General features: G+C 38.9%; 1 protein-coding gene across 1 annotated transcript; it reads left to right on the forward strand.

The window, feature by feature from the left end:
* The first annotated feature begins 5,215 nt into the window (after window positions 1–5,215).
* On the forward strand, window positions 5,216–73,593 carry tafa5l (TAFA chemokine like family member 5, like). The gene is made up of 5 exons (XM_059333558.1): window positions 5,216–5,318; window positions 21,231–21,380; window positions 42,849–42,976; window positions 66,976–67,018; window positions 72,294–73,593. Exons 1-4 carry the CDS (start codon window positions 5,222–5,224, stop codon window positions 66,997–66,999), a joined length of 399 nt encoding a protein of 132 aa, XP_059189541.1. The 5' UTR covers window positions 5,216–5,221; the 3' UTR covers window positions 67,000–67,018; window positions 72,294–73,593.
* The last annotated feature ends 46,573 nt before the right edge of the window (window positions 73,594–120,166 follow it).

Raw genomic sequence — 120,166 nt, forward strand, 5'->3', positions numbered from 1 at the left:
CGATCGCGAGCAAGCTTCCCCCATATTCCAGGGATTTATTATGATGCAGCTGCTGCGTTGCCATGGTGATGAGATAAACAACATAAAAGTACTTCAGAAGCGATCAGCAGCACCGGCTACTACCCGGCGCTGTGTATAACATGTGGTCAGATAGCCTTCCCAAACGTCAGGCTCACCCGCCGGCATTAGTTATGATTATAATTAATAATCAATAATAATTATGTTAATAAATGTGAACCGTGCATGGTTCAGAGAACAGTAGCCTATACTAGTGTATGATGATACTTTTCCCCTCTTTTTTATGCTTGATAATAAGTACTTATTAATACGGGACTTTTATTTTGACGGGATTTTTATTTTTCCGCTTCCGATGTGTCCGACGTCATATCAATAAATGAGAAACGAAAAAAGGAAAAATGAATTTGCAAAAAACAAATAACGGCCGTTATTTCATTTAGGTTGTTTAGTTTTTCGTTTTTTTGATGCTGATAGCAAAATCCATTTTTTCGTTTTTGGTTTAAAACGAAAAAAGGAAAAGGGGGCACTGTTTTCCTTTTTTCGTATTTTCGTTTGGACAGAAAAAGGAATTATACTATAGTACCCGGACCCACAGTGACAATAATAGCATGATTTAACAACTGTGAGTTAATCACAGTTGATTAACTGTGTGTTAATCACAGCTGTTAAATGAAACAAAGTGAAACAAAATGTACCTTGTTTAACTTCATGTTGATCAGTGGAACTAAACAACTGTGCAGGCAGCCAATCACACAAGTTACCAGCAGAGAGCACAAAGGTACAATAAAAGAGCACAGCACAAACACCATTTTTTTTTAAAACTTAGAATAGTGTAGCAGGGGGACACCAGGACCAAGACACAGTCTGGCCATCAAGGTGAGAGCACATCAACCATTAAGAGGCTGAGGAAGCACAGGTGTGCCAGCTTCATACCTGCTCCTGTGCTCACTCTTTCTCACATGCCTCCGCGGTAAGCCAAACAAACCCTTGGGTTTTAATTAGGATTATCTGATTGTTAGGATAATGGGGCGCAAATAAACCTAGAGGTATTGGATTTTTATGTAAACATAGAAATTTGTTGGATTTTGTTGTGGCAACAACTTATTGTTTCTTTTGTTGTCATAACAGTCCAGTATGAGCAGTCTCTTTCATATTAAGCTGACACATCTGTATCCTGAGCCTCTAAAGACACCCTCATAGCCTCTTAATGACTGCACCCATCTTTTTTTAAAGCAGTAATGGTCCCCAAAAACAACATTTAAGTTCATGGTCAGGAATAAATCATCATTCAGTTACATTAGATGTGATGAACAGTCCAATTTGTATCATAAGAGACCATTTTTGAAATACCCTTTCTCAGAATGCTTTGACCTCTGGGAATTCCCGCACCATATGCAATGAAGTACCTATCATATTTAAATGACATATTATGAAATTTAGGGATGGGGATATGATATCAGACTCTATGAGCATAGTTGAAGTTTATACTCAGATTATCCAGGTTCTGTGATTAAACAGTAATGTTATTAAATAGCAGTTAACTGAAGACCCATCATAATCACTGTCTTTGTTATGTACTCATTCCATTAATACAAAAAGAATCATAATTTAACAAAATACTAGCCTTTATAGTTGTTAAAACCCTTTGTATTAATTCTATTAGTGGATGACTAGTAGGTTGTATATTAAGGCTGTACATTAAATACATGAAAAAGGATCCACCATAATGGTACTTTCCAACATACAGCGAGTGGTGGAAAGTAGCTAAGTACATTTACTCAAGTACTGTACTTAAGTACAATTTTGAGGTTCTTGCACTTTACGTTAGTATTTCCATTTTATGTAACTTTTTACTTCTACTCCACTACATTTTTAGGCAAATATTGTACTTTTTACTCCACTAGTGGAGTGACAGGTCGAGTTTTAACATAAATGATATGATCAATTTAAAGGGATTATACTTTTTTTTTTAAATCAGTCTTATAACAGTATATTTGGTAATTAAATGAGCCATGTCTTTATCAAATTAAAACACTGCTTACATAAAAGCATCAAAACAAATAATGTAATAATATATTTAGAATATATAAAACAGTCTGAGTGGGTCCATTTTGCATACTAAATACTTTTACTTTTGATACTTACATTTTGATGCTGATACCTTTGTTCTTTTGTAAGTTTTGAATGCAGGACTTTTACTTGTAGTGTCGTAATTTCACAGTGTTGTATTAGTACTTTTACTTAAGTAAGGGATCTGAATACTTTTTCCACCACTGCATACATCTGTAAATGCAGTACCCTAAGCCGATCTGGCAAGTTGAGCACATCTGGAACTTACAACCTGTATCTCAAAGCTGCCATGCTCTTAATTATGCGTGACTTTAAGCCTTAATGTAATATAAACAGTTGAGTTGTATAAAAATTCACTATTCAAAATAGTTGGTGTACCAGCTTTTAAATATGTTTATTTCTTCTTTAAAGTTAGGAATTTTAACATGGGAGTCTATGGGGATTGACTCACTTTTGGAGCCAGCCTCAAGTGTCCAGTCGAGGAAGTGCAGTTTTTTTAGCACTTCCTATTGGCTTCAGTTTTCAGTCCTGGACTTAATGTTTTATTTACTAAAAGTGTCACATTAATATAGGTGATTTGAAGTGTAAAGTAGTAGTAGTATAAGGAAATACTCAAGTACCTCAAAATTGTAATTAACTACAGTATTGAAGCAAATGGCAGCCAAGTAACAGGATAGCATCAATGGCCATCATTAATAAAACATGATAATCATATGCAGACAGTTATGAAGCATGAACACAGACATTCAGCATTAATAAATCTCTATTTTTAATCTTTTTCATTTTTTGTTGAGCACAGCCCTTTTAAAGTGCACACAGTGGCACAACTATAATTACAATCCACACATGCTCAAACGCAATTACAAATAACTGCATTATTGGTAAACACGGAAATAAATATGATGGGTGAAAAATAAACTGGCAGAATTTTTACGCCCCTGTCAGTCACAGTGACGGATTATGATTAATTACACTGCAACCCCTGCTGGGACGTCACTCTGACAGACTGAGACGTGGTTCTCGGCTCCGATAGCTGGCTGAGCTGAGCTGTAGACGAGAGAAGAAAACAAATCTCACATCCGCAGCCAAAACCCTCCCTGTCGTTCTTCCAAACATCGCCCAAGTAAAGTAAGCTGTTGCAGCTGGTTACAGTAATGCAGGTTTTTGGAACATATGGTGGGAAAATTGGCAAAGTATCCCTTTAATACCAAACAAATGCATAGTGTGTGCAGCATGGGGCTCAGTCATTTTTCATATATTACAGTGACGATGTGACAGGCCTTGGCCTGGGCCTATACGTCATCATAAAAGCCATTGAGTGAAAGGCTGATAGCACAGCAGTGCACAGGGGGGAACTTCTCCATCTGCTAATAAAGTGCACATTCACTGGTCATGGAATTTAGTGTATGTGTGTGTGAGAGAGAGGAGGGTGAGTTATAGTAATGGTCCTCGAGTGGCAAGGGAGTCTTAAATGGTGCTCTTTCAGAAGATAGACTGGCATCTGTAAGGCACACACACACACACACACACACACACACACACACACACACACACACTTGGGGCAGCATGAGCCCCTGTGTGTGCACACACACATACTTGATGTGATATTAGGCAGTATATAAAAGTGTAGAGCTCTGAGGGCACTGCACATGTTATACCACCAGTCCTGCTCTGAAGCAACAGACCTCTCACATTTTCCCAGAATGCCAGTGTGCTAAATGTTAACTGTGGACCATGCAGCCCTCAAGGCGTTTTCCACCTAAGAGGGCATAAAAACATGGAGAAAAGTAACATGTCAGAATGTGGGGGGAGGCTGGTACTGCTTTGTGTCTCCCTGTGGGCTGAGATGGGACATCTTACTGTGTATAAATAAGCATCATCATCTACAGTTTGGGATTTATAGCCTGGGAGCTCAAAGTTTTTTCTCACTTTGCGCAAGGAATTGGGGCACTTACTGTGTGTGTGTGCATGTGTGCGTGTGAGAGAGAGAGAAGGAGAAAGAGAGAGAGAGCAGATGGAAATATTGTAACTCAAGGCAACTCAGGGTGCAGCAGCAGCAGCAGAAGCGGCGGCAGCAGCGGCAGCGTTTCCTTCCATGGACTGAAGAGAGGAAATCCTCTTCTTCGGCACCGCCTGCATGCAAATGGAGCCGAGCGGGACAGAATAATTCTGGGTTAACACACTCATCTGTAACCAACACTTGACTTTACGAGAAGGAGGAGGGAGAGGGGAGGAGGGGTGAGCTTTTCCTCGAGCCGGAGTTGGAAGGCACCAGCGTTGACATTTCTCCAGAGCGTCCACAAAGGCTCATACAGGTGACAAGTGTGTCCAACTTCACTGCATTGACGCGCTCAGGAGAGTGTCATGTGCGCTGCGTGAGAGCCGCTGCTATTTACTTTGACGAGACATTTCGCATGAGCTGCACCCGCATATGTGCGTCCGCATATGACGCATTTGCGCCTTCAGCTGTTTTTTTTAACATATCAAAAAGCCGGCGTTCTCGGATGCTGCGTTTTTCGGACAAGTCCTGATTCGTATGTTCGTCATGTCCGCCTGGGTTAACTTGCGCGTTTCTCTGTAGAGTCACACAGAGCCGCGCACGGTGCAGAAGTTGGTCGGGAATAATAATAACAACAGTGCGGAGCGCAGAGGAGGAAAAAGAGGTGACAGCGACGGCTGAATTTACTACCAGCATCATCAGCATCTCCGTGTGTGAGGATCAGAACTGCGGGGGCTCTTCATCTACATACTAACAGTTTTTTGCAGAAGCCTGCCAGTGAATTCCAGCTCCTGCAACCACAGCTGCGTAAACTTGGCCAGATCTGGTGACATTGTACCCCTGTCTCTCTCTCTCTCTCCCTCTCTCTCTCTCTCTCTCTGTGCATGTGTGTGTGCTGAGCAGCCTAGATGGATATGCGACTCACCGAGGGAATTTGAAAAAGCAAAGGGGGGATTACTATTAGTCCCTCTCCCATTATAACCTCAAAATGGATGCCGACGACAGGCAGTGGAGCCGCCACTGGATTAGCCACTCTTCCGCTGATCTGCTTGACATCTGAGCGGCACCGGCGTTCAAAGTTTGGATAATCTAAAAAAAAAAAAAAGAGAGAGGAAAAAAGGCTGAAGCTGTAGGATGCAGTCTGGAGTGAAGACGCTCTCCGCAGGTGGAGGTGCGTCACTCTGCTGCCTGCTTCTCCTCTGGCTCATCTACTCCCATCTGCTTAGAGAGGGTAAGGACACTTCTAGCTGTTTGTTACTTTGTCTCTGAAGGGCTTCTTATTGGGATGCAGCTGCACAGACATGGTGTGGTGAAAAGCCCCTATAATGTCCAATAAAACACCCCTACAGGGACTTGTAATGTGTCTGTGCTCATTATCAGCCAATTTATAGTGACCTTGTTGTACCTTATGGTATTTGTGTCATCTGATTTGGTATAATATTCCTTCAGTGAGTGTATGATACTGAGCAGACAGTGTATAGTGACATTATTGGACCGAACATATTCACTATAATATAACTGGGAGCCTGCATTGTGTCCATATTCTCACATTTTCTTCACCAAACCAAATGATTTGCTTGATAATGATTATTATTTTTCTCTATGCTACCATGTGGAATTGCAATTTAGTGAAGTCATAATTGAGTTCCAGGTGAAAAGGCATCACAGTTTGCTGTTGGTTTTTTTTTTGCAGACATGAGAAATCCTGACTTCTGCCTTCAAAGCTTTTATAATTTCACTCAGGTTAAGGCTATATCCATCCACGCAATGCTTTCCCCTTGAATAATACATCCGCTGGTGCAATTACACCTTCACCCTGACACAGAATAGAAAGCAAAAGGATGTTTCCCTGCACTCCATTGGCTGCCGTCCATGACAAAAACATTTCGGAGTCCAGCACCGTCAAAGACACACAGAGAAACAGGCTTAAAGCATTGGAACTTGTTGGGAGATGTTGAACACTAAGTTTGCAGATTAGATCTTTTAATCAAGCATTGGCCAGCAGCATAATTACCGCTGTGGAGGAGGGATAGTGCCTACATCAATGTCTTTGGCAGCTTGCCGGGAACAAAAGTAGACACTGATGTGAAAAATGAACTGCCTGTGCACTGAAATGTGCTCCCTTTGCCTCTAATTTGCAGTGTTTTCTCTCCCAAAATGCTGCTTTCACCAGCCTCTTATTGTCGCCCCTGAACTGTCTCTCAAGCCTCTGCATATTATCCAAGGAGTAACAGCTCCCCTCGTCTTTCCCCCAGCCATTTATTATTGACTCAATTTCATCTGAAAATGATCTCATTAGAGTGTTATTGTACAAAATTGTTCAATCAATCTCTTGTGAACTTTGCTACCCTTGATATTCATAGAGTAAATAGATTCTGCTGGATTTGGCCTAGTTAAAACCTCTACGATATGATTTGAGCTTTGACATTCTCTGTATGTCACTCACTCCTCTTTCATCGCTCGGAGCTGAATTTTAAGAATGAAGCGAGTAGCATTTTTTTAATCCATACTTGTAATCTTAAAATCCTACTAAAATCTTTCTTTCAAACTGGCAGCTGTGACCAGTCAGTGTTGTAGAAGTAATTCCAACCACCACCAAAAATAATTTAATCAGCTAGTTAACAGTATTTTTTTTTTTTTTTTTAGCATTTATGAATTCTCGCCACTGATGGAGTCAAAGCACTCATCACTTTCCATGAGCAGCTCTTTACCACTTCCACCCCCAGGGCCCCTGAGGGCCCCTACGGACGAGTGTGGTTGAGCTGCTGGGCAGAGAGGTGAAGCCTTGTGTTGGTGAGAGGCTGCGTCGCCTCCACCCTCTCCGTAGCTCATCTGTCATGGTGGGCCAGGACAGGAAATCAAAGCACAGCAGCCTTGTCCGTGCACGCCATTGGGCCAGCGCCCGCCACGATGAATGGCCTGTCAGCCGCTCACAACGTTGCCAGTTTATTCAACGATAAATTTGGAAATGTCTGGATTTCCTCACTGGACCACATAACGGTTCAGTGGTGCAGTCAGAGAGCGGTGGCAACTCCTCCTTGCTTTGTCAACCACATTGCTTTGGGTTGGTGTGTGTGTGTGTGTGTGTGTGTGTGTGTGTATGTGTGTGAGGAGGAGGAGGAGGAGGAGGAGGGGATGGAGCTTTTTTATTCACATTTGTAAGTTGGAGGTGGACAGACAGTTGGCCTTTGCTCTAACTCAGCTCAAGGAATTGAAATGCCAAGGATAAATTTCAACTTCAAGTGGGAACATAAAAATCCCTGCTTTTAAAATAATGCCATCAAATGGGGCCATTTTGCATTCTAGAAGATGCTAAATTATGCACCGTGCTTTCCAAACATCACCTGTCAGTCAAACAGTTCATACAGAAGTATAACATATTTTTTTATTTCCTCTTGAACAAAGACTCCTGGTCCTTCAGTATTGTTGCTTCAGACATGCAAACCCTCAACACTGTTCTTTCAGTATGTTCTTTCTGACATAGTTGCGTCCCCTAGCAACACTATAGAGTATACCTGCCATTTGTTATCAGCTAGCTATTACGGACCAGGGTTTGTATGAGAATAAAAACATGCAGTTACCTTGCTGGTGCTCAAAGTGGTTGAGTTTGCTACAAAAGAACATCCACAGTCCCTCAGGTTTCTTTATCTGCTCTTGAATGTACTGTCGTGATGGTGGGAGCCATACCCAGCATGCTGCTTGGCAATGTAACAGTTAATGGAGTGTTAACAGAGTGTGTACACTACAAATAAATATGTCATGTGGATCTCAAGAGCTCACACTAGTCACTGCACTACCTTGGGTCCTCACGATACACCCGCCAAGTGTGAAGTCCATTGGATGAACAGTAGAGACAAAGACTTGTGATCCAACAGGGAACTCTCAGCTGTTCCCCTCACTTTAACAGAGATTTTTTAGTGTCTTTATGCTGATTGTTTTGGTTTTCAGGCCACAAAGTTTTCTCTTACCAATCTCATTTCAGGCAGGCAGATGTTTTCAACTAAGATAAATCTGATAAAACCACTAGGCTACCTGCCAAACATCAAAGTTAGCAACTAGCTGGTGAGGAAAATTGGATGGCCGGAGGCTAAAGAGCTATTTATATACATGTATATATGAAATTGGAGAGTGAGTGAATATTGGACTTACATTCATCAGGTATCCAGAAAAATTATCCTAAATAAATGTTAATGTTGCTCCATGTCTTCTGAATGCGTAAATAGGCAATCAACCCTTCACCAAGTCCTGTCCCCCTACACAGAAAGGACTGCAATAAGCACTTGAGAGCTACATTTACAGTATAATTTGTCGGCTGAGTTTTGGGGCCATTTTAAACTTGTGCTTCAGTGGCACCTTATGTCTCGGACGAACATTTACAGGAACAACAATGTTCTTGCACAGCGTTTAGTACTAACTCCCTATAGCGTCAGAAACATTTAGCCATACGCTTTGGCAACACATGCTGAGGCTAGCACAACAAGTCAGTCACACTATGACGAGCACAAATTAAACTGCAGACCTGTCTACAGGTCCCGAGAGGCTAACTCTGCATCCCCACTGCTTTCAAGCAGCCTTAAGACTGCTGTCAGGCTTCCATATGCACTGCATTTGGCATTTTCACTTGTTCTGAAGGCACAACAGGCCTCCTTCTGAACAGTGGCTAATGTAAGATTAGACAGAGGCCGTTCTAAAAATAGCACACATGTCATTGTACATACACGCACGGTTAGTGGCTGTAAAAAAGGCTACAGTTTCAGTAAATTTATGCTACAAAAACACTGACCTAGGTTTAGTGTGATATCTGCCTATAAACTCGGTCATAAACATTCAGTCTAAAATGTAAATATGAGTAGTTTTTTCTCCCTGTACAAATGCCTTATCTTATCGTTTTTTGAGGGGAGACCACTCTGGTGCTACAATAACTTTCTTAATGGAAATGCCAGTTGTTATGATTTCAGTGTGTTCTGCTGCCCCCTAGTGGCCATAAAATCTATTTAAGCAGCTTTAAGCAGCTATCACATCTTATGCTACTTAGACCTTTCTCTACATTTTCTGAATAACCTAGAAATATTGAACATCACATCCTGTCAAACAGAATTTTAATTACAATGTGTGGAATGGCAAATATATGGAAGAGGATAAGGACCAGGTAGGAGAAAAAAATAAATCATTATTAAGTTTGAGAAAAAAGTTGAAATTATGAGAATAAAGTTGAAATACAATGTTCAGAATACATGTATATAATATGTAATATAATACAATATATGTCTAAAAAAATCACATAAATTACATAAAGCAGATTTCCCCAAAACAATAGTTGTGGTAGCCTACTACCAAGAATAGCTCATTTATGTGTCGGGGGATTTTAGTATTACTACACCCTTTAATGTTGTAATTATTGCTCATTTTATGACATTTATGAAAATCAGGTTGTAGCTTGTATTCTACCTAACTGTTCAGATAGACGTGCCTTTTCAATGAAAACAATGTTACTCTGATAACTTGACACAAATCTGTGACTTTACCGATAACAAAAAGTTTACTTTATACTCGTCATTTGATCTTTTTTCCTGAAATCATACTTCAACTTTATTCTCATCATTTTGACTTTATTCTCGTTATTTCAACTTGTTTTCTCAAACTGCATAATGAAAGAAAGGAAAATCTTCCTCTCATTATATTTTCTGCTACTTTGCCCCAGTCCTCTTCCGTACAAATATCATTAAGATATGTTGGACAAATCTACAGAGCTACATCCTTCACTGGGTGTCATATAAGAGCAACAGACAGCACTGTTGCTTTTTACAGCACATCACATGTCGTAATTAATGTGTCACCTTGATGTGTTTGGATAATTCAATCAGTGCTCTGGACAAATAATGGTGTCCTGAAGCTGAGAAGCAGAGACAAGCATCTATCCCGTCTTCCTGCTGCAAACTGTCGATGGGAATGACAGCACACATTCTCTAAGACAGGCCTACTGTCTGTGTCACTATATGTTAAAGTGAGTCACTGTTGCTATATACAATCAGTACATCAGATGACAGTCAGTCCACTCTTTACATTTTATTCTTGTGTCTCTGATGAATCCTGTCCAAATGTCATTCATAAACCTGACTGATTTTATTCTGATAAATTATTCTAGATGCTATCAAGGTTACTTTCCCCCCATTTTTCCCCCAAATCATCTGCAGGGGACAGCGAGTCTTCATGGGGCACCAGAATGATGAATTTAAAACTCTTTGGTTGATATTCTCTTTTAACTCAGGGAGCAGGGCCTATCCATCCAAGCATTAAACTAATCAGAGTAGCAGAGAATTACCGACTTTTTGAAGTGAAAAGGATGATTTCCATTCCAGTCTTCTTCAAGGCGGCATTAAGCATGCAAAAGGAGACCTGCTTTGATTATGACCTTGGCTGTAAATTCTAAGCAAATCATCGAGGCCTGCTCCTATAGGCGGCGGAGCAGTAAAAGTACGAGCATCTTTATGGAACAAAATGAAAAGAATTTTTACAGCTAAATCAATTTGGCAGCACACAAAGCTCATATTTCATAGCTCCCTGAATATGAATTCTTTCTAGCCTTCAGCTTTGACCTCCCTTGTGGTTGAGTGTCGAGCACCGCTCAGTGTATTTCTGCATTGTTATTTTCTCTGCGGAAAGCTCTGGGCTTGAAACTGCTCCATCATTGGCAGAGTGGTGTAAATGATTTGAGTTATGTTCCTTCAGTCTTGTGTCCTGTTCTATTTTCTGCCTGATGCCAGGAACATATTTTCTGAGAGGGCTGCGCTTGAATATTAATGCTGCAGTTCACGCAATCATGCATTACTGTACAGCACTCATCGGGTCATAATAGCATTCTGATGCTCACATTTTCTCTGGGTTTGTATTAAAGAAAGAGGGCATCCTAGTGGGCTATGAAATTTGAAGTGAGTCACTGTGGCTTTACCTTCCTCTCTCTGCATTACATTCAGCAGAGCTACTGTTTGCTTTTCCTCAGCATATTGTACGTTCACTCTTTATGCCTCGAGCCTGTTTTCATCCACAACCAATTGTCTGAGTGTACTCTACATTGTAATATCTCTGCAGCCCCAGACTGTGCTGCATCACTGCAACAGAAATCAGAAATCAGAAGCAGCCTCCATCATGTGTACTGTACAAGACAGACCTAAATTACAGTGTCACTCCTGGCGCTGGGTGTATGTAAGGGGAATATTTTTCTATTTTAAAGCAGCCCTTGGCAATGTCACACAATGTTAGAGAGCTGTAACTGTTTTTAAAGAATTGAACCTGGAAGACCAGTAAAGTGACGTTTGCAGGCTAAACAGCACGCTCCTGCTTTCCAGTGAGAGAGGAAACAATCTAACACTGTTGCGTCCGACGGCTTCTCTCCCGAGGGAGCGCCATCCTGCTGCCGCCACGGGAAGTTTCAATTTGTCATTCCCCGTGGGTGGAGTAGTGTACACACCTGACATGAGAATTAAATTTGGGCAAATAGAGCATGTCTCCGGCGTCTCGGTTGGTGGGTGTGCAGTGTTTTTTTTATCCTCTTCTCCTGCAGGCCCCACTGGGTGCTCGTGCATGCATAAAAAATCTTGTAGCTTTAAAAATTCCCACATTCTAACACCGGTATTTGTGAATATAAGGAGCTTTTTTTTCAAACTCCAACCTGTATGAGGATGTGAGAGCTGGAACTGCTCCCCCAGAACAATAAATGGCGGCGTGACTGTGGGCCAACACATGGCTTATTTTACTGCTTGCAGATAAATGAGCTTCATCCTGTAATAGCATAACACACCCCTCATCTCCAGGAGTCACCCCGGCCGCTCCCACACTTCCCTTTGCCATCGTTGCTGATTCATTTCTGTCAGCTTCAGATTAAATTGCATACTTAGGTACCATTACAGGTCCTCCGACTTCAGCAGAGAGTTGTTCACTTGCATAAATATTGATCGGACTGCTGTAGAGTATTCAAATCGCATGTGAAATCAAGCGGGGTATTCCCTTTAAAACCAAGCACATTAATATAAAGCGCATGTTTCGCTCCACTGCTCTGCTGCCCTACTTGTTTAGCAGCAGAAGATCACGGCGGTGTCAGGAAGCGTATAGCATGGGGTCAGTCAAACATCTGCCTCTCTCACCTGGTGTCCTATTACATGCTACCTACTGCGCCGGTGGCGTCAAATGGTGTTAAGGTAATGAGATGCGCTTGGCTGTGGCTGCCTTGACTAGCATATGCTCGGTTTGATGTCGTCCTGAGTTGTTAATAACAGGCAGAGCTGCCAGATCAGAACAGGCATTAAGGGCAGATGAGATTTTAGCACTGCAGGTAACATCAGAGCAGCACTGTAGAAGGAATCTAGAGAAAGTTCACTAGATTAGCTTTTTATGTTCATAAGCCTCTTATTTTGAAATGCAACACTATTAATTAGAGTATTATGTCAAGTTAGTGGGTAAACTAATCTATGCCATGAGTGGTACTAAAATGCTGCTCAATGAATCGATAAGTTGAATGCCAGAAAATAAATGTTGATTCATTTTAACTAACTACATTAGGCAAAAAATCCAGACAATTGGCCTCATACAAGCACACATTCATATACTCATCGGGGCTGCAACAATTGATTAGTCGGTCATAATGGAGATCTATTTTGATAATTAATTAATAAAGTAATTTCTCAAGCTAATATACCAAACAGTCCCTATATGCAGCTTCTAAATTAATGGGATTTGCTGTTTTTGTTGTCATATGTGCTTGTAAACTCAATGTTTTGGGGGTTTGGAGACAAAACTACCAATTTCATATCATCACCCTTGGCTTTAAGATATTGTGATGGACATGTTTTATTTATTTTTATTTTTAATTTGCTGTCATTTTAAGCAATTAGGCTTCTGCATGTTCATAGTGTTTGGACATCACACACAGATTATATTTTCTTCTTTTTCTGGGAATAAAACCCATTTAATTCATTTTGACATATCAGCACCGCCCTTCATCAAATAATAAAAAAGCTCACGAGATCTGACATTAAAGATCAAAGTATGGGCTCAACAAATACTTAGCATCATCAAAGAATATGTTCTCATGTAAAATATCCAATGTTATCTGTAACAACGGTGTCATGAGTTTATTATCCGGTGGGAAAAATTAATCAAGAAAAACAATTAGCAGATTAATTGATAACAATAATATTGTTAGTTTAAACCCTAATTCACAACTTTAATCTTTCACTTTTTTTCTGAGATTTGTGTGTAGAGATTCCTTTTAACTACACAAATCTATCTTAAAGAGCTCATTAGGACTTGATGAATACCACCTGTTCATGAGTAGGTGCACATGTGAAACATTTAACCAATTGCACACCCACTCTCAGCAAACAGCACATCATATGATAGTGGAAAAAATGTTAATTTAGTTATAGTTTATGTTTATATTTTCAGTGGACTTTTTCTGTTATATATTTAAACCCATTTAGACTAAAGAATTACAATGTTTAAATCAAACAGGTGTTATTTTTTTTTTTTTTTTTCTCGAAGCTCTTGTAAAGGGAAGATTGGTGACTTTCTCGTAAATCTGTGGTTCGTGCATGAGGCAATTTTCCAGCTTCAGCTTGTCACATGTGAGGGTTTTGTTGCTTTTTTCACAGCAAATTTAATATTCTTGGGTTTGAGGTTGTTGCTCAGACAAAACAAACAACTTCTACCATTTGCTGCTGTCCCACCTAAGCCACAGGCAGGTGAAGGTCATGGATTAATCATAGGGGTTTTTGGTCCGATTTCAGCTCTTTCTGTCCATATTTAGAAGTGTCTTTTGAGCGAGACACTGATCCCCAAATTGTGTTTCATCAGGCATCTCCACCACCATCTGTGCGAGTGTGTTTTTGTGTGTGCTTGCATGGAAGCAGGTTGGAAAGCACTACATAAAACAGTCCATTTGATGGATTAATCCATATGGTTGGAATAACCCATAATCAATAATGATAACAGATTATTTGTTGCTGTAAACATGTAAAGAGAAAGCTGCATGAGGGAGCTGTATGGATTTAATATTTATGGTGGTAAGGGGGTTTAGTCAGTGCTCATTACATTTTAAAATTTGATAACTGCTTCAGCCCCCCCCCCCAAAAAAATCAATTTTGACTGATTACCTGCGCCATTAATATTTATAACGTCTCACACAATGTTTTAAATCTTCCATAAAAGATCAGTCGAACTCATATCTGATCTGATGCACGTTAATATGATTGTCATGCTCTCTAAATTGGCGCTTTGTTGGCAGCCCCATTTTCATCCTTGCGAACGGCACTTCTATCAAGAAAGGAACATACAAAGGAATGAAGATAATCACTCAGACTTATTATTGTATGCCAGCGTAGTGATTAGAGTCTGATTGACTCTCTCAGGGAAAACTGCTTAGATTCAATGCCACGACGTTCGAGCCAAGCCCGCACAGAGCTATAGCAGTGTCTTTACAGGGGGCATAATACCAAATACAATACATATTGTCATGAATAATTAACTGAACTAGCTTTACAAGAAGTGGAATTTTTAATAAATATGGTTGGAAACTGTAGTTTGCAGAGGCGCTTGTTGCAATAAAACATTGTATAAACCTCGCTTCCGTCTTTAGCAGCCCCGCAAGTAATTACAATCTATAAAGGAAGATTGTTTTAATATGGAAATGGAATCTTTGTCATAGTTCATTCAGTGCAGCCTGTCATATAATTTTATGGCAAATCCCCTGAGGAGAAGCAGAGTCTTTCTCCCAGCTCGCCAAATCTGGTTTCAGTTGAACAGGAGCAGTGCATGCAGCGCTGTGTCTCATGTGTTTGCCTATTAAAATCTGATAAAGGTGTTTTATCAGTTAGGACTAACTACTGATGTATCTGCACACTCTTAATTAAAGAGACAAACAAGGCAAAAAAAAAAGATTAGCTAGAGTGAAGTGCATGTTTTATTGATAAGTACATCCGTCTAAATAGGGAGCAGATTGCGATTTTAACAGGAAAGATAATTAGTAGTTTTGTGTATTCGCTCTACTTGGCCAGGGTCAGCCAGTGTAATGTATCCAGAGTTTAATAAGCTCATCATTCCCACCAGAATGTGGACTACTGGCAGCCTATTCCAGGCAGAGATATTTGTGTTTCTGTATACTGGTGATGTGCAGTGTGTCTGATCAAAGAGCTGATCTGTAGAACGCAGACTCTTTGCTCTAAGCAGTGTGTGTTTGAACCCCGTGTGTGTCTGTGTTACCACTTTGCACTCGCATAGTGTTGTGATTCAGTGATAAGGTCATCAGGCTGCCAGTCAGGGCTGAGAGTCAGTCTCTGTGTTCTGTATCGGCTTCCTGTAGCCCTCTGGATGTCTGACAGGATCCAATGAGCCCCGGACAGCGACGTGGCTCCATCCTTCACTCGGCGAGCTCCTTTAAACCGCCGCAGCCGCATGCACATTTCATCAAGTGAAACAGAGACGAGGCCAAGTGCTTCACGCTGCTGAGTGACAGAAACCCCCTGTCACATGAATTAACTCCTGTACCTATGATGGAGCGCTGGCCGCGGCTGAGGGCACTTTACAAAGCCCTCCGCCCTCCACCCTCGCTATTCTCCTCCTTCAGGCTCAGTGCATGAAGCCCATTCATCTGTTCAGTGTTGAGACATGGCAGAAAGCAGCTATATCTGATGGCACCTCTGTCCTCCAAGCAGCCGCTAAGTATACAGTCAGGGACTCGCAGAAAGAGAGTGTAGGGTGGGCTGAGTGGTGGGGAGAGGGTGGGGGAGGGCGGGCAGCACGACTCATGCTATGAAATGAAATGTGCATAGCAGGTTTTCATGCAGCGATCACATTTTATGACTCCCAAGGCTGGTTTACGTAATGGTTTTATGTAAAAATACATCTTATCTGCCAAGAGTCACAAGGTTGTCCACCATTAATCCATTAATGGAGATGCAGATTTGTGCTGTTAGTTGGGAAAAGTTTGGGGTTAAGTATGGTTACTGACAGAGAAAAATGCTTAAAAACAAGTCTTAGGCCTGGCTAACAGGCCCTAGAGATTACAATGTTGAGGCGGTGGAGTTGTAAGAAAGCCAACCCATTCTCATTCTCAACTTGTCTGGTCAGGACCCCTTGGTGTTACTTTTAACGCACCCTATGCATCTAATTATGATGCTCCATTGCATCACGTTTCAAAGACTAGGATGATATTGTACAACAAAACTACTTATTTGTAGAAAAAGAAACTATTTGTTAGTTAAGTCTTGACCCCTTGACCCCTTCTCCCCAGCTGAGTGCAGTAAAAGCAAACCCCAGAAGGTCCGCCTTGCCTTTTCTATTTCTGTATTGTTCTTTTGACGCTGTGGCTGCTATTTTTGTAGCTTCATGCCCAAAGGGTGACGCCCATAAAGGTCCTGAACACAGCAAAATGAAAACAAAATAGAAAATACAGGCAGAGGGCAGGGTTTCTGCAGAAAGAGACACCACCTGTCAGGACCGGTGACCAGAACTCAGACGCAGACCAGAGATCAGAGAGATATGGATGATTTATTTAGATTTTTCACAAAGAAAAACAGGTCGAAGGGGTGGTGCTGGGAATTCAGGAGCGGGTTCGGATCCAGAGCTCTCGGCTGGCTGGTGAGCTGGACTGGGTACAGGTTGAGGCACGATGGTAAACTGATTTGACGATCCGGCGGGGACTGGAAGGCTGGTCTGGTCTTTTATAGGAGTGTTGATTGTGGAATGAGAAACCGGAGTGCAGGACTGATGAGATGCGTTGCAGGTTTTGCAGATGCAAAAAGACTACAAAAAATATTGGTATCCATTCTATGGAGAGCGGAAATATAAAGCTTGACATAAAACAGTTCAGAAGCAAGGGCTTAAATCAGTATTACTTAACTTATGCTATTTTTTTTATTGATTTGTTAAAGAATATACACATCCAAAATATTGTTGTCAGTGAACAGAGAGTTGGAATAATTACCAGTTTTGATAGCATGTGGGGGTTGTGGATGGGTCAAAGAACCAAAGGAACTTGATGCAGGTACCAACAGTGTTATTTGAAGTTATGTATTTAAGTTTTTATGTCACGTACGTATCTATAATGAATACCTCATATGCAACAGCAGTTATCTACATTTTCCTAATCCTTCCTAAGTAGTTGTGTTCCCTAAACCTAAACAAACTTTGACAGTTTGACAAATTAACCATGTGTTTAAAACGGTGACCGCTATGTTTAAGTAGGAGAACTTATGAATCTCTTGCTACTGGTCGAGTTGCTAATTTAGGAAACACTCCTGTGGGCTGTATCAGAGGGTAAGAATAAATAACCTTTGAGGATATATGAGGTGTGAATCAGCAGAGGCCCCAAGATATGATTTTATTCTGATACTTGAGTCATGATACAATATTATTGTGATCTTAAGCATTTTGCGATATGGTGAGTATTGCGATACAATATACAGTATTACGATTAAACTGATTAACTGCATTTTGTGTCCAAAAAATTAAATTAAATCAAGAATTGTCTTGTCCAATAAGAGAAAATTCTCAGTCTATTCATCTCACTTAAGCCTTTTTATTTCTCCACAATGAGAGTCAAACCCATAGACTGACCAACAAAGTATTCAGTGAAACTGAACTGAACTGATATCAAACATGTATGGACGACAACAACTGCATCATTTTCTCAAAGTTTCCTCAACTTTAAGCTTCACTGCTTTTTTGGTCACAGCTATTTTTGGTGCCTATGGATTCCTTAGATCTTCCAGTTTCATATCATACCAGTACCTCCAGTATATTCCTAAAAAACAACAAAAAATACTGACGGCCCGCCAGCTGTCCGAAAGCTAAATATCGATACCTAGTGGCCATGAATCGATATAATATTACCATGCAAGAATCGCGATATTATGCTGTATTGATTTTTTCCCCCACCTCTAATGTGTGGCTTGTTCGTCGTCACAACTGTGCAAATTACAGTCAGGACACTTTACAGGTGTGTAACAGAGATCAAAATGAAGGCCAAGCTCAGAGAAGGGTTTGAACATGGGAGCTGGTAGTAGATCAGGGAATGAAGTGGTGTAGGGAACATTACACGATGACCTCTAGTTGGTTTGGTGTTCATCGGGGCCCAGAGTTCATTTTTGCCCCATAGTGGGTTAATCACACATGGTCACTATAATCAAACCGAACATCTTTCATCATCTATAATAATGTCAGAACATCTCAGTAGCTTCTGGAACATCTCAGCACCAACTGAAGCAATTTTCTGAGTCATTTGTGTTGATCAACAACCCTTTCAACCTTTGCCATTATCACAGTCATTTCATGCTGCAGAGCAGTTAGCGTCTCACTTAATGAACCTTTGCGGGTGTTGAGAAGCAGCTAGTAGCAGTGGTGTGCAGGAGTGATGCTTGGTGAATGCCAGGGATTGACCTTACAAGAACTGCAGCACAGACTCTTCTCTAATCTACCTTCACTGAGCTGATTTTATTTCAGTGTCGGCCTGAATGGCTTTCACTGGCAGCTTTCCATTCAATAATGAAAAGAGGGAAGAAACTATGGAACTTTTTTTTCCCACAAAGGTGAAGCAAGTTTGCTTTAACTTTTTCTCGGCTTTACTGTTCAAACCACAGCAGATAAGTTGATGTAATTCTCTAACTTCACATGCATTATGCATTTATATTGCACTTATTAAGAAATGTGCTGAGTTCAAGCAGAGGTAGGTTTAATGCACTCGCACATTAATATTGTTCAGCAGGTTATTGATTCATTTCACGGTTCTAATATGAGGCCGCAACAAATATTCCTTTTATTTCAAATAACAAAGGTGCTATGAAAAAGTGTCATCTACACTTATTGAATTTTTTTCTTCCTTTCAAATGTGCTTTCGAAAGCAGCAGACACCCCTCAAGCAATTTACTGTCATTTAAGCGTGTTTAACTACAAAACACAAGACTGTTAACAGTTAATAATTCCCTCAAACATACCAGGAAGACCTCATAAAAGACAATTAAATATGTTCCCTCTGGGTTCTAAATAATCTACCCAAACAGAACTGCTGCCTCAACATTAAGCGTTCAATGAGACTGTCAGCTACAAAAGGCCACAAAGAGGGTTCATTTAATAAATCACAACACAGGAAACATCATTGTTTCAGCTCGTCTTTTGTTAGCCCGTGGCTGCTGGAAAGTTTTTCAGTGTGACTCATCAGTAACAATGATCGGAGCTCACGAAGCTCATTGTTTCAACTTGAAGAATAGTTTGACAGAGGTGTACTGTGTTTTGGAAAGTGAGTGCCCCTCACTGCTAGAATTTTGTTAAGAAAACCATAAATCAATCCAAACTAACTTAATATTCAAAACAAAAGGTATTCAAATTGTAATCATGGTCATTTCATCATTCCATGTCGGGTAAAAAAGTTAGAGTGACAACTTTAAAATGTGTTTTATCAACTCTTTTAACTCCCCTGATATAATAAATAAAGTCAAGATGATGAAGAACCCCCCTCCCAAGTAGTCCATCTGCAGCTAAAACACTCTGGTGAATTGTAAGTTTCTCCAGTTTGTGTAATTAATTTAGTGATCACATTCTGACAAACTCCAAACTCTAAAAAAAAAAATCCCTGCTCAGCCACAGGTCCCAGGCCGGGGAGTCATCCATCAATTTGTAATGCCTGGAGAACTCTGAAGTAATTCTCTTTGCTTGGATTGAAGTGTAAGAATAGCACACACACACACACACACACACACACACACACACACCACAGAGATTTCTGAGCAAGGTAATCATCACTTTAAGACATTCTGTCCATTTACCGTTTCAGTAGAGCTTAACATGGCTTGAAAATTGGTCTGTTGTAGGACCAGCGTGGCCAGCAGCCACTGCCATGGCAACCATATTTACAGCCAGTGGTCCATGTTTTATTATCCAGGTCAGTAGGCAATTTAAAAATAAAAAAATGTATCTTTTTTAATTTTAAAATATAATCTTTTGGCCACTGGGACAAATTGTGAACATCGGACATACTGATCTCAAAACAGTATGTTGGGGCATTAATTGGTAAGATGTCAGGTAATGGCTTTGATTAAACATGAATAGAACTATAATATAAGATTTTAAGAAAATGTCTAATCACTTTATATTTATCATGTTTTTTATATTAAATCTCAACCTAAAAAGTAACTAAAGCTGTCAGCTGAATGTAGTGAAGTAAAAGTACAATGTTTGCCTCTAAATGTAGTGAAGTAGAAGTATAAAGTGACATAAAATGGAAATACTCAAGTAAAGTCCAAGTACCCTAAAATTGCACTCAAGAACATAACTGAAGTAAATGTAATTAGTTACATTCCACCACTGGACGCAACCAATCATGTGTTTATTTTTGCTGTAAAGCTAAGGACATTACTTTTTTGGACTCTTTCTCCCTCTTTTGCTGTTGTATCCAGCATCAAGTGGCCATTTGAGGAATTGCAGTTTTTGGCACTTTTTTTTTCAGCCCCGGAGGTTACTGTCTACCATCCACTTTTGTGCCTGTTTGTAGGACAGCACGGTTGGTCAGTGCCTTCCAACATGCAGATGTAATCTGCTATCATCCACATCACAACACAGGTTGTTTTGTGGTATTTGAATGAATGCCCAGTGCTGTTGTTTTTATATCTAGGACAGTCTAGCTATCTCATAATGTCTTGCTAAATTTTTATGAGCTAATTTATGCTCCAGGCAGTATGTTGTTCCTTCCTTTCAGCACTTTTTTTTTTTTTTTTAATCTTTTGACTTGTTGGCTTGTTAACTTGCAATCATGACTAACAAAATAGAAATGTCCTTTTAACAGGTTCTTGGAAGGATCTTTGTTTACCACATGATCACTGTAAGACTCTTTTATCAACAGAGCAGCCAGCCATACTGTATTAAACTGAAGAAGCACTCGAGCCTGCTACTTTTAAAGCTTTGAAATCAGTTTCTCATTTTTCTATTTCAGACTTTTAATTGAGAGAATCAAACTGTTCAGTGCTGTGCAGACCAAAGAAAAAGGCCCGTCTTGTGTTTTGTACCTTGGAAGGCCAGTTGCTCCTCTGTAATAATATGTTCATTAGAGTCTCATTAAGCTAATGCGATATACTTTGTTCCTCGCTGCTGTGTTCGGCAGGCCAGTTGGCGGTGGGGACCTGCGAGATAGTGATGCTCAACAGAGACAGCAGCGTTCCCAGACGGACCATCGCCAGGCAGACGGCCCGCTGCGCCTGCCGGAGAGGCCAGATTGCCGGGACCACCAGGGCGAGGCCAGCATGTGTAGACGGTGAGTGGAATGACCTTTCTCACCCAAGGGAGGGAAACTGTCCCGTAGAGGGCAGATTTAACTTATTTTAGTTGGAGCCAGTCAAAACAAAAGACCCAATAGCTAGAGATATAATACGTCTTCAGTGTTTCCTCTAGGATTTTTTTTCAGCAGCAGGGGTAAAGGGTTATTTGTCCCCTTGATGGTGTGCACATGTGAATATCAATCAGCAATTGTGAAAGTATAAAAAATGACACTCAACTGAAAAACAAGCTTTAGAACCAGTGTTTCCCATAGGATTTTGTGAGACTATGATGGTGTGACCCGAACAAAGTAGGGGTTGATCTGGGGGCATGCCCCCCCGGACAAAAACTTTTGCCCTAAAAGCCTAAATTTGGTGGCCTCTCGCACATTGTAATGCCACTATTCCATCTTAATCATAGTATATTTTAATGAATTATTGTAAAGGAGAATAAGGGTTCTTCTATATTTTATTTAAGGCATCATATTTTGACAGTCTTCTTGATAATAACCAAAATCGTTATTAAGAAAATCATGGACAATGGCTAGATATCAGCACTTAAATTAAACTCTTATGAGCTATTCATGTTGTTATCATTATATTTCTCCAAACAAATGTACCTTTAGTTGTACCAGGCTTTAAAATGAACAAGAAGAAAACAATGGTTGGTCTAATACATTTTTACATGACTGTATAATGTTCACCCTCTCCTCACTCTCACTGTAGTCCCCTTGAGCAAGACTTTGAAACAAAGCCCAAATGTGTGAATGTGAGGATGGACAGGAGATAAATAAATGTTGGATTAATTAAAAAAGGTTCCTCAGTTGGTCCTCGGGAACATTAGAAACAGTTTAATTTTGACTGTAATTTAATTCACTGGAAGTCATCCCATTTATTTTAAGTACAACCATTACTAATCCCATGATAGGCACCTCTGTCTCACCTGCAGTACCCTTATAATTTATTACCAGATGAACAACAACACTCTGGCAGTGGGTCAGAACCCTCTAATGTTTGTCTATATGGGGTCTGCTGCATGAATTATGCCTTCCACTGCTTTATTACTGGCACAGCGTGGTTCAAGAGTAGAACTACTCTCTGAATATTTCTTTAGTTTGAAGGAAGAATTGCGTTTAATGTGCACCAAATGAACACCGGGTGAATGCTTGACTCATTTTGACATGGTGGTGAATATAAAGTTGATGATACATAAATGCATATATAAATGTTTTGTATGGCTGCATTGAATGTCATTTTTATAACATTCAGAGCTTCTATTAAGGCTTTCAAGTGTCGCTTCCAATGTCTTATTTTACGATGTTATGACCCTAAAAAAAATCCTCATTTTGAAAAAAGTGTTCATTGGAGTAAATGAGTTAGCCTTAAAAATTGACCTCTTCTATGTGCACTGTGCACCGATTTTTCACCAATGTGACTATACATAGGTTTTCAGAAGGCTGCAAACAAATTACTAGTAATATTAAAGTATATTTTAACAGCATTGTGCATTGTATATACAGTACATTACATTGTCAACCACTTCAAGAAAGGAAAACTAAGAAAATCCATCCATCCATCCATTTTGATCCACTTATCGGGGGCCGGGTTGTGGGGACAGCAGGCTAAGCAGGGCATATAGAAAGAATAAAAATAAAATAAATAGCTAAATTAACATCAGTGTATGTTCAGTATCAGTCAATTACTGACCATTTAAATAATAAATAACAACAACAACAGCATTTCTAAATCACCCCAAGCATTGTTTACTGCATTATATGTCCTGTAAAAAAATTTGAGCCATATACGTCAATACCGATAGATGTGTCTGTGATGGACCAATAAAACTGTCTGATATTGGCTCTAATATTTATATTTCTCCAGCGTTTGTTGGTATTTAAGTGATGACATCTTGATAGATTGCCAGGTGAATGCAGAAGCCTAATCTTCTTCTTTTTTTTTTGAAAAAGACTACTTTAGTAATTTACTATAATAGTGTCAGAGCCAGAATATAGATTTTTTTGTTTGTTTTTGTGGCTATTTAAATGTAATTTATAGTGCTGTTAAATTGCTTCTATGTATAATACAGGTGTGTGTCTCCTTGTGTGTGCAGAAAGCAGAAAGGAAAAGTTTTTGGACAGCAGTGAAAGTGAAAGGCTAAACACTAACAGAATGTGGTTTAAAGCAAAATATTGAAGGAGAATATTTCTTTAGATAAAAACATATGAATTTTGAAATGGCAACATATTTATTTTTGCAAAATTGTTTGACTTTTGAAATTGACAAACTCCTTGCAAATGTTTGGATTGCACTAGTTAGAAACAATTTGTAGAATTATTCTAATACTAATATTATTAATGTAGCCTAAATCCACCTGGAACTGTGCAGAAATCCCAGGTTTAAACAGTAAAAATACACATGGGAAATATATATAAATATAATATAAATAGATATGTGTATATTTGTCAGTTAAAGGAATAGTTTGACTTTTTGGGAAATATTTGTTGTTTTCCTGTTGTTTTAGATGGGAAGATTTAGATGGGATTTTTTATCAATGTCACTGTCTAAATACTCATACTCCCTATAAAATATTCAGTTTAAGTCGATATATATTATCATATAATATCATATAACACATTTTAACCCTCCTCTTATGTTGCGGGTCAAATTTACCCATTTCAAAGTTTAAAAATACATTTTAAAAAGAGTCTTTTTTCATGTAAAGAAAACATTTAAAAATATAAAATACATTTTTTTTTTTAAATCAATGTCATTTAAAACCATTGTATTTTATATATAGGTATTTCCAATATACATAGAAAAAAGTTTTAATGTGCTTTTTTAAAAAGAAAAACGAGTGAATTATCATCATAGAACCATGATCTGTGAGAGGTAATGAACACCATTGCACTAAATATTGATTGAAATGGTTAATAATGGAGTTATTAATGAAATATAAACAATGTTTATTGGGATTTTTTAGTTTCTGACACTTTTGGATAATTTAACATGCCCGGTTATTGCTTTTCGAACATAAACAAACATAACAGGAGGGTTAAATAAGATCAACATAAATATAACAGTAAACAACACTAGAGTAAAACACAGCAGTAACTAAAAATACATAAAATAAACAGTGATAACAACAAGTAATGGCATGTGGGATCATTAACTCTGCTACAGCACAATCCATAGACCTTTTTTTACCGCAGACGTTTTGACATAACAGGAACATTGTGAAAAATCATAACAGCAGAAGCACAGGTGTAACTATTAACATTATTGATAGATCCATTCCATTATGTGTCCCATTCCAGTGACCCAGCCTGAACAAAACCAGGACCCTGCATCTGGCACAGCTGAGCATAATGTAGCCGTTATTAATGTTACATCAGTCAGAGACACTCACATTAAATTGAACAGAAGAAGACGGAAGAAAATGACTGCAGCAGCAAGCTAATCATCAGAATAACAGTGATAACTGTTATTATACACCTGCATGAATATGATTGGACGATATGGGCTACAAAAGCTGTGATTGAGCCAATCAATGGAAACTTTTGCACAAACAGCTGGTGCCAATCAGATATCACAAGCACAACTTCAGTCTAAACTAATGGTACGCTTCATTAACTCCACCTGTGCTTTTCCTGCTGTGGCATATTAAAATGTCACATGTCACAATATCATAAATGTTAGCTGTAACAGGGCTTCTTCTCTGTGTTTTCTCTCTGGAAGTTAAAAATGTGTCACATCATGATGTTAGTGATACTGCAACATGTACGTTTATGTCCTGACTGTGGCTCCAAGCATGACTGAGCAAATTCAGTCCAAATTATCAGTCATGCTTTGGCTCAGTGAACTCAGAAAGACTCTGAAGCTGAAGTTAACGTGGCTCTCGTGCTCTCAGTTGTTCTTTATCTGTTCTTAGAGAGTCTGAAGAGGTGCAGAACAACGATTGTCACGATGATTGATAATCTGGAGCAGCGACTCTTGGACGCTAACCTGGCTTTTATGTAAAACTGCCCATGCAAAGGGTGACATTTAATAAAAAAGCATTTTTTCATGCTTGTGCTTGTGCATACATTTGTGCTCCACGGGTGTCCAGTTGACCACTTGTGTTCTCATCCCATTAGAAGGTGAAATTGCCCTGCGCACATTTATTACGTCAGAAAACAATAACAACTTGTCTAGAGTTGCTGTAGCAATACCAACCTTGAAACAATATGAGTTGTCAAGTTTTCTTTGGACTGAATCGTCTGCTCAATTTCAAGATTAAACATCTTGTTTTAGTTGCACCCCAACCACCTACATCACTGCTACTCTTTATTTTTACGACTGTCATCAAAAGGATCACCACACGGCCAGCATTGATGACGTATTTTCCTGTCAAGTCCTTGTCGGGGACACATTGCCGTTTACACTACAAAATATATGTTATCAAGTTCTTGGACCCTGTTTGCACTTGTATTTTGCGATGACCACTTAAAACCAAGTGTAAACGAGGTCATAGTTCTTACCAACAATTACCTACAATCTACGAAAGAAGGCAATCCCGTTTGTTTTTTAAAGTTCCTAAACATATGACTCATCACATGTCACATGCAGGCTTATTTTTCTCAGAGGGGGGCTTAAAGATATAACGCTTTTTTGAACATTAAGTCATGTACACATGCTTTCAGTAGAAACCCAAAATGAACATGAACCTGAAAATAATCATACTATGACCCCTTTAAGATGCAAAAGAAGGATTGTTTCGTGAATGTAACATCACTTGTGTGGAGTTGGTTTGGTTCCAAAAGGTCACAGCAACAACAGATGATGTAATGTGCGCAGTAAGCAGTGTAAGAAAACGGGAGAGACGAACAAAGGGGCAGCACTACAAACATGTTTCACCATCTCACACAGACGCATCAGGTTGAGCCCAACCCTTGTCTAAAACATAAGTAAAACAGAACATAAGAACATTTTTGAAATTCGTACAAAGATAATATATGTAATGTAAGTGGTGGAAGAAGTATTCAGATCCTTTACTAGAAGTACTTATACCACACTGTGAAATTATTCCACTACAAGTAAATATCCTGCATTCAAAACTTACTGAAGTAAAAGTATCAGCATCAAAATGTACTTAAAGTATCAAAAGTAAAAGTACCCGTCATGCAGAATGGACCCACTCAGATTGTTATATTTATTCCAAATATATTATTGGATTATCATTATTGATGCATTTATGTAAGTAGCACTTTCATTTTGTCAAGTAACAGCTCATTTTAACTACTTAATATATACTGTTATGAGGTTTAATATTTAAAAAAAATGTCTAATCGCTTTAAATTTATCCTGTTTTTCATGTTAAATCTTGACCTGAAATGTAACTAAAGCTGTCAGCTAAATGTAGTAAAAATTGCAATACCTGCCTCGAAATTTAGTGGAGTAGAAGTAGAGTTACATAAAATGAAAATATTTAAGCAAAGTACAAGTACCTAAAAATTGTACTTAAGTACAATACTTGAGTAGATGTACTTAGTTACATTCCACCATTGGTTCAAACTGATATATTTTTGTAAATATAGACTCTCAATTTTCAATTCTCAATTGGATGTATTCTGTTTTTATTTTCAAACCATTTTCCTAATTTCTTTGGATCGTGGTTGTATAATGAGTGACAGAAACCCCACAACCAAACACTGGCACAGCCTAGAAAAGTTGAGGCATTTGCCGTCATCATATTGATATCTAAGAAATGCCCTTAATTAAGTATCACACCTCCCCGTTCTCCACATCAAACAAAAGTCAAAAAAAAGTTTGAATAGAACAAAATGTCTGGGCTTCCTTCTTTCTGCATTCAAAGCAACTGCCGATGTAATTTGGTTGTTTAGCCAGCCAATCAATAATCACTTTGCGTGTCTCCCTTTTTTGATGCCCTTTAGACTGTTTGACTCCCAACTCTGTGACTGTCTGTCTGCACCAGAACTCCTCCAGTCAGCCGCAAATTAGTAATTGCTTTCATTGTCTTTATGCAGTATTTCCCTCCTCCTCTGGTGTTTTTAATATACTCCAGCTTGTAATGGGGAATGTGTGCTGTTCATCCTCTCTCTGAGATAAGATTTTATACTTTAAAACCCCCCTGCTGTGTTATTGGACGATATCTCAAGGAGGGCGATAAGACAGATGAGACACAGTCCATCTGCGATGCTGATTGGATCTCACAATATCACAATCACATGCATCAGACGCACCATTAGTTCCATCGCGCAATGACTCATGTTAGCCTTAATCTAATAGCCCTGACATGAGACCGCAGTCCCACAGCCTTGTGTCACGCTCCCCACGCTGCTTTTAACCAGCACTGCCTCTCTCTGCAGACGCCTCTCCATAACACTCAACAGATGCTAATTAACTTACAGAGAGCTATGATTACAGCAGCAGGAAATTGATTATTACGGGCTTCCCGCCGCACCACACCCTACACTCCATTAATAGCCGGTGCATTAAAAGATGCAACCTGTTGCTCGCAGCCTCGTTTAAAGGCTTTTCTGCTGACGGCTGGAAATGGCGGCCATCATCACGAGGCTTTAAAGTAAAGTTTCTGCATATGGCATCAGAGCGCAGTGGCTTCTAATGCTGCCACACATCCTCTCTGACCTTTAGTTCAGGGTGCATTCAGTTACACTCGCTTTTGATGTGAATTCCCATAAATGTCCCTTTGCCCTTCTAAAGCACATAAACCAATTTACTGACTTATATACATGTTTATTCATTTGTGTCTCACTGACTTTGGCTTTGGCTTCCTCTGTTATTTTCTTTTTTTTTTTTATTAACACAGGAAGGGCTCATTGTCCTCTGGGTCAATTTAATATAAGTCATTCACAGCAGCAGCAGGAGAGGGTCGCTGGCTGCCTTTTTTTAGATGTGTGCTGATAGAATGGTGACCTTTAATGAAAGTTGAACTGTTGCTGACTGACTGACTGTAGTGAGTAACCAAAGGCCACAGGCTCTGTCCTGATGCTGTGTGTTTATATAAACTCACGTAATCTGATTATTCGTCACATTAAAAAACATAATAGTAAAACACACATATGGATGCAAATCGTCATTTGCTTTTTCTTAACTTATTGTTAATTAATTTATTTTTTGAGTTTATATTTGCTAGAGGTGTGAATCAGCAGAGGTTATACTGTATAACAGATATACAGTATAACAGTACAGTGCTGTTATACTGTATAACAGATATACAGTATAACAGTACAGTGCTGTTATACTGTATAACAGCACGACCGCAAGTGTGATTGTGATCTAATCAGCTTATTCTGGTGATATAAGCTTATAACATTTTCTGCCATTTCAGTATGTTTCCTTTTCCCAGAGAAAATCAAGCATTTATGTCCTCTTTGTCCTTCAGACCGAATAAACAAAACATCTTGTTGCATCGAACTGCACTCCACAAAAAACACAAAGTAGTGTATTCACTCTGATCGAGACATAAAAAACAGAAGGCAACTCTCAGTAGCATCTGACTGCTAGAGACGGTGGAAATCCAAGTGTTAGACATCATTTGTGTAATCCACAATTCATAGAATTTTAGTTACATACATTTTTGGAGTGATGTGCATGCAGTTTCTTGCTGTATTTGCATTGTCACCATCTAATAAAAGCAAAAATATTAAAAACACAGTTAGAGAGTTACTGGAGCAACAATCAGTCAGAGCTGTATTTCTTAAGGCTTTTAGGCATCTGTATTTGCATGGAAAAGACCCAGAAATGGCAAACTAATCCTGGAAAGTAATGTTGTTGGAGGAACACTTGTGTCTTCTTGGCAATAATAATAAAGTTGTGATTAACGGCTGAAACAATGCCAGGGACAATAAAAACTTCACAATCTGTTGTGCACAGTCCATCTTTGTTTGCAGTAGCGCGATTAAGGCTGATAATGACGTTGGATCTTTTTTTGGACGTGAAATCAGTGAGAGATACTGTAACTGCAATGATGCTAAATAAAACCAAAGTGCAGAAAAGTAGAAGCAAACACGAAAACAAGTTTATTCTGTTGGAGTGGAGCTGCAGATATTAGAAAACCAGACTTCTTCCGACTAAAACGCATTCCTGCAGGACTGACAGGGATAAAGGTCAAATGGTGTATATATACAGTATACAGAGGGCTTAACAGGTGAAGCGATATGCTGGTGCTGATCAGATAAGACAACCTATTGGCCGTATACTTCCAACCAGTGGGACTGCAGCCTGCCAGCACTAATTTTGAAGAACAGTTCCAGAATCAGCACCATGGACAGCGGTCAAGACAGATTTATTTCAAGACATTTTCTTGGAGACTTTGAGTGCCCCAGTTCCATAATAAATAGAAAAGAGAGAAAAAAGAGTATAATAAGTACTCTAACTGGGTTTAAGTATGTATGATGTGTGTTCACACTGGAAAAGTGACTTAATTGAGTATAGTTAAAGGTGTCAGCATAAATACTGACTGAATATTTGAGTGCAGAGTTGTTAGATTCACCCACAACAAAAATTGTGGCTTGTGTACAGACAGCTCCGAGAACATATCCAAAAAATATAAAAAGAGTGTGTAAAATTTTGTTTCTGGAAAAAAAAACAGCCGCAACTGTGGCCACAAGCCGTTAGTGGGTATAAAGTGCATGTCTTAAAAAAAAAAAAAAAAAAGAACAATACAAAATTACACCACTTATTCAAACTGTAAAAGCCTCCATCAGAAAAAAAATGAAAATTGAACCAAATTGAAGCTTAACATTGTGATAATTCATCAGAACCATGTCTCAATTAAAATTTATCTGAAAATAAATTGTTTGCACTTAACCAGATCATGTAAAATAAATGAATTGGTAGCACTTGTGTACACTTTCCAAGTAAAATGATCAAGAAATTCAACTTGAAGTTTTCCTTTAAAAAAAAAAAAAGACTTTTTGGTTTTCATAGAGTTGCAGAACTTTTATATTGCTGCAAAAAACAAGGGCACAGAGAGTAAAATGTGATAGGAGCAACAACAACAACAAAAACTCTGAAACTGCTTGTAGTTGAGAGGGTTAAGGGATGATGACAAATCCTAAGATGTATTGTAACTGTAGCACAAGTAGTTAAGAGTCAAAAAGTGAAATCTAGTTTGTTAAACTGCCATAAGCTACTGGTCATATCAGCCTAGGCCAGGCTTTAGCATAGAGGTGGGGGAAATTAATCAATGCTGCACGATATTTTGCGTGGTCATATTATACCGATTGATGGCGGCAAAGTATCAATATTTAGCATTTCCAGAAGCTGCAGCGGGCTCACTTTTTGGAATACTGGAGGTACTGGTATCATATGAAACAAGAAGATCTAAGGAATATATAGGCACCATGTGCATCAGGATATCGTGTTGGGAAGTTGTTGAAATAACTGCAATAACTGCAAAGTTAGCCTTTATTTAGGCTGCGCAGTTGTTGTCGTCCATACATGTTTGATATCAGTTGAGTTCAGTTTGACTGAATACTTTGTTGGTCAGTCTGTGGGTTTGACTCTCATTGTGGAGCAATAAAAAGACTGAAGTGAGATGAATAGACTGAGAATTTTCTCTTATTGGACAAGACAATTCTTGATTTAATTTAACTTTGTGGACATAAAATGCAGTTTAACAGTTAAATTGCAATATATCGTATCACAATACTCACCATATTGCAAAATGCTTAAAATCGCAATAATATCGTTTCGTGACTCAAGTATTGGGATAAAATCGTGGGGCCTCTGCTGATTCACACCTCTACTGTGCTTTGTATCACTCATTAATTTACCTTTAATCTCTGAGAGAATAAATGTTCTATGTCTTCTTGTAGAAGTTACAGTCTCACTTTAAAAGGTTGGTTAGGTTTCCAAACTCATCATTGGCACTAATGTGCTGATGACGGTGTGCTTGACGTCATTCAGCACCTGTCTTATAATTTCCTATTAGTACAAAGATATATTAATATCTCCTGTATTAAATGAAAGGAGTGGGCAGGAATGGATCTGCCTGTTCTGTTGGTGAGTCATTATTTTGTCACATGCAATATCTCAGGTGCTACAGCCTGGATTTTTAATGAAATTCACATAAATTACACATCTTAACAAGGTTTTCAAGCATTTCGACTGCCAGTTACAGTGATTGGCATGTTGGTGGTGGTGGGGGAATTACAAGTCAGCACTGAAACTTTAATAAACATCTTTTCCTACCGTGCAGGGTTGACTGATGTGGAATTTAGTGCACAGCAATTCTCGAATTACAAACTTTACTTCAAAGGCCATCAGTTTACTGGGTGTCAAATTGGATTTTTGCACCACTTTGAATCCTGCCCCAGCAGCAAAGACGCAAGCTTTGTTTTCTGTGAACCAGATGGTACTATTGCTTCTCTCACACTGCTGCACTGATGTTTCAGTGTGTTTGCAGTTGACCTTTCAGAGTGTATCCAGCCAACTTTATGCAAGATTGTAGAAACTCATCTGCACAATTATAATCACCAGCAAAAGCTCATGGATTTGAATTTCTTTGCTGTTTTCCTGTAATGAATAGAAACTAAAATCCAAGGATTACGTATAATGTAGCCTTCGGGACAACAGTCTGCAGCTGGTGGCTTAAAGGAGACAATTGGACAAATATTTTTATCTTCCTCGCCATCCTGCCAGTATTCAAACTTCCATAATGACACACCAACAAGCTTACCTAAGCCCCGCAGCCAATAAAGTTTGTTATATGTGACTTACCTCAGAATTGATCGGCTGATTGGCCCAGATGGCGGCTGCGTCCTTCTTGCAGTGTGACATGTTTACTCTGTTATTCCTTACTTGTATTATTTCATCGAACAATTTCTCACTATGTGATGAGTGGAGTGTATTTTTCTACAAAATAGCTCGCCTTTGTTCCATCTTTTTCAGAACACATTTCAAGCTTTTTTGCCCTCTTTTCGTACTGCTGTGTGTCACTGTTGTGCAGGTTTCTGTACACTGTACACAGGAGGATTATGTGCTTTTCCTTGCTTGTCTCCCTGCTCTCACTCTAATCTGCTCCCTGACTCTCTCCCGCTCCCCTCTCCGCCTTTCTCTGCTTGGCCCGTTGTTGCCATGCCACCACATCACACTGTAATCATATGAGGCTCGATGGCCACCACGATAAGAGTGTGCAGGCTGCAGGGGGACTGTTTGTGTTCTGGCTGCAAGCCTCTGCTTTCACACTTTCATACGATGATTATTGACACTAAATGAGCCAAAAAGTGATGTTGAAGGAGATTAAGCAAGAGGAAAGCTTTCTTCAGCTTTTTAATGCAGACACACAAGTGAGAAGATTTGTTGTGTTCTTACCTCTGCTGCAGAGGGATGCAGACTTTTTTCAACAAGGCTTAAGTTTAAAAAGAAAAGTACTATTATATCCATATTTCCCTTTTTTCCCTAGATCTGCTGTCATTTTAGTTTGTTGTTGATGCTGTTTGCTTGATGAAGCACCTTGATAAATTCACCTTCTCCTAGAGAAATTCTAATTATACATACTAATTATATACATTCACTAATTATCTGCAATGCTTTTGTTCGAACATTGTTATGCAACTTCCTGCCCAGTTTCATGTATATATATATATATATGTATATATATATATATATATATATATATATATATGATATGTTTATTCATCCAGACATGCCGGCGTTTGGTTTTCCAACTTATCTGGGACAGATAAAGCAGTTACATAGCAGTTATAACGTTTATTCATCCACGGTTGATGATGTAAAGTAAATAAATGTAATGGCAACTTTCGTTACATTGCTGTGAGAAACATGAGATTGAGATGTGATTCTGCGTTCACAGTAAGAAATAAAAAGCATGAGGTTTCAGTGATGCACACGCTCTGGTTAGGCCAAGATGTAGCCAGCAACAGACTAGTAAGGCTTGTTTTAAAGTTGTTGAAATAATTGTTGGAAATAATTAATGAGCCATTATCTGAATACCAGCTTTTATTTGAGAAAGCACACAAAACCACAAAAATGGCTTCTTGATTTCTAATCAATGAGGCCCTAAGTTTTCCCTCCGACAGCAAATCCAAGCAATACCATAATTCTGATAGAGGTGGAAAAAGGTTACAAGCAGACAAATTAATTTGAAATATCAGGGGAAAAAAAATCAATATCTCTGGCAGTGAATGTGTTCCAACAGAGCAACATTTATAAAAGGAAAATAAAATATCTTGTTAGAATTGTATCTTTTCCAGCAGACTTTACTAATGTATGAATGAACTGCACTCACAGATCTAATGTCAGAGAATCCCTTTTAGATTTAGATTGTTAATATAAAGATGCTACCAGATGGGTTTCACTATATCTGGCTAACGTCCTGGTTTGATAACATCTTGATGAAACAGCCTGAAACACACACAAAAAAAACAAAGCCATTTTGACAAATGCAAAAGGAAAATGTCTGTAATTCAACAGCTTGCTCAACAAAACACAATTTGTCAAGAAGTCATTTGTAGCCTGGCTGCTGGATTTTCTGTTGTCATAATTAGAAGTGAAAGACCAGCAGGCCTGTGGTAGCAGGTTGCTCTGCGTCGAGGACAGAGGGCTGGAAATCTGGCCACTACAAATTCATCCAATCCATTATCGAAGCTTAATTAACATCAGCCAGAAAGCCTGTTTCTGGTGGACGGCTAAGCTGGGCAGCTAATCTTGTTTGATACTTAGCAGAAAAAGCATCAGTATCAGAACCATTATTCAATTATTATTATTATTATTATTATTATTATTATTATTATTATTATCCTTCTCACTTTTTGGGTTTTAATTTTAGAAGCAGTGGTGGAAGAAATATTCAGATTGTTTACTTGAATAAAAGTAGCAATACTGCAGTGCAGAAATACTTACAAACAATAGTCCTGCATTAAAAATCTTACTTACAGTCCAGCTCTTAAAGTATGTAAAAAGTAAAAGTAAAGTAAAGAAAAAAACATTGAAAAAGGGCTGGCAGCATATTTGCTATTCCTCCCTCTCTCTCTGCCCCATGCTCAGGTTGATCAGTGAAAGAGCAGTGCAAGTCTGTTCTATTTTCACCATGAAAGGAAACATCAGTGAGCTTTCAGACTACAGAGTCTGTTTCTGCACCAAATTTAGTAACTAACAGGTAACTGTAGTCAGCATCTTTTAGCTTGTTTATGTTGTCTGTTAATTATAATTATTATATATATTAAGTAGTTAAAATGAGCCCAACCTTGAGAAAATTAAAACGCTGCTTACATGAATGCATCAATGATAATTATCCTATAATATATTTGGATTATATAAACCAATCAGTCAGTCCATTCTGCATAATGAGTACTTTTACTTTTGATACTTTAAGTACATTTTGATGCTGATACTTTATACTTTTACTTAAGTAAGTTCTGAATGCAGGACTTTAACTTGTAGTGGAGTCATTTCACAGTGTGGTATTAGTACTTTTACTTAAATTAAGAGATCTGAATACTTTTTCCACCACTGTTAGACATATATGTACGGTTTGTGGTTATAAAAATGGCTGCAGTTTTGGTTAATTTAGGCTACAGAACCACTGACCTAGGTTTAAGGCAAAAAACTTCCTGATAAAGCATTATAAAAGACAGTTTAAACAATAAATAAATGTACGTAAATACTGGAAGTGAAGTAGTTATGAAGGTGACGTGAGCCACAGAAGTTACATAAAACAACATAAGTCATGTCAAAAAACGTAAGTTACGCAAAAAGTAATTTACTTCGTTTTCACATGGGAGATGAACCCCGTCCTCCTGGGTGAAAGTACGCCATTTCTTCAACCCATCCACCTCCCCTCTGCCATTTAAACTCACCGTCAATCACTACTACTATGTCAGCAAGATGTTGGCGAAGGACAGTCTAAAACATAAATGTAAGTCATATTTTGCTGCCTATACAAATGCCTTATATTGACATTTTTGAGGGGAGACCAGACTCACTAATACCTTCTAAAGGCTGGTACATACTCTGCAAGATCAGAGGCATTTGTTCTCTCTCCCGGGGCTGCAAGAACATAATGATGTCATTTTGCTCTTGCAGCCCTGGGAGAGAGAACAAATGTCTCTGTTCTTGACACAACATGTGTGGTGTCTGAGAACTATTGTTTGATTGGTCAGAAATTTTAATGTGAATAAGATGTGTGCTGCAGTGGGAGGGCCCTATGACGACTTCCCAGGAGTTCTGCAGTGAAGTTTCTTGTGTTGTATGAAATGTCCTGGCCAGAAAGAACTTTTTTCTTGTTCTCGCCACCTTGAGAACAAGAACAAATTTCTCAGTTCTTGCGGAGTGTGTAAACGGGCTGTTTGGCTCTCTCTACTGTCAGGACCACTTTCAGGTGTCTTTTATTGGCTTCCAAAGTACCAAATCTAGCATGCCTGGCATACATCTGAATCTCAGGTTGTATTGGATGGTATAGACACTACAGAAATTTGAAATGCCTCTTTTTACACCAACAAACTTTACACCCTCACATGTCAGCATCGCCAAGGTCAGACTTTTTTTTTTTCAAACACAAGAGGATAAAAAAAAACATTTTTTCAAGTTGGTGGACTTTAAGTAAAAAATCCATGAGTATTAGCATAGAAATATAGCCATAAGTACCAAAAATAAAAGTACTCATTATGCAGACTGGCCCCATTTCAGAATAATTATTTCTTGATTATAATTATTCATGCTTTATTGTGTTTATTACTTTAATGTTGCAGCTGGTAAAGGTGAAGCTCATTTTAATTACTTTATATTCAGCTGGGTAGTTTGATTTATAATAATAAACTTTATTAAATGACTTATAACCCCAAATCTGAAAAACATTGGGATGCTGTGAAAATATATACACATAAATACATACATTTAATGCATTCTGCTTTATTTATGTTTTATAAAAAGTAAAAAGTACAACAGTAAGTGGTGGAATGTAACTAAATACACTGACTCATGTAGTGTACTTAAGTATATTTTGAGGTACTTGTACTTTACTTGAGTAATTTCATTTTATGTAACTTTATATACTTTATATACTTCTACTTCACTACATTTCGAGGCAAATGTTGTTCTTTTTAATCCACTAAATTTAGCTGCCACCTTTAATTACTTTACAGCCAAGATTTACCATCAAAAACATGATTAATTTAAAGTGATGAGACATTTTTTAAGATTAAACCTCATAACAGTATATTAAGTAGTTAAAATGAGCCGTATCTTGAGAAAATTAAAATGCTGCTTATATAAATGCATCAATAATAATAATCTAATAATATATATAGAATATATAAAACAATCTGAGTGGGTCCATTCTGCATAAGTAAGGTTTGAATGCAGAACTTCAACTTGTAGTGGAGTAATTTCACAGTTTGATATTAGTACTTTTACTGTAGTAAGGGATCTGAATACTTTTTCCACAACTAATAACAGTAGAAGTGCAAGTAAATCAAAGTTACATTACTTACATTACTTTACTACTTAGTAAATGTACTTAGTTACATTCCACCACGCAGGAAAGTTTCCAGAGTGATATTAGATTTTTATTCCACGATGTTCGCTCTAATACCATTATGAAGCAAAGAGTGATCGTGAGCTGGTTTTGGACCATGAGACAGATTATTATCACCCTACTGATGATGTATTGTTGCAGTAGTACTTCTGGCAGCATTAGACGCACAATGTGTTGTTTTGACAATTCATGCATCACTTGATGTCGTCTATTCAATGCAATTAACATACTCTTGATGTCTTTTCCTGTGTCTCTTAAAGCATCTCTTTTTTATTTGTCTTACCTCATCTAAATGCATTTTACATGAGCTGCTTGTGGCTTTGGTTAAAAATTTGATGTTATTTTTTTTACGTCTGCAGAGGAAGAATTTCATCAGACTAACATGATGGTGCATCTGGTTCAGGACTCACTAGTTGTGCCTCCTGCTCTGCTCCGAGTCTCGTCTGGCAGTGCTGTGTTGTGCTGGGCAGGGCAGGGCTCTGGCACCGTGCGCGGGGGGGACAGATGGTCTTACGTGTGATCTAGTTGGAGGTCCAGAAACCGTAACCCAGCAGGGACCCTGGCAGCTGACAAGCCTGGCCCGACATTGCACGGTCCCCGGGCGGGACTCCCTGTGACTGTGCCGGCAACAGGCCGGGGCCACCCAGGTGTCAACCAGACAGGCAGACTCTCTCTCTCTCTCTCTCCCTGTCTCTCTCGGTCTTCCAACCACTGCAGCCAGCTGTTTCACCTACCTCTGCTGCTGCACACACTGCCACCATCACACAGGAAAACATTACACAACAGGCCTGAAATCATGTTCAAACACACACAACAGACACATATAATAATCAAAGCACAATAATTCTCATGCATTTGCATAAAAGCAGCATGTAATAGATACTGTAGGATGAAATATGGCAGCAGATCATCACTGTGTGTGTGTGTGTGTGTGTGTGTGTGTGTGGTGGTTCTACCATATAAGCTTTTTGATGTGTCCACAATTGCGCGTGCCAGCATATTGGACACATAGGTTTGATGGATAGAGACGGATAGAGCCGTAGCCAAACTGCAGCGCTGCCGTTTTGTAGCCCGCTTGTGTTATTCATGATGTCGTCGTTGATGAAGTTATCACGCTGGCGCACCGCGCTCTAATCCCAGACACACTGCCACGCAGCCTGCTCCGAGGCATACGGCACCAGGAAATACATCAAGTCATCATAGATCAAGTCACACTGTCATGGATGGCATTGAAAAAGTAACAAGGGCAAGCTATCGAGTGCCTGGATACTGTGGCAGCAGCTGAAAAATGCATTTATTTTAGCCAACCTCCGCGACTCTGGGCTGGCTGGGCTGATGCACTCCACGGTTAGTCAGCACTCCCGCCGCTCTGCCAGCTCAGCTTTTATTCCGTGCCCTGGAAATTGAGTTTTGCTGGCCCTGTAATGTACTCAAAACTACATCTGCAACCGACTGATAAATCTACGCTTTGTTGCGCCTGACAGATGGTTGTGAAAATGAAAATTCACCACGGCATGTTGCTGTGTCAAGAGGAAGGTCACTTCAGATTTTTCTCCCGCTCACCGAGGAAAGCCCTGCTCAGGGTGAAGCCGAAATGACCATTTTGTTTCCGTTTTAATATTTTCCTAGGCTTGTTCAACTCAATGAGATGACAGGTTGCTGGATTGTTTTGTTCCACTGCTGCTCCTCTTCCCATGTGTCAACAATATCTATTATTTGCTGAGAGCTTTATATCTACAGAGCGGTAATTGTATGTGTGGTTACATACATAAGGGTGGCTTGATAAATACCCCAAGCAGACAGATCTTTATTGCACAGCAGCAGACGGGGTATGACACTCCGAAGACCAATTTCCGACTGTTAACAAGGCCTGGACGAGGAATACCTTACAGCCAAATGTCACAAGGCCTTCTCCTCTCTCTCCTCCTCTCTGTGTTCCGCCCTCAGCTCTCCAGTGGACATTCAACGAATTGTAGTTCCTCTCTTTCAATTTGCCCACCGTGTTACCTCGTTCCACAATGTGCTGCCCCGGGGGGATCGCGGGGAGGCAGGAGCAGCGGCCTCGGCCAGGTCCGCAGAGAGCCGATAACCTTTCGGTGTTGCTTTAGCGGCTGTGTAAAGAACAATCAGAGCTTATCAGCATCGACTACAGGCGAATGCTAATTCAATGTCATGCAGACAGACTGCAGAGGGAGGAGGAAAGCATCGCTGGCTTTCACTCTGACAGTCTGATGTCTCAAATAACTTTAAGAAGACTTTCTAATCTGTAAAGCACTCCCTTTAATCTATCTATTTGAATGGTACTGATTCCTGCTTTTGTATTAAAGGGACAGTTCACCTGCATATCAAAACTGCATATTTTGCATCTTACCTGTAGTGCTATTCACCCCTCCAGATTGTTTTGGTGTGTGCTGCAAAGTGTTTTGTTTGCATTTTGTGACCAGTTTCATGCAGAAATTATAGTGAAACTGCTAACAGCAAGGCCTGTGGACGATCTTCAGTAACCGGGTCATGATTTCTGGAAAGAGACATTGATGTTAAGTCTTTCAAATGTATTTGTTTTGTGCTTTAAGCACCACAAGCCGAGTGCCATCAAGTTCCATTATAAGCAGAAGAGGGCAGACATCTCTACGGCAGATATCCCCCGGCAGGTTTAAAGCTGCGGTTGTCATGTGTCACAATGAGGATGTGTTGTAGCAGTTCAGAAACATTCACATTCGACATATTTGTGGTTAAAAAAAAAGAAGTAGAGATCCATCATATCTGTGGTTTATATGACCGGGTTCTATATCTCCCTTAAAAGATTTATTAATATGGATTTAAAAAGCATAAGAATATATTTACATGTGTTTTAGGGATATACTATATTTATATATAACATCCATAGTATTCACCTAACCTGTAACTTAGGATCCTGACACAGTGGCTGGACTTTAATTTGTGAGCACAAATTGAGTAAGAGTACATATAAAATAACATATTTTAGTAATTTATGCACAGAAATTCACATCGACTGGGCTCTTTACAGTAGAGGTGTATATCAGCGGAGGCCCCACGATACACTTGTATCCCAATACTTGAGTCATGATACAATATTATTGCGATTTTAAGCATTTTTGCAATATGGTGAGTATTGTGATACAATATATTGCGATTTAACTGTTTAACTGAAATTAAATCCAATCAAGAGTTGTTTTGTCAAATAAGAGAAAATTCTCAGTCTATTCATCTCACTTTAGTCTTTTTATTTCTCCACAATGAGATTCAAACCCACAGACTGACCAACAAAGTATTCAGTCAAACTGAACTGCACTGATATCAAACCATAGACCATAGACCATAGTATATAAATAATAGACGTAGTCACCGTGACGTCACCCATTGGTTTGTGGACTGCCCGTTGGAAGCATCGAGTTCATCGTTACACTTGTTGCCATCTTGTGTCGCCATCTTGTTTCCGATATGGGGAGCAGACCATATTTGGACTGTGGCGGAGCGAGAGGGATCTGAAGACACTGACTACACGCCTCTCTACACCTCAACCTGACTGAGTGAAGCCGCTGCTAATTCATGTTTGCATTAACTGGGATGTTAGTTTTGCTTGCAAAAAACTAAAACAAAATGTATGTACCTTACCAAAGAAAAATGAACAGCGACTCCTTGGAGTGTCTGTTAGTCCAACCAAACACTGAACAAGACATTTTTACTGAACAAAACGTTCAAATAAACTGTCATTAAGTGAAAATACAGTGTGAAATGATCAGTTATGAGACCAAACCGGTAAACGTCCTTTTTTATCTATATAAGTTATATATAACTTTATTGACTCGTTGCCATGGATACTGCTTCTCTCCTGATGACTGCTCGCCTTGTTAGCCACCTGTCAATCAAAGGTAGCCACGCCCCAAATCATATGATTCTTTATCTTCTATTTTCTTCTAAATGGGGCCATTATTAGAACTATTAACATCAAATTGTCTTGAAGAAGATTTTTTTTTGCTCAGACATGGAGATTGCCGCCTGTATCAAACAACAACAACTGCAGCATTTTCTCAAACTTTCCTCAACTTTAAGCTTCAGTGATCTGAATAGCTTCGATATGACTATGTCCGTGAAATAACGTGGTGATGGAGTCACATACCTGGGTTCCAGTGTCTTTAGCATGTGGCTAAAACCATCGTAACTTTGCAACGTTATTTCGACAACTTCCAAACACAATATCCTGACGACATGTTGCCTATAGATTCCTTAGATCTTTTAGTTTCATATACTACTAGTACATTTATCTCCAGTATATTCCTAAAAATGAATCCACTACCTAAAAATACTGACGCTAAATAAATGCTAAATATCAATACTGGGTGGCCATGAATCGATATAAAATTGCCACAAAAAATATTGCGATACTATACTGTATAATTTTCCCCCACCCCTACTTTACAGTAGTGGTGAGCGATATGTCCAAAATCTCATGTCATGGTTTATATATTTTTATTCTGTTAGCTGTATTTTTCACAATAAAGTCAATTTTCTGTACTTCCGATTTCATTATTTTCTCATTTAGAGCTTCCATAGGCGTTAAACACAAACAATTGCACACACATGAGGCAACATTTAAGATAAAAACAAAAGATTCAAACCAACAAAACTAAAATAATTTCATAATAAAGCTTAATGGCTCATGGGAACAATTATTTTACGTTTATAAAGTTTTACTGGCTTTAAAGTTATTACGATGCCTCCCCCTGCTCTCACTCTGTCCAAATCAAGTTATTTGCAGGCAGTTGGATTAGCCAGATTAGACCACACAAGAAACAGTATTGCCAAATCTCTACCATTGGACACATTTCTACAGTAAATCGCCCAACCCTACTTTACAGATACATGTCTTAACCTGAAATGAAATCAGCATCAATGAAGTGTGAACTTTGCATTTTGCACACCATCAGGGACCTTTTTTGCATTCTTTCCCTCATTTTCTGTGACCTCTCTCTACTGATGCTATTTAATTTTTTAATTTAAAGTTTGAGGTAAAATGTACATCTTACAGTGCATTTAAGTATTTTTAAAGGGCATCCTCCAATTTATCACAGGGAACTTTATTTACACTGCAACAGAATGCAATTATACTTTTAATTCAGAATGCACAATATAAAAACATAATCATCTTCGATTTGAGTAAAAAAAGGCCCATGTTTGCCGTGCCATCATTATCTCAGTGCTGTGTAATTACAGTGTGCTACTCCTCTTTTTATTTTCACTTTTATTTGTAGAAAAGTTCCTCTTAACTCTGTGAATAAGGTGGCTACAGCTTCTTCAGCCATTGTTGCAAACCAACAATAAACCTGTGATTTCATTCTTTGCTTCATCAAAAGAAGAGATGCTCCTGATTCCTTGTGAAATCCTGTATCATGTGTTGGCCTTGATGGTGTAAAGTCAGGCAGCTCTTAAGGATCTCTTGGGTAAACTATTTTTTGTATTGTTCATTGAGTGCAAGTTTGAGAACAAATTGTACAGCACTGCTCCGGGAGAAAAAGAAATCCAACAATACTATATTGTAGAATGGTAGAAATTACTTTCAACCTAGAACCTTTTACCTAAAGAAAAGCTTTCAGGAGAGATATTGAGTGTAACCAAATGTCAAAAGCAATATTTCTGTGCAGCTGCAGTGAAAGCTAGCATTACAAGGAGAGTAATTTATGGACCGCCAGCTGGTCTGTAAAGGTTACTACCACAGGCGATTCAGACATGGTAGTTCAACAAGAAGCTCATTAAAATACTACAGGCCTGTAGACACATCAACATATGAAGATGCCTTCCAGTCTCCTGAGCATAAAAGAGACTCTTGTCTTTGTTTCAATAAATGTTGACATTTCCAAGTCTGTCTCTGGGTCTGTGAATGTGTCTGATTTGCCTCCTTTCCCCCTCTTGTCTTTCGCCCTCTCAGCTCGAATCGTGCGGAGCCGTCAGTGGTGTGAGATGGCTCCCTGCCTGGAGGGGGAGGTCTGCAGCCTCCTGTTCAACCGATCCGGCTGGACCTGCACCAGGGGCAGCGGTCGCATCAAGACCGTCACGGTAATTTGCAAGACACAACATTAATATACGCTATATGCACTTAACGGCCTCACACAGATATTTTTCAGCATGGGTGACCTCCGCTGTGCCCAGGGCGAGAGGGGAGTTTTAAAAGACTTTATCGATACTGGGTCTAAGAGTGTAGCAAACACTTATTACAATCCACAATTTAATTTTTGAACATAAAAAAAAAATGGAAGAAACCAAACATCACGTATGAGTTCCTCATATCACTTGATCTCTCTTGGACTCAGCATATTGATAATATTATAATCAACAGAGGCATAATCAGTGCTACATGTTATAAGGATGGTCATGTAAACAGATTCTGTACTTTAACCCTCCTGTTGTGGTCATTTTCGTGGGTCAGTTAGACCAGGGGCATGTTTAGGTACACAAAAGTGTCAGAAACTATGCAGAACCTGGAGGTAACGAGACAAGATTTTGGTATCAAAAGTGGTGTTGTGGTATCTGGTTTCAATTTTTTTCATGTTAGTGTAGGCTTTGGATGACAGCAGATAAACTGTTAGTGTGGATAGCAAAAGAGACGTGATGCATTGGTTAAATTTGCTGTCTCGGAGCAAATAGTGATAAAGCAGAACATTGCATGTATTGCCTGTACTGTCAATAACCTACAAATATGAACTGAACAGTTGCAGTATGTTTCCCTCACTTTTTAAGCATTATTCTAAATAAGAAAAATAAAACGGGACATGGAAAGATATTTGACGGTGAAAATGCAGAAATTCGCAGATAAGCACTGAAATGTCTTTGGCTCTTAAACACAGATTATACTAAAGAGATAAACAATATCAACAAAAACTGGGATGCATTTATTTCAACCAGCAAAAGAGCCGAGAATAAGTCACTGACAAACCTACGGCACAATTACCTGTGTTAAAATCCTAATTACCAACTTGAACCACAACATAGATAAAAAGATCCCAATCATAAGTTAGTCTATCACACATATGTATAAACAAAATTGCATAATATTACAGCATAATAGTAAGAAAGTGCTGCCTTTCCTCTGTAGCTTTCACAGACCCCTTCTGAAGGGGACATTGGCCTTTGTCTGACGTTTTATTCTTAGCTAATTTATCTTAACTGGTTACTTGTAAATAGAGTTGGGTGGATTCTAGACTGTTGGTCACGCCTAAACCAGTTTGATTTAATGCCAACCTGCTGAACATTTTTCATTATACCACGTTTTGGCTTATTAAAAAGCAGCTTACATCAGCAACCTGTGCCAATAGTGTGCTAAATTAAACTTGTTCACAGTGTTACACATAGACCATACCTGGGCGAGCCATCCTGGCCGCTAAAAGTATATCTAGCGACCCATTTTTAGCATTTAATTTTTTATGTTTTTTAATCTGTCCCGGAGAACGGCACCATGCACGATCAATTTACTCCCCTCGCTCTATTGCACATTCAAAAACAAAGAGAAAGAGAGATGTTCTTTGGTAATACAGTAACAGTAGAAGATGCAAACACATTGAAATGTGACAACATGATTAACTGACGTCTGTTAATCATGTTGTCACGTCTGACAGGCTGTGAGCATGCCGAGCAAAGCCGGCAACATGGAGATTAGTAGAGGTGGGACAGGGTGAAGGATGAGAGGTGCACATTGTCTTTGTTTATAGATAGTAGATTAGTAGATTAAGATTAAGGGGAAATTTCCAGAGTTACAGTAGCAAAGTGGATAGAAAATAACAATAAATAGTCAACAGCAGTATAATACATAAATATTAGAAAGGTATTAAGAAATAAACAAGTAAAAAATATAAAAAGGTATTAACAATTTAAAATTCCAACAACTAGAAATATAAAAAGTGTTTGTATTTTGGTTGACCAGTTGAGACACGACAGAGTAAATTCAAAGAGAGAAAACTCAAACTGAGGAGGTACGTTTCAGAGCGTTCCAACAGTGTGTTAATAGCAGTTCTCAGTATTTTCCTGATATCGAAGAGCAAACAAAAACAGATCAGATGACCTATAAAATTTAGTCGATACATATTTTCCCAATTATTATATACTGCATGAATGCATAAATACCCTATCTCACATGTTAACAAAAGTAAATTTGTGTATCCATCCCGTGATTTGAATCTGCTCCCAAATGTCCAGGTTCTTCTTCGGCCCGTGCTTCACCATTCCCTCAAGTTCTATGAAAATCAGGCCGGCCGTTTTTCTGTAATCCTGCTGACAAACAGACACTCAAACTGCACCAAAAACATGACCACCTCGGTGGAGGTAATTAACAATAGACAACAATAAACAGTATAATAAACATCTGCAGTGACATCACCTGAGCCCACATGTGCAAATTCTTACCAGTAGCAAACAGTCCAGCTGCAGTTTTCTGTCCCCTTTGATTGTGAAATGTTGATTCACCTAACACTGTGAAACTAATACTTACAAAATGTGGATTCAATATGAATGAATATAAGCAGCTGATGAATTAATTTTCTTGTTAGATGAGATGTTTTAGGTTGCAGTGTGAGCAAAATATTAATATCTGACAGCAGTTTATGACCTCTCCCTGACTTTGTGAGTGATTTTAAATGACTACAAAACATGTTAAATTTTTAAAGCCTTCAATATGGTGTCATCTGGTCCTCTGTAGGCTCCTCTCACAGAGCACCCAATGCCTTAGAGCTGCCAGTGCTGCAGTGCTGACAGACTCTGCTCTGTGAAATAATACACAGGAAGCTCAAAGCCAAAGCACACTGTTCCCTATAAACCTAAATGAGGTCTAACCTGAGCTGTGTCATTATAAAGCATGTATCATTATGAATGTTTGGAACTCCTCAGGAGGGGGGAAAAATCATGTAAAGACGCCTACATACTGGCGAACAATAGTCACCCTCTGAGTGCTCCTGCTTGCCTGGTCAACAGCAGAGTCGCCATGGATACAGGTCTCAATTTCACACCATGCAACTTATGCTCAGTGGAAGAAAAAAAATGATTTTTTTGTTCTCTCTGTCTAACATGAGTTAGTTCTCTCACCAGGTGACCATTTTTCCAGCGGTTAGCTAATCAGTGGTTGAAATGTTCATGAAACACAATTATAGTCCTTGCACAGTCCCATCCAAAAACAATAACTAGCTGAAACTGTATTGCGTGGTTACAAAACTAACTAAAATTATAGTGAAAATATCCCTTGTTTTCGTCTTTATCAACTTTTTTCATACATAATCCTTATTGGCTGACATGAAATCAGTTTATTTAGCTCCGACCAAACAGCTGCTGGTTAGTGAACATGTAGGAAGCATTGGTAAATCTGTTTATTGAGACTGAGATGTCTACACAACTATGTGAGTCGAGGGCCTTCAAAAAGTTCAGGCTGAGATCACAGACTGTATATAAATAATGGACGTAGTCACCGTGACATCACCCATTGGTTTGTGGACTGCCCGTTGGAAGCCTCGAGTTCAGCGTTACACTCATCGCCATCTTGCGTCGCCATCTTGTTTCCGATACGCGGAGCAGACCATATTTGGACTGTGAAGGAGCGAGAGGGATCTGACGACACTGACTACACACCTCTCTACACCGGCAACCCGACTGAGAGAAGCCGTTGCCAATTTGTTTTAGCATTAATTGGAGCATTAACTGGGATGTTAGTTTTGGCTAGCAAAAAACAAAAACAAAATGTATGTTACTTACCTCAGTATAATGAACAGCGACTCATTGGAGTGTCTGTTAGTCCAACCAAACACTGAACAAGACATTTTTACTGAACAAAACGTTCAAATAAACTGTCATTATGTGAAAATACAGTGTGAAAGGGTCAAAGTTATGAGACCAAATCGCTAAACGTCCTCTTTTCTATCTATATAACATTATATTTAACTTTATTGACTCGTTGCCGTGGATACGCATTGCTCTGCTTCTCTCCTGATGACGGCTCGCCTTGTCAGTGACCTCTCAATCAAAGCTAGCCACGCCCCAAATCATATGGTCCTTTATCTTCTATTTTCTTCTAAATGGGGCCATTATTAGAACTATTGACCTCAAATTGTCTTGAAGATGATTTTTTACTAGCGATTGAGACTATAGTGTTGTCCTAAAAAAAATTTCTGAGGTAATAAATCAAGTGAGAAGTTTTCAAATTTTGCACTGAAATGAATGGGCAGATTTTTTTTGCCGCCAAACTTAGCGCCCCCTGCTGTAATTGCAGGCTTAAGGCACTTCCTGGTTGGCCTCCATGCTCAGACACAGAGATTGCCGCCTGGCTGAGATGGATAAGGCAAAGGAAATAGAGGCAAAATTTATTGTGACCTTTTTGAATCTCGCACCCAACAAATACCCCATTAGAAAAAAACTCAAACTAATAAAACCTAGCAAACTCACACTAAAAACTGCACCATGACTGGCAGAGGACTGACCTCGACTTCTGCTCAAGTGTGAGCAGGAGATGCTGAATCAAGTCTACAAAAACACTCATTCAATATCAACTAGAGGAGAAAGGATTCATGCACACGATAGATCAGTGCAGAGACGAGTTAAGAAAAAAACCCACAGCAATATTTCATGGTGCGTTCAGGCAACTTTCCAACCAATAAGAAATAATACTGCAAGAGTATTTCCACACCACACACACACGCGCAGTCACTCTCTAGTCTAGTGCGCGGTCTTGCTCCAGATTCTGGGAGATTGGATCTCATTTGTGGGCATCAGGGAGCCGCTATTAATATGCGGGAGACTCCCGGAACTGTTGGGATGTCTGGATAAAGTTAGGCATAAAAAGAAAAATTTCCTCCCGTTTGGCGCGCCCCACCTGTCCTGTCTCTATTCCCCACCAGTGGGGCGCCACCACACTTTAAGAAACGCAGATTTAAATTAACTCGACTCAAGAGACCCTCCAGAGTAATCTGTATAGATTACAGCTTCAGTTTCTTGTACATAGAGGTTTTGCTTCTGTGGCAGTAGTAAATAAACTGACCATAGAACTGACCAAGTATATTATTAAAAACCCCTTTAAAAGATCTGAATCATCCCTTTACCTTGCCTCCAGTATATACACATGTTTGTGTTAAGTAGTTAAGCTTTCTTGTGGTTTAGGTTTGATTTTTCTCCGTTGAGGGATGCAACACACAGAGACAGAGTGAGTGAAACAGTACAATACAGCATGTTGATGTCAGCAAGAGATGACAGGACGGACGGAGCGGCAGAGACTGCTGTCCTCATCTTCAGGTACACGGAGCCAAAGGTCAAGCTGTGACTGGATCTCATGATTTCTCTCGTTCTTTTATCTACCTCACTTGCTCTCTCTCACTCTCTCTCTCTCTCTCTCTCTGTCTCTCTGTCTCTCTCTCTCTCTCTCTCTCTCTCTCTCTCTCTCTCTCTCTCTCTCTCTCTCTCTCTCTCTCTCTCTCTCTCCTCCGCCTCCTCCGTCCAGCAGCCCTGGGCAGCTGCGGCAGATTTCATGCATCCATTCCCATTGTGCAGTAATCTAACCTGACAGCACACTTAGGTTAGTGTTTTGCTTTTGTACATACATATACAAAAAAAGAAGATGCAGATTACATGTTCTACTGCATATTGTCGATTAGCTGCTACTGTGGATAGTTTTATTGCAGAAGGTAACCACAAGTGATGGTGGTGTGGTATTTTTTTTGTCTTTTTTTTGTTGAGGGGGCAGGGATAGGGAGGATTTGGCAGCAGAAGAGAGGAGGTATCCAGAGGTATTTGTTGTAAGACCTGAAATGGGAGGAAAGCACATTCTGGAAGATAAATGAAAATGAGAAATCTATAAAGAGGATTGATCAGGCTAGAGTGTGAAGAGAGAGATGCAGAGAGAGAGAGAGAGAGAGAGAGAGAAAAGAGAGGGATTGGGGGAAGAGGGCCAGGCTACTGCTCGGCCACTGGCCAAGCTCTGTCCGTCCACATCTGTGTGCGAGGATCTGAGTGTAGAGAGAGGGAGAGTTTCAGTTGTGAGAGAATCTATCTTCACATGTTCATAATCACATTACATAGACGCACTCAGTGTGACAATGTGGGTTTCTGAAAGCTGATAATGGCTGCACTCGTTATTCATGCTGTGGTGCGTAGGCTGTGAGGTAGGTGGAGTTAACCACTGAAATCAAGTGACGGATGTACCCGATGGTGGCAGATCTAATGTAACATATATTTAGAGAAATGTGAAAAGGTAGTACATTTCAGATTTCTGAGTTGAGAAAGACATAATACTTATATTTAACTTGTTAATTTAGCTCACATCACGCCAAGTGATTCTAGGTTTTGAGGAGGGGCCAACAGGAGTCCAACAGGGTCAAATACTATCCTTTGGTGGGCACCCATTGATTTAACCATTTATAACATAGTAAGTGAGTAGAAAATAAGTACATTTACTCAAGTACTATACTTAAGTACCATTTTGAGGTACTTGTACTTAACTTGAGTATTTCCATTTTATGTAGCTTTATACTTCTACTCCACTATATTTTTAGGCAAATATTGTACTTTTTACTCAACTACATTTTGCTGAATGCTTTAGTTACTTTCCATGTGAAGATTTAACATGAAAAAAACATGATACATTTAAAGTGTTTAGACTTTTTTAATTGTATCTTATAACAGTATATTAAGTAGTTAAATGAGCCCTACCTTGAGAAAATTACAACACTGCTTACATAAAAGCATCAATACAAATTTTCTAATAATATATTTAGAATATATAAAACAATCTAAGTGGGTCCATTCTGCATAACAAGTATTTTTAGTTTTGATCCGTTAAGTACATTTTGATGCTGATACATTTGTAGTTTTATTTCAGCAAGTTTTGAATGCAGGACTTTTACTTGAGTTGGAGTAATTTCACAGTGTTGTATTAGTACTTTTACTGAAGTAAGGTGAATGCTTTTCCCACCACTGTATGTAATCTATATAAAAAAACATGAATGTTGTACTGTTTTGAAACATGAGGTCTTCAGCTTTCAAAGTCCATAAACCAATTGTATGTTGTCCAAATACAAAGTATGTTAACAATAGCATTGTGCAAATATACAATTTGTAAATATAGAAAGAAATTGTGATAAAAAAATAAGGATAATTTTCTCCCAAGCCTACAATCAAATGCATAGTATTGCTTAAGAAACAAGAAATTCACAGCTTTTTAATGAATGCAAACACACCTCGAAATAGAAAGTATATATATAAAAATATATATTATGAATGCATCTTAGTTGGGGTAGTGGGTTTGGGTGGCCACTTCACTTTTGCACATCAAAATAGAAATGTGCTGACATGTTTTGGCACAGAGCCTTTATTAGAGCATTCAAGCATTTAAAACATATCTAAAAAATGTATTCTGCTAATATCCGTTAAACATAGGAATGTAGTTCAAAAGCATTAATCTATTCCTCATAAAAATAACTAAATCCAGCACTGAATTTGCTTATTGAATCTATTTAAAGATTCTATATAGGACAGAGGAGTCACACTCCCTCTGCGTGTGCTGTAATCTGAACTTCTTTCTTCTTTGTTTTGGGAGATGGGCTGGATTGTTTGCATTTCCTTTGAAACTGTTGGCGCTCCTTGTTCTCAGCCTGATGCCACCATTTCAGCTCAGCCACCTCCATGTTTGCTTGTGACATCAGGGAAAGTGAACACTGTGTGCAGATAATCCCCAACCAGACTCTGGATGTCTCATATACCAGAGGTCCACAATCTTTTGTCCCCTTAAAAGCAGAAGTGGAAGAAGTATTCAGATATCTTACTTAAGTAAAAGTACTAATACCACACCGTGAAATTACTCCACTACAAATAAAAGTCATGCCGGCTAAATGTAGTGAAGTAAAAAGAACAATATTTGTCTAAAAATGTAGTGGAGTACAAGTAAAAAGTTACATAAAATGGAAATACTCAAGTAAAGTAAACTTAAGTACAGTACTTGAGTAAATGTAATTAGTTACTTACCACCACTGCTTAAAAGAAATATACCAGCAGCGGTGGAATGTAACATAGTACATTTACTCAAGTATTGTGCTTAAGTACAATTTTGAGGTAACTTTATACTTCTACTTCACTACATTTTAAGGTCCATATTATACTTTTTACATGTCTACATTTAGCTGCCAGCTTTAATTACTTTTGACATGAAAATCGTGATAAATTTAAAGACATAAGATGTTTGTTTTGTTAATTAAACCTCATAGCAGTATATTAAATAGTTAAAATGAGGAAATTAAAACACTGCTTACACAAATGCATCAATACAAATAATCTAATAATATATTTGGAATATATATAACAATCTGAGTGGGTCCATTCTGCATAACAAGTACTTTTACTTTTGATACTTTAAGTACATTTTTATGCTGATACTTTTGTACTTTTACTTCAGTACGTTTTGAATGCAGGACTTTTACTTTTAGTGGAGTAGTTTCCCAGTGGGATATTAGTACTTTTACTTAAGCAAAGGATCTGAATACTTTTTCCAACACTGTATACCAGGCACCCCCTCATGTACAGTTTGACCCTTAAAATAACATTATTGAACACTTCTATAGTCTGTAATGTGAAAGATAAGATAAGATAAGCTCAAGATACAGACACAAATATATTGTAAAAAGAATAAAGAATATAAAAAAATAAGACATATACATACATTATATACACATCATACATTTCAGCTATTTGGCATTTATTATATATATATATTGTGTTTGTTTGTTTGTTTGTTTGTTTGTTTGTTTACATAAATTGACTAATCTGAACACCTTTCCATCACAGAGTGCCACAGGCCTCACTTTGAGAATCACTGCTTTACCACCTTTAATTTAAGCTTTCAACAATCATAAAGTAACTAAAGTTAAAAATGATTTGAAGATTCAATTGGGATTGTGCTGAGGGAAACACGTCAGTTTGAGCGGCAGTCTAATTAACACTCACAACCTGTAGCTACAACCTGACTGTGAGATAAGCAGCAGAGGAAATGAAATGTTGATTAAATGAATCCGACACATTGAAAATAAATGATGTCACCCACTGAGGTCTACGCCTTATTTTCACAAGCTAATTTAGATCTCATGAGTTTATGTTTGAATCATTAGAATTATATATGTTCACCCAGAAGAGAGCAAGCCAACAGCAGTTAATACCTTCTCTGAAGCTGAAAATATTTATAATCGATTATTAAAAGATGGGAAAGGAGATGTATCTGTTATATCCAGTGTGTAATGTGACCTCTGCTGTACGTTAGAGTTGGTCGACTAATGTTCACCATTTCTATATTGATGGCTGCTTGAATTATTAAAAACAAGTGAATTATTTTGGAGCCCTGGGGATAGAGGTGCCTATCTCTTCAGAGAAAGACATCTCAACTATTATTACCATGTAACTTGTTTGTGACCCTCAGAGGATCGAAAAACTGATGTCGATGTGAGTTTCCATCACTTTTCTTGTGAATATTCATGGACTGAGTTCTGTTTCTGTCGTTCACCCCTTGACCTTTTCTCCGCTGCCACTATCAGTCCAAAAATGTTGACAAGAAATCTAAAAGGCAGTGTGCTGTGAGATTTACTGAGCGCACTTATTCTCCTCAGAGGAGGAACTCTTTGCACTCTCTGAGCCACCCTCTGGCCAAAAACACAAACTTTGCACAGTCATGCTCCCAATGGAATGAAATGCTCTGATTCAAAATAAATAAATAAATAAAACCCTATGGCATTTCCTCGAGTGCCCTCTAAGTCTGTAAGTTATTTATTTCATCCAACACTTGTTCAAAGGGCTTTTTACTTTTTATATTTATTAATATTAGCTGCTAATTGCAAATGCAATGTGCCGATATTTCTGAATTTCCACCATGAACCACCGGCGGGTTAAAAGCTGGTGTTAAATTGTTTTCTGAAGTAAACTTTCATCTATTAAATTTAAAGTAATTAGGGTCAGAATTAAATGAACTCTGTTCAGTCAACGGCATGTAGATTTCAATTGGTTTGCCATACCTATGCTTGATTTGAGGTGACTTAGTAATCTCCTAGGTAACTTAGTCATGTTGCATTAGCTTGATATCCTTTATTCTTCACTTTCTGTCCATATACAGTCATGGAAAAAAATTTGACCACCCTTTTTCTTCAATATCTTGTTAAACAAGGGTGGTCTAATAATTTTTTCCATGACTGTATATCTTTGTTTAGCATATATAAATGTATAATCTCTTATGTTGTTGTACGTGAGAGTCATTCAGAAGGAGAAACAGTCACTGAATGGGGAAAGAATTTATGATTTTCAAATGAGAGTGAAACTATTATAAACTATTAGTTTATCAATAACAAATTTGAACAGGTTTCAATTTGTACAGTAAGGTAAATTATCCATCCAAATTTAACTAGAATATAACTGTAATTCTTAGATGGTGGTGCCACGAGGAATTAAATAAATAATCAATTTAAGTTGATTAATTATTTGATAAATCATTAAAGAATTAACCACACATTGCTCCACCTCTGGACATTAGCACTATGTATAACAGACGAGGAATTAATGTGTCAGTGGATTAGATGATTATTATTTTCCTCTCATTGTTGTCAAGAGTATGGCCAAAACCCTCTGAAGCCCTCTGGCTGATATTTAAACAGTTTATTTAATCCTTGAAAACTTAATCGCGTAAGTTTTTCTAATACTTAAAAAGTCCACTGTTCCATTTTAATGTAGGTGGATTTTATTAAATTAACATTTTAATGCAAATAGTTATGACCTCTAAAAGGGCATGAAACTTAAAATCAAAGCTGCATATTTTTGTACAAACTTGTGTGAAAGAACAGACTGTTTAGGTTAGAGTTTTTGGCATACGTAACATCAACAAATTCTACAATAAATATTTATAAAATGGCAGAATATTATAACTAGAATAGCACTTGACCTCTGCCAAGGTTTCATTAAAAAATTCAGAGCAGTGAAGCTTAAAGTTGAGGAAAGTTTGATAAAATGCTGCAGTTGTTGTTGTCCATACATGTTTGGTATCAGTTCAGTTCAGTTTGACTGAATACTTTGTTGGTCAGTCTGTGGGTTTGACTCTCATTGTGGAGAAATAAAAAGACTGAAGTGAGATGAATAGACTGAGATTTTTTTTCTTCTTGGACAAAACAATTCTTGATTTAATTTAATTTGGTGGACACCAGATGCAGTTTAACAGTTAAATCGCAATATATTGTACTGCAATACTCACCTTATCGCAAAATGCTTAAAATCGCAATAATATTGTATTGTGACTCAAGTATCGGGATAAAATCGTATTGTGGGACCTCTGCTGATTCACGCCTCTCGTCGACACATTCTCCTGCACCTGCAACTCTTTCTCCCTGCAGCCCACCCTCCTGTGTGTGCAGCTCACGGTGGCACTGCCAGGTCACACACTCCAGCCTAACCTGCTAATGGAGTTTGCATATGCAGCCCGCTCTCCACTGCCAGCTAGCCATTAATACGAATCACTCTCTGGAGGCAACACCCCCCCCTCCACCCACCCAAACAAGCTGGCAATTTGTCTTCACTAGTGAGCCATTGAAAGGTCTACATATGATATTCTCCGAGGTGGAAAGCGCAATTCGGGAGGGGCGGGCGGAGTGTTATGAGGTTGGTTTCATACACTTGACAGGAGGGGCGTGTGGATGTGAATTGTTAGGTTACACAAGAGCGCAGTTGTGTGTTAGGTGTGTGTGTGTGTGTGTGTGTGTGTGTGTGTGTGTGTGTATGTGTGTGTGTGTGTGTGTGTGTGTGTGTGTGTGTGTGAATGTGGTGGAAATGGCCGTCAGGTGGAAAATTGACAAGACAGACAGACCAAATTCAGGACAGTAAAATGGTTTCTCCTTTCAGGCGAGCAAGCCGGTTGTGAGATTGCATCACTTGCTCCCTGCTTGGTGAGAGCTCTGTTGAGAGCAATACTCAGCTCCATTATCAGCCTTTGCTAATCAAGTGATGGGCTCAAATTGAAACTGCGCATAGAAAATGTTTCCTCGGTGCAGGGTAAGACTAGACTCTTCTCCCAAATATTGTGTTCTGGGCTTCAAATGTTATTTCAAAGGCTAGAGGGAGCTTAAATTATGAAATGTAAGCACTTGAAATCCTGATTTGATCATATTCAGACTGCGGTTTCATGTAGTCTCCATCCCTCAGACAATACTTGACAGTTTCTGGGAAAAAAAAATCTTCCTACACCCACACAACAAATGCTCAGCTAGTGTGTGGCCTGGACAGAAACGAGAGCAGTTTGGCTTTTTTTTTGTTGCCAGATGAACAGCACATACATACACAGCACGACCCAGTAGGTCAGAGAGGCTTGCATCATGTTTTTTAGTGTTTCTTTTTTCTTTTTTCCCCCTGCTCTGGTGGCCGTCCTCCAGCTATGTGCTCTTTGTTCCAGCATCAGCCAGGGCGAAAAAGCTAGTGGAGTGTGTGTAGTCCTGCCAGTGCTGCTGAAAACATGAAGACATCATAACCAGTTAGCTCTGCAGGCCTTTTAAAAGGATGCCATGTGACATGAAATCTTGATTTGTACAGGGGAAAAAAAGAAGCAAAAAGGTCTACCTTTATGAGAAAAAGAGAAACGGGTGAATAGAAAATTACATAAATGTGAAGCAGACGCGCAAAATAAACATAGAAATTGCATTTATGGCAGCACATCAATAGAAATGTTCCTGTCCTGTTATGAAGGAGTTATGAAATTCTCACCTCTTATGAAAGAGGTGATAAAATTACATGGACAGATGATGTGGCTCCACAGTGTCGTTATGTAACACTCGCTAGCACCTCAGTTATAAAGGCTTCAATGTCTACGGCAAACAACCGGGCAGCCAAGTCATGTGTCGCCATGGTCACTGCTGTGCTGGCAACCCATCTGACCAGAGACAGACTTCTAATGAGCTCGCTGCTCAAAAGGCAATGCAACACACTCACAGGCTCTGTCAGCAACACAACTGTTTGTGTGCGGGCTTCTTGAAAAGAATTGTTGATTAGACGATGAGGTCGGAAAGCGGAGAGGACATCTCTGGCTGGCCTGGTACCATTAGTGTAAAGGATGGAATAAGGATGTGGTGTCCGAGTAAGAATAAACAGAAAGGATTAAAATAGAGTCTCAGGTGCACTGCCTGAAATATCCGAGCACTTCATCTATCTCTGCTGCAATTAAATGGCTTTCTACAATATCCTTGAATTGATATTATTTCATTTGTATCACTGAGCCATTTTTAAACTGTACAAGTAGCAGGTGGAGCAGTCTGAACCCTAACCCTTACATCCTCCACAGCAAATCCCATGAAAAGACGACCAAGAATAAATTTTTTCCTGCTAATATGTATTCCCTGTGAAGGCCAAATCTCAGCTTCTATTGTTGTCCAAAAGCTATTAAAAACACATAAAGTCTTACCTTCACTCAATCCCTTATACATCATTCTGCAGTTGTAAATACTTACACTAATGGTGTATTAATCCACCGCTGAAAATAGTCCCCAATATATGCACTATTTATTCCTGTTTGAGTAATCTTTGCTTAAAACTAGAATGCCGAGCTGTTTAGTAAACTGTCCCGCCCATTGAACGCAGACTGGCCAATCATATCGTAGCATCAGCCTGCTCCAACCAGGGTTCAAAACTATATGACCCTATAGACTTGTCATGCAATCTTTGCAGATTTTCTTTATTTTTAGGCTGGTTTTGTGGATTTCATGCTAGTTGTGATTAAACGTTGTGCCCCAGTGATACTTGTTACCAGAGGTATTGACTTGAGTCACATGACTTGGACTCGAGTCAGACTCGAGTCATGAATTTGATGACTTTTGACTCGACTTGACAAAATGTAAAGACTTGCAACTCAACTTGGACTAATAACTTGTGACTTTACTTGGAGTTGAGCATTTAGACTTGTTGGTCTTGACTCGGGACTTAATCGGGACTTGAGGGCAAAGACTTGAGACTTACTTGTGACTTGCAAAACAATGACTTGGTCCCACCTCTGCTTGTTACATAAGCACATCATTAACTACACTGAATGTATATACATGCTGCTTCTGCTCTTTAATAATTGTAACAGTGAATGAAAATCAATACTGGAACAGTCTGCTGTGTGCTGGGGGGAGCTGAGAGTGGGCACTATTACTGAAATTATACTGGAATCTGCAAAGTTGCCCTTAAGGAGCAACATTTTTCCTGTAAAAGCATAATTTCTTCTATCTCGATCGGCAGGTGATGTGTTGGTTCACCTTTCCACTGTGATTCTTTTGGCTTAAGCCTCTCTCTTTATCTTTTAACCAGTTTTTTCGCTGCTGAGTCAGTCTGACATCCTGGTTATATCCTTCAAACACATATTAAACCCTCACACCTGCTTCTTTCTCCCTGAAATCGCCTTTTCATTTTTTTTTTAAATGAGATGATATTTCTTCAGGGAGTGCAGTTAGTGACAGTGTGGACTCCATGCTTGCTCTGACAACTTGTTAGAGCCACAGCGGCTAACAACAAAGGGGCAGGACATTGTGAAGGGTCAATTACTGAGCCGTTTAAATGAAATATTATATTTTTCTGAACATTCTGTCTGTCCATTTTCCTCTGACCTCTGGCATCAACAAGGCATATCGATATTTCCTTTTTTTCGGACCATTCTCCATAAACCCTAAAGATGGTTGTTAGATCAGCAGTTTGTGAAATAATCAGACCAAAAACTATGCCACGTTCAAAGTCACTTAAATCACCTTTCTTCCCCATTCTGATGCTCTGTTTGAACTTCAGCAGCTCATCTTCACCATGTCTACAAGCCTAAATGTAACCGGTGGAGGTAACTCAGTGTTGTGTTAATGAAGAAGCCCTGACCAGATCTCTTTTGGAGGTGATCTCCGTATTTCTGTATTTATCCTGACAGCTGACAGATACAGTAAACAAAACAATACTCCAGTCAGTCCTGCCCTCAACTTCACCTCCTATGCAAAGATAGAGAAAATATATTGTAGTATATTTCAGTATGACAGTCAATTAAGGTTAGCGAACATACAGAGAAAAATGCAGCTTACCTCTCCCATGAAACACAGTGACAAAAGGGGAGAGGCTAGCGTGACAGCCCAATATATATAGATGGACACAAAAATGACGTGGGTTACAGGAACTTAATGTAAAACGTTCCACATGCTGACTCAGTAAGAACTATATATACAGATTTTGGGTAATTATAATACATAAATCATAACTAAATAGTTAACTCTCTTATTTGCATTACTGCTATACAATGAGCCATTTTACATAAATGCATTGAGTTGCTGCCATATGATTGGCTGATTAGATATTTATGCCTGAACGAGCAGTTGGACAGGTGTACCTAATAAAGTGTCCGGTCCTATTAATGGGACCATGGTCCTATAATATACATATAGTCCTATTTCATAAAAAGTCTGTCACAGAGAGCTCAAACAGTAAACAAAAGGGAAAATGTGTCCTATTTTTGTGACTTCTCGGGTGAAAACAACAAAATATTTTATCGGATGTGCCTTTCCTTTAGATGGCAACTTTGTTTTTGGGGCTTAAAACATAAAAAAAATGAAACCACCCTCCAGAGTGGAAATCCTAATAACGCTCCACCATTGCATTTGCATCTAAAAGGTTGAAAACGCAAAAGTGTCTCTGATCAGCTCATGCTGGCTCTCGCCGCGTTTACGTAATATCTATTTGCAGTCCAGGCAAACGACAACAAACATGTCGGACAATTTCCATCAGTCAGACATTCAAGCTGCCCTAACAGCTCTGATATCTATCCAGGAGTCATTTCAGCAGTTAAGCAGAATTATCAGAGATAATATAACAGAACATAGAAGGCGCATTAATTATTATATTTTTAATTTGATGCACCAATTCAGCAGAGGAAAAACAAACAGCTTTGGACAAGACCCAGGAGAACCGGGAAGAGAAGTAGGAGTAGAAGTAGGAGAGATAAGAAGAGAAGAGAAGAGAAGAGAAGAGAAGAGAAGAGAAGAGAAGAGAAGAGAAGAGAAGAGAAGAGAAGAGAAGAGAAGAGAAGAGAAGAGAAGAGAAGGGAAGAGAAGAGAAGAGTCTCCATCTTGTTTTCAAAAATGGGGAGCAGACCATATTTGGACTGTGTTGGAGCGAGGGATCTGACGACACTGACTACACGCCTCTCTACACCTCAACCTGACTGAGAGAATGGAGCATGGCCTCCACTGGCCTAACTGGAGCATTAACTGGGATGTTCATTTTGGCAAAAAACAAAAACAAAAAGTATGTTACTTACCTCAGAAAACTGAGCAGCGACTCCTTGGAGTGTCTATTAGTACAACCAAATGCTGAACAAGACATTTTTACTGAACAAACTTTCAAATAAACATTAAGTGAAAATACAGTGTGAAAGGGTCAAAGTTATGAGACAAAACTTGTAAACATCCTTTTTTATATGTATATAATGTTAAATATAACTGCATTGACACAGTGGATGCACATTGCTTTGCTTCTCTCCTGATGATGGCTCGCCTTGTTAGTGACCTGTCAATCAAAGGTAGCCACGCCCCAAATCATACGATTCTTTATCTTCTATTTGCTTCTAAATGGGGCCATTATTTGAACTATTAACATTAAATTGTCTTGAAGAAGATTTTTTACTACCGACTGAGACCATAGTTTTGTCCTGAAAAAAAATTCTGAGGTAATAAATCAAGTTCAAATTTTCTCATTTTGCACTGAAATAAATGGAACAAATTTTTTTGCAGCCAAACTTAGCGCCCCCTGCTGGAATTTTCAGTTGAATGCAGACTTAAGGCATTTCCTGGTTTGCCTCCCTGCTCAGACACGGAGGTTGCCGCCTGGTGTGTACGCAGATTTCCCCCTCAAGACACTCGTCTAAACGCAGAATAAAAAGTGAGAACACAACGCCACTTTTTCGTATTCCGTCCAGATTGTTTCCATCTAAAAGGGCCTTGATTTCCTGCTTTTTCAACGTGTTACAAAAATGAAACACTCACACAGTTCTCATGCACTTTTCTTACTAGCTGCTGATGCAACACAAGCAGTTTTGACCAAATACAACATTAGTCAACCACAAACAGAGGTGCCCTTGAATTACTGATTTATTATCTTAAGAGCTGCTGCTCTGTCTCTGGTATGTTATATATAAACCACTACTCTGCATGCAGTGATTCATATACGTGTGTGCCACACAACACACAGACTGATGACAGCTGAAACAACCTGTGTCCACTGTGGGCTCTGCGCTGATGAAAAATGATCATCCTGCAGTCAAGACAATGTTTTCATAAGACGAGCAGGTTCGGCTGAAAAGCCTGAATGCTGCATCTAATCTTTTTAACTGTGAATGTGATTTTACAGACTTTTGATTCTACCAAACCAACCTCTATCTATACAGCTAATCCCACTGACAATGCACCATAATGGCAATATTTTTCAAGAGGCCCTTCAGTGCCCTTAATTTGCTGTTGCATTAGCCTGTATGTGACTCTGCTCTTATCTCTTATATGATGAGTGTATTTGTTAGCTTATGTAAATTGTCCTTACACAGCGCTTGTATTTGCAACAGAGCCGCCTTCTGAACCTCTTGCAGATTTGTATTCCCAGCGGGACACCATCTTTAGATAAAGGTGGTCTATGATAGTGAAATCCCTTTCATTATGTGCTGCAACGCTGTGACCAGCAGCATTCATTAAGACCAAATAAAACGCATAATGAGAGACGTAAAGTAGGTTGTTTTTTGAATAGTAACTCACTTGTACTGAAGGCTCTGAAGGATGCATGCAGTAAAAAGTGGCCCTGAGTGAAAAAGGATGTGTTATCAACGGTCGTGGGAAATCAGAAATGGAGTTCATTAGGAGAAATGTTTGCATCTTGAAAATGCACTGAAAAAACCAGGCCAGAGCATTCTCAAATATTAGACATGCATGCCGTGCACCGCGTCCTTCAATGCTCTGCTGGCTTTCAGTCTCATTTGCAGTTGAAATTATTAAATTCTATGCACCAACATGTAAATTCTAACAATTGTGCACAACTAACAGAATATTTTCCATCAGTGTTGGCTTGAAAGAGTTTTACTTTTAGTTTTTGTTTTTGCAGTATCTGTCAAGAGAGATGCAAATCTGTAATTGCCTGAGACTACAATTTTTTTCAATTCTTTCTTAATAACTTGAATGCAACCACCATTATTTCTTTGATACACACACCAGACAAAAGAGCACAAGTTCAGCTTTTATGTTTTACTGGCTCACCTCCAGGCTTTCACTCACAATCCTGTTTGTGAACTGACGGTACTCCTGTCATATTGTATCTGACAGGCTCTCTCTGGATCCTCGGGGATAACATATTGTAGCCTGGCCCGCTCTGCCTTTGGATGTACATTTATAAAATGACTGACAGTACACAGAGGTTACGCTCGATAAGCAAATATACTCTTTATTTTGGTTTCATTTACAGATCTTCTATTTATCAAGTGGAAAAGAAAAATGCTCTCCTTTGGTTTCAGCTCATCTGTTTGTCGGATGCTGTGGCATGATCATCAGTCTTGGGGGGGAGATAGCTTGTGGACTGATGCGGAAAATATATTGAAATAGGTTGGATTGATAGAGATGTTAAGAAACAGAGAAAAACCCACCTTTCCATTCTCCTATTCCATTTGTGTTATCGTAGGTGTTGTGTTATGGAACATACGTACCACAGGATTACATTTACCGTATCCAATATTTCCTCTTGTGTTCATTTGCAGGGCATAAAAAAAAAACCAACACATTGTTTTTGTTTCCTCATGTACTGCCATCATCTATTAAAAGAGCTCTTTTTTCAGCTCGCCCCCCCCCCCCCCCCCCCCCCCCACCTCTCCTCTTTGTCTCAGACCTAGTGAATGTGGTCCCTTCTGCTGTCACTTTCAGCACACTTTACCCTGCTACCCTATTTGAAGTTCTGTCATTGCCAGGCTTTGAACTGCCATGTGAGTTTTACCCTGCACAATACTTGTCTCCAGAGCTTCGTCTTGTGTGAAATTGTCAGAGCCATAGGCCACGTTTTAACACAGGGTTTTTGTAACCTGTGTATGCAACATCCTATTGTCATTGTTTGGAGCTGCTACCTATGACGCAGCCAGCCACAATCTATCATTTTTGTCCCATTCAAAGGTCCTATATTTTAAAAACTTTCTGTGCAATATGAATACTGTAGATGTATCAAAAATGCTAAATCCACACAGAAATTCATGCAGCCCATGTTCAGACACTGTGCCATTAAACTAGCCGTCAGGACTTCTGTAAGGTTGTGATGTGATAACTATACTATATATAGGTAGATAGTGCTGCTAAAATGCTGTTGCAATCATTCCCCGGCTGGGATGATGGTGCAGAGATGCTGAGACCACAAATGACCTTGAAACACTGACCAATCAGAGCAGACTGGGTGTTTTTGGGAGGGGGGTCTTAAAGAGACAGGCACTAAAACGGAGTGTTCCAGTATGAGATTGGGAATACAAGTACATTCAGACAGATAGTTTGAGAAAATATTGGGGGGTTGGGATGGTAGCATTAAAACGAGAAAACATGTTCTAGTAGACACCCAAAATATAACCTTGAACCTAAAAATGAGCAGAATATGTCCACTTTACTGTGCTATTGTCACCCTAAGCATTTTATAGATTAGGGGAGTTGGTGGTTCGATCCCTGACCGTGGCAGCCTACATGTTGAAGTATCCTTGAGCAAGATACTGAACCCCAAATTGCTCCCGATGCTGTGTTCATCGGTGTGTGAATGAATTCCCAATGGTGGCAGGTGGCACCGTTTAGGATAGCCTCAGCCACCAGTATGAATGTGTGTTTGAATGGGTGAATGAGCGTAGTGTGTAGTGTAAAGTGCTTTGAGTGGTCACAAAGCGACTCGAAAAGTGTTATATAAGTGCAGGTCCGTTTACTATTTAGCAGTGTGTAAATACTTGAAATAACCTTCACTTTAACCAGCTACTATTTAAAATGCAATTCACATAATGCATCAGTATGTATAATTCAATATCATCTACAGTATACATTATTATAATATTCTAAAAGGACCAGAGCAATATGTTTTCATACTTTGAATACTTGAGTACATTTTGCTGATAATGTTTAATAATATAAGCTACACTACAAGTGGATTTGTAGGTTTTAGCCAATGTAGATTTTGCAAACATTTTGCAGACCATACTGAAACCATAATTTGAATGTGTTTGTTTTTCTTTCATCCCACGCATCCTTTGCTTTCCATTAATTTCTGTCGGTATGAAAATCAATAAGCAAGCTCTTGACACTTGAAATGTGCAATCCATCACAATGAACATCAAGTCTGCATTCAAAAGTTATATTGTTGTTTATTGTTATTGTATTATTGTTTTCAGGTAGTTCACTGCCGACTTTTCAAATTAATTTGCACTAAAACTGCATTGTCATGCAGCGGTGATATAACATTCACAAAATAAATGTAGACTTGATGTTCAATGTAATGATCACACACGTCAGGACACTTTCAACAGCCTGCTTTTGATTTTCTTACCGTACAGAAATGAGTGTGAGAAATGTCGGCCTGGAATAAAAACAATTCATCTGCATATGTAAAGAACGATACATGATTTATTGTTAAAGCACTACATCAAAATGTTATTGTTTTTTTTTGGCCATTTTCAAGGCTTTATTGATAGTGAGAAACAGAGTGAAAGGGGGAGACAGAGGGGAAGACATGCGGGAAAGGGCTCCGAGTCGGATTCGAACCCGGGCCGCCCGCTCACGAGGACGGTGCCTCTATGGTATGCGCTCTACCAGGTGTGCCACCGGGGCGCCCCATTTGTTTTTTAATTCAAATGTCTATAGTAGTTTACCCAGCTTTTGCATCACCTTTTTAGCCATTCAAACAGTTTTTGTTTTCAGGCGAGAAAATTGTGCTCAAACCTCTGAAAAAACTGTGAAATGTTCAAAGTTCTACATTGAAAGCAAACCTGTCAGTCACAAGCTTACCCCACACCCTGAGGCATCCCCTGCTTTATCATATATTTTACTCTAAATGGTTTAGTTGACAGGGACCATGTACAGAACAGGTTATATCCCAGAGTTAGCTGAATAGCTAATTTAACAAATGGAACCGTCATTTTAAGAAATTGCTTGCTGAATCTGAAATTTAAAGCTAGTGATTGAGACCATAAACTCCTTAGGAAAATGTTTACTGATACAAATGAGATGTAGGGTCATTTTCTCATAGACTTCTATACAATTTGACTTCTTTTTGCTGTGTGTAAATAAGTAATAGTGTGCTTTCAAGATTAAATTTGGTTGAAATGTTTAATCTTTCTTACTGTTGTTTACACACATTGTGGTTGGGGGCAATGATTTTTTTTTTTTTTAATGGAGAAGATGAGTATTTTGTAGCCAATTTCTTTATTGCACAGAATATAAGACCATATAACTATAACCCCAAAGAAGTTCAAGTTTGTCATTGTTTCACTTTAGTTTTTCAAAACTGTTAAGATGGAAAATCCTGATATTCACAAAGTTATTGATGCATGAGAGGATTTTTCTTCCTGAAAAATAAGATTTGGGGTTTGTAATTCAATGAAACTGCTTTATTTTAGAGATTTAATAAGAGGGTAATTTTTTACCCTGAGACAAGGCGAGTATATAGAATGTTAAGACTACACATCTAAATTTTGGAGAATAGCTACCTACCTAGAGATAAAGCAACCCAATGCTTCCTATTCCTCTGAGATAGCTGCAGGTCTGATCCTCTGATGCTTTCGTACAGCAGGCTCATACTCATGGAGGCATGGAGCATCCACTCTGGTTCTTCAGAAGGCAATGGCTGCTTGTTAGCCTAATAACAACAGCAGCAGCTCTAGTGGCTGGTAATGACTGGCATCTCTATGAGTCTCCAGTTGATGAAACCAACAAAACCCTGTGCAGGAGTCCACTTGTTAGGAGAGACCCTGGGGACAGACTTTTAGTTACTGCAGTGATGGCACAGTGCCTGTCTCCATAATGGCTGGGTGGGCTGCTGGTGAAAATTTTGCGGCTTGAAGTGCCACCAAATCTGCAGTCTATGCTTTGTTCCCCCTGAGCACTGAGCAAACATGCTGTCTGCTCTACCTGCAGTGGCTTTTCCTCCCAGCTACAAAGACTTCTGGGAGTTGTAATGCTACCTTGGCAGATGATTTTATTTGTGTAATGCGATGCATACTGTATCTTAAAAATACTTTGATCCCAAAATATGCTGTGTTGATGATAAGGAAGGAAGTTAATTGAATCCTTTAATATTTTTGCCAATCTCTGCTGGCACTCTCTCAAAGATCCCGGCTGAGCACCTCATTTGAACCGCAAAACTTTATCATTTATGCACAGTGCTCAATGTTTACAAGTGGCGATGAAACGAGGGCACCCCGAGCTCAGAGACGAGGTCCAAATGTTTCAATTTCACCGCAACATAAGCAATTAGCAAAGCGCTTATTAGTGCGCTCCCCGCTTTCATTCTCTCTCCTTATCTGTGAATCTCCCTCATCCCTCGTGCCAGCGGGAGATGAATATGTCTTCGATGTCCTTGGATTCCTGTCTTGTAAACACCATAGGCGGTGAGCACTGTTTACCGGTGCGCATGGCAGGCAAACAGCCGGCTCTGGCTCCTGCACAGTTTCATCCCATGGGGCCGAACTCACCTTGTTACCCTTTTAATTAGTAGGAGCAGTTAATAGTGCCGGCTGCTTCTGCCGCCTCAGCACTCTGCTCCGACTTCAAGAATCCCTCCGATCGATAGCAAAGAGTCCGACTGAGACGAGGGAGTCGAGGGAGAGGAGAGGGTACTATTGTGGGAGCAGCTCAGGTACATTCATGATGGTTTTTGGAGAGAAGTCAAACAACATACTATTTTCTTTGAAGGAACCTTTGGGGCGGGTGTATCAATATCTGTTCTTTCTCCTTTTCCCTTGTACATTGAAAGGGATAACAAGGTCTCTGGGTTCCTCATGCACATTCCTCCTCGCCCAGTTTCTCCTCTCCGGCATTTCCTCTCCCTCGAAAATGAATGTAATCAAAAAGCTAAGGGTTCGCTCGGCAGATTCTATTGTGCCCTTATAAGCTTTTATCCCTTCCAACCACTCGCCTCCCGTGCTCATTTCTTTTCTTGTTTTGATTTAAAGATGCAGTGGAAGTACTTAGCATTTAGATGACATGCTGCTGGAGAGGTGTGATGGATCAGCGCCTCTTCAGAGGACTGAATTTCTTCGACAGCGGCGGGGCCGGTCGACCACTCGGGCAGACAGAGCGACAGATCGCAGGACGACAGGCCGGGCGGGCAGCAGAATACAAAGTCCACCCTCGCTGCCGCAGATAGCCTGGCACCGCCGAGAGGAGAGCGGAGCAGAGCAGAGCAGGGGCTGCTGGGAATGCCAATGTGCTGCCCAGACAGCCGTCTCGCCTTGGCTCCTCTGATTGGCTAAACAGACCATTAGCTTCCTGATTATGATTAGCCGAGTCATTATCTACACAAAAGTGGCTCATTCACCAATATTAAGAAGGCAAAGGAGCTGTTTTGTTCCTCTGGTCAAGGGGAAAACAGCATGTTTTCATGTGTGCGCCTAAAGATGAATGTAGGAGGCAAGAAGTTGTTGTTGTTCACAAAGAAACAAAGTGGAACACTGTTTATCACCCTGCCTTACAGCTAATGTGATAAAATTTTCTATGCGTGTGATGCCATTGACGGAAGAAAGGAAAGGTCTCTCAATCGTTAACGCGGATGATGAGGTGGCCATTACTCGCTCGTATTTTCTGGTCGAGGAGAGAAGCGGCGTCCTCAGAGGTCATAAAAACTGTGAGAGAACAAAATAACCTTCAGCTCCCATCGTCTCGCCTTAGATATAATTGGAAGACATGCCATCTGTGCTTTTAAATGGACATATGCTGCTCTGCGTCCAAGGCCAATATGCTGAGGGAAAGTTGAGTAAACCGTTAGTGAAAGCTGGCCCTCTGTTCTTCCCCTGCTGACCTTCTACTTTTCTTTTCCAGCCTTTGCCTAAGGAGCCATCGTAGGATGCAGAAGAAACAGCAAGTATGTGATTTTTTTTATTTATGTTACATTCTAACTTTTCATACCAAGTGCATAACCCTGCTTCATGCAAAAAACTCAGTGTGTAATACTGTCGATCAGTTTACCGTACAGATCCAGCCTCACACTTTGGACATTGTAGTGGAGCTTAAACACAACAACATAATGTTACATTATAAACACAGTGGTCACATATATGCAGTGACATGGCATTAGTTTTTACTTTAGCATGTTCACAGTCTGCAGTGGGAGGCTGTCTGAACGATGCCATCGTAAATAGAATGATTGTTTGAAAGTATCACTGCGGACTAAAATGTGTCCGGTGGATCTGCAATTTCAGATTTATTAGCATCCGTTGGTAATGTAATGAGAACTCAACAGGCTGCCTCTCTACCGGTGGCGGAGGCAGTGGGATGCATGTGTGTTTTATTGTAGACATGCAATTTATATTGGTGAGATGTTGAATCTGATCCAAATTATTACCTTAGTGATTAAAAAAAAAAAAAAAAATTACAGCAATAATAATTACAATTATTTTTTAAAAATTACAGTTAAACCAAGTTACCAATATGCCGTTGAAAAAATTATGTTCATACATATTTGTCATACATGTTTGTTTACAATTCCGAACTCAAAACCGTAATATGATCTGAACAGTGGTGTAAGAAGGATTCAGATCCTTTACTTCAGTAAAAGTACTAATAACACACCTTGTAATTACTCTACTACAAGTAAAAGTCCTGCACTCAAAAGTTACTTAAGTAGAAGTACAAAAGTATCAGCATCAACATGTACTTAAAGTATCAAAAGTATAAGAACTCGTTATGCAGAATGGACCCACTCGTATTGTTATGTATAGTCTAAATATATTATTACATTATTTGTATTCATGCTTTTAAGCAAACAGTGTTTTCATTTTGTAAAGACGGCTCATTTAATTACTTAATATAGTGTTATAAGATGTCATTTTAAAAAAAATGTCTAATCATTTCAAATTGATCATATATTTTATGTTAAATCTCAACCTGTAAAGTAAAAGCTGTCAGCTAAATGTAGTGGAGTAAATAATACAACACTTGCCTTAAAATGTAGTAAAATAGAAGTAAAAAGTTACATAAAATGGAAATATTCAAGTAAAGTACAAGTACCTCAAAATTGTACTTGAATAATTATATACTTAGTTACTTTCTGGATCTGAACCATGAGTTTTGTGATCTGTTGCACCCCTACAAACAACCAAAGACATTTTAGTTGGTGTGTCTTGTAGAAAGCAGAATATCTCTTAAAAGGAACTTGATGAACAGCCTTAATTCCAAGTTGTATAAAGGTTGAATCAGAATGAATCAGCCATTAGTGTGTGTTCGTGGTGTGTTTCAGTACTGCTCTCACCGCTGAGCTTAAATAAAGATCATCAAGGACTTGGAGAAGATACAATGGAATCCCTCATTTTCTCAGGATGCAGTCACTTTGATGATGCAAAGAAAAAAGGGAACTCAAAGGGATTTATTGGAAGTTTTGAAATGCATAAGGATGGGAACGTAAAAGCCCCACAGTGGTAGCATCAAAGGGAGAGGCTACTTCAAGTGTCCAGGCTTTCTCTAAGGACAAAAAAAATGATATGAATGGGAGGATGTTCTTGACAAAAGCAATAAAGTAAAAAAAGGTACATTCTGAAAACCCCTGTCTTAGTGCCATGGCAACAGATTCGTGAGATTTGGCTGTCTGCCGAGTTGGAAACTAGAAGTTGGCAATGTAATCTAGATTCAGGAGCAGGCAAGCCGGGCGCTGCTGGCAGGTTAACTTTACTTTCACAAACATTTTCCTTTTCTGGGGAAAAAAACGACAACAAGGAAATCTAAAGATTAAACTAAATTCCCCTCATAAAAACATTGACTGAGTATCTGCAAACCTTTTATATTCTGCAAAACCACAGGCATTTGGAATCTGCATGCTTTATGTCTCCTAGCCAATATTCTAAGATTGATTTTCCCTCTTCCACCGAGAAAACAAAATGAATCACGCACAATTACCAAGGACAGGGAGAAAGGGGGAATTGGGGGCGTCATAAATATTTATTTGCCAGCCCTGGGAATTTGTGCAATTCTGTGTGGATTTGCCAACTCATATTTAAGTGTCTGAATGATTTATATATGCAGTCCTGGGTGTCACATTTGTCCACTGTCACCGTGAATCATTTATGTATTAACATTTATGGATTTATCCATATAACATATTCATGGCTGAGTTCTATTATCATTCAAATTGGCTTCTTGATCAAATGATTGGCTAAATTAAGTCATTAGCTACAGAATTTCATTGGAGGTGAAATGTATTCCATGTGGAAAGGAATCTATTATTACATACATGTATTGGCCAATCCCATCGCAGAATCATTCATAAAATTTGCTTTGTTAGAAAATAAAGCCCCTTTCAGACTTGGGATCTGTTAGTGTAATGGATTTTTGTCAATGAGACATTATGTAAATGTTCAGCATCATTCAGACCTTCATGGAAAAGGGCTACAGGGCTGGCTCCATATTTGGCACCCCAACTGCAACTGGCACTCCAACAAACAGCGTGGAGTTATAAAGTAAAAATAACTGTATCGCACATCGAACACCGTTAGATTTTTTACTGTACTGTATTTTATTGTGAAGGACTGAAGTACTGTCCGGGTGTGTTGATAGTGATGATATTTATTTGGCTTACCAAGAAACATCCAATTTCCCAAAAAAATATCAGCAGCGCCAGTTGTTTTAAAGTGAAGAGATGCAAGTGACCGATGTGGGAAACAGATAGCAGACTTCTATTTCACCGGCATTAGCGTCCTTTTGTCAACTCTGGTAAACCCAAGGCTAACGAAAGATAAGAAGTTAGATACTAGTTTCACACCACTTAATTAATTGGGAAAATTACATGATAATTTATAAAAGAAGTTAATGTGAGATTTTGATAGAATGTTAGCCAAAAGCTGTCAGATGTGGGACACAGTGAAGCTATATCAATGAACAAAAATATTTTTTGTTTTTTAAAACATGTTTTATGGTTGTAGCCTTAAATAATGACCACTGTGAGCATTAAGATTGTGCTTTTACAGTATGTGTAATTTATATGTAATATCTTGTCCTTAATATGTAACCTAAATGATTGATTGATTGATTGATTGATTGATTGATTGATTGATTGATTGATTGATTGATTGATTGATTGGTTGGTTGGTTGGTTGGTTGGTTGGTTGGTTGGTTGGTTGGTTGGTTGGTTGGTTGGTTGGTTGATTGATTGATTGATTGATTGATTGATTGATTGATTGATTGATTGATTGATTGATTGATTGATTGATTGATTGATTGATTGATTGATTGATTGATTGATTGATTGATTGATTGATTAATTGATTGATTGATTGATTGATTAAGTAAGCTGACCACCTCTTGTGAAGCCCCTCAAAATATCTTTCATCAAGTTCACATATAAATACTAGTGTTGAAGTGTGCTAAAACTCTGTTGTCTGTTTCATAATGTTTCACAGTGCATGTGCACCGATTGACAAGACGTTAATTTGGAGCTCTCATTTAATTCTTAATTGGCCCACATGCTGTATGTAAAGAGTTTTGTTGGAGCTGGCTTAGATGAAAATTGAAAATACAGGGAGGGGGTGTCGGTCTGATTATTACTGTGTTGTTGTTATTGTTTTCTCTTGTCATGCACTGTGAGAGTAACAAAAAAGAAAAAAAATATCCTCAACAGCTTAAAATTGTCTCATTCAGTGTTTTGTGGTTTATTAAACTGAATTTATTTTTGATAAAGAAAAACAAATGAGGAAGCGCTTCTTGGATCTGACAGTAATGTGACACATAACAGGTGCTCAGTTTGCATTAGTAGGCAATCAACCAAACAGAGGAATGAAATCCCCCCAAAAGTCAAGGCACTCTGCTTCACTAAGGTACAACAAATAATAAGTCTTTATTATAGAGGATGTTATTTTCTTTTTATGTAAAAATAAAAATGATTTAATAAATGCATTTCTATCACAAAGGCTGCAAGCACATTTAATCTCTGTGCATATTTAACCTTGTTTTGTGTTGCAGCAGCCTTTATGTTAATGTGGTCTTGTGCAACACCTTACCAAAATGTAACTATGTTTGACCTGGTGAGATTATCATCATGACTTTTGCATAAAAGAGTTCAGGCATGAAACATGTAAAATTGTCAGGATAAACCTTTTGCTAAGCTTATCCGTAGACAGACTGTCCAATCCAAAGGCCAAAAGCAGTCTTAAGGCTGCTTGAAATTAATTTGAATATTGAATCATTTGTACTAAATAGTGTGACTGACTCATATGCTAGCTTTCTAGCTTGATGTGCTAACCTCAGCACGTGGTGCTAACGGCATATTTAGCAATCTATATTCAGTATTTTTGCCATTCTTTTTATTTTTACGGAGGCCGTAGCAGGCTCACTTTTAGGAATATACTGGAATAAACTAGAAGATCTAAGGAATCTATAGGCAGGATATCGTGTTGGGAAGTTTTGAAATAACACTGCAAAGTTATTCACAAAAAAAAATTCAGAGCAGAGCAAGTTTGAGAAAATGCGCCAGTTGTTGTCATCCATACATGTTTGATATGAGTTCGGGTCAGTTAGACTGAATACTTTGTTTGTCAGTCTGTGACTTTTCTCTTATTTGACAAAACAAGTTTTGATTGAATTTAATTTCAGTCAAACAGTTTAATCGCAATATATTGTCGCAATATTATCGCAAAATGCTTAAAATCGCAATAATATCGTATCATGACAAAAAGGAGCAAGAGACAAAAAAAATAGGCAATGTATTGAAAACTGCATTTAAACTCAAACAGGCTGTTCATTATGTCTACTGATCAATATCTCTTACTGATATTGTGGAAAACAACATAATTACATGATAATCAACAAAGCTTGTCAGGTCAAGTAAAAGTATATTTCATAACTTTCCTACCAAGTTATGTCCGGTGACATTATAAAAGCTATGTTTGTTCTGTGTAAACTTAACAAAGAAGTTCTGTATCCCAATATAATCAGCGATTGTCATATATTTAAAACAGCAACCAATCATATTTCGTGGGATAATGTACAAATTCCTATTAATCACTTTTTTGGAGGAAATCAAATGAAAACCACGCATGAGAACACAGTATATGTATATAACAAGGTTTATGTCTGAAAGAAGCTTATGAAACAAATGTGTTGTGATGAAATTTTTATCTTAATCTTGCCTTTTTTTCTCCCTTCCTCCACAGTCTCATTGACATCGTTGCTTCTAAAGGAACTGAGGCCAGTCACTACACCAGAACATTGTGTCCATTCACCAATGAGACTCCCAACAAAACTTAACACCAGGTTTGACCTTTAGTAAAAAAATAAAATAAAATAAATAAAAAAAGATAATAATACTCCAGAGCTTCTCCTATCACCACAAGAAGTGAAAGACCCTCAGCAGACACTTGTGAGAACTCTGAGAAGTCTCCAGTGAGCAGCATGGTACACCATCGGCATTGAATCTTCACCACAGCCAAATTCGTGGACACATCATAGGACAAAATCCCTGTGAGGAATATTTATCAACCGGGCAGTGGAATATTCATTGAAGTACATTACTTTTTTCTGTTGTCCTTGTTATCCAACATCAAGTCTGTAGGGGACAGCTCCTTGAAGATTTTTCTTACCTTTGTGGCTTGATTTGTCAGAAGGTCTTTCAGAAGTCAGCCCCTTCATCTTCTTTACTGTCCCTGCTGTGAAGCTGTCCAGGGTTATATTCCAGCCAAGTTTCTTTAATGACAGTTCGTTGCTAAAGAGTCGGGACTTTACAGAGGTCAAGCCGGGCCTGCATTGGATTCTTTTTCTCATTTGGCTGGCTGAAACTTTAACACCACCAAAATCTCTGCATACACACTTAGACGCGGGACGGGACGTTGTGAAAAAGCATGAAAGTCTACCGGAGACGACAGAGACGGGTTGACTATCTTTACTCAATGACAAAAGGTTGTGACGGAAACGTGGACACTTTGGACAACTCAGCTTATAACTTATGTTTTTTATGTGGTGCCAACATAGACTAGAAAAGTAGTTTTTGTCAATGAACCTCACACATCTTGTACACACCACCGGGAGCATTTAGCAGATGTGGACCCCTGGCTCATTTTAATGGTCTGTGTGTGTGTGTGTGTGTGTGTGTGTGGGCATGTTAGCATCTCTCCGTGTGTGTGTGTGTGTGTGTGCGAGTATGTGTGTGCGCATTCAGAGATACACTGTGAAATAAGTCATATTCAATGAATTATTCATTCTCCTGTATATTTTTGGGACACGCCCAGACCAGAGCTCACCATCTGGCAGGAGAAGCATTTGTGATTTTACAGATGTTGGATCTCATTTGAATCTTCACAGATGAATCCTGGTTTTTGCCTTTTCTTTTCTTTCATGTCTTTCTTTAGTACATAGAGATATTTATATGGGGGGAAATATTATTGAAACTGGGGACAGATCTGCAGTATGTCACACAAGTTAAATTCTGTAATTAAAATCAATTCATGCGTGATTAAATGTGTTCAGAATCCTTGTCTAAATTGACTATATTTTGATATGAAATGTTTTTGGCCAGCTGGACGTGCTATTTGCTGACTTCAGATGCTTGATATATATTTGGAAATTATGTATATATATATATATATATATATATATATATATATATATATATATATATATATATATATATATATATATATATATACATATATATATTCAAATAATGTATTTTATGTTCTGTGGGTCTCATTCCAAATGGTGGTGAGGAAAAAGGAGGCGCACAAGAGGCATTCTTCTGAGAGAAGTACAAGGGATGGGCACAATAACGAGAACACCAGTGACCAATGAAACACAGTCCAAATACCACAACATAATAAGAAGCTTATTACATTTTAGTATTTGGATGAATGAGGAATTTGGATGAAAGTCCCAAAAAATAACCTCAACAGTGTTTGTTGCATCGTGATTGCAATAGATTGCATAATATTATTCAGGTGTTCCCGTTAATGTTTCTACACCCTGTTTTTTCACTTCTTTATACTAAAAAATCCTGTACATCTCCATCTTAATGTATGCATTTGAGGATATAAAGAGAGCATCCGCTCCCGTGAGCTGTGGAGTGTGTATTTGGTGTGTGTGTGTGTGTGAGTGTTTTCCAGGTCAACAGTCGTCTGTGTAGTGAGAAAATACCAATTTCCACCTGATCCCATACCTTTGATTTCACGCTGCCTTTATTTATTGCTTCTTTGGTTTGCACTCACCGTAAATAAATTGCCGCTTTGATTTGAGTCACTGTCAATGCAGAAATCGCTGCTGCAGTCTTACTCAGCAGGGCAGCTCTTGATTTTAGTAGAAATTTAAATAAGGACAGAAATAACAAATATCCAGACCTCTACTTGTGAAGTGGTCTAAAAATGTCAGCATCTGACAGTGGGTGGGCTTTTATACCAGCATGTATCATCAAACTATGTTTTGCAAGTTCCAGCACTGAGCCGCTGACTCTCAAGCTCTGGTGCACCGTGGTGCAGGGACTATCTAGGGCCCCAAGCTGAGGGAGTGTCCTTAAATTGTCAGCACTATAAATGCCTTTTGTGGTCCACAAATGTCTATATATAAATATTTTATACTTTTATTTCACTCTGTCCTTGTTTAGAAAGAGGCTTTACTTGAAAACTACAATACTGCAGGCCAATTATTTCCCAAACAGGGACACAGCAACAGTAACAGAGACAAACAGAAACAATAAAAATGGAGAGAGTTTTCTTGTGAAGACTAAAATTAACTTGGGGAACACTTCCAATTAAGCCCATGTGTATGATGTATTATAATGTAGTGCAGGACTATTGCATTATGAATTATAACAGCAGCATATTTCAAAAGTTCCCACATGCCTTCATGTAAAGGATAATCCATAATGTGGTGTGTGGTTAGTGAAGAATAACGCACAGTATGAAGTGCATTATTTCCAAAAAATATACTGTATAGTAATTGGGCTATTTTAGGGGAAAACTTATAATATTCTTTATTTATAGAGCACTTTTCAAAACACATGTTACAAAGTGCTTTACAAAGACAAGTTAAATATAGACAAAAAACAACAAATAAAAGTGATTAGAAAATAACATCATTCTGTTCAATTTAAAGACAGTTCAAGGGAAGTTAAAGTTCAGGTAAAATCAGGAAAGGCTCTCTGATAAAAGTATGTTTTAAGAAGAGACTTAAAAGAGATCACTGACTCACCTGACCTGATTTCCTCAGGCAGGTTGTTCCAGAGCCTCGGGCCCTGACTGCGAATGATCTGTCCCCCTTTAGTTCTCAGCCGGGCCTCTGGAACAGTCAGGAGACCTCTGCCTGAGGATCTCAAAGTGGTGTGTAAGGTGTTAAGAGGTCAGAGATGTAGCAGGCCATGAAGGGCCTTAAAAGTAATCAGTAAAATACATTCTAAACATACTGGGAGCCGGTGTAAGAACACTAAAACAGGATGTTTCTTGGTTCTCGTTAAAAACCTGGCAGCTGAAATCTGGACCACCAGAATCTTGGCTGTAAGCAATGAGTAAAAAGTGATGAGGGTGCTACCTCAGACCTGTACATCTTCATAAAAATAATGCACACCCTTGCCATTAAATAATATGTGATATTTTCTGTTCCAAAATTTCCTGGCAAGTTTTTCTTTTGTTGAAAAAAACAACAAACAAACACTTTAATTAATTAATCCTAATTAATGTGCTAAGACAGCATAGCCTTGAGTCTTTTACTCAGAGTGCAGCAGACCAGGTGACCATGCACAAATCAGCAATTAGTCTACTTGGAAACATACAATTCACCATTTATTGAGAGTACATTTCAGATAGTAAACTTTTTTTTACTTTGCTCAAAATTACCATGAAACTTTTCCACAGAACTGTCTCTTCTCTGCATTTGATGCCAACTTTCAGAGTTCTTTCCACAAATCTTTTGAAAGGGAAATAAAGGACCCATGAAATAACCATTATTGATTTAGAGTAGTCTTCTACTTTCTAGAATATCTGTTCAACACGTTAGAAATAGGCAATATTTGCTGTAAGAAAAGGTGAATATGTAATGTCCAACATGCAGTATCATCAAGAATATTGTTTGCTCCAGTTGGCTGTAGAAACTCTGAGACGTGTGGTTTCTCTGCTGCCGAGCCAGTGTTCCCACTCAACTCCCACTCAGTCAGAGATGTTCTTTCAACGAGGCCCTGCTGCTGCTCCCTTCCATTTTGAATGTCTGTCTTGCTGTCTCAGGGTTTTGAATGTGGGCTGCTGTCAGGATCAACAAATGGTACGAAGGTGGTGTGAGCTGAAAAAGCTGAGCTGTCGTGACAATGTTATGGCAATCTACAACCACACTTCGTCTGCACCGATTGCAGGAAGAACCAAAATGTTCATCAGACCTTATTATCATTAATGTCAATTCAGTGATATAGCATGAGCAATTGTGATACTTGATACTTAATTTTTATGATCATTTATGACCTTTGTAGAAAGCATGCGTCATAATGTGGTAAAATATATAGGTATCAGACATTGTAGATATGGGTTTCATGTATTTTTTTTTTAAACGAAATGATTTACCTACACAGATTATGCCCAGAGTACTAATGGAGAAAATATGATAATGATCGCCAATTAGCATTAAGAATGTGCCCAGTAATTGGTGAATAAAAGATGTGTGGATATGTATTTGAGTTGTGGATAGATAGATAGACATACATACAGTAAATGGTAGTGTAGGAGCAGAACAAGGTCTAAAAGTCAACGTGTCTGTATGAGAACTTTTATTTCCTAGCTTCACGCCTTCTCAAGTTTGATTAAGAAGCTTCAGTTTGGGTCAGTGTAGATCACATAGCAACAACCATCATGCAACACCTAAAACACCCCATCGGTTCGGGGTCTTACAGGCTGCTTTTCTGTTTTCACAAAAATGTAATTGTGTCTGCCCCTGTGAGATATCTTTCCCCTCTTCAATAAAAACCATCAGGTGCAGGATGGACAGAACTGTAGGCCTCTGTCACTGTATGTATATCTGTTCTGCCACTGAGTTCTCCACAGCCACAATGGATCCCTGGCCGAGCCTAATGAGACACAAACACACCCCAGAGGCTCAGACCGGCTTGCTAAACACAGCGTTGTCGAACAGCGCCGCAGTGTAGCAAATTAGCATTTATGCCCACATAAAAATCCATTTACTGATCCATTAGCTTAGCATAGTGCTAATGAGTTGCCGGTGATGACTCGCAAGGGACTTTGGTTAGCGAGCGAATCGTCATTAAAGGTAGACACTTACAGGGCTACTAACAGCTCCATACATGTATAGAGTATATATATGTATATATATATATATATATATATATATATATATAGCCTGGGCTGTTGCCTTGTTTTTTTTATTACATTTTCTTTCATCTCTTCTCAAAATGCTGCCCAGACACCTGCATGTTTGCCTCGTGGGAAATGGAAGTACCGCTGTCACATGAAATCTGTTGTACCATCCCTCAAACTAACAATGAGGAGGTGGCTGCACTCAACAATTACAACCTGTCCCAGATAAGCAGAGCAGCACTGGCTGCAGAAAACACTTCATCCATGGTAAGTGAAAAGTAGAATACAATCAAAGGTATCAATGGACTGAGCCCTAAGCAGCAGCTCCGTATCGACCGAAGGGATTTCTGGAGAGATTTCTGACTTTTATTTTCTTGGCCCCTTTGCTCTCCATTATTAAAACAGACACTTCAATGTCAAATTGAGACCTGCTTAGGTGGAGGTATGTGCAGTGCGGCACCACGCTGTACCCACTTGACACCGATGAATGTGAAGAGCAGACATGCAGTTGAATTAAATGTCATTCACACCACTGAGTGATTTCCTATGAGAAGGGGAAGCAAGCAGAACGGTATCAGCGTTATCTGAAACGGTTTCCTGGTTGCCATAGCCTCTCTAAGTCCAAGGCCTTCACTGAAGGGGGGTCAGCCCCGGGGGGGGGGGGGGGGGGGGGGGGGGGGGGGGGGGGGGGTGATGAAGGTATAAAATGGTCGTTTTGCTAGAGCAACACAAGCTAATTTATCATTCTCCAGGGGTCAGGCGACGCTCCCTTGGTTGTGAATTTTAATGTTGTTTTTTATGGGTCTTAATAAACTCTATTTTGCTGCGAGCGTTTATGCAGAAGAGCACAACATCCTTCACTCGGCTCATTTAGTGAGTCAAGGAGAGAGGGGCCGGAGCCAAATTTAACCAATAGAGTCATCATTTTCTACCACTAATAGGACACAGTGAGGTGAGATATTGAAGGTATTGGAAAAGTTATAGGAGTCATTCACATGTTTTCTGGAGATCCAGCTGTCAGATCATGCATTGCTGGATAAAAGTGTCAATCAGCAATGTCACGGCTAGCATTATTGTATCAGAATTAGGTTTAATCTGTTGCACTATCACACAAATGTTATTATTGTTTTTAAACATGGCAGCGGCATAGGGGTCTATGGATGAAAACGTCAGTAAGTCTCCACCACTTTGCTCCAGACTGAACATTTCAACAGTTACTGGATGGACAGCAAGCAGTATAAACTAGAAATATAAGAAAGGTATTAACAATTAAACAAGTAAAACATATTTTTTTAAAGTATGAACAATTTACAATTTAGACACGTTGAAATGTAAAAAGCATTTGAACAAATAGTAAAATAAACTTAACTTTTCTGCAGTTTTTAAACTGTCAAAGGATAATGTCTAACATAGCAGTGATAGGGATTAGGATCAAGTTTTCTTTTTAAGTTTTTTCTTTTTTATGACATGCTGTGCTATTAACATATGACCAAAAGGGATTCCATGTCCATTCAAATGTGTTAGCAGAACCAGACAGGGTCAACCTCATTTTTTGCAGTTTAAGGAAAAAAAACAAAACCCACTTGTTCAATCTAGCTTGCATGAGTAGTTGGAACTGAAGATTTCCAATTCAGCAGAATTAGTCTCCTTGCCAGTAGAGTTGTAAATTCTACCATGTCCCTATTAGCAGAAGAAAGGTTAAACTGAAGGGGCAACACACCAAATAGAGCAGTAAGTACATTAGGGACAGGACTCCCCCCAGTTACCTTAGATAATGTGTGGAAAACCTCAGACCAAAATCTGTTCAAAGAGAGACAGGATTTAATTTTGAGATCATTTACATTGCTAATATAAAAATGTCTTACCTGGAAGGAAAATAATTGGTTTCAGTGTAGCTGCCAAATAGCTGATAGTAAATATGTCTAAGTGCCGGGCCGTCCCGTCGACCATCATGAAAAAGCAAAGTCAGGGGTTACATTTTGCCATTGACCTGTTTACGCACCAGGAAATGTCATTGTGATGAGAGTATGGATCTCTGCACGGACCTACTGACTTGTTTATCGAATTTTAAAAGGTTGAGTGGCACCATTTAACACCGGGGTCAGTTCATCACATGATTGCTTCCTGCCACATCTGTCTCACTGACAATGCAGACAATTAGCAGGCCTGCTGCGGAGGACTCGGTTGTTTACTTCCGCCTGTATTATTGCCTTTGTACTTAGTGACTTCTTGTCTCTGATACCAACATGAAGAGAACATCCAGATGTCACAGAGGACACTTCACAAGAAAAGGACAAATATTCATGTTATTAGGGCAACAAAAACTAACGTAAGAGGCTCAAAGTCAAGCACTAGTCTTATTAGATGTCAGCAGAAACACAGGAAACTCTATTCAGGCGGCTGTGGCTCAGGAGGTAGAACAGGTATGTCCTTCAGTCACAAGGTTGGCGGTTCGATTCCTGGCTCTGCATCTCAAAGACACTAAACCCCAAGTTGCTCCCAGTCGGCAGCTCAGCGCCTTGATTGGCAGCAACTGGGTGAATTGTAAAGTGCTTTGTCCTGTGAGGTAGAAAGGCGCGATGTAAATGCAGTCCATACTCAAGGACATCATTCATTTAGATATAATCCTTTAGATAAAATGAAACACAGTGAGTAAGAAAATACCTCTGGAGCTGCAGTACACGGATGTCATTGTGTTATTCATTGAACAAGTGAAGGCCAATAACAACCTAAGAGGATGTTCATATTCTATATAATTCATTTTGTCAATATATTCAATGAAAAGACAGAATCCCAGAGCTTATATAGATAATTCTTCTGTAGCATATAGAGCTCAACAACACCACAGTTATTCAAGTCTGTTGCTGTTGCACTGGCTCACGTCTTCCTGTATTACCATAAACTATCATTCATTTACAGGTGCATCTCAATAAATTAGAATATCATAGAAAAGTTTATTTATGTCAGTAATTATATTCAAAAAGTGGAAGTAATACATTATATAGATCAATTTCATGCAGAATGAAACATTTCATGTCTCAATTTATTTATTTACCTCTAATTATAATGATTATGGCTTACATTTAATGAAGACCTGAAATTTGGTGTCTCAAAAAAATGTAATATTACAAAAGACCAATTTTTAAAAGTATGTTTAATATGGAAATGATGGCCTCTGAAAAGTATGTCCATATATATGCACTCAATACTTTGTTGGGGCTATTTGACTTGAACTACTGGAAATGGACTTTTCCATTATATTCTAATTTATTGGCTGCACCTGTAACATATAGAGCTCAACAACACCACAGCTATTCAAAACAATGAGCCAGGCTGTTGCACTGACTCACCTCTTCCTATATTACCATAAACTGTCATTCATTTAGACTTAATTAAACATCAATCTATTAGGGTTGCAACTGTGTTGTGACTGGGGATGATAATTAATCAATGATCCATTAATGGTCGTTAAGAATTTGGTCGATCACGTGGAATTTTTAATCGATCTGTGTATTTTTTCATTTTAATTTGATTTGACTGCGTATCAGTACTTACTGAACTGAAACACGGCCGAGCGTTCAGTTCTGCGGCCGTACGTCAATAAGCCAATGAGCTGAGAATTAAGTTGGATAAAGCTACAGTTTGCAAACTGAAAGTTGCAATAACAATTATAAAACACACAGAAATACAAGGGTATTAATATGAGCAAAACTAGCTTACAGTATCAAACCTTGCATGAATTACTAGGTTTAATTTAATCCAAAACTTATTTAAACACAAAACACACTTAAATATGAGATTACTTTGGAAACTAACCTCATGCCTCTTCAGGGGCTAAAACATAAAACATTGAACACCTTGACTTTATCTTCACAGTTTAATGTCACTTGAGTTAATTTTTTACGATCGACAGGAAGTCTCATTTTGTCCTTTCAAAATAAAAGTGTCCGTTATCAAAACAGGCTTTTGCACAGATCTGTATATATAGCTTTTATTTTGCCCATGTATGCATGTTTTTATACATACTGGAGTATGTTTAAAAACATAGCGATTAATCAATTAATTGATCATTAACGATATATATGCTTGAGTTTGCAGGTTTCTTCCAAACGCCCATCTCGAGTTGTGATAAACCAATGTGTTATCCTGGACAGTGTTGGGTAAAATTATTTTAAAGTGACACATTGCTGCATTACTTCATGAGAAAAGTAATTAATTAGAGAACTTTTGCATGACTAAAAATGATATAAATATATTGTCAAGAGCATGCAGCCTGTTTATCTATATATATTTGAATGCATTGACTACAATCATAGTCAGCCTCGTCTACAGCCCATAATCAGTATCCGTGCAGGCTAACAACCGGATGACAGGTGCAATAGCCTCTTTACAGCTCGATTAGGTTTGATTACAAGTAAACACATGATTAAAGAGGGCACTGGCTTCATGCATACACCCTAATGAGTTCATACAACATGTGATATCTCTCACACTGTTAACAATCTGACAGTGAAATGTGCAGAGGCATAGCTGACTAAGAAAGCAAAAAAACAGACTTGAAAGTCAATTTCAGGCGCAAAAAAATGTAGTGAAACAGTTAAATTGCAATATATTGTATCGCAATACTCACCATATCGCAAAATGCTTAAATTCGCAATAATATCTTATTGTGACTCAAAAACAGAGACTTGAAAGTCAATTTCAGATATCATAAGTCTGCAATTGAATTTTGATTTGAAAATACCTTACTTACAATAACATTTTCAGTTTGTGCGTGTGTGCAACTTTAATAAACATTTATTTTTATCATGGAAAACCAATCATGCTCCTATTATTCCAATCTTGGTTATATACTACATTAAGCATATCTCTTGAGGCTTAGTTCTTATTTATCTTATTTATCCTCCTCCTGCTGTTCTTTAACCTTATGAACCTTATATCACACACATAATTTACCCTTTTTCAACCCTTGAATAACTACTTGACCTGCTGTAATAATCATATCTTTTCTTGCATATTCTGTGAACCAGCTAGAAGGCAATTAATAATAAAAAAAAAATCTTTAATGTTCATGTTATTATTGTCAGTAAATATGGCAGGAATGACCTGAAGCTGTCTATCCATTCAGACTGGCGCCTCAGTCCCATGACGGGTGATTAAGCACAATCCATATTTGCCCACCAGGACAAACTCCCTTTTCCATGCCTCCAACCAAAGAAATGAGATATCCTCAACTGTGAAATATGTAAAAGGGAAAAAAGAATGTCTGTCATTGCAGGCAGTCTGTCATTGCCAGTCTTGATTAGCTCAAACTCTGCTGAGCTCAGTGTACTGTCCCGGCCCTCCTGACTCGAAGACGAGGTCCTCTGGGTTTTAGCTGTGACAGATTGAGGGTGTCAGGAGGGACTCCCAAGGGTGTGTGTGTGTCTGTGTGGGAGTGTGCGCATTCGTGCATGTGTGTGGTACCCGTTTAAGTGTGTGCGCATGCATTTGCTTCTGTGCATCAGCGCGTGATCTAATGTGTGTTCATTTGTGTGTATTCGCTCGCTGCCCACATACTGTAAACGTGTGTGTAAGTGGTTGGAGGCAGCGTGCGCCCGGGCCGAGATCTCGTCTGTGAATCACATGTCTCCCATCAGTCTGACAGCATTAAGCCGAGCCCAATCAATACCCGGAGGGCCTTCAATCCCTGCAACTGAACGACAGAACGAGAGACAGACACACCAAAGGGTGACTGGGAAAGGGTGAGGGGGTACACAAAGAAGCAAAGTGTGATGGAGAAATGACTTAAAGTAAAGTGATGGATAAGAGCATTGAGCGCGAGGCTTTACGTTCACATTGCAGTGTCCATCATGTCCTTGCATTTTACTCGCAGTCTGATGTTTTCTGAATGGCAAAATTTATGCCACCATATTGTTAATTTCCATCCTGAATACATGAATGTGTGCTTTGCCTTGTAATCAAATCCTGAAGAGTGCAATTAAAATCCTCATCAGCCATTTTATCCGAACGCAACACTGTAATCACAGACTGCACCAGAGATTTTTGCATTTGAAAGTCAATTTTAGGTATCATGTCTATAATTAAATAATGATTGAAGAGTACTATACTTAAAATAACATATTCATGTGCATGTTTGTGTGTGTGTGTGTGTGTGTGTGTGTATGCGTGTGTGTGTGTGTGTGTGTGTATGTGTGTGTGTGTAAATAGTACCCATGAGTAGAAGTGGGTCATATATACAGTGAACGATAATATCGTTAACGTTGTTTTTACATTGTTTTTACATTATCGAGTATTTATAATATCTCAAAAAGAAAACAAGCAAGAGGTGCATAGATGGTAGATGAGAGGTGCATGAAAGTCAATTTGTTAACAATATTAAGATATGATAATGTGCCACTTATTTGCTCATTCTTGTATGCTGCACAATTTACCTCAGGAGAGAGAACCTGAATGTTTACCCTTTTAATGTCTCTACATTGAAGTTTAACTGGGAGTCTCTTGAATGCTTAAGTTTAAAGAAAATAAACAAGAGCTGTTCATTGAGTCCATTCATAGATGTCCTGGTATGCGGGGGGGATTTTTTTTTTTGCCCATATCGCCCACCAAGGACTTAAACACTAGTTGCCACCTGCCATTAAACAGAAGAAAAAAGAGAGGACAAACGGTCTTACATGCATCATTTTAAACAAGTTAACTTTTGGTTTCGGGGCACAAAGAGCAGTTTCCTAGGTAAACAAGGTCTTGTGATTGTTTGACCCACCTATCCATCCACCCAACATCCTCCTGGTGCAGAGTTTATAAAAGAAAAACATATTAGAAACATATTTATGATTTGTCAAAAACAAACTTATTCAGCAAAAAAGAAAACCCCATTTCCGTTGAAATGTTACTGAGAATGCGGCTTTATTGTATGGGAATGTCATTTTTAGTGGATGTGGCTGATAAAAATGTAGGACTCACAGCAGCTTGGCTCAGCCTTTAGCAGAGATGACTGTGGCCACAAACATGATGCATATCCATTTAGCCATCTTTGGAAATCCAAAATTAGAAGAAAATGAAAATGCATTTATTCTTAGTGGACGGACGGACGGACGGATGGATAGATAGAAGTAAAGAACCTCCAAAGTAATCCCAAAGGAAATTCTGGTTCCAGATTGCTTGAAGTCACAATAACAATCGCAATATAGGATAATATAAGACAATTAACAAAATAGGGAACAAATAACAATATAAGATAACAATAACAACAACAAAATGAAATTACAAAAGAGCATCAAATAGGTATAATAGGTAAAATATAAAAATATAAAAAATTTAATTAAATAAAGCGTCTAAAGTAAAGTGAGTTAAATGCAGATGTCATGGCTGGATTTAACAGACAGATATATTGCACATGATAATGAACATAATATGGACCATGATGTTAAAAAAATTGCATTGCACATCATGTGAATATCAGTCAGTCCGATATGTTAACTTTCCTCCATGATAGATATATAGATGGATGGATGGATGGATGGATGGATGGATGGATGGATGGATAGATATATAGATAGATAGATAGATAGATAGATAGATAGATAGATAGATAGATAGATAGATAGATAGATAGATAGATAGATAGATAGATAGATAGATAGATAGATAGATAGATAGGAGAGGGAGAGAGGCAGACAGATCAAGCATGTTTAGCTCTGTGTCCCCTGGGGGCCCATGTCCAGATGGCTCATTGGAAAGTATCCTCCCCCCTCATCCACAAGAGTCCTGTCTCTCATGCAACACAGAGGCCTTATTATTCCTCACTGTTCCTCCATACTGTGGTCTATAATCTACAAGACCTGTCATGTATTTGATGCACTCTGCTCTGAGCTTGAACTGTGTCAGTTGCTGTGTTTCTTTATTAAGTCCCAGTTCCCAGCCAAAACAGCAACTCAGGAACTTTGGTGATAAGTTGATAAGTGAAGTTTTATGTTCGAGCACAAATGTCAGCCCTAATAAAAAAATAATGAAACATATTACTCTGCGCAAGTGTTTGCAAATGTCTCTGCAAATGATAAGGGGGAATATTCATCGTTTGGTTCACAAATGGCTGAATAATTTTTTCATATCAGGAGGTGCACGCATGGGATGAAAATTTAAATACTCTCCGTTCTTCCATTTGAAAAAAAAGGAAAAGAAAGTCCCAGTCAGCAGTGTTGCTTTTCACTGGGGTTTTTAATGTGTACCTCTTTGGCATGCAAATCAATGAGTTAGTAAAGCGGTGATTGGAATTCCACACGTGTGGGCATTTGATCGGAATTTGCACCAAGATCCATGGGGCAAGTCGATCAAGGGTAATTCACTATGAAATATCCAGAGTTACGCTTCGGCGGGCGCATCTGGCCCCCGCCATTCATTTTGTTTAGCCATTCCAATGTGGCAATCAAAATGAATTAGCATGACAATTTTATTTCTGAAAAGGCTTAGGGCGGCCCATTTTTATTGATGAATTTCAATAAGGACTTGACAAAAGGTCCTTTGAAATTGACTGCACCCCCCCCCCCTCCTCCACTTGACCTTCAGGTATCTGTGTCTCTTCTGTGTATGAATGTGGGCACCGTAAGTGTCCATATCAGCCGTAATCATTTTATATCACCGTCCGGAGCTGTATTAGTGAGGACCTCCGAAGGTAAGCACCCGCGATGATGAAAAGGTCTGAATAGATGGTGATAATAGTCATAAATCTCCCCATGTGTTGTATTAGAAAGCTGCACTGCTCATTCTAATCTTTTCCTCAATTTGTCCGAGGCTTTAAAATATCGTAATTTGGATGATTAATGCTTAGTTTTCAACAGTATTAAATTTGATATAACCATATAAAATATCACTTCTAGTTTGTGTGAATGTGTGATGAGATTTAAGCCAAAGACAATTATGCATTCTGCTGAGATTCTCATAGTTCAAAGGTTCAAAAAAGTTTAATATAGTGAATCCTGACGTAGACCTTTTTACAAACAAAAACATAGAAACTGCCTGCTCCTAATGTGGTAAATTTCTGTTTCATTACTGCTGCTGTTGTATTGTGAGTCATTGTAATTGGCTCCATAAATAAACATGATTTAACTTGACTAATTACAATTTGATGGGGGTCCTAAGAATTTATAAAATAACGTTGTTGTTGTTGACACTATTTAAATTTTTTAACTGCACAACTCTCTGTGCTTTGTGTGAGAGAACAGAGGAGAAGTGACTCCAACTGAGACAGCTGTTCATGTCCCAGTCAAGTCAGCATTAACTCTATGTTGACTACTTAACCTACATAGGCTACATAACCTGATACCAAACATACTCATTTATACAGCCTGTTATCCCCTTTAAAATATAAATATAGGTAGTGAGTCCAAGTGGCAAAAAACTAGCTATATTTATGCATTTCACCCTCTTGCATGATGTAGTAGTGATTGACGGCAAAGCAAAGTTAAAATGCCAGATTCTGCCTTCAGCAGGAGGTTGGGGTGGTTGATGGGTCAAACAAACGGCGGACTTTCATCCAGGAGAGCAGGTTTGTGTCCTGTGTGAAATCAAAAGTAAACAATGTTCAACTTAAGTTACTTGAATCACGTTTTTGAATGTAACTTAAGTTTTTTACATGACTTGCGCCAGTCACGTGACCCTTGTAACTACTTCACTTCCAGCATTCACATACATTTATTTACTGTTTAAACTGTCTTTAATAACATCTTACCAGGAACGTTTCTGCCCTAAACCTAGGTCAGTGGTTTATAACATAAATTCACAGAAACAGCAGCCTTTTTTACAACTGCAAACCTTTACTGTATGTATAATGATGAGTGTGCTGTTTTTAGATTGAGCCACTGTCCCACAAGCCAGGAAACGTGAGCTGCAATAAGTACATACGTGTTGTAATGGGTGGTACTGACAGACGACTTATTCTGTTATTTAAGTTGGAGAACTTGTTTCATTTATACCCAAACAATGACCTCTCCTTAAGTATCCCTGTTGCCTTAACACATAGCCTAGAGATCCTGACCAAGCGTCCATATGTAACTGGTTCAGAATGAGTATGGGTTGGACCAACCAACCACCATTGCCATCCCTAGAGCTTTGCCACTGGTATGGCTAAAAAGAAAAATATGCATGCACTGGATAGTGAAACATTGTCAGATGCAAATATACTCAGAATCTCTCCTGTACTATAATCCATTAGGCCAAAACACAAATATCAGTTGAGTGCATGTGTGGAAGTCATGGTTTCCCAGAGTTACAGACAGGACTTTTCAGAAGTGCTGCGATGGCCTGTTCTTCACTGTGAGAGCTTTTGTGGGTTGGTCCAACCCTTCTGTCCTTTATTATGAATCATAAACTGCTTGACTCCACCACCTACATCACAGTGTTCCCCAGCAGAGCAGCTCCTCGAACACCCCTGTAAGCATAACAGCCGGCAAAAAAGTACACCCACATCTTGCATCATCACAGCTAGCCGGCCATTATTTATGTTGCCTCCCGCTAGGAGCTGTCAACAGCATAACTGCAGGCCTGCTGCTACAGGTTGTTAGGGTTTTCCAGAGATAAACCAAAGGGGCTCTGATGCCCTGGGATCCTTAGCACGACCACCGTCTCTGCTATCATCAAAGCACAGCTGGCGTTTGATCTGGCCAAGATCAAAAGGTGAAGGACAGAACTGTCCTGCGGTGCTACAAGAGACCCTGTAAAGTGATGCAGCGAGAGACAGAGACTGTAAAGAAGGGAAGGCTGTAGTACCGAGCAGAAGCTGGTATAATTGAGACCAAGGGGAGTCCATCTTGGGTCCTGGGGGGGATTTCCCAAAAGGCGTCATCTGGGTTTCTTCAAAGGCAAGAGCTACATGTCACTCTGCTCACAGATCTTTATCCTCCTCAACCCTTGAATCCAATAGAGATACAAGCAAGATCACATCATTATCATAGGGTAGTAAAGAAGACTTGAGGGGTGGAAGCTCTAACAAGTTGAAGACGGCACGTCATTGGTTTTTCACAAGAGGGTTCTTAACCGACTTCTGAGTGGAGCGTTTTCTACCCTCTTTTTTCAATCTTAACCCTGTTTGCGTCCAACCGGCTTTGTTCTATTGATGTTCGATGGCCGAGGAAGTAGCTTTTGGCCCTAATCATCTGAAAGCACATCATCTCCCTCCCGAAAGCGCATTCTCATTAGCTTCAAAAGTGCATCAAAGAAAACAAAGTCAAGAGCATGTGAAAGAAAGGAAGAAAGAGAGACAGAAAAAAGACAGAGGGGGAGAGATCTGGTTCGCCTCACCATTCATCATCATCCATCTGTCTTAAAGGCTTGGCTCAGATCCCTCGTAGTGGAATATGTTGATGAGGAGGAAAGAAAGAAAGAAAGAAAGAAAGAAAGAACAGCAGCAAGGGAGATGGAAGGAAGGAGTGATTAGCAGAGTGAACGGAGGAAAGGAGGAGGGGCACTGGATGAAAGACAGAGAAAGGAAATTAAGCAAGAGCAATAGAGGACAGATGGATGAAGAAAGAGGGTAAGTAAGAGACAGACAGTGTTCTCCATCAGATCAATGCTGTGTGTTGGAGGCCGCAGCGGCAGCACTGAATGCAGAGACGCTGTCTACAGTCAATTAGATGAGCTGCTTCACCTCCTCCTGTCAGACGCTGGTTAAAGCCCCCAGCAGTCATGGCAGGTCTTCTTCTTCCTCCAGACTCAGACAAGCTTCCTATTGCTCTGTTTGTGTCTACGTGAGGTTATGTGATGTGATGTGTGTGTGTGTGTGTGTGTTTGTGTGTGTGTGTGTGTGTGTGTGTGTGTGTGTTTCAAGATGTTAAGGTGTGAGCACAAAAGTTTGTCTATTCAAGTCTGTGTGTACTGTTTGTCTGTCAGCGCTGGGAAAGTTACTTGAAAGAATGAATGAAGAGCAGTGCACAGTTAGTTTCCTGAGCTTTTCTATAGGAACCAACCTAACAAGAAGCACAATTTAAATACTTTGGATATACCAAAAGCCTATCCCTAGTCCTGGATTTCCAGAAGTGTTTGTATGGGTCATCGGTACAAGTGGCTTATTTTGACCCATGTTTACATTTTTTGGTTAGGAGACCGCTGGCTTTTGTAACTATGAGTCAGGTGATGAGGTATAAAGAGCAACAAAGTCCATGTAGAGAGTCAGTGGCTGGAGGGGTCGAACACAGGGCTTTGAGCCAGGACCCACATACACTGAGTTATTTTAACATTGGTATGTATTCGTATCACATACAATGTCACGCACATAGCTATGTCACATACTAATTTTTTTAGTACAGTTTTGGGGGACAGAAAAACATTTTAAGTGAAGGAGGCATTTAAAATGCGATTGTTCGACTGTTTCACATCAATAAATAGAACAGTCGTAAATTGCCTAATCTATCGTTTAGGTGTAAGGATGCATTGGAATTTAAAACTGTAATCCAATGCACTAACAACTAACACTATACCTTAATGTTATTAAATCTCAGCATTGATGTGTTACATTATTTTGTCTGTAATTGGGTCAAAGTCTGCCCCACTATCAGATAATTTCATGCACATCTACCTCTTCAAAAATGTCCCTGAAGGTAACATTCTGTCAACACGACTGGTGTATTCTGTTTTATTCAGGTTTCTTTCACAGCCTTGTCTCTGCATTTAACACAGTTGGAATAATCTTACCTCATTGGCACGTTTCACTTGTTTTAAATGCTTACCGAGTGGATCTCTGCAGTGTGTGGCTTGTAAACACAGCTTGCAAAGTGACCCATCTCTCTCCAGCTCAACAAGACGCGAAGGTCATGGCCTCCTGAATGTAGCTGCCAGAATTCAGCAGCGAGTGTCCCTCCGAAACCTCAGGGAGCTGCTGGGGAAGGACGTACCTGAACCAGCCTGAGTGATGAGGTGATGCAGGCAGTAACAGTTAATATGCAATGCAGTGTTTTTATAGTGTTGCCTAATACAAAGCACCATGCAATGGAAAAGGGAGCGCAATTTAATCAAAGGGGAATTTTGCCCATTTTAGTGATGTGAGGACTACTTTATACTTATTTGCATGTTAAGATTATTCTTTCTGCAGCATGTTTTCACACAGTGGGTGATTCTGTGATTGTGTGTGCGTATGGTCTGTTTTTAGCACAAGTGGTCACCAGATAGGGCAAGCTGAGGGGAGTGCGTGTGATTGATCGAGAGAATGAGTGAGTCCGACTGAGTTTGAAGGAGTACGTGCGCACCAGTAGCCTCTAATAAAGTATTAGCAGGACAAGCAATTTGCTTCATTGCCAGGCTCCTTGGCATGAAAAGAAGGACTTTCGCAATAATGAGAGAAGCAGAAGAGGCAGTGGAAATGAACTCTTATCTCAACTAAAAGAGGAAAAGAGGGAGACTTAAATAGCATAATATATCAGCATAGCGCAGAGGGGGAGAGAGAGATAAATAGAGACAGAGAGAGAGGAAAGGCTGATTATTCACACGTTAGCCCTTTTTAACCTCTGGTTAGGATGAACCAATTACACTGTATAAATACCTATGGTACAGCTCCTGCAGAAACAAGCAAATTAAATATGTCGAAATTACATTTCTTTACTACATTAACAATTAAAAGGCATACATTTCAGAAGTCAAACACATCATTATGTGTTTAATATATATGAGAAACATGAACAAGCTCCAAAATGGGCATCAACCCGTGATGTCATCATGATTAAAAATCAAGAGCTGCTCCCCGATGATAAATGTGAGTCAGATTTTATTCAAAGCAGAGAATATCTTAACAAGTCACCCACCAACTGCTGAATCAAAAATGTACTGGTCCACCTCGAGGACACCCCTGGGTGCTCTGTCACCTTTGCTAATGTATTATTAATGCTTCTGATTTTACATTTGAATGCAATAAGATTAACTTAGAAGGAAGGTTTTTAATTTATAATAACTTTTGTAATAATTTCGCAGTTCAGTGCAATTAAGTTGATGAGGACAATGGTGAGTTCTACAGATAGGAATCGATGACGGCCAAAAAAGACTTAGTCTACAGCATATGGTTAGCCTGGCTAATGCCAGACTATATCACAAATGAGATTAGTCTGGACACCAGCAATTCATTTTTCTGTAGAGGAGGCGTGGTTTACGATCCTCCAGAGCCGTTTATTGGGTGCTACGAATGTCTATCAAAAGCGTCTGTACATAGCTCTTAGCCAATCGTATCAGTTATACCAGATGACGTATGTAGAGCGAGAAATTGATGTTTACATAGCCAGACTAGCCCATCTATACTTTGAGACTAAAATGCGCAATTCTGCTTCAGCAATGTTTTTCTGCAGCATGTTCTGACTCTGGCTCACAGTCTACCGGCAGTTTGTGTGTGTGTGTGTCTGTCTGTCTGTCTGTCTGTCTGTCTGTCTGTGAGTGTTGCTTGCTGCTTTGCTTCTCCAGTTGTCACTTTCTGCAAGATTATTTATTTTTACGCCTTATTCCCCCCTCATGTCATTCGGCCACACACATCCACTGATTTTATGGGCAATAGACGAGCTGCTGCGGGTTTCTCGGCGGCTCCGCTGTCCCCCGGCTCATAGCGAGATCACCGGCGTTACAGCAGTGAGCAGTAGCGGGGCTAGTTGGTAGATTAGGCTTTGGCCAAATCCTGTCGGAAGCAAGGCTAAAACATCCTTTTTGGTGGTGAAACAGGAGTGTAAAGTCAAACGTTGTTTTTCTTTTAAAATCAACTTTCGCTCTAAACTATTTAAAAATAAAATCGAAAGAGAGTTTCACGTCTGCTGCAGCCATGTTGGCTCCGTAAGAAAACTACAAAACCACAAGCTTCCATCTGTCGAATAGTACGCGTCATCATCTTGCCGTCCTTCCCCGTTCTGTGATTGGATCCCTAAAATAGGGCTAAGAAAAGGCCAAAGTATCCAGACTGCTTGCAGGTTGGAAATGAAACTGAGCGCGCAAGGCAGTATGGGTATACCCAGGCTAGCATATGGTGTAAAATATTGACATATCTCTGTGACGTCACCCAGAGGTTTCTGTTGCCTTCTTAGAAGTGCCCCACCTGTCACTCAAAGTGACCATGCCCTAAATTATGCATAACTTTAAGCTTTAATATGATTTAAATGACTTGAGTTGTAAAAAATAAAATAAAAAAAAAGATAAAAAATAGATAAAATAAAAATTAGCTGTACAGACCAAAACTCTTAAATTATTATTTCTGCTGTAAAATTGGACATTTTAACATAGGGTGTTGTAAAAGCCATTTAATCATTGTCTTTTTAATTGGTAAGACTGTTAAATGTTCTGGTAAATATTAGTAATCTTTATTTGGGTACTTAAAAAATGACAATTTGTTTAATGTGTAAACTAATAGAAATAGCAAGTATTTTTTGTGAGATTAATTGATTCATTGTTTGTATTATATTTGGCAAATATTTTGTTTATGGATGGAGTTTTGTAATTATATAGGTCAGGATGCTCAGGTGGTGGTGGAGGGAAATTTTCTTTGTCTGATCGAAGTTGTGAGGAACGTTTTTTGACCACGCTTTGAACAAGTTTTTTGGATATGTTGTAAGGTGACATGGATGTTGTTGATTTCTCTGGCCAAAATAAATTAAACGAAAATCAACTAATCCATGAGTAAAGCTGTGATTAATTTCCTATTGTGGAACAGTGGACACGCATCAAGATACCAGATCGTCTCCTACCACTTAGGTGACAGCTTAAAATTCTAATTCTCTATCAAAGTGCTGTATCAATTCTCTAATAATTGCTTACAATTTAGCCAAAAAACATGGAGATTGACTCGCTTTTGGAGCCAGCCTCAAGTGGCCATTTGATGAACTGCAGTTTTTGGCATTTCTGTATTGGCTCCATTTTTTTTAAGCTCCAGAGATTGCTACATAAAAATGCTGACAACAGAATGCTAATATGTACAGTGACAAACATTATCTGCCAAAAGTCAGCATGTTAGCATTTTCATTGCTACTAAATGAAAGCATAAGGGTCTGTTCACACACAAACGCTCTCTGCAAAATATTTTATCAGATGTGCCTTTCGTTTAGACAGTAACGGCATTTTTGAGTCTTAAATGGGCAAGAAAATGAAACCACCCTCCAGAGTGGAAATCTTAAAAACGATCCACCATTGCGTTTCCTTCTAAAGGGTTGAAAACATAAAGTGTCTATGATCAGCTCTCGCTTGCTCTGGTCGCCTTTACGTAACATCCATGTGCAGTCCAGGTGAATGACAACAAACATGTCGAAATATTTCAATCAGTCAAACATTCAAGTTGGCCTAGCAGCTCTGATAACTATCCAGGAGTCGTTTCAGCGGTTAAGCAGAATTATTAAAGATAATATAACAGAACAGAGAAGGCGCATTAATTACCTAGGGCAATTTTTTGATTCATCAATTCGGTGGAGGCGTAACAGACAGCTTTGGACAAAACCCGGCAGACTGTAGGCTATTTCGCGCTACTAGGAAGAGAAGAAGGAGAGAAGAGAAGTTTCTATGCATGTGCAAGCTCTTGGTAGTGTTGTGTGGCAGTGCTTAACAGTACCACTAAGCCACCTGGCGTGCATACTACCTTGAATTTCACGGACTTTTGCGTTACTGTATGCATGCAGATTTCCCCCTAAAGACGTTCGTCTAAACGCGGAATAAAAAATGAGAATGCGACTTCTGCGTTTTCTGTCCAGATCGTCTCCATCTAAACATGGCCTAAATGCAACGCTTTTTTCCCACTCCTACTTTTTCACAGGCTGAAGTAAAAGATCTAAAACTCCTTATCTGCACACAGGAGGCTTATTTCTCTCAAATTGCATGCACAAATCTGTTAAAATCGACAGTGAGCACTCTTCATTTGCCAGGATAATCCCTCCACCTGACAGGTGTGAACGGATCAAGATGCTGTTTAAACAGCATGATAATCACACAGGTGTGCCGGGGGCTGGTCACAATAAAAAGCTCACTCACACCACCAATGTGCCTGCTCACACCAAGCGAAGCAAAGGCTTAACTCTGCGAGTAAACGCCCTGCATTTCCTTGAACCATATTTCATCAGCAACTTGTGCTTTAAATTTTGATGCATGGGGACTGTGGAGTGGTGGGCGGGTTGGACCAGAACAAACACTGGAAGTGACTCAGACGAGCTGGATGGAAGCCTGCATTCTGTAGCACAGATCCACAGGCATCCTCCAACACCCATCACACCAGGTACTGAAAGGCTCACGCTGCAGGAAACCAAGGAGGGGGGATGAGAGCAGGAAGTTTTGTCCTGGGTATGAGACCAAAAATAACTAAATGTACTGCTGCACCATGCTGCTACTTCTGTCACTTTGAAAGCTGTAGTTGCAGGTGTTAGTGTGGGGATCGGTGTTTATTAAAAAATCTGTGGTGGTATTAATGATTAGGTTCTTTATGTTCACCTGCTGCTACAGCATAAGGTGACAACATGTTGTTTTCTCATAAGTAATCTCATTTTACAAAACAATATAGTTGTAATTCTATTATTGTTGTTGTTGTCTCTTTAGTCGTCGTGCATCTCTGTGGTTTTGTGTCTCTGTATTTCTTCTGTTTCACTTTGTGATTGTTTCTTTTTAATTTGTCTTTTGTAGTTTTATTTAGTCCATGTTTGTTATGCCGCATTTTGTGTCTTTTGTTTTTTTGTAGTCATTTGGTGGCTCTTTGTAGTTGCTGTTTTTTGTAGTTGCTCTTTTTGTAGTCATTTTGTCTTAGGGGTTGCTCTTTTTTGTAGGCATTGTGTCTCTCTCTGTAGTTGCTGTTTTTTTGTAGTTGCTCTTTTTTGTAGTCATTTTGTCTTTGGAGTTGTTCTTTTTGAGGTCATTATGTATCTCTCTGTAGTTGCTCTGTTTTTGTAGTCATTGTGTGTCTCTCTCTGTAGTTGTTCTTTTTTTGTATTTGCTCTTTTTTGTAGACATTTTGTCTCTGTAGTTGCTCTGGTTTTTGTAGTTTCTCTGTTTTTTTTGTAGTCATTTTGTCTCTCTGTAGTTGCCTTGTGATTTTTGTAGTTGTATGTTAGTTGTATCTCTTTGTAGTCGGTTCAAGTGTTTTATAATTGTTTTGCCCTTCACTGTTGTCATTTTGTGTCTCTTTGTAATTGCTTTCTGTCTTTTGTAGTCCTTTTTAGTCCCTTTGTAGTCATTTCAAGACTCCTTATGGATGGTTTGCACCTTTTTATAGTCATTTTGGATGAAATGTGACTCTTTGTAGTTGCTCTATTTTTCTGTAGTAATTTGTATCTTTTGTAGTTGGCTTGTCTTTTTGTAGTTGTATTGTATCTCTTTGTATTAATTTCAAGTGTTTTAATAGTTGTTTTGCCCCTTTTCATAGTCATGTTTGTCCCTCTGTAGTCATTTTGAAGTCATCTTTTTAGCTGGGGTTGACACTTAGGGACCCTTGCACTGTCCCCTGTAGTCTCATTTAGTATCCCTCCCCATGATTATTATAAACAACAGAAACTGAACTCATAGCTGAATGAGTCTGACCAATGTGGATTCTGTTTTGCAGGCTGTCTCCAATATTTTGGAAAATTGGAAATGTATGTTTTATAAATCCAGACATCCAAAAAAACAATATTCAATGATGTTTCAGCAGAATTGTAATGTTGCCTGAGAGGAAATGCCTCTGTGGCAGTGGGTTCAGGGCTTCCTACAGGCAACAAGTGTTGTATTGATTAATTCCACAATGAATATGTAATCAAACAAACGATGTGCACTGCGCTGACTGGTGGATGTGCGATGTTTCATTTGTCAGTCCGTCTGGGAGCCATATATCAGTTGCACACTAATGCTATACATCCCATTGGAACTTTTTTGCATCAAATACGTATTTCCTTTGCAGACAAACGAATAGAAATCTCTGAAAGTCATATTAAAAAAAGATGAGAGGTATAAGCAGCCTGTGAGATTGTGTACCCATGCAATATCTCATCGAAGCTAACTTTATTGTTCATTGTCAGAGCAAGGATAAATGAGCAAAGCTGGCGAAGAGAGGTCATTTTTCATGTCACTCTTCTGCCCCATCTTTTCCTACTTTCCTGTCTCTCTCACTTTTCCTGTCTCCCTCTTCCTTTTCCCAACTTTGTAAATGTAAGCTGTACCATCTCTCATTTCCCCTCCATCATCCCTCCTCTCCCGTCTCTTTCTGCTGCCTCTCATCTCTCTTTCTCTGTCATCATCTGGCCCCTCCTGCTCCATCTCTCCTCTCTTTGCCCTCCCCTCCCTCCTTTTCTTTCCTTTTCTTTTCTCGGCGTGAAATGTGTAGCTCATTAGTTTGCTCACCACACCATCTCACGTCAGTCTGTCCTTCACATCTCACTGCACTGCTAAGAAGTCATTTACGCTGCCGTGTAGCTCCCCACCTCCCCCCCATCTCCCTATTCCCTCCCTGCAAACCCCACCACCGCTAGCCTCCATATGGTTTCATCATCATTTTGCAGTAGCACAAGAAAAAAAAGACATCCCAACCTCTCCAACCTCCCCTTGCTTCCTCCACCTCCTCCCTCCCTCCTCTCTAAACACCCTGTAAAACAGAGGAATTTGAAGGGTGAGGCTCAGGACTTGAAGAAGGAGGGAGGAGCGAGGGGATCAGGATTATCCCAAGCATAATGATACAGCACTTTGATAGAGCAGAAGGGGAAAGGAGGGAAAGGAAAGAGGGGGAGGCGGAGGAGGAGAGTGAAGGTGGAGGAATGAAGCTTAAGCTGCTCCACCGAAAATCATGTAAATGCAGAGATAATAAAGGAACTGTTTGGCATTCATGGGAGTGGGTGGCGCATCAGTGGGGAGAAATCTCAGTGAGAATGTTGACTAATGCCAGCTCTCTCTCTCTCTCTCTCTCTCTCTCTGTCTCTCTCTCTCTCTCTCTCTCTCTCTCTCTCTCTCTCTCTCTCTCTCTCTCTCTCTCTCTCTCTCTCGCTCTTCTGCTTCAGAGCCAGCAGGGTGTCAGGGTATTTTCAGTGGAGGCGGTGGGCAGGAAAAGGGGCTGGGTCGGTAACAGGATTGAGGCCTCGAAGACTCATATTGGCATTAAAGTCAGATCTGACCTGTTGCAACATGTAGCTTGTACGTTAAAATTTTTAACCTTCCAGAGGCAACGATCACGCAACAAGTTCTCCAACCTAAACGACAGAAGAGGTCATGTGTCAGTACAACAAATTACGACACATGTACGTATCGCAGCTTGCAGTACAGCGGTGCGTTCCAAAAATAGCACACACTCGTGGTTGAAAAAAATGCAGCAATTTCTGTGGATTTATGTTATAAAACCACTGACCTAGGTTTAGGGCAAAAAAAACATCCTGGTAAGGCGTTATGAGAGACAGTTTGAACAGTAAATAAATGTACGTAAATGCCAGAAGTGAAGTAGTTACAAGGGTCACGTGACTTACAGCAAATTACATCAAAAACGTCATTCACTTAAAATAATTTCCTTTTGTTTCCACACAGGACGCAAACCCCACTCTCCTGGGTGAAAGTCTGCCATTTGTCTATCCATCCACCACCCCAGCCTCCTACTGAATGCGGGAATCCGCCTTTTTAAGTTCACTTGGCTGTCAATCACTATTATGTCAGCAAGATGGCCATGGACGCATTACAGCGGACTGTGAAATTCATCGATATAACTTGTTTTTCACTGCCTGTACACACAACCTCTACTGGCGTTTTTGAGGGGAGAACAGACTGGATCATACCAGGGTGATCAAATCACGTGACTTCTTCATGATGTCACGACATAAAAATGAAATATCAAGCTCTTCCCTCTAAAGAACTGGCTTGAAACTCAATGAAAGTTCTGTTTGATAGGCCAAGTAAAACGGAGATAATGTTATATGTTATATACATATATCTACATATATATATATATATATATATATATATATATATATATGTGTCATAAAAACACTGACAACTGATGGAATAACACAAACTGAATCACTTTGCATGTGTCAAATCTACTTTTTCCCCTTTTTATTTTACAATCAACAGATTATTGTATTGATCATACATGTAAATTAATGTTTGTGTTGATGTTCTTCATTTTTTATTTGTTGGGCATGAATTTTGTTTTTTTGTACAACACTCAGTACAAAATGTGAACGACCCATGTCAGAGCAGCTTTGCAGAATGTTTATGAAATGTATTACATAAGTAGTTAAAATGAGCCCTTTATTGACAAAATTAAAATGCTGCTTACAAAAAAGCATCAATGACAATAATATTTGGAATATATAACACAATCTGAGTAACTCCATTCTGTATTTTTACTTTTGATACTTTAAGTGCATTTTGATGCTGATACTTTCGTACTTTTACTTTCAGTAAGTTTTGAATGCAGGAATTTTAGTTGTAGTGGAGTAATTTTACAGTGTGGTATTAAAACTTTTACTTAAGTAAAGAATCTGAATACTTTTTCCACGAATGTAGAAAACACAATTATTCCAACTTTATGGGCAGCCGTGTATATCATGCACATTATATTTTTTGGATTATCATTCGTGATGTATTCAAATTTAAGAACATTTTTAAGGATAATGCTCATTAAAAGTACTTTGTATAGTATTTGGTGTATTCTGCAACAACAACAAGCATCATATTTCATCGGCTGATTTTCTTCAACTAGCTGTCATATAATTGTATGTATTAATGCAATGTATTGTATATTGGTATCTATCTATATTGGTATTGTGTAGTTAGTAACATCCAATCATACCCATGACAGCAAAATATAGAAACGTATGAAGAGTATGAAGAAAAGTTTGAAAGATCAATAAAGTGTATGGAAGAGTCAGTCTGGACCTGTGAACTGTCTGAAGTCTCTAATTAAAGGATATAAAGGTCCTACCTAGGTACTACTAATGTAAGGATGTTAAAAGTTATAAAGAAACAGTTACTGAACCTCTCAACCCTGCCTGCATGCCTCACACTTATGCTTTATTCATATGTGAGTTGCTGTGCAGAGCGGGGCGTTCCTCTAAATGATGAGGTGCACCTATTAAAGGGGATACTCAGCATATCGCCAAATGTCAAGGGCAAGTTTGCCTTTATGTGAAACTGAACCAGCTGTGTGCATGCATTGGCAAGTTGACATTTTGGTGGCACACACTCAGTCAACTGCAAACTCACCCAAAAACCAGGGTCCATTCACATTTCTACATATTTTTAATTCCTGATCTTCTTAGCAAACGTTTCATTGTTTTTTTTATATGTTTTTTTTGTGGTATGACATTTCTTTTTAAAACTGCAGGACCAAAAATGACCACCCAAGAACAAAGGCAGTGTTTAACCTTTTCTCACGTTGGAGTCATTCCAGGAAAAGTCATCACATTTAAGTTGAAAAAAGATCATCAAAGGGGTTTTCTATGCTGTTTAACATAATGGTGGGTCATTTTTGACCCCTAAGACAACACAAGGGTTAAAATAAGTTAAACTTCAAATGAGTTTCACTTGTATTTTATGTGATGTAGTTATGTTACAATATGTCATCATCACACATAGTCAAATACAGTCATGGAAAAAAATTATTAGACCAGCCTTTTTCTTCAATTTCTTGTTCATTTTAATGCCTGGTACAACTAAAGGTACATTTGTTTGGACAAATCTAGCCATCTTCCATAGTTTTCTTGATAATAACCAAAATCATTATCAAGAAAACCATGGAAAATGGTTAGATATCAGCTCATAAATTAAACTCTTTTCAGATATTTTGTTGTTATCATTGTATTTGTCCAAACAAATGTACCTTTAGTTGTACCAGGCATTAAAATGAACAATTAATTGAAGAAAACAAGGGTGGACTAATAATTTTTCCATGACTGTAAGTGTAAATACAATCAACAATTGTCTCCACGTTTTGTCCATTTTTATGCATTTATTGCTTTTATCCATACATTCTGTGCATACTAACAATATGCAGCCCATAATGCATGCATCCTCCCTGTATATTTTTCTTCTTTCCCAGGAAATATAGCACCTCATATTCTCTGCTTTAGCAAAATGAACCTGCGAATTGCTCAATCAATCGCTGTCTTTCAAGGTGCGCTTTCTTCCCGGCTGTTGACGAGGATAACTTAATGGCAGCAGTGTGTGTGCACTAAAACAATAGGGATACATATATATTGTATAGGGTTTTTATGTAGGACAGCGTGTACTAAAACTACGTTACCTTGACTGTGACAGATGACCGTTATTCTGCTGTCTACCTGCTCAACAAAGAGGAATGTTTATGACTGTTTGTGTGTGCATTTAATCATGCGTGCATTCTCTCCCTCTGCATGCGAGTCAATCAGAGCGACAGTCTGCATTACAAGAGAGAAGAAATAGAGGTGGAGAGCAGAGAAAGAAAGGAATGAGAGAAAAAAAACACAATAATGGGAAATCTGTCTGATGTGGAGTGTGTGTAAGCAGATTGCTGTATTTTATGTAAATCTTAACCTTTCCACCAGTGCTGGCTATCAGGCTTGTTGACAGCATGGTACGTATCTGTCCTGTTGACAAGACGAGCGGGCAGACAGAGAGAGAGAAAGAGAGGGAGAAAAAGACCTGTCACTGCTGACTAATTACACTGCAAGCAAACAGTTGAGTCCTCTGTTTACATTTGGACAGCCAAGGGAGGCCGAGATGAGCATCATTAATCAGATTTTTCTATTGCATGCTACCAACACACACACACACACACACACACACACACACACACACATGCACTCATAAGATTACAAACGGCCATCAGTCATGTTTTTTGATTTGACATGAAGGACAGTCTTTCTAATTACCAAAGAGTTTGCAGCGATGAATCCCAATAAAGAGCGAGACCAGATGTGGTTAATCAAAAACTCTCTGGGGTTTCCGGGAGCCGACACAGGGCTGCAAAAAGCTGCAGTCAAAGTCAATGGGGACACGGGCCATTTCTCCCAAAATCATTTGCAAACTGTTCCATTAGGTTGCATGAGATATCGTATAGGATTGGATCTGCAGACAAAATAAATAGATTTCCCATTGACTCACATGGGTATTAGCAGTAAAATACCAAGCAAAAACTAGATCAATGCTGGAGAGCTGTTGTTTCTGGGTTTTTTTTTATTGAGAATTGATGTTTTCAGATCAGTCAAGCCTGAGAAAGTCCTTGTGAGTCACAGTGCAACTTTCTAAAAGGTTGGAGGCGGGGTTCTGAATGTGAATAAAAGTGCTAATTACAGACATATTTATAATATTAATGTAACGCTTAATAATTCAATACATTCTTGGGAAAAGGAAAGATTTTTATTCCTTATTTGACTCCATTCTGGGCTTAAAAATGTATTTGAAGCGGCAAATTGCTAATGTTACCTTTCTCTAACTGAGGTTTTCTATGATTTCTATAAAGTAAATCATGCTGTGATTATTTATGTTTGTATGACCATATCATATTAAGATTGCTTCAAATTCACCCAGTGTGGGTTAAGAAAGGCCAGTTCTAATACTGACTTTTAGTTTGAAAACCCCAACAGAAGTAAGCAAGAAAGGGACAGGAAAAGAAAAGAAAAAGCAAGCATATCAAAGGTGATGAGAGGAGAGTAAAGGAGGTACGGCAAGTAGAGGAGTCCCCTGCCTTATCGTTTTAGCCGTGGACCACTGGTCATGGGTGGCTTCAGGTCATCTGGCACTAACACACTGGGCCTCAGAGAGAGACACAAATACACACTTAGACAAGGGCCACTGGACAGGAGTGAGAGGGTGGAAGAGGAGGAGGAGGAGGAGGAGGAGGAAGGGGGAGCTGTTAGAGAGAGAGGAGGGGGGGGGGGGGGGGCTGCAGGGTTGAAGTCAGAGGTTTGGAGCAGGGCCATAAACAAGGACAGAGGAGAGGAGGGCTCAGATGGAGGAGAGTGGACGATAAGATGAGATGAAACGTCAGTGATTCCTATGTGGGCACACAAGGTGTTTTCAGATAGTAACAGTAAAGCTGAAACGGATTTAAATGTGCCTTATTGTTAAAAAAAGGGATGTCTTTTTTTTAAATTATTAAGCAGGTTAACATGCTCTATAAATACTTTGAAAATATCAAAATGCTCAATTAATGGACAAATGCATATAGCACTTTATTTAAACTCGTAAGGCACTGAGGTTTCCCCTCATTTATATTTACAACGAGTACATTTACAAACAGTACAGAAATACAAATTCATAACACAGATAACAGACAAGATACATAAATAAGTTAATATGCTATTTAAAATCACCAAAGCTAAAAACAGCTGCAGGAAAGTCTGCAATCAAGCTATGAAATTGAAAAAATGGACATAGCCTAACATAAACTGTGTCTTTAAATGAGGTGTTAGGACTTCTGTAAGGTTGTGATGTCACAACTAAACTATATAAAGGTCAAAAGTCCTGTTGCCATGCTGTGACGCCATGTGCGAACAGCAGGTCAGCTCAACACGAGTGACAGGAATACTTTTTTTTTTAAGGGTGTCCTAAGAGAGTTCAGCTCAAAATAGCATGCAGGAAGACCAGAGAAAAACTGACCAGACTGGGTTTTTCAGGAGGGGGCTTAAAGAGACAGGCGAGGGTAAATGCACCTAAATTCACACAGTATGTGAAAGATAATGTGGTTTTTGAACATTAAAGCTTGTAAACAGGTTCTAATATTTATTTATTTCCTGTAAAGCATCTCTGAGTGTCTAGAAAACTGCTATATAAATTGAATGCATTATTATTATTAATAGTAGTAATAGAAATCCAAAATACAAGTACGGAACTAAAATTGAGCATAATATTTTCACCAGGGGCACAATGGGAAATGTAAACAGACTGTATGACAACTCAACAAAATAAATAAATATTTTGACTTAATTTTTGTTCTGTGGAAGAGGAAATGGAGATGCCTGGTCCATCTTTATATACAGTGTATGATTTAAACATAAAGCAACAATTAAAACACAACACAATTTATTTATTTTTCTTTTTTTTTATTCAGCTTGTAGAGTCTTACACATTTCATAGTTTTTGTTGGTTATACCACAAAACAAAACAAAAAATCGATAGATAAATACATTTAAAAAACATAGAATACAATGTACAAGCAAACATATATAATTCAAACATAATCTGTGTGTAGCACCAGGGGAGTTACAATAGGACCTTTTTCCCCCCTAAAATCAGTTCTATATGGGTTAAAAAAACTCAACCCATACTTTCCAGCATTTTTCAAATATATCACTCATGAGTCTCAAGGTGAACGTCAATTTTTCCATTACAAAGATCTCATGCATCATATTAAACCAATCTGCCCCCACCGCTGGCTCTTGGTGCAACCATTTTTTCATAATGGCTTTTTTACTGGCAACCAGCATTATTTCAAACATGTATGTATTCAATAAGCCAAGCTGATGAGGGGGCATCTTACCCAGATACAACATCAGAAAGCAAAAGTCAAGCTTTATTTCTATCTTAATCTTCCTTCTTAATTTAAATCCCTGACCATCTGCCAGCAGTTATTGATCTCAGAACAGTCCTAAAATATGTTTCAGTGGGTAGCTCTTGCAGTTACACACTTTCTCCAGCAGGCTGTCTGTCTCTCCTTGGAGAGCTTTAGTGCCGGTGTTAAAACACTTTATTGGTAAGCAAAGATTTTAAATTTTTCATTCAATGCAGATTGTAGACTAAGATATATATTTTTGTGGGAATCAGACCATCTGTTACATCATGCTGCTACATTGTACATTTTTGGGACAAGTGCAGCCAGAAGAAAGTAATGAGCAGAACCAAAAGCGAGCCAGTAAAAAATGAGTGAAGCCTGATGCACAGGTGAGCTGTCAATCAACATTTGTAACTCTGAAACATGCATTCTGACAGGTGGCTGGAGGCTTCATGCCAACGCTTTACAATTTAACCAGCTAATGTTGCAGTAGTGTGTCCTACTGTGTGTGTGTGTGTGTGTGTGTGTGTGTGTGTGTGTGTTGACAGGTGACAGGTCTTCTGGGCCAATGAACTGGGCAGACAAGACGCATCACTGTCACCTCACGGCTGGCCTGACAGTCGGCCATGGCGGCCATGACAGGCGTAAGTAACACGTTTTAGCATGAACGCTAACTCATTGTGACATATGCTCTCTAACACACAGCCTGTCCACTCACCACTTACAGTTTCTACAGTAATTACACGCACCAAACACCAACATTTTCTGTGGAAATGCCAGTGATTTAGATTGAAACCTGGATGAATGATGCCTCTCATGTATGTAGAGCCAGTTCTGTGCACACTGAACACTTTCCCCTGTAGTCTTGGATACGATGCCTCTAATGTATTTATAACACCACTTACTGAGATGACAAATTAAGTGTTTGCAGTGGAAAGATGTTACAAGTCATTGGTTTCTCTTAATCAAGTTTCAATTTAGGAAAGAAAAAGCCTATACGCTTTATTGTTGGTAAACTCAATCAACAAGCATAATGAGAGCTAATGGGCTCCATCGTCATGCAAATGCAGACTAAGGGGATGGAAAGCTCAAGAAAATGTACACCCCCACGTTGTCTTATGCAGTTATGTGTATCATCAATCTGTGATGTTTAAAATGTGCTGCGAGTAATCTTGTGACTCAATATTCTTTGTTTCATATCTCCACATGCCTCGTCTGCTTCTGCTTCCTGCACATTTCCCAGAATAACTGTCGGTAATGTTAACAGCCCACATTAACCTTTAATGATGAGCATAGATCACATACAGGCTCTCCATATTTTTTTATATACTATGTAATTTATGTCTTTAATAATCAAACCATCAATTACTGAATGACTGAGGTACCAGCTTAACCAGAGGAAATCATTTTTAAAAAACACCAATCTTGACAAATTCAGTCAAAACCATATCCATATTATTATCCATATCCATCTATTATAAATAATGGACTTAGTCACCGTGACGTCACCCATTGGTTTGTGGATTGCATGTTTTAGGCATCAAGTTCATCGTTTCACTCGTCGCCATCTTGTGTTGCTATCTTGTTCCCAAAAACTGGGAGCAGACCATATTTGGACTGTGGAAGAGCAAGAGGGATCTGACGACACTGACTCCACGCCTCTCTACACCGGCAACCTGACTGAGCGAAGCCTTTGCTAATTAGTATTAGCATTAACTTGGATGTTCATTTTGGCTTGCAAAAAACTAAAACAAAATGTACGTTACTTACCTGAAAAAATGAACAGCGACTCCTTGGAGTGTCTATTAGTCCAACCAAACGCTGAACAAGACATTTTTAATGTCAATATTAACATTAAAATAAGCTCAAGTCATTAAGTGAAAATACAGAGTGAACGGGTCAAAGTTATGAGACCAAACCTTTTCTTCCTATCCTTATATATATATATATATATATATACATATATATATATATATATATTTATATATATATATATATTTATATATATATATATATATATATATATATATAACTTTATTGACACGTTGCTGTGGATACTCCTGATGACGGCTAGTGTTGTTAGCCACCTGTCAATCAAAGGTAGCCATGCCCCAAATCATACAATTTTTTATCTTCTAAGTGGGGCCATTATTCTAACTATTAACATCAAATTGTCTTGAAGAAGATTTTTTACTAGTGATTGAGACCATAGTGTTGTCCTAAAAAAAATAAATTGAGAAGTGAGAAGTCTTCTCATTTTGTATTGAAATGAATGGATACAAACGCTTCTGCAACCTTTGTCGGGACCCCCTGTTGGAATTTTCGGTAGAATGCAGCTTAAGGCACTTCCTGGTTTGCCTCACTGCTCAGACCTGGAGGTTGCCGCCTGGTCAAAACACATAAAAACACAGATTGTGTGCATTTAGACATACAATAAACCTTGCAATTATTTCAAAATGTGCAGTGAACTTTCCAAACTAAAATTGAGACCTACACCCGAACATATTCCGCAATTAAAAAACAATGCAATGGATGGCTTCCTGGAGAGTCTGGCTCCATCTGGAGCACAGATTACTCACTCAGCGGAAGAACAGAGAGCACCAGCAGAGAGGAGTCACAGGCGGATGCGATGCACAGTCGGGTGTGGGGACGATCTGGCCTGCTAGCTCCACGGCCTAAGGTTGTAGATGAGGCAGCAGCATTGGTACTCTCACTTCCTCCTCTAACTTTACTTGGACTGTTCTGCTGCTATGGCAGCAGAAGATAACTCGACGTTTTGTGCCACTGAAAAGCCGTCATTGGAAACTGGAAAAGGCACAGATGCTTAAATACCTGGCAGGTGATTGGTTGAAGCATATATCACCATGACACAACATCCATGCTGAAATAAGTCAGAAGCCTTCAGTGATGTTCTCTACTCTTCTTTTAATGAAGAATGAATTACTCTCCAGTCCCAACAAGTTCTCCAACCTAAACAACAGAAGATGTTGTGTGGCAGTACCGCAAATTACGACACGTACGTACTTTTACGGCTTGCGGTAATAAAAATAGCACACACGTTGCACACTTATGGTTGTAAAATAAGGCTGCAGTTTCTGTGGATTTATGTTATAAAACCACTGACCTAGGTTTAGGACAAAAAAAAACCCTGGTAAGGCGTAATGAAAGACAGTTTAAACATTAAATAAATGTACGTAAATGCAGGAAGTGAAGTAGTTACAAGGGTCACATGACTACTGCAAGTTATGTAAAACTGTAAATTGATTCACGTAACTTAAATGAAAAAATAATTTACTTTTGTTTCACACGGGATGCAAACCCCACTCCTTTGGGTGAAAGTCTGCCATTCGTTCAACCATCCACCACCAAACGTGGGAATGCGCCCTTTTAAACTTCCGAAGTCTGTCAATCACTACTATGTCGGCAGACACATTACAGCGGACAGTGAAATATGTAAATATAGCTCGTTTTTTGCTGCCCGTATACCCAACTTTACTGGCGGTTTTTGATGGGAGAACAGCCTGCCAGTTCTGATATAACTCATGCAACTGCAGCATCTATGCTTACCTCTTTAGGAGCCGCTATTGTTCTTGTTTTGTACAACAGTTACCTCTCCGTGGCGTCAAAAACACGAAGCTGCCATCATCCCCTCACAGGACCTAAATGGTCAGAACCTCCAGTTGTGCAGTACTTGGATCAAAACAATCCAGCTGCCAGGCAAGGTAACATGAGCACAGTTAAATCAGAAAAAATACTTCCCATTTCAGGAAATGGGACCATCCAAGGAGCATGTGAATGCACCATAGGATATGTAGATGCTTGATTATTTCAAACAAAAATTCAAAAATGTAATGATTCCCAGTAGAATTAAAGTGTTGCATTACACTGAAATCCAGTTCAAAACATCCCAGAGACAGCAGTATTTATCAGAATCAATTCTTCAATAAAATGCGTGGTTCAACAGCATCTCTCACATCTGAGGTGTATGACACTGACGAGCGGATACCCTAATTTTCAGAAAAAGAGACAAAAACATTTATATACTGTTTGTTGTGTATTAAGGTGTTTTGTACAACCCTGCAAGTCACTGTGAGGAGAGAATAAGTTAATGCGAGCAACTACATTTTCCATAAAATCTATATATTTGTAATAGCATATGTAGGTAGAATTTAGTCAAAACAGCATGTGGAATATTTGTGACTGTTATATAAAATAAAAAATGTAGAGTAACTCTTGTATAATCAGCTGAAGTGAAAACAGTGACTCATGCGTACACAAGGGGAATCTGTTAATCTGTTAAGTGCAATGTAGTGTGTACAATATTGTATATAAACATAGGATGCCACACATGTTAATGTTACAAGAACATATGGAGAATGAGGCAAAATTCAGTCATATACACATGTAGACTTTACACACACACACACACACACACACACACACACACACACACACACACACACACGGTTTTTGCTTCTGTTTTCCAGCTGCCTGTATGAACCCTTCCAGCACTGAAGTTGAATGCAGACTTTTACAAAAAAATAATGAGCATTTTGTTTGTGAGGAGACTAGATTGGTTTACAGCTGTACAGCTGTTACAGTCCCATAACTATCATTTTGGTCTCCATTTTTTGAGATTAGATTGAAAATTTATACAGTCTCTGATGTGCCAGGACAAGGCCCATGAAACAACTGAAAACGCACATTTGGACATTGTTAAACCCAGCAGACTGTTCTACTGTTATAACTAAATAAACAACACTTCATCTGCTATAGAATAAGTTCATAGATATTATAGATAAAATGTAAATTGTTCCCTCAAGGTCCATTCTGGGTCTTATACTATATTTACCCCATTTGCCAGACTTTTTTATTTGGTATATTAAAAATGATTTCCTGAGGATGATTCTGGATGAAATGTTTTTGGGCCCGGTGCTGTTTCAGCCCTGCTGTCCTGCTGTCTGCTGTTCTCTAACTGCAGAAAACAAAAGTTGTGAAGACAAGAGCATAGCAAACAGGGACAAGACTGTTGACAGCAACACCACACAACATGGCAGATACTACCCTGTTCTGCCAGTGATGGTGTCTCTTGTGATAAATTCAACATGACAAGGAAATGCCATCAGAAAAATAAGACAAAATAAACAGCAGGAGATCCTGTTTGTTTGTTTGTTATGAGCACATGTTGGACAGGGGAGACAACCTCAGTCAGTATGCACAAACTTGTAGCTCTTTTCACACCAATAAACAGGTTTCTCACGCCATAAGAGCTGCATTGAAATCAAGTGCAAATAAACAAGAAAATGAACAACGACAACAACATGAGAGGCATTAAACTTGGACAAATACCTCATTGGCTGCTGGTCATGAATAAAGTTCCTGTAAGCCTTTCAAAGTGCCATCAAACACATGTGACAGCTTATTTGCAACATGAGTTATGCATGCACACTCCCCAAAACAAAACAGGAAACTTGGTTCTGCCACAAAACAAAATAAAATGTACACATCAAAAGAATTAATTAATTTATGAAACAGCACTCTTGTATTTATTTATCACATTACACTTTTAACCCTTAACCCTTTTAACTTTACATCAAATTCTTTCTTTTTTATTACAAGAACTATGAGTTATGAACTCACAAATTAGGCCCAGTGCCTTTATGCAACAGCACTTACAAACTACATGTAGAACTTATTTTGAAAATGAATAATATACTTGTGCAGTGCAATGTGCAGTTTTGTGCAGAAATGCTCAGCCAAACTACTTCACATGTGATATTGTGCATCATTAGGTCTTGAACAATACACCTGCCATGACAAAGTTGTCTGGTAGAAGCTGTTTCCAGACATTTGCAGTGGTGGAAGAAGTATTCAGATCCCTTACTTAAGTAAAAGTACTAATTCCACACTGCAGAATTACTCCACTGCAAGTAAAAGTCCTGCATTCAATTTTCATACATTGTTCATGTTAAATCTTTACCCAAAAAGTAACCAGTAACTAAAGTTGGCAGCTAAATGTAGTGGAGTAAAAAGTAGAAAATTTAAATCTAAAATGTAGTGGGATAGAAGTTAAAAGTTGTATACATGAAATACTCAAGTAAAGTACAAGTACCTCAAAACTGTACTTAACTAAATGTAGTTAGATACATTTGACCACTGCACATGTGTAATATATACTGCAACAAAATTTAAGTAAGACCATTATAGATTAAGTCAAACAATCTCTCATTTGAAGTTTAGAGAATTACTTTTTTCCACTTTTTAACATTTTTAGTATTTAATGTAAGGAAATGTGTCTGGCATGGGCTTAAAGTATCAAAAACGAAAGTACAAAAAATGCACTAAACAGGAGATTGAAAAAAACGTTTTCTTCACAGGAAAAATATTAAGACTGTTGTGTTGTGTTTTCTAAAATTTTACAACACAAGAGATTTTCTTTGACTCAGCGCTAAAACTGCAACCCATGCTTCTACTTCATTACACGTCCCTGGGAAGCTGTCGAATCCAGAAGATTATATCCAGATTACAGTTTGTCTAACACTCTGCAGCTGCCCTCCTGATGGGAGCTAAGTGGAGAAGACAGTCGTATACTCCGTTTTAGCTTCACTTCATTGGCTACCAGGGCAATTAAGGCCTGATTGTAAAATTTTATTGATCAGCACTAGCTGCACTTTTTCTCCTTAAACTATCTAATAACACCACATTGTTCTACTGTTGCTGCAATAAAATCACCATTTAAGCCACATTGAATACATAGACAGGGACACATTTTGGAGACATGAACAACTGTCTCCTCTCACTCACACGGCTCTGTCACCTCTGACACTGTTTGGGTCATCATTCTCGTAAATGAATATACTAGCCTGGCTAATGCTCATTATTATCTCCTTTTTCCTCAGTCTCACACTCATGAATGAAAAGTCAATGTCCTGAATACTTTATAAGGCCTGAGTTGGGTCATTATAATGAGGGTCACCGTGGTAACAGCCTCCTATAGCCCATTATTGCTGTACGCTCCAGAAATGCTGCAATTACATGCCATGTATACTATTAGAGTAGTCGAATTGGCCTGCTTTGCTACACAGGCAGCCAGCAGACAAACAGTGGAAAAGCTGAGGTCTGTCATGTGCTGGCCAGCGAGCAACATTAATGAGTGGGCGAGATGAAACATGGCCCAATGACTTGCATGCCTCTGAGGCTCAGTATAGTGGCACCGCGGGGACTTGCTGTACTGTATGAGTAGCTGTCATCATCTGGGCAGCACACCAGCCTTGTACGAGATGCTAATCGCTGTTTAGATGAGCACTAGTGTGTTAGCTATTGCTGGCATTCTTTGTGTGCATGTGCATGTATTACCCATCTGTTAGCAAATGTTAATCTGTGAAAAAAACAAATGCAACATCTGCAATGCTTGGAGAGTTATTTTAACTAATGTATTTCCCCCCTTCGTCCTCATTAGAGGAGATGATCTGTGCTGACCTGATGCTGGGTCAGACGGGAGGAGAGCCAGGTGGCTGGCTGAATGGAATGGACACATTTGGGATTGTAAAGTGCTCATAATCTGAGTCATCAAAGATGTTGTGACGATTGATCCTTCATGACAGCTGCATGCACGGCCAGGTCCAAATTGAACAGCACCAATTTATCTGTCTACCTGCAGGTCATTAAAAAAGCAAAGAGAATGTCCTAAATTATCCAAATGACTTAAGCTGTGCTAGTCAATATTTTTTTTTATTAAAAATGGGTCAGATAAAAGCATGTGATATGAAATGGCTTGCTGTTAGTGAAGAATTAAAATCAATTTCCATTCTAATTGCAGAAGTCATTATTTTCAGCCAAAAATCTCAGTAAACTCACTGCACAGTGCATGCAAAGAGCAAAAAAGACACAGCTAGCAATTAGCTGGTAAACAGTGAAGCTTTTAGCAGCTAAAGAGCCAAATATTTCCCTCAGGAGATGGTGGAGAATAGATACTGGATTTACCTTCATCCGGTGGCCAGAAACACATAATGAATGTTAATGTGAGTCTGTGTCTGCTGGATTTGAAATATGCAAGTGCTTGCTAATCATAGACTGTGTACAAATAGTGGACATAGTCACCGTGACGTCAACCATTGGTTTGTTGGCTCCAGTTTCGAGGCCTCAAGTTCAGCATTTTTGCTGGTGCCTTCTTGGATTATGGTCGTTGCTATATTGCTTTTTCTGCAACCATTTTGACACAAAATCATCAGCTAACAAAAGTGCTGCCCCGCTAGCTCAGTTAAAAAGTAAACAATTGTTATTTAAAATTAACAGTAGTATCTTTACAGAGTTTACAAAGTGTCTAATCACTTTTAATTTATCATGTTTTTCATGTTAAATCTCAACCTGAAAAGTAACTAAAGCTCTAAGCTAAATGATATAATATTGATAATATTTGCCTCAAAATGTAGTGGAGTAGAAGAACATTCCACCACTTAAGGTAGCCCCGCCCTAAAGGTTTTATTGTTTTATTGTCTTAAGTAATAAATCAAGTGAGATGTCATTTTGACTTTTAGACAAACAGACTTCTTTTTGCTAACAATGAAGTTTCCCCCTGCTGGTAATTAGACAGAATGCAGGCATAAGGAACTTCGGCATTAGCTTTAATTTTCAGGAGCTCGGGGTAATTGGATAGGTCGAAAAAGTACTGGACTTTCACCCAGGAGACGGCTGTTTGTGTCCTTGACTTTTGTGACCAAAAGTCAAGGTCATTACAGTCTCGCATAGCCAGACCTCCACAGATCTCCACAGCGATATTACTCCTTTTCGACCAAAGCAGTTTCAGGGCCAGTTCGGAGCCGGTGCTAGTGTTGGTTCACAGTTGGTTCAACTTGCAAACCAGCTCTGAACCTGTTTGCTTTTCCACAGGCTCTAGAGCCAAGTCATTGCTTCACTGTTAACGTCTCTATATGTCCGTTCTGACAAGTATAATAACAACAGCAGACTAACGTTACATGTCTCTACAACACATCTGTGCTGCTCATTTTATTCACTATGGATGCCGAATACATTCTTATTAACGCTGAACGTAAGATGTTAATGTTGGACTTTGTAGTAAGCTAACACTAGCCCGCTAACGTTAGCATGGCAGCTCACCCGTATCAATCACATTGCAGTTAAACAAATCAAAGAAATGAATGACACGTTATAGTTGGTCTCTCTCAACGGCAATGAGTTGGTCTTGGTCTTGCTAGCCCGCTAATGTTAGCACACTAGCGATCACCGGCTCGGATAGGGAACCAGCTGTGGTCGAAAAGCCCTATCTGTCAGCATGGGCTGCCCCTACTATCATTCTAGGATAAAGGGGGAAAAAACTGACTTGTTTATATTTCTTGAAACCAATTAGAGTCATCTTCGGAAGTGTTAAACCCTACATACACCGATGGGGCCCCTGCAAAATAGATAGCAAGGATTTTGGAAGTGGAGGAGAATGCCCCCCCCCCCCCTTACAACTGTCCCAGTAGTGACAGTGAGCCAGCATGCAAAAGTAGGACCCTAAAACTGAGCATCATTCATTTATTATTTACACTTTTACTTTTCCTACTGTGACAAGCCAAAATGTCTTCCTTGAAAAAATAATAATGCAATGTGCAGGTTCACTGTACGAATCGGATTGGCAGTCATGTTGGTTTTAACTTTATTCATTATTTATAACTGACATTATTAGTTATTATCTCTATGTACCCATGCCAGAGCCAAACCAAAATAGTTCCACTGATGTTTATGAGGGTCACTAAATGCAGCTATTTATCCCATTTACTTCCATCTCAGCTTCCCCTAAACTATCATCTTCATGTCTTTGCACAGTTCAAAAAGCATAAAAGAGCATGGAATAAAAGCATATAACATCCAGCAATTTCCTTCAAATAGCCCATGCAGTATAATTCAAGAGTTTTGGAGCCAAAAAATGCACTGTGGCAGTAAAATACCTCATTATTTCCTGTTTTTCTACTCTGTGCCAGAACACAGACAGAGCATTCTGTTTCTACACACACACACACACACACACACACACACACACATATATATATATATATACATATATACATTATATATATATATATATATATATATATATTTAAAGTATCAAAAAGTAAAAGTACTCATTATGCAGAATGGACCCACTCATTGCTTTATAAATTCCAATCATGTTTTATGTTTAATCTCGACCTTGCCTCTAAAATGTAGTGGAGTTGAATTATAAAATTACATTAAATGGAAATACTCAAGTAAAGTACACATGCCTCAAAATAGTACTTAAGTACTGTACCTTAGTAAATGTACTTAGTGACTTTCCACCACTGCTCATGGCAGGTATAGTATCGTGAGGTTTTAGGCCTAGAAGAAACTTCAGTTATGTAACTTCCTCGTATATTTTTCTTTTACAAATAAATTCCATGGCTGCTTTGTGAGTTTTTCCAAGTGGAAAACACGCTCTTCCCTGCTGTTCTCCAGTGTGACGAATGAATATAGCCTACATGCTTGGCTTGGCCTGTTCTAGTGGGAATGGTACCAATATAAAAATGTTAATGCCATGCTCTACCAACTGAGGCCCATGGGACAAAATATGGAAATTTCTTAGTAGAAGTCTTTGGGCACCCATTAATATCATTATCATCACCACTTCTGCCACCATTTCATTTGCATGCCAGTGGATGGTGTGCTAAAGCTTTGAGGAGTATTATCAGCTCACTAAACTTATCCACAATGACGGCAATCTTCAGTCACTTGTCAGAATGAGCTGAATCGGAGACTGAACTGGAGGACAACGGGTCGTCTCGTGTGACCTCGGACATCCATTCTCTAAAGTCACGCATCTGCCCAGTCCTGATGGTTGAGGGTCATGTGTGTGTGCATGTGTGTGTTTTGTTGCATTTGGATGCAGAGTGTATGGGTGTTCCAAACAGCCATCCTCCCCGGAGGTCACTTTGAAATGGAATAGATTTTTCTAGATCTCAGCCAAGGCTATAGGGAAGGTCACTTCATTAATCACAGCTAAATGCCACTGTCTGCCCATCTCCCTTCTTAACCAAGTAACACCCACAGATAACATCATTGATTGATACTAATAATTAATTCTCCTTCGGTACAGAACGACACAGAGTATCATTCAGTGGGGAACCTTTAATTACTATGTAAAGACTCATTAGGTTAATGCCATCGTGTGCTCCGGTGGCACGGGGGGCAAATGGATGTCTTCCTCTACCCGTGGCCTTTTGTGAAACAAGTCGCCCCACACACAGACACACACACACACAGCCACCCCCCTGCTCACTCCCTCTCTTACTTCCTATGTCTCTCTTGCGGTACCCGTCTACGTGCTAGCCTACTTTCTCTGCTGATTCAGTGTTGGAAAATGTCAAGTCAGATTTTGCTTGAGAGGAATTTGGCAGATGGGTTGAAGCACAAATGATGGGGATGGGAGGGGGTGTGTGTGTCTGCGCGGCTGTATGACTGTCGGTGTGTGTATTTATGTTTGCAGAGATGTACGTCTGACTTTGTCTTGAGTCACAGATACGCCACCGGTCACGCCATCGTATCTGCATCACTAGCAAGAATAGAGGGCATGCCATGTTATTTTATTATCTACCAATCCACCATTGTGTGAAAGAAGCTGATGCAATGTACCGCTGAGAGGCTTTCACTTTTAGAATAATACTCTGTGACATGTTCACATAAATAAATGTGTCATCTGCTACTATCTCATTCAGTCTTTTTGTCGTTTCTGTTAACAATTATGAAAGCACTAATGATTCAACCTGTAAAAGCTTTTTTACATTTGCTCTCCTGCATCATCAGAGTCTAGAAGAGCTTTTAGTGGGAATAAGACCTGCAAACAGGAAGTGATGCATTTTAAGATTTTTGAGTTTGTCATGAATAAACCAAAGAACTCGGTGGTTTCAGCAGCGATAACCACAGCTGCTGAAAGTAGAGCAGCTTCTACAGAAACCCAAATTTCATCAAAGTGACATTTAAGGAAAAACATGGATTAATGGATTACAACTATGTGAATCAGGATTTACCAAATTAAAAGCCTTAATATGACTTACATTTTTTTTAAATTGTATGACTCCTGTGCTCCCTCTTTTTATCTTAGTGGGTAAAATGTTTGCCTCGAAAAACTGCCATAAAATGATATATTATTTAATAAATCCTCACCAACAATACCAAATATTCATTCATTTTCTTCATTTTAACCCTTTTAATGTCAGTTTGTTTACATAATGCCCCTTTTGGTATGGAAAACAACAGATAAGAGATAAGATAAGATTTTATTTATCCTGCAGTGGGGAAATTTAGTAATTAAATCTGAATACTTAATGCTGTTGTGTCTTTAAGACTCAGTCTGGGATATGCCAATGATTTTGATGCTTTTTAATATTTGTGCAGTGTTAGATTTAAAAAAATATATAATCCTCAGTAAAAATGCCACCTTTTTTTCAAATGCTTTAATTATTCAATATATTAATATTATTTTCGACTTTCACTGAGTTACATTTTTTAGCCAAATGAGTCCTGATCATACCTACCAAATATTTATGTATTTAAGAATTGTAACTAGTTTGTTTCCATAATGTAACTGTTGTTAATTTTTTATGAAAAATACACAAAAATGTGAATTCTTGACTATGTTAATGATGAGCAACAACACTGAATCAAACAATGCAGTGCTCCATAATACAGCAATAAGGTAAATATGAGAAAATGGCTCAATAAGGTAGAAAACAGTAAAAACTGAAATTTTTAAGCCAGGGCTCTAGATTGAAAGCCTGATATTATAGAATGCATGATTTTATGGGTTCAGATTGGGATATTTTTGTCCTTAAGGGTCTCTGTTTCAACTGCACTGTTTATAGACTTATTATAGGAGCTGAGGTCAAACTATCGACAAATGCTGAGCAGTTAACACATGAACAGATTTAAACAGTCCACACAGCCGTGCTTAAACAAAGCAGCACTGGTCACTGATCTGATAATTTTTTTAATGGCCTGAATGCACCATTCAGCTCATCCTGTGGCCCTCTGCTAGACATTAGCTCCATCTTGTGGACTATTTAGATCAATTTCAGAAAATATCGAGCTACAGATTTAAGGCTGCAACCTGGGTGTGACGTCTTTTAACATTTCCACATCCATAGCTTTTTATCCACACAGCACAGTCAAAGCGAGCTGGCTGGCCTGAGACGATCAGGAGCGGCTGATGCCATCAATCTGGTACATCTTGGAAAAGTACCATTTTAAAACAGGCTTATAGCTCAAAGCATGCCGTATGTGGCAGGCTTAAAGGATATGTGATGCTGTGTTTTTGAAAATGGCATCACAATTTTATTGCTTATAAGCATAAATCCACACAGACTTACACAGCCACCCCCTGCTGTGGCTATGGCTATTGTAAGTAAACTCTTTATTTCAATCACTGTGTGGGTGATATCTAATATGCATCAGCAAAACGTCATTTCACTGAATCCATTTTGCTCTGCTTTTGCTTACATTTTGCTCTTAGACATGGCATGAAAACCATTGAATTATACTCTGAAAAGGGATTATGCCAAAGCCAACTTGTAACTGACACATCTGCCATTACTTTTCTGCCAGAAGCTGATGTAATTCACTCACTACAAATTCATATGAATCCGTTCAGTTTGGTGTCTGAAAGACTCAAAAAATATCTGTGAAACTGACATTTCACTGACATTTACCCAGACAGAGTGATGGAGGCCCTCTTCAAGCAGTTGATGAAAACTATTTTGGGAGATTACCCAGGAAGATTGACAAGATGCAAATAAATAGCAAAGAGCAACTGGATTTATGATCAATATTGGCAACAGCAGACAGACAGCAGATGTCTGTCAAATTGGATTTCTGAATTTTGGATATATTAGCCTGCAGGTAGTATGTAAAGCAATTACATAGAACAATGAAGGATGCAGACTTACCCATAATGCGCATCAATGGTAGAGTGGATCCAATAAATCAAATCCTGCAGAGGAGGACAGGGGGACAGTGTGGCTGCCAGAACTTTTTTAGCCTTTGTTCAAGGTGAATTGCAAGGTGAAGGAAACTTTTAGCTCATTTGGTTCATTTTACAGTGAGACTATTAAATTAAGCCTGTGCCAGGTGCTAAATTGTCCTTTGAAGATCATTGGCTCCAGCCATTAGTGGATTATTCTTTTAAATGTTATTTAACAGGAAGGAGCCCATCGTAAACCACATGCATGGAGGTTATATCGTGACACTGGTCTTTAATGTGTTTTATGAACTGAAAAGCATCTGAGGTTTATTGATTTTTAAATGACTGTAGCTGTACTGTACTGTACTGCACTGTGGCTCAGTGGTTACAGCAGAGAGGTCTTGGATTCAGACTCCAGATCTGCTCATGTCTGCAAGGCTTTCCTCTTCATCTGTATGTGCATCTGCATGGATTTGCCCTGTCACCTTATATATGCTCCTGGTCATGTTTTGGTGAATGTTGTGTGCAGTGTTGGGGTGTAACAAAGTACATTTACTCAAGTACTGTATCTAAGTACAATTTTGAGGTACTTGTACTTTACCTGAGTATTTCCATTTTATGTAACTTTGTACTTTTACTCCACTAAATTTTGAGGCAAATTTTGTACTTTTTACTTCACCACATTCACTACAGCTTTACTTTTCAGGTTGAGATTTAACATTAAAAAAAAGATAAATTTAAAGTGATTAGACATTTCTTTAAATTAAACCTCATAGCATTATATTAAGGGGTTAAAATGAGCTCTACCTTGAAAACATAAAATGCTGCTTACATAAATACATCAATAATAATAACCTAATAATATTTTTGGAATATTTATAACAATCTGAGTGGGTCCATTCTGCATAACGTGTACTTTTACTTTTGAGATTAAGATTTCCTTTGCAACAGGGAAATTTCAAGTGTTACAGCGGCAAAGTGGATAGCAAAAAAAACTTAGTATAATAACAACAACTGCTATTACTAAAAATAGTAATAGCAGTATAAACTAAAAAATATCAGCAAATAAACAAGTAAACAATATAATAAAGTATTAACAATTTACAATATAATCCTGACTGTAATGACATTGATGGTCTCCTGACTCTTATTAGATATCATACTGACTTATAATGGCACAAAAAGAAGTGTGGACAATTTACTGCTATCCTTCTACAGCTGCATAAGAAAAACAACCTTACAATGGCCACTTCTTGTGTTTCACAACATACATTACAATGCTATTGTGGTCTGGGTAGCACAGGCTGGCACCAAGGAGAGCTACAGAAGAAAGCACTGTTTCAAGGAGTCAAAAAAACTGAGTGGATAACCTTCAAATGTCTCAGAATGACACCAATTATAATCTATATTCAGCTATGTTGTCTATGATGTTTGCTGCTAATGTAAAGGGAAAGTATGTGATTCATTTGGACAGAGAACACAGCAGGGAGAAGAGACAAAGGCGCTATTTATAAGAGACACAAGACACTGAATCTCCTGAAGGATGAAGATCCAGACCCAAAATGTTTGGAATGAGGCTCTGACAGCCTGAGAAGAGACAAACGTCCCTGGATGGCCATCGTGGAGCACAGAGAAGTTTCATCAGCACTGAAAGGTGAGGACAAGGGAAGAGAAAAATGAGAGAGAAGAGCGAGAGGGTTGATATAATACTACAGTCATGGAAAAAAATATTAGACCACCCCCTTGTTTCCTTCAAGTTCTTGTTAATTTTAATGCCTTGTACAAGTAAAGGTACATTTGTTTGGACAAATATAATGATAACAACAAAAATAGCTCATAAAAGTTTAACTTAAGAGCTGATATCTAAAAAAAATAAAAATGTCATGTAAAACCATTGTATTTTATATGTAGATATTTCCAATGTACATAAAAAAAGTTTTAATGTGCATTTTTTTAAAACAAGTGAATTATCCTTATTGAACATTGCTCTGTGAGAGGTAAAGAACACCATTGCACTAAATATTGATTGAGATGGTTAGTAATGGAGTTAATAATGAAATATAAACAATGTTGTGTGTTTTTTGGTTTCTGACACTTGGATAATTAAACATGCCCCGGGTCAAATTGACCCACAAACATTATTGCTGTTCCTGAGAAACAAACATAACATGAGGGTTAATTTATACACATAGACGTGGGAAAATGATGACTTCTATCAAACGTGCTGCCACAGGAAGCAAATAGTTGTAGGTTATATGGTTATATTATATTAAAATGGGGTGATGGATGCTTCCTGGAGCATCGCCAATCCTGCAAGACGGAAAGGCCAACCCTAAAGGTAACAGAGAAAATCCAGCCTCTAGACAGTGA

The sequence above is a fragment of the Centropristis striata genome, chromosome 5 (genome assembly GCF_030273125.1).
Source record: "Centropristis striata isolate RG_2023a ecotype Rhode Island chromosome 5, C.striata_1.0, whole genome shotgun sequence".
NCBI classification, from domain to species: Eukaryota; Metazoa; Chordata; class Actinopteri; order Perciformes; family Serranidae; genus Centropristis; species Centropristis striata.

Bases quoted from the DNA above. Each gene is read 5' to 3' on its own strand.
- tafa5l (XM_059333558.1), top strand. From the start codon at position 5,222: ATGCAGTCTGGAGTGAAGACGCTCTCCGCAGGTGGAGGTGCGTCACTC. The intron at 5,319-21,230 runs GTAAGGACACTT...TGTGTTCGGCAG, and splicing joins CTCCCATCTGCTTAGAGAGG to GCCAGTTGGCGGTGGGGACC. The intron at 42,977-66,975 runs GTAATTTGCAAG...TTTCTTTTCCAG, and splicing joins GTCGCATCAAGACCGTCACG to CCTTTGCCTAAGGAGCCATC.